General features: G+C 39.6%; 7 protein-coding genes across 13 annotated transcripts in view; 2 read left to right on the top strand and 5 right to left on the bottom strand.

Moving 5' to 3' along the window:
• LOC108426626 (phytanoyl-CoA hydroxylase-interacting protein) overlaps positions 1 to 5,392 on the top strand; it is a 15,439-nt gene extending 10,047 nt beyond the window's left edge. Inside the window, exons 3-5 of the mRNA XM_017696263.2 lie at positions 2,079 to 2,253; positions 2,570 to 2,687; positions 3,689 to 5,392. Coding sequence (XP_017551752.1) covers positions 2,079 to 2,253; positions 2,570 to 2,687; positions 3,689 to 4,223 — 828 coding nt within the window. The 3' untranslated portion in view covers positions 4,224 to 5,392. The remainder of the gene's footprint in view (positions 1 to 2,078; positions 2,254 to 2,569; positions 2,688 to 3,688) is intronic.
• Positions 5,393 to 10,667: 5,275 nt separating this feature from the next.
• Positions 10,668 to 14,876, bottom strand: zgc:77112 (uncharacterized protein LOC406459 homolog). Its single transcript, XM_017696262.2, has 3 exons — positions 14,516 to 14,876; positions 11,844 to 11,907; positions 10,668 to 11,359 (listed from the first exon to the last, which is right to left on the bottom strand). The coding sequence occupies exons 2-3, from the start codon at positions 11,855 to 11,857 to the stop codon at positions 10,720 to 10,722; spliced, it is 654 nt and encodes a 217-aa protein (XP_017551751.1). The 5' UTR covers positions 11,858 to 11,907; positions 14,516 to 14,876; the 3' UTR covers positions 10,668 to 10,719.
• Positions 14,877 to 26,080: 11,204 nt separating this feature from the next.
• gins4 (GINS complex subunit 4 (Sld5 homolog)) lies at positions 26,081 to 33,764 on the bottom strand. Its single transcript, XM_017696309.2, has 7 exons — positions 33,417 to 33,764; positions 31,042 to 31,128; positions 30,431 to 30,544; positions 29,402 to 29,499; positions 29,216 to 29,304; positions 28,491 to 28,581; positions 26,081 to 26,951 (listed from the first exon to the last, which is right to left on the bottom strand). Exons 1-7 carry the CDS (start codon positions 33,525 to 33,527, stop codon positions 26,855 to 26,857), a joined length of 687 nt encoding a protein of 228 aa, XP_017551798.1. The 5' UTR covers positions 33,528 to 33,764; the 3' UTR covers positions 26,081 to 26,854.
• Positions 33,765 to 34,151: 387 nt separating this feature from the next.
• Positions 34,152 to 39,850, top strand: LOC108426657 (cytochrome c oxidase subunit 5B, mitochondrial). Its single transcript, XM_017696310.2, has 4 exons — positions 34,152 to 34,317; positions 38,538 to 38,608; positions 38,701 to 38,800; positions 39,107 to 39,850. Exons 1-4 carry the CDS (start codon positions 34,215 to 34,217, stop codon positions 39,217 to 39,219), a joined length of 387 nt encoding a protein of 128 aa, XP_017551799.1. The 5' UTR covers positions 34,152 to 34,214; the 3' UTR covers positions 39,220 to 39,850.
• A 71-nt stretch (positions 39,851 to 39,921) lies between these two features.
• arid5a (AT rich interactive domain 5A (MRF1-like)) lies at positions 39,922 to 64,667 on the bottom strand. The gene is made up of 7 exons (XM_017696261.2): positions 64,561 to 64,667; positions 58,197 to 58,285; positions 50,626 to 50,791; positions 47,613 to 47,665; positions 44,018 to 44,115; positions 42,294 to 42,450; positions 39,922 to 41,794 (listed from the first exon to the last, which is right to left on the bottom strand). Exons 1-7 carry the CDS (start codon positions 64,562 to 64,564, stop codon positions 40,580 to 40,582), a joined length of 1,782 nt encoding a protein of 593 aa, XP_017551750.1. The 5' UTR covers positions 64,565 to 64,667; the 3' UTR covers positions 39,922 to 40,579.
• Positions 64,668 to 79,153: 14,486 nt separating this feature from the next.
• On the bottom strand, positions 79,154 to 112,604 carry dbnlb (drebrin-like b). 7 transcript variants are annotated; one of them, XM_017696306.2, is made up of 15 exons: positions 112,424 to 112,603; positions 105,282 to 105,337; positions 104,370 to 104,482; positions 104,086 to 104,160; positions 102,452 to 102,598; positions 99,318 to 99,395; positions 98,561 to 98,712; positions 98,387 to 98,441; positions 94,077 to 94,139; positions 92,303 to 92,414; positions 88,037 to 88,129; positions 85,159 to 85,230; positions 84,560 to 84,654; positions 83,062 to 83,137; positions 79,154 to 80,531 (listed from the first exon to the last, which is right to left on the bottom strand). In XM_017696306.2, exons 1-15 carry the CDS (start codon positions 112,504 to 112,506, stop codon positions 80,395 to 80,397), a joined length of 1,407 nt encoding a protein of 468 aa, XP_017551795.1. In that variant the 5' UTR covers positions 112,507 to 112,603; the 3' UTR covers positions 79,154 to 80,394. The 7 variants fall into 7 exon arrangements, with proteins under 7 accessions (XP_017551795.1, XP_037392003.1, XP_017551796.1 ...); XM_037536106.1 differs by lacking the exon at positions 85,159 to 85,230 and having other exon boundaries at positions 112,424 to 112,604; XM_017696307.2 differs by lacking the exon at positions 94,077 to 94,139.
• Positions 112,605 to 122,910: 10,306 nt separating this feature from the next.
• Positions 122,911 to 144,179, bottom strand: part of ube2d4 (ubiquitin-conjugating enzyme E2D 4 (putative)) — a 22,475-nt gene continuing 1,206 nt past the window's right edge. The window contains exons 2-7 of the mRNA XM_017696260.2: positions 130,835 to 130,898; positions 130,579 to 130,610; positions 129,568 to 129,645; positions 129,376 to 129,481; positions 127,237 to 127,330; positions 122,911 to 125,364 (exon numbers count right to left, since the gene is read on the bottom strand). Coding sequence (XP_017551749.1) covers positions 125,319 to 125,364; positions 127,237 to 127,330; positions 129,376 to 129,481; positions 129,568 to 129,645; positions 130,579 to 130,610; positions 130,835 to 130,898 — 420 coding nt within the window. The 3' untranslated portion in view covers positions 122,911 to 125,318. The remainder of the gene's footprint in view (positions 125,365 to 127,236; positions 127,331 to 129,375; positions 129,482 to 129,567; positions 129,646 to 130,578; positions 130,611 to 130,834; positions 130,899 to 144,179) is intronic.

Here is a 144,179-nt window from a genome sequence, read left to right as displayed (position 1 = left end):
CACCTCACTCTAATGCCAGTCTTCATTCTAAAGCCACTTTTAGCTCTAATGTCACTATTCACTTGGTTGGCACGCCTCACTCAAATGCAACATCTCACTCTGATGCCACTCTTCATTCTAATGGCACTCTTCATTCTAATGACACACTTTATTCTAATGCCGCGCTTCACTGTAACCCCACATTTCACTCTAATGTTGCACTCTAATGTCACTTTAGAAATCATTTTGTACCAATTCCCCATACAAGAAGATATTGTTGCTGTCACATCAGGACCATCGCAGCAATTTTTTCCCAAATTATTGTTTTGCTATATTTTGTTAGAATTTTATGACAAATGGTCCAAAGTTACTTGGGTTAAATTCTCATTATATTACATGAAACATTCAATTTAACAACCTCCTCTCCTACTGAGTTGTCATTTAGGTGATATGTGCTTGACGTGACAGCAACGGCATTTGTGTCGAATATTCTACTAAATTTAAACTAAAAAGGGGAACGAGAGAGAGAGGTAGACGTCTAAAGATGCCTTTGGAGATGAAAGCATCTGACAGCACTCTGCAGATGCTGCAGTAACACAGGCAGCCGGGATGTTCTCTCAGTCACTACTAATCCTGAAATCCAAAAACCTCGGCCTAAAAATCGCTGGAGGCCAGTGACTCATCGGGACATTCGTTTCCTCTCCAATAACCAAAACCCACCAAGCGGCTAAAGGGCAGAGCGCTGGACTGCTCAAACAAACCACTCAGCTGAAAAACATCCTTGTTCGATTGACTTGCACTGTTTAATAGGCAACGAACTGTGCAGCTGTAGTGCACAGAGAAATAAGTAGTGCAGAGAGTTCTGTCTCTCAGAGAGAAAGCATGACAAGAGGTGTTGTCAGCTCTAGACTCCCTCAGCACTGTTTTACACGCTTCAGAGTATTGATTTTCCACAATATTTACATGAATATGTTTTCCTTTGCAACCACAGTATGGTCCTCCTTGGTAGGTAGCTACAGATATAAGTCACTGCTAATGGCTTTTTAATCACCTGCGGTTCTGCTACCGTATTCATGTAGGGGAAGCTGAAGATGGGGTTGCTATGGTTATAGCCCTCTCGTGGATTCAGCAATTGGTTTCGCTTGTCAGAGAGCAGAGACAGCACAACAAGACTAATTAGCTTTGATAGCGCTCTGATATGAAGGTTGGGGAATACTTGTGCCACAGCAGAGTTGGAGACTGGCATTCAACCTTTTGCAACAGTCCATTTGATGAATATCAAATGCGTAGAATGCACCAATGGCAAAAGTAAAGAGTTTACACTGAATTTACAACCTAATTTCACATTAAAGACATGATGTAGCAGACAGCAGATGTAGTGTACTGTTTAGCGCAAGGCTACAGGCCTTGGGAATGTGGTGTCATGAGGCTGTATTTTATGGGTGATCCGCCATTATGGCAGGGTTACCATTTACTGGATTTTAACTGTTTGCAAATGTGCCAGAATCTAACTGCTGCACTATTTAAGGCAAAATGGAAAATCTAAATAAGAAGCTATCGAATAAGAAGCCAGTCTCAGCTTTGTGGTGAGGTACATAATAACAAACCAAACATTTTACCTTTCAAAATGCTCTGTTTTCAGCCTAAAAGGTGTGAGGTGGAGTTGTGTTGTGACTAGGTGGAGTTCACTTTTTGAGCATGACGAACTGGAAAAAATACAAGTAGCAATCTTCCTTTGTATGTGAATATTTGTAGAACAAACCCTCTACGATTCCATAATGCAGCTCAACGTGGCATCAGTTCCCAAGCCCTGTATTTGTATATACAGCTTCTAAATAATGGTTTATAGGTCTAGTATAACACTGGTCATTTACTACACATAATAAAAGATCTTTCTCTTCGGTACTTGTATGGAGCGGTCCTGACCAAGTTATTCATGGTCATGGTTAAGCCTATTTAGAAATAAAGTGTTTCATTTAAGGGGTAAAGGAAAAGCCCCAACAAATGACAGTTGATGTTCTGCCTTTATAACAAACTTTACTCTATAACCTACTCTTATGCTTACTGTAGCTGGCCCTTGTTTCTTTTGACACCATCAGGATGTGCCTACCAAGCTGGTGGCCAAAGCAGTACCCCTGCCCATGGCAGTAAGAGGCCACTGGTTCCTGAGCCCTCGGACCGAGTACTGTGTGGCAGTGCAGACGGCCATCCGACAGCCGGATGGAGACTACCAGGTGTCAGAGTGGAGTCAAGTGGTGGAGTTCTGCACTGGGGGTAAGAAGAGGAGGTCAAGTTTGGGCCCAAAATGTTGTTCATAGATAAGAAACCACGGGCTGGGAGATGAATGTTCTAGTGGGCAAGAGCTTTTAAGTTTTTGCCTCACCATATCAGGCTAGTGTTGAAAAAAGAAGCTCTACAGTCGAGTATATCTGCCATAGTTGTGTTAGTAGAGATGCTCCTCTACCTTAATTTGAAGTCCTAAAGTGTTTGTGTTGAAACCTATAATTAATTGACCAATTGCTGTTCAGTAACGTCTGTGAGAAACTGCAGAGGTGAGTTACTGTTGGGTGACTGTGGTTCTGTTCCATAGACTACGCAATGGACCATCTCCAGCAGCTTCTAGATAAAGCTCAGGGAGTTGCTGGGAGGATGCTTCGGTTCTCAGTGTTCTACCGCAACCAGCATCCTGAATATTTCCAATATGTGAGGTGAGTTGGAGTCCACCACCACAGTGGCTGTACACTCTTAAAAAAGATCATTATTCAAAGGTTCTTCAGTAAAGAAAATGGTTCTACACAGAACCATGAACACTCAAAGCACCCCTGGTTCCAGGGTTCTTTACATGGTGAAAACTTTCTTCAGACTGATGCAAAATGTGCCGTAGATGGCTCTATATAGAACCTTTTTAAAAAGAGCTCCATACAGCACCAAACGGGATTCTTCTATTGTTACTATATCAAGCTTTGCACGATATAAGAATCCTTTTTGGTGCTATATGGAGCCCTTTTCGTTGATGCCATTTGTGAGCTGATTTTAGCATGAATTTTCCACGAGATTACACTGGTGGCATTTTGGCATTCATTACTTGTTAGCTACATTAGCCTCGCAGCTCCAGTGCAAAACTGCAGAAGACTTTAGATGCCAAACATGTTTTAATGGATTCTGTACATTTGGGGTAAAATTGTTTTTAATGTAATTTTTTAGCAAAATCTCTGCTTTAAAGGGGCGATATGGCCAAAATTAAATCTGTACCCATTGCTACATCTGTCATAAACATGACTTCTCACCTCCTGCAGCATTGCCACTGTAGTTGCAAAGGATTTTCTAGTTTAAACATTAGGAAAATTCCCTTCTGATGATGTTCAAGGATCGTTTGAAAAACTAGAACTGCATCAAGTGGATTTTTGAGGGCAGGCTGTTTGGATTTCTTCCCGACTAGCTGATGAATGCAGAACAAAGCCAGCTAGGTAACATTACTGCTAGGAAGCTGAATATCATGTTTATGTTTATTGGCTTTTACATCAGTGGGGGATTCCCAATGGCTGTATGCCATATGTACATAATGCATGCTGGGTACTGTAGTGAGAGAACAGCGATCAACGGAAACACATCATGAATTCTGTTAAAATGATGAGGCTGTGGATTTAATGCTAGTTGTAGGTGTGAATGCCACTTTAGGATCTCTTCCTTTCTTTTCCTCTCTCCACAGGACACAATGTGGAGGTGCGATGCTCCCGTCTCTAAAAGACAACAGCGGCAGCCACGGCTCCCCTATTAATGGCAAGCTGTGCGGAGTCTTCCTCAGCTGCAATACTGAATTTGACACAGGTCTTCCTCCCAAAGATTCCCCCTACGGACCCCTGCGCTTCCACATCTCCGCCGGCCACCTCTTGAACCCCAACACCCACCTCTACTTTGCCGACTTCTATTGCATGTACACAGCTTATCATTACGTAGTGTTGGTGGTGGCCCCTGTTGGATCAGAGGGGGATCGCTTCTGCAGCGGCCGGATGCCATTGCTGGACCTCACGGCCAATCCTTTCCTGATTTACGTCCCGGGGCCGGAGCCAACGTTCTGTCACGCAAGCGATGTTATACTGGAGGTTTTATACACAGAGCCATTGGCTCTGGACCAGGGCACTCTGGTGCAGATCAGTGGCCATCATCAGCTCATGAGTCTCTCCACAGCCAATGCCAAGAAAGACCCCAGCTGCAAGGTGTGCAACATCAGCGTGGGACGCTGAGCTGAGGATGCTGAGTGAATAAGCTTGGACTCAATGCTTTGGGAAGAACTGAGATACATCTGGAATTTTGTCAGACTACAGAAGTGTCAGCCTCTGTACTCATGACAATTCACATTCACAGTCTTGGAAGAGAAAGTCAACACCTTCAACAGTGTTATGTGATGCAAAGATGAAAAAAAAAGCGACAAGCAAGCCTCTCAGGTGAAAGACAAAACTGGAGCACTGAGGCATTCTCTATAAAAACTAAGAAATGTGAGTTAAATTAGGTCTACGTTGTTTTGCTCTAGCATGGATAAGAATATAAAATAAGCCATAAGATGTACATACTGCCAAATATATGTAACATGTAATAAAACGTGTAATGTTTGTTGATGAAAGCTTATCCTCTCCCTGCCAAGTGCTTTTAGTCATTGCTGAAAGGTGTATTGTTCTCCTTCACTGTTTGGGAACCACTGCCACATAGTTAAATAATTAAAATATGGAATTAACACTCATTTATTTTTGTAGTGAACACAGTATGTTCAGTTTCAAGGCCCTTCAAAGTTGTTTCCTGCATCAACAATCCATATTGGCATAGCCTCTTGTGTCTTTGATGACATCCTGCAGTATACTCTATATCGTTTCTGTCTGAAGGTTTTTATTTCCAACATGGAATTTTTTCAGGAGAAGGAAAATTAATATGTTTTATTTTGGACCAATTCTGTTGGACATGACGTTTTCATACAGTGTACATGGCAGCTGGTGTTATGAAATGATGTAAAAAGAAATAAAAAATAAGAGATTTTGATTGACTAAGTAAGTATATACTCATTCAGTGATGCAGCGTCTGAGTATGCCTGGAATGCGCATGCATTTGTGCCCTGTGATTCGGGGTCCGTGACTCACATGTTCTTCTTGCTTAATCAATGGACACACTCACCTTCAGCAGAGACACCTATGTTTGCCCAAAGGTGAGTCACTTTTAGTTTTGCACAGTTTTTATACAAGGCATAGACAATTTGTGTTGTATTTCTCTCTGTTGCTAGTGTGGCTATGTTAATGACCTGTGTCCTCCAATGTTATGCAGTCATGTGTAATGATGGGATGAATAGAAAACATTGTATGGAGGAGATGATAAAGTTCATTTGTGAATGCACCACTGATTTTGCCATAAGATACAATTTTATATATATATATATAATGAATAAATATTAGATCAAAAAGAACAATTAATTAAGAAATAATAAAGGTCTACTAAAATGACTACTAGGGTGTTGAGGTGCCAAACTTTTTGGAGAGCACTACAGAGGGAAACGTGGTTTATTGCACATTTAAAAAGGGCTTGAAAAGTGTATATTATTATAGGAGAGGTTGATACCAACCTGGTGATCTGCTTGGAGCACTGATGGTTGTAGAGACTGACAGCAGTAGAAAGGAAGGACATGCGGTATCTCTCCTTTACTCACCACAGGCTGCCTGCAGCGAATGGGATTCTGCAGCAGATGGGATATGTTCTCCATTAAGGGTGACAGCTTGGCCATCATCCAGCTCTCCCTCACTGCCTCAGCTGGACAGAATCCCAAAGTGTCCCCTGTACTCAAAGACCAGAGGCTCCTCAGCAGGTAGAGTCTGCTCTGACCTTTCTTGACCAGGTGTTGTCAGTCCAGTTTGTTGATCAAGTGAACACATTTCACAATCTCAATGTCCAGTCCCTGGATATTCACTAGTATTGTTGGAGGGAGTTAAGTCCAACAGAGGTCCACTGCCAGTTCTTTGGTTTTACTCGTGTTGGTCTGGAGGCAGTATCTCTGACAGCAGACCACAAAGTCCTGAGTAAGTTTACTGTACTTGCTATGACCTCCTTCTAAATGTAGCCAACGATAGCAGAGGCATCAGAGAACTTCTGCAGGTGGTGGTTTGTTGTGTTGTGGGTGAGGTCAGCAGGGTAGAGGGTGAAATATATCATACTGACATTACGTCTAGAGGATTCTGTGCTAGTCATGCTGGTCTAAGCTCTTTTTCAAGCAGGGGAGGACAAGACCTTTCAGTCACCTGCCTCTGAGCACTGTTGCCATTTCATGAACTTTTCATTTTTTGTTATATAATAATGAAACAATCAGAATATAGTGTTTGATACAGTGCTAAATGTAAAAAATTTTGTTTTGTAAGTGGTTTTTGTTCACCAGTTCCACTGCTACAATGACGCTAATTTCTGCTAGCATCTCAATCTGATTTCCTCAAAGCAAACACAGACATTCAAAGTATGTAAGACATTCAAATAATATATTTATTAACTTTTTATTTTGTAGTTTCACAGTGAATTATTCAGTAAATACTTCCATTCAAAGCCCATCGCTAATGGAGCAGCAGTTTAGCTTGTTGTGGTCAATATAAGAAGAATTTTACTCATTTTTACTCCGTCAATCAGATTTTTGGATTGGAGCTCCAAATAAGCTTATCTTATTGTTTTCATTATGATTAAGGGGAGTCCGACTCAAATGTTTTGAATACAGGCCTGGTGATTACAACCCCAGTTCCAATGAAGCTGGGACGTAGTGTAAAACATAAAAACAGAATATGATGATTTGCAAATCCTTTTCAACCTATATTCAATTGAAGATATTACAAAGACAAGATATTTAATGTTCAAATGGATAAACTTTATTGTTTTTTGCAAATATTCACTCCTTTTGAATTTGATGCCTGCAACACGTTCCAAAGACGTTGGGACAGGGGCAACAAAAGACTGGGAAAGTTGAGGAATGCTCAAAAAACACCTGTTTGGAACATTCCACAGGTGAACAGGTTAATTGGAATCAGGTGAGTGTCATGATTGGGTATAAAGGGAGCATCCCTGAAAGGCTCAATCATTCATAAGCAAGGATGGAGTGAGGTTCACCACTTTGTGAACAACTGCATGAGCAGATAGTCCAACAGGTTAAGAACAATGTTTCTCAAAGTGCAATTGCAGGGAATTTAGGGATTTCATCATCTACAGTCCATAATATCATCAAAAGATTCAGAGAATCTGGAGAAATCTCTGCAAGTAAGCGGCAAGGCAGAAAACCAACATTGAATGCCCGTGACCTTCGATCCCTCAGGCGGCACTGCATTAAAAACCGGCATCATTCTGTAAAGGATATTCCCACATGGGCTCAGGAACACTTCAGAAAACCACTGTCAGTGAACACAGTTCGTCGCTCCATCTACAAGTGCAAGTTAAAACTCTGCCATGCAAAGCGAAAGCCACATATCAACAACACCCAGAAACGCCGCCGGCTTCTCTGGGCCGGAGCTCATCTGAGATGGACTGACGCAAAGTGGAAAAGTGTCCTGTGGTCTGACGAGTCCACATTTCAAATTGGTTTTGGAAATCATGGACGTTGTGTCCTCCGGGCCAAAGAGGAAAAGGACTGTCTGGATTATCAGCGCAAAGTTCAAAAGCCAGCGTCTCTGATGGTGTGGGGGTGTGTTAGTGCCCATGGCATGGGTAACTTGCACATCTGTGAAGGCACCATTAATGCTGAAAGGTACATACAGGTTTTGGAGCAACATATGCTGCCATCCAAGCAACGTCTTTTTCAGGGACATCCTGCTTATTTCAGCAAGACAATGCCAAGCCACATTCTGCACATGTTACAACAGCGTGGCTTCATAGTAAAAGAGTGCGGGTACTAGACTGGCCTGCCTGCAGTCCAGACCTGTCTCCCATTGAAAATGTGTGGCGCATTATGAAGCGCAAAATACATCAACAGAGACCCCGGACTGTTGAGCAACTGAAGTTGTACATCAAGCAAGAATGGGAAAGAATTCCACCTACAAAGCTTCAACAATTAGTGTCCTCAGTTCCCAAATGCTTACTGTGTTGTTAAAGGGAAAGGTGATGTAACACAGTGGTAAACATACACCTGTCCCAGCGTGTTGCATGCATCAAATTCAAAATGAGTGAATATTTGCAAAAAACAATAAAGTTTATCCATTTGAACATTAAATATCTTGTCTTTGTAGTGTATTCAATTGAATATAGGTTGAAAAGGATTAGCAAATCATCGTATTCTGTTTTTATTTATGTTTTACAAAATATCTCAACTTCATTGGAATTGGGGTTGTATTTTTAAAGCATCATACTCACCATATATGCTTACTTATTATTGTAATTTTGCCCATTATGAAGTAATCCTGCGTAAAAACACCTTTGGTGAAAATTCATATAGGACGTAGTTAAATACTCATTTGACATCACAGCTTCCTGTACAGTACCCACAACCTGCTACTGTGTAACTGAGGCATTTCTAGAGCAGTATGTCACTGAATATTCTCGACAGTTAGATCAGTGTTCCATCACATCCTGTGAGTGCTCAACGAGAATAGGTTACAGGATGTAAATCAGCACCGCTGTAGTGATTATGCAACAGATCACTGACTAGTTCTTGGCAGTTTTTGGGTGACATGAAAAAAGAATGTATGTTAGTTTTCCGGCCTCAGAGTTTCACATCAAAACATGCCATAAAATTACTCTGAATCTTTGTGAGTCACTGTTCACATTCTTTTATTAAGATGCAATTATTAAACTTTCATTCTGACTATGAAATCAAGGCTGATTTTCTTTCTCTCAGTTCAGTTCAAGATAGCTTTATTGGAATGACTGTACCAAGTACAACATTTCCAAAGCATAATTACAACAGTGAGAACATCAGCAACGACAGTATTATTAATAATAATCATATTTTGCAAGTTGCATGTCAACAAGATATATTTCATTTCGAATATATTTTAAATAAATAAATAATAAATAATTTGTTGGCATTGACAGCATGACTTCCTCAGCTTGGCATTCAGCTGAATTACCTGCAGTCGATTTCTTTGTTTGCCATGTACCCCAGGATGTAGAACAGAGATCAAAGGCATTCAAATCTGGACTTTGAATCAAAATACAAATCTAGTCTTGATTAGTTAACATAATCAGTATGGTACTTTGTCATCATGCCTGACAGCAGCAGTTGGGGTGAGCTGGAGTTCTGAAGCTCCAATAAACATCTCTGGGTTGAGTTGAAATGATGAATCTCCACTGAACATCTTTGGGATGAGTTAGAATGATGAAGCCCCTCCAACCATCTTTGGGATCAGTCGGATTGATGAATCTCCACTGAACATCTCTGGGATGAATTTGAGTGATGAATCTCCACTGAGCATCTTTGGGATGAGTTGAAATGATGAATCTCCTCTGAACATCTCTGGGATGAGTTTGAATGATGAATCTCCTCTGAACATCTCTGGGATGAGTTTGAATGATGGATCTCCTCTGAACATCTTTGGGATGAGTTGAAATGATGAATCTCCTCTGAACATCTCTGGGATGAGTTTGAATGATGAATCTCCACTGAACATCTTTGGGTTGAGTTGAAATAACAAATCTTGACTGAACATCTTGGGGGAGAGTTGGAGTGATGAAGCTCTAGTAAACATCTCTGGGTTGAGTTTGAATGATGGATCTCCTCTGAACATCTCTGGGATGAGTTTGAATGATGAATCTCCACTGAACATCTCTGGATTGAGTTGGAATGATGAATCTCCACTGAAAATCTTAGGGTTCAGTTGAAACGATGAATCTTGACTGAACATCTCTGGATTTAGATGGAATGATGGATTTGGACTGATGAAGCTCCACTGAACATCTTAGGAATTAGTTACAAAACTCCATGGTCTTCACGAGTCATTTGCCAGCTAGAAACTATGTTGGACCAGAAATTGTCTGGACAATTTTAGACAAGCTGTGTAACTCCCTACTCTATGCACATTATGACGTGAGAAAAATATCAGAAGCCAAGGTCAGGAGCTGAACTGGAACCAATCTCTATATTCCACATCAAATTACAGAGAACAACCCACAAGAATGATCTGAATGACACAAAAATAATATTTACATTTATAGTATTATCCTGTTGTCACATTGATCTCTCCATACAGATCACTTGTAAGTAGTGTAAAACTAGATTGATTTGTGTTAAACTTATGCTATGCACCATGTTATTTACATTGTATTATCCACAAAAATCGGGCTCTCAGAAAGTCCTTATACCTTCCTTATGTACAAAGCAATAATGCAATGATTGACATCTTTGTACCAATGCAACACATACTACCATGTAAGTATCACAGACATGTTGACAATGGTCCACCACCAATTAATGTGTAGTTAGCAGTGGTCCTTTGGCCCTAAAGGTAATAAACTGTGCAGCAAAAAACAGCTACTGTCTGTTAATGTGTGCTTACAGTGGGCATATATAGTAGGTGTATTTGAAGAAACGGGCCAGTGAGTGTTTATACATGGTAGGTACTAGGTACTTAATAAACTGTCACCTTGTATTTTGAAGCATGGGAACACACACACACACACACACACACACACACACACACATATATATATATATATATATATATATATATATATATATCCTGACAAAATGTGATTTTATGCAATTATCGCATTATTAAGTGCATGTAAATGCACCTAATGTCAGTTGCAAACATGGAGGCTGTAATTGTTCCCATCATTGTTGTCATAGAAGGCTTGACTATGTCCCTCTGGTAGATATTTCACACAGAATTCAATGTGCTCTTGTGCCTTTAAGGCCTCTGGCAGCCCAACGTGAAACGAGAAAGAGTCCGTGTCAGGCTCGCCACAGCACCGCTGCAGAAAGGCACATGGCACATCCTGCTGGGTGCGCCAGGAATCAAAGGTGATGCGTACGTGCACAACTTTCTCGTAGCTGAGGTTCCACACACGCACTGTGCCCACGAGGGCTCGCTTTGTGACGCAGCAGCTCTCCAGCAGCACCGGGCTGTGGCGCACACGCTGTTGGAAAGCCTGGAGGTCCGCACACGGCTGAGCAAAGCCCACGCGCAGCCTGGGGCCCTGAGCGCACTCTCCCACCCAGCGCAGGCTCTTCAGTCTCAGGGACACTGGCGCCTCCTCGTGAGGCTTTTCCTCCTTCTTGGAGAACATGCGCACAGAGGTGAGCGAGAGGCCCTTGGAGTCAGCAAACACGACCCGTTTTTTCGCACAAGTGCGGTGCCGGACTTTTGGAGAAGGGGGTCTGAGCAGGTGACCATGTGCTGGAAGGCCGAAGCCCATGTCCATTGATATGGCCAACACACTGCAGAGAAAGGGAGCGCATTCACAATTACACACATATCCACTTGGGTATACACATACATGTATGCACATTTTAGAGGAGTAAGTGAGACTGCATCCATGTCCCTCAATGCCACATAAGCTGTCTTAAACCTAAGGATGCAGTCGATGTAGTAGAGGCATTTCTTGGCTACATTCGAAGGGTCCTACAAAACTGGACAGTGACATGACAGCCAAAAAATGCAGCCCTCTTTGGCTGGAGCCTTAGCATTAAGACGTGGCTATAATGAGCAGTTAGTTCCCATTGCTTTTTAGTAAATGTGTCTTAAAATCAATGTATAACATGGAGAGTGGTCACCAGCAAAACATATTTTCTGCAATTAAGTAAACTTTTGTGTTTTAATGAACAAGTACAGCCATACTTGAAGTGTATTTCACATGCCCATGTATTTTCAGGCAAACTGAGACTTGAATGTGAATGAAATAACAGCTTGTCTGCCACTTACTTTGCGCAGAACATGTTGAGCTGTAAAACAGGAATTGCTGGAACAAGCGTTGACCTAAACTGTGCTGAAAATGAGAAAAAAAAATCATTTATCCAATTAAAAAGATGAACAGGACAAAAAGCTTAAGTAGTCTAACAGGTACTGGTCTGTATTAATTAGAATTGGTATACATCATATTTTCATATGATTTCATTTTCTGAGGCAATGATTTGATATTTAGTGGTATTTAACCCTTTTGTGGTGTCATGTCTGTGACTCAGTGGTCTGGTGGACTCACCACATTATTGTTTTTTCAAATCAATACAGCCATAACAACTTATGTAAAAATACATAATGCGAAAAATATCACAAGTGGCCAGTGTAAAGTGTTCTTCTTTAGCAGCTGTAGCCAATCAGCAACCCATTCATGTTGTCAGAAAATGAGTAAAGGCCAAGGAATCTGAGGCTGAAATAATAATAAATCACTTTTTTTTTTTTGGTAAACACTGAAGATGGGTCCCACAGACCTGAACACCACACAAGGGTTAAAGTGTAATGTGAAGCAATAAGATTCCTCCCAGCACTTCAACACATCCAGCAAACAGCTTTACACTTCTGTCTTAATTCTCAATAAACTCCATGGTCAGGTTGGTGGTTTGCTCTGTTTGAATGATCACTGTTAATTATTTCCCTTTGAAAAATGTTTTCTTAGCAAAGTGTTTAAAACAAATTGTCAGCGGTTTTCATGAAATGGATAAATACATTGACATTTAAAAGCAACCCACCAATCAGATTCAGTATATTGTCAAACCTCTGTTCCTCTGTATTCTTCTAGCTAACATATTAATTCCTTAAAATAATAATACGCTTAAATATGGCATTTCCGTGCAAAATTTTTTGTTTACTTGCAAATTATAGCATATTGGAAAAAATACAAAAATTGTAACATAATTTTTGCAGTTTATTTAGTATATAAATAAACAGTAATTGTGAATGAAATTGTGCAGATGTGTGTTTGAGGTAGATTGGGGAAAAATACATATAAACATTTATATATATATATATATATATATATATACATATGTGTGTGTGTGTGTATTAAAATATCTGTATATGTATATGTGTATGTATATATGTATATATATATATATATATATATATATATATATATATATATATATATATATACACAGTATCTCACAAAAGTGATTACACCCCTTATGTTTCTGCAAATATTTTATTATATCTTTTCACTATAGAAATGAAACTTGGATATAACTTAAAGCAGTCAGTGTGCAGTTTGTATAGCAGTTTAGCTTTACTGTCCTCTGCAAGTAATTCAACACACAGCCATTAATGTCTAAATAGCTGGTAACACAAGTGAGTTCACCTCACAGTGAACGTGTCCAAATTGTGCTGAAAGTGTCAATATTTTGTGTGACTACCATCATTATCTAGCACTGCCTTCACCCTCTTGGGCATACAATTCACCAGAGCTGCACAGGTCGCTACTGGAATCCTCTTCCAGTACCTCTTCCATCGATGACATCACGGCGCTGGTGGATGTTAGACACCTTGCGATCCTCCTCCATCCGCTTGAGGATGCCCTACAGGTGTTCAATTGGGTTTAGGTCTTGAGACATACTTGGCCAGTCCATCACCTTTACCTTCAGCTTCCGCAGCAAGGCAGCTGTCATCTGGGAGGTGTGTTTGGGGTCATTATCATGTTGGATACCAGTTTCCGAAGGGAGGGGATCATGCTCTGCTTCAGAATGTCACAGTACATGTTGGAATTCATGTTTCCCTCAATGAACCGCAGCTCCCCAGTGTCGGCAGCACTCATGCAGCACCATATCATGATACTACCACCACCATGCTTAACTGTAGGCAAGAGACAATTGTCTTGTACTCCTCACCAGGGCGCCACAACACCTGTTCTTGGATTGCCTGTCTTCAGCAAACTGTTTGTGGACTTTCTTGTGCGTCAGCTTCAGAAGAGGGTTCCTTCTGGGATGACGGCCATGCAGACCGAGTTGATACTTTGTGTGCCATATGATCTGAGCACTGACAGGCTGACCTCCCTCTTCTTCAACCTCTGCAGCAACGCTTGCAGCACTCATGCGTCTATTTTTTTGAACACATGGACTCAACTTCTTTGGTCGACCCTGGCAAGGCCTGTTCCGAGTGCAACCTGTCCTGGAAAACCGCTGTATGACCTTGGCCACCTTGGTATAGCTCAGTTTCAGGGTGTTAGGGTCTTCTTATAGCCTAGGCATCTTTGTGGAGAGCAACAATTGTATTTCTCACATCCTCAAAGAGTTCTTTGCCATGAGGTGCCATGATGAATATCCAGTGGCCAGTATGAGCGAATTGTACCCAAAACACCAAATTTAACAGCCCTGCTCTCCAGTCACACCTGGAACCATGCAACTCTAACTATGTTCACTGTGAGGTGTACTCACTTGTGTTGCCAGCTATTTAGAAATTAATGGCTGTGTGTTTAGTTCTTTTCAGAGGACAGTAAAGCTAAACTGCTATACAAGCTGTACACTGACTACTTTAAGTTATATCCAAGTTTCATTTCTAATATGAGGGGTGTACTCACTTTTGTGAGATACTATATATATATAGTATAGGATTTCCAAAGCTGCCCCAGATATTATCACCAAAACCAGCAAAGAAGAGGAACTTACTTTCAAATGGCAAACTTTCACTGGTCGGAACTCTTCAGCGTGATTTGAGCCTCTGGTCTCACGTACGCATTTTGCAAGTATAAGTCACTAGTTCGTGTGTGTTTTGGCTCTCAAACTGTCGGACCTCAGTGATGATCCCTCCCCTACTTCCTCCTGTCCTCTCACTCCTCAAACTCGCTGGCAACCTATTAGATCAGGAAGTTTCCGCCCACTCAGCTTCTTCTCCTTATTTACTGAGAATGAGTGTGTTGGTAAGTTCAGCACCTTTTAAGAGTCACGTAGTACATGATGCAACATCCACAAAGCTGTTCTAACATGCTCTTGAAACAGGGTCAGTGCAGGTCCCTGTGTAGAACCATAACATCGTATTCTTATAGGTTTACATCAGGAAATCTGTAACAAAGCCAATCAAATCCAGAAATGACTTAGAACGATCATTTCATCAGTGGAGTAACATGAACATTAACTCATCAAGCATTAAGAAGAGCAGCCAATTTGTAGACTGATCTCTGAAAGAGGTCTTAATTCCAGACCTTCCCATCAGTGACGACCCCAACACATAGGCCAAAGTGGGTTATGCTCTAACCTGTCTTCAGACACCTTCTGTGAGCTTTTTAAGTAGCCATAAAATGCCATTTGCACCTGTTTTGGAGATACATGTGGTTAGACTTCATCAATATGTTTAGAAATTTCATTGACAAAGTGGATTTTCTTCAATTTAGATGAGCAACCAAGCCAACAACTGTTGGAATTATTTTAACAGTATCAAAAACGCTGCAGTTGTCTGTTTTATTTCGGCACAGCCATTTTTGTGTGAATTGTTGCAGGGCTCTCACTGTTCCCCCTTTTACCCCTCACAGTCTTCTAAAGTCCAGTCATCATTCTGTAGTCAGCGTCATGCCAGTATTATTAACTCTGAGGTTAGGCTGCTTTCCTCCTTGATAAAAATTCCGAACATTGCCAGATCCTTGAATTATAGGAACATATTGAAAAAAAAACCATAATATATAAAAAGTGCATAACTTCTGCTTTTTTGTATATTCAAATACATGAATAAACAGTAATTGTGCATTCAATTGTGCAAATGGGTGTCCACTACAAGATTGGAAAAAAAAGATTAAATTCAATTAAAAGTTAAATTGTGCATACACACACACACACACACACACACACACACACACACACACATACACATGTGTGTGTGTCTCTACATTGTTATTTTGAAAAAATGTTTGTTGTAGTATGTACATAGCACTATTCATATTTAAACTGGTGAACAACTTCATTCTTCAGCGGATCCAATGACAAAGCAGCAATTTTTGAAAGAAGAATTGCTGAAATAAGCATTATAACTACTGCAGATTCTCGCACGACTTGCTCAACACCAAATCTGAACAGACTAATATTACTGTTTCTCACAATATCTACACCGTGGCATTCCAGTGTGACCAGCGTGCAAAATACCGCTTGTGTGTTTTTCACACATTACCTGAGATCTTACGCATTTCTTTTGTCTTCGGTTTGAAAAACAGCAATAATTTCCACCAATATCTTAGAAAATTGGGCAAGTTTTCATTTTTCAGAAGTATTCCAACCATAGTTACAGTTGCTAGGCTATGAAGGACCATATGTGTGAGCCAGGTTGCTACAGCACCACCCTGAGGCAGACCACCGCTGTATCTGTAGTTAGTTAAGAACATTAAAGTCAGAAGCCCACAGTTTGTGGGTGAAGCAGCTAAACAATGGCCTTTTCCTAAATTTGTATTTGAGTGTCTATTGTTCCCTAACAAATGTTTATTTTCAGGAACCACCCGCCAGAATTTGACATTTTGAGCCATTCAGGGGTTGCAAGAGGTTAATTCAGGAGGTCTCAGACCCTCTAGCCCACTCTCGCTGGACAAACCATTGCACTGCCCACTACTAATTGAGTATATTTGCGGTGAGGACATTCGTTTTATTAAAATATGGCTTCAAGGCAGCCTGACTCAATTAGTCACTGCAGAAGTGGTACTAAGATTAGTGCAGTGGCGGGACCTTCGCTGTTAGGCCGAATTTCCAGGCTTCGGTAAATCAGACTCGACACATGCTAAAGCTTTGCACTCCTGTGAACACTGACAATAGGAATCAATGCTAATGAACGCCTGGAACTATTTATGCCCTGTTTTTTTCACTGAACGAACAAATCTCATGCATAAAAGCGCCGCAGTGTTTCATATAACAGAGTAATTAGCATAAGTGTGTCTTAAAATAGAAAAAGAAAGAACATGTGGACTTCTCAAGGCTCTTTTAAAAGAACTGTGCATGTGTGAGCACGAATGTGTTTTGCCCTGATTACGCTTCAGTCATTTGATGTGAATGTGTGTTGGTTCAGATCCAAATCAGATCTGAGCAGATCTGACACTGCAGAAAGTCACACAGCAGTCAACACTGGCATTGACCATATAATATGTGATCTTGGCGGGTCTTTGAAATATATTTATTATCTTTTGAAGTACATGGAGCTTAGACTGCAGGTTACATCAAAAGGTGATTCATCAGATCAACCCAAAAAATAACTTCATGTGATATTTTAACTGGTTTCTTTCAGCTCGATTTAATACAAAACCTAACGTTTGTTTAGATGGAAATCAATTCAAACCTCAAAAGCACTTCAAATCAGGTCCACTCCTGCTCCACTTCTTACAGTGTGGATTTTTTTACATGCTGGCCATCAAAAATTTGGGGACATCTAGCTTTTCAAAATGTTTCAATACAAACTGAACATATGTATTGACATATACTGGACAAAAACTAAGACATGTATTATATTTAGAGCATTATATGGCTTTATAGTGGAGTATTGACCATCACATTTAGGCCACAAGAATTTCATAAATACATCAAATGTACCCTGTGCAAAAGTTATGGCACAAATTATGCTTATATTTGATGTGCTTCACGCAAACGTTTGCAATAGTTTGAACACTCCTGTCAATTTACATGTTCTGTTGATTTTTCAAGTGAAAATAAGTTAACACCAAATGCAGAGAACACACTTAAATATGACCTGTTCCCTCAAATTTTGCTGCGTAATTTCTATTTCTGTAACGCGGAGCAAGGAGGCGGACGCACAGCGAATTGTATTGAGGGCAAATCCAGGGTCGTGCTCATGACAGTCCAGGTTCATATAATCAACACGGCAAGATCACAGGAGAGACATGACAAAATAAACACAGACTAAAGTACAAGACAGAGGCCAGGATAACAAAACATCAAACAAACAAACATCAAACATATCACACAACGGGCAACGCACAGGGCTTAAATACAACACAGGGATGACGAGGGACAGGTGAAAACACAGGTGGAGACAATCAGGGGTGGAGTCACGAAACAAGAGGGCAGGACTGAATACCAAAACAAAAGCACATGGACAGGACTGGGAAGTAAACACAACAGGAGCACATGAAGGAGTGGGAGGAGCCAAGTGTCACAATTTCTTTGTCAAGTTTGACATGTTGGAAAATAAATAAACATAAAATACAAAATGCACCTTAAATTTGCACAGGCAGCATTTTGTGTTCAATTTTACCCCAGTATGTTAAATGAAACAAATAATGAGGTAATTTAGCGATTACATATGTCTGGGGGCATCGAGGAGAAATCTGGGACCAAATTTTGCTCTTCTAACTGGCTCAGGATATTTTTCATTACTCATTACTAATAATCTTAGATTTTTACAACAATGTTATGATTTAATTAAAGCCAAGGCGTTAATGGAGAAAGTACAAAGCTAAATATATACAAAATCATCATTTGTAGGGTACTTTGTATTTGGAGGTAGCTGTCCCAAACCTTATGATCTTTTGGATTTCTTTTAAAGTGAAATTGAAAGATTTAGGTTTGTCATGAGTTTCATTTCTAATAAAACATTAAATTAAATGAAATAATAATTGAAAAAATGTAATATTGTCCCACATTTTCATGTCACTACCAAAACAGAGTTTTAGACCATAGGCGGAGCCTTATTTTAGCCACGCCCCTGTACTTTAGAGGAGGAAGGGAGACTGCATCCCTCTCCCTCATGGCCACATGGTAATCAGTTAGATCCCACCGTTTTGAAGTAAACGTGTCCCAAACCCTGAAAATCAGTGTGCAACATTGAGAACTATCACTACGAAACACATATTTTCTGCAGTAAACTTTTTTGTGTTTTAATAAAAAATATTATGATTCGATGTGTTTACAACTGTTTGAAGCGGTGTTTGCTAGTCATATAATAGCTGGCGTTGCTGAGTTGTACTAAATGAGCTAATTCTTTTGCTAAATGAGCTAGAAAAAATTCACCACAGAAACATTCTCTGCTAAAAATTTGGTAAAGTTATGATTGCTTTAGCAGTCACAAGGTATAATTAAGGTGTTTTTAACTGGTTTATGGCTTCAGTCATTCCATACATATGACTACTCAGACTGAGGGAGGAACACAGCGATTGTGGGCCTTTATTAGCAGACATAGTGGCATGCAGTTGAGCACGTAGCAGTCAGGCCAAACACAACTTGGCAAGGCAGAGGAACTGTGTTCAGACTAGACCCAGCATTGAGTGCATGAATAGACACTCATATCGGTGCTGATGGTAAGGGATTTATTTCAAGAAAATTGCAAGAATCCACTTCCTTAATGAAACCATAACACGTCTTTTCTCTTCAGCACGTCTAACTGTTGCAAGCCAACTTAGAATTAGAAGATTTTTATTATAGATCTTTTGCCTTGTCTTCTCTAATGAATGCAGTTTGTCATTGGCATGTTGTGTTAGCCTCTGTTGGGACCCTCAGGATGAATGACCTTTACACTAGGGGTGTAGGGGGAATTGTCATCGGTTTAGTTCTGAGGCTTTATGATATGATTCAGCACTTCATGAAGATAGATAGAACTTTATTGATCCCAGAGAGAAATTGCAGATAAACTGACGCAGATGGGACTCCGCAATCCACAATCCGCAGGCTGATGCCTTATCCATTAGGCCACTGAGCCTACACAAATTTAGCTTTGCCATAGCAGTTTTCAAAAAAAAGAACTTGTCAATGTTCCCTTCCACAGAAATCTTTACTAAAAAGCAAAAGATGATGAATGAAGAGAAACCCAAGCTAATTCACTTTAAATTGGGCCTATGTCCAAAACAGGAACCAATGGAACTTTCTGTTTCTAGTTAATTTTCCATCCACTTGGGACATGTAGAACCATTATTACCCAATTCATTGCTTAATAGTAGTCTTCAGCATCTACTAGGGCTAATTAGATATACTGCTTGCTAGTTAAAGTTAACTTATTAGCTGATATGAGATGATAATCTACTTTTCTGCATCTACACACCTGCACAAATGTCTACATTAACACAGAATAATGTAGGAAATCAAGCAAAACATATATTTCCTCTGTCAGGGGTGAAAACACTTCTTCTGTAGATGCTAGCACCGATGCTAATAGCGTTAGCAATAGCTTCCTAACCATTTGTCACCATAACAAACTTTTAACAAAGTATAAATTCTAAAAATAGGTTTTGACACAGGAACATGTCATTCTAGCTAACACTTTAGGTGTGATCACTCCTGACTTTATCTTCAACTGGATTAATAAAGAATTTGCTAAACTGCTAAACATTTCTAAACAGGTATGCAGTTTTCCCACAAACTGGGATAGTTTGAAACTGCAGTCGCAGAAGAATATGATTAATCTCAAGCTTCTGGTGGATGGTATTTAAGCAAACTTTAGGCCAGAGATGTTTGCTGAATCTGGCAACGCAAGGGTACACTAAAAACACAGCAAGCAAAGAATTGGTGCTTGTAATCTTCGGGGAATACCTTATAATTTAGTCAAATAAAACCTAAAAATAATACAACCCCAATTTTCCAAAATGTTTGGATGCTGTGCAAAATGTAAATAAAAACAGAATGCAATGATCTGCAAATTATTTAAAATCTATAGTTAATTGAAAATAGTATAAAGACAACACATCAAGGGTTGAAACTGAGACATTGTATTGCTTTTTTTAAATATATGCCCATTTTGAATTGGATGCCAGCAACATGTTCCAAAAAAGTTGGGACAGGGGCATCAAAAGGCTGGTAAAGTTGTGTAATGCTTAAAAAAAACACCTAGTGGTTGATTGCCAACAGTTCAGTAACACAAGTGGGTATAAAAGGGCATCTCAGAAAGTCTTTCAGAAGTAAAGATGAGGAGGGGTTCACTACTCTGAACTCATCATTTATGGTACAGAATATCAGTAAAAGATACAGAGAGGAATCTGAATCTATATATCACTATAAAAGATTATAGCCATGTTATAGTGATGTGTTAACATCATGCCTGATATTGTAAACGTTGTTGGTTACTGCTGCGGAAAATGCTGATGCTCTAGATTGTAAACTTCCTTCAAACTGATGCGTCACTACGCAGTTTCACAACTTCAGCTGGGGTGTTATTCAGCACATCATCAGATTATGAGCGTTCTCTGTTGTAACACAGCTGCCTGACCACATACACCCATGCATTAGCCAATACCTGACCTAGTTTAACAGAGGCTAGTGCACATTTCTCTTTAATTACTAAAGTTCACCACACACTTCCTGTGTTATGGTTGATAGGCGTGTTAAGGGCAAAGGAAACTGCAATGGCATGTCCATCGGAACCTGAGAGAAGCTTAAGCTGAAATTGCTGATCTTTTTCTCAAAAACATTCAGCACCTTTCTTTTGGAACTTACAGCTGGTTATATTGCCACCATGTTCACAAAGCAGACTTCCAGTCACAGCTGTGTCTGAACAGTCGAGGCCTTAAGCTTAATAATTCATCATTACATGACTGATTACCAACCTTCTCTTTATCCTTTAGAAGTAAACAGACTGTCTTAGTTACTGTAACTTCAAGGATGTGTATATGTATATAAAGACATATGTATGTTTTATTTGTGTAACTGAGCTCTGTTCTGATTGGCTCTCCTGTATTGAGAACTGCTCAAATAAGCAGCATGGGCTGAAACACACCTTAACTTTGGTGTAAGAGGGTGGGGTTAAATTGGGTGAACTCAGTCTGATCATAACTGGAATTCTGCAGTTATCTGATTATGTAAACAGCATACTCCGATTTCTTAGATAAGAGTAATCTGATAAAGAAATCTAAGAAATCGGATAAAGAGAGCTGGATTTTTTTCAGTTTATATCACTTTTTCTGTGAGTTTATTGGCTGGTTGTAAGGCAGAAATTGTTGCTTGCATCATGTAGACCCAGAGTATCTGATTCCCAAATGCATGTGAATGCATTGATCAGATTCATGACAAAAAATCTGATTTTCTGCAGTTATTGGATTATTCAGAGCATGTCAATGCACTCGTTGAGTGAAAAGGCATTCATTTGTAAGTTAGTTGGCTTTTGTGACATCACAAAAACACTGTTTTCACAGCTTAGCTTCCATATATGGACTGTATGGAGTTGGGAGTGAATGGTGTGTTTTGAAACTGTCTTAAATCAACAATATTTCCATACTACATCAAACTTTAATTTAAAAAAGGACGACATTTATGTTTTCCATGATATAAGCACTTTAAAATAAAGAAAACACAAAAAACTCTATAGCTAGGGGCCCCTGGTAACTTAGGGGACCTAAGTGATTTTGTTTGCACCACTTATAGCAAGAAACACCACTGCTAACAGGAATCCAGCAACAAAAATGAGAACAACAAATAATAAGAAATAAATAAAGAAAAAAAAGAAGAACTCTAACAAAACCAATAGAGTTCCGTCACTAAGGACTTGAACCTGTAATCATACTAATAATATGAAAGAGGAAAATCATATTTCCAATAGTAAAATAACTCCAGATGCATCATACAGTTGATTCAGTAGTTGGTCCTACTTCATTTGAAGAACATCTACATAGTGACTTCATAACACATGTATAAGCATCGAATAACATTCATACAGCAATAGCTGAATAAGCATCTTATGCCAGTAATTGCAGGAAAACAATGTTTTTATGAAGTATTTGACATCATATTAACACAAGGTGCATAAAAGTAGAGTGAAAGGCATTCATAACACTGTTATGAAGCATCATAGTAATGAAAGCCCTAGAGACCATTTATCAACTCTTACATAATAACTGATTATTTTATGGATTATGACTATAGGGGTACTATCAGGCCCCTTATGTCAACACAATATCATTAATATGCTTTACAAATATGTTGTAACGCTTGTGCATGTGTTATAAAGTCTCTATGTAGGTAGTCTTCAAAGAAAGTGTTAGTGGAAATTCCCACATTTACATCTTAATCATCTGTATTTATGTCCGCAGCCCTGTTTCTTTGTGTAGGAAGTGCCAAAGTCCTTCATTTCAAATGCAAATTCAACAGTGCCTTGCCTCAGTAGAGTTCCAGTAGCTGTTCTATTGGGAGCCAGTTTAACCAAAATGTCCCATATTTTGCAATACTCACTCTGTAATACTGACTCAGGCTATAAAGCCGCTTCTATCCAGCTTCTCAGACATGTTAGTGGTTTTTACATTCCATCAAATGTTGAAATCAACCAGCCAGACAGGTAGTACACATTAATCATCCATATTCTTCCACACCTTGCAATTTCAGACATTGTAACAGATAAGAAATCTGTTAGAGAAATGCTCCATACTTCATGGTAATGTTTAATAGTAGCAAAGAGAATCAGTCTCTGCAGCAGAAATTATATAGTATATACACTAAAACCACCTTATTTCTACACTCATTGTCCATTTTATCAGCTCCACTTACTGTATAGCTGCACTTTGTAGTTCTACAGTTACAGACTGTCCATCTGTTTCTCTGATACTTTGTTACCCCCTTTTGCCCTGTTCTTCAGTGGTCAGGACCACCAAGGACTCTCAGAGAGCAAGTATTATTTGGGGTGTGGCCCATTCTCAGCAGTGACACTGACGTGGTGTGTTAGTGTGTGTGTATTTATACAGTTAACTCTGTCTTTTTCTGGTCCTCCAGATGGGCATTCCAGGCCTGCAGTAAGCTTATAATGAACGGCTAACATTAGCAGGCTAGTTAGCTCAGTATTAGTCAACTTACATTTACGGCATTTGGCTGACGCTCTTATCCAGAGCAACTTACAATTTCATCACTTTACACTGGTAGGCAAAGGTGGCGTTATGAGTCTTGCCCAAGGACTTTTATTGGTATAGTGTGTGGCGTTTGTCCAGGCAGGGGACTGAACCCCAGTCTACAGTGTAGCAGGCAGACGTGTTACCCACTACACTACACAACCACTTACACCGGACTCATACTTGCATACTGGTTGTGGAGGTTTTGGCTACTTCCACATTCCAACCACGGACCCTGGAGAGCGGATGGGCAGACCCTGCTCCAGCGTGGTGACTTTCCTTTGGCTGAATGCACTGTAGGCTGAACCTGGGGTCCATTTAACAGACACTTTGCTTCGTACACCCTTAAGAACAAAGTAGAACTGTATGTGGTTTCCCTATAAAAACAATTACCAAGATTCTCAAAATCTGAGCGGTCCCAACTTTCACTCCTAGAGCTTTCATCTCTGGCAATAGACTTACAACAGAAATAGTCTTCCATTTAAAATCATGAGATTCAAACTAAGGCCTAGTCCCGTTTCCCCCTCTCAAGATGGCTGCACAAGCGACCAAAGCAACCCACAAACATATCTTCTCCATTGAGGAATTACGATACCCATTGTATTAGCTTAGTTTAGTGCCATTTCAATGTTTTATGGTCCTTTTCTTCATTACAAACATAATAATCGGCAATAGTATGCTGATGACTCCGTAGCTAGCAAGCTAAATTTCCCGTTCCACCTTAAATAGTGCAGCAGTTCTGATGCCGGAAGCACCAGAATGTAGCTGCTGCTCTATTGAGGTGGAACCCCTTCCTTTGAAGGCATATGAGTCCCTAAATGTAACTAATACCCAGCAGTGAAGAGCTGAATTTTACCGTCCTCTGCTGTCACTGCAGACTGGTAGGAGCGCTAGTAGCCTGTTAATAAAGTAACGCTCTTTATTTGAGGGTTGTTCCCGTTCGTAGGGGAAGATTTCAACCACTGCTCCTTACAACTAAGTTCCACAAAGTGATGCTCAAAAAAGAGTAGGGGTAAAAATAAGAAATTGGGCCTAACACTCCATTACAAACTCTAATGGTAAAGAATTTTGAGTTTATTTCCCCAATTTTTCAAATGGTTCTCAAAGCTGTTCGCAAAGGAATGTAGGTGAAGGTTACACCAGCTGAGCCACTGGACTTCAGGAATCAGGAACGTTTGGTCCACCAGTTCTGTTTATTACAAGACGGTGTCTTGTATTTTGTAGAGGCAGTTTGTTGATGTATTTATGGAAGAAGTTGCTTAGTTGCTTTTTGGACTGTGCAGTTACAAATTGGGCCGCTTTCTTCACGAAGGAACTCGTTCACTCAACTTTTCACATGGGAAGTAAACATGAAATAAGTTGTGAAACAGTTGTAGATCATTATCGAGTCATTTGCTTGTATCTATCGCTTAACACAAATGTAAATGTGAATAAATTGTGTTAACTGTGCACACTCAAAGTGACTTTGCCATTACAATTAACTATTGGTAGTGGTATTTGAGTGACTCTTTGCTTCCTTGCTCCATTATAAAGAACACGGCTCCAACTCTGAGAATTACTGTTGCACCAAAAGCTTAGATGTACCAGACTTCATATGACTTTAAAGGCTAATTATGTATTACTCGATAAAACGGGCACCACTTGGAAGCTGAAGTTGGCGGATTTCAGCTCAGATCGTCACAAAAAGTGATCATAAGTCATCAAGAATTCTGTGAAAACAGACGTTAACTGAATTCGAGATGGGGCAAACGTATCAGCTACATCAGTCACCATCATTCTCAGAACAGTCCAGCTGAGTGTTACTGAAAGGGAAGTTCACGCAGAGTTCAGTACCGTGGAACGCTCATGTTCCAATGAAAGTTTGCCGCACATATGCTAATAGGCACTCTAAAAACAAACCACTTCTGGTCTGCAAGTCATATCCAATATACCACAAAGACCAAAAACACCTTTATAGTGTCACAAAGTGACAGACAAAAATAGCATACCCCGCAGACGTCAGAGACTATATTTCAGGTTTATCATTTTTCAGCGTTAGGGAAAAAATAGAGAACATATTTAACATAACAGTAAACAGAAACGTCAACATAAAATCACATTCTCAGTATCCACCTCTCACCTTTAACACAGCATCCATTATTTCCAGACTCTCTTTGAGTTTTAGAAAAGTATCTGCAGAGATATTTTTCCCACACCTCCAAATTTCAGTCTTCGAAGTCGGATAGATTTTCTGATTCTCACGATCCAAATAATCCCAAACACATTCAGTGATGTTGAGGTCGGGTGAGGCTCTTCTTGACAGCTACACATCCTTCCAGACCCATAGCGCTGAGTGGTCTTCTCAAAGCAGAAGGATGGACAGAAACACCTGCAGATGTTTTCAGATCTGAAGCAGCTTGATTTTCTCCTCTTTCTCTCAGAGACTTGCTGGTGTGGACAGTTTTGGTGGTCTACCAGGTCTTGCATCTTTATTAAAGTCCCATTTTCTTTGTTTCTTTAAGTCATATTTGAGCTCCAGTTTTAGGAAACTCCTGTTTTTGCACTGTTTTTTATTTTCCTCTTTCTTATGCAAGTGGAGTATCGAACATCTAATCGCCCCAGAAATATCTACTGAAAATGAAGAACCTGTACTTTATTCCTGTTTTGACTAGAAAGCATTAAGCACTAACTACAATAACAACGCCAGCATTCTATTTATTATTATTATAATTGATTTTTTTATAGAGATCATTATGTTTTGTAAGTTCTAAGACAAATTCATAGTAAACGTGAAAGTCTTTACACTATAAAAACAGGCAACTGTTACTATCAAAGAGCAATACTGTGTTAGCAGTGAGGGTGAAAATGGGTTATAATGGTAGGTACATGTACATGACCGTAATACTTACAGTACAGCATTGCAAAGTGGAACAAAGCCACTGCCACTTCTATTTCTCATTACTGTATGTTTTTAAGGATGGCCTTGTTCACAGGCAGAAATAGCCCAGCATAAATACAGATTTGGAGCAGGAATTTTGCCCCTCAACAACAGGCCTAGTTGTCCAAACTAAATAGGCATAATTACAAGCAGCTGCTGAACCTTAACTGGAACTCTTTCTGACCCAAATGTGCCAATCTGCATGACACAACACAGTACAAAGGAAAAAAGAACACAGAGAATGAATGGAGAACCACCACAGAGGAAGGAGAAACATCTGTCAGCTTTCTTCCCGGTCTTCGAGCCCATCTAGATAAGTTGCACAGCACCACTGGCCACTAGAGGTGCTATAGTGCGATAACGCATCAAGTGTTGGGAGCCCTCCTCCAAGTCTACTACATACTCCCTTAAAAAGGGAAATTAAATAAAACATGACAGACAGACAGACAGACAGACAGACAGACAGAGAGACAGACAGAGAGAGAGACAATTACTTCCAGGAATAGTTGGCGAAACAAGAAGAGAACTACAATATAACCATAAATTCTCCCCTGACCTAAATGTAGTCGATTCATTTATGCTCGTGTTTGAGTTTGCCCCTTAGTTTTGCACTGGAGCTAAAAGGCTGATGTATCTAACGACTGCCTAAATCCCATTTGTCAAACACAAGGCCAAGTCAGGCCCATGACACAGTGCTATTCAGGAAAATTATTTAAATTTTCTATTTCTTATTAGCCCGTTTCACCCTGAGATGCACTACAGTCCCCAGTATGCACTGCAACAAAGTGTGTGTTTTGACCACCTTCCATGACCAACGATCTAAGGGCCAGCGGTTTCACAAATAGAAAAGATGCCCGATGTCTCTTTCAAGGAAACAGTCAGTTTAAAAAAAAAAAACCTAAACAATTTATTTTTATTTGGAATAATTTTTTAATAAGTATTTAGTTTTGGCATATATAACATAGTTAATGCTCTATTTGGCATATAGCATAGTTAAAAGCTTGTTTCTAGTTAGGCAATATACCTCTACGCTTTCTCATAGATAACAATATAACATAAAATTATATTTACAAGGAGTATGTTATGAGTTTTTTAAGCCCAAGGTATTAATAGAGGCTAATAAGCCACATAGAATCATCATTTATAGAGCTGGGAAGCGGTTGTCCCAAACCCTAACCCCTAAAACTTGTGAAAACAAAACTTAAATTTCTATTTTTTTTTAAAAGATATTTTAAACATTTTTTTCATTTTTAAATAAAAAAAAACTTTAATACAAAAATGTGTAATATTTTCCTGTGACTACTACATTTACATGTATTCTCTGTAGACAATGAGTTTAATCATTTTCATGCACAAAATAAAAACATGTAATTTAATTGGGGGTATTCTAAGTTTTTCATACAACTGTCAGCAAGTCTGTTTGAGATTACTCAACAATTTGATGTTATCTGAAATAAATTAAATAACTTAAACGATTATTTAAGCTTGACTGCTGGGATAGGCTCCAGCACCAGAGAAGCGGCTTAGAAAATGGTTGGATGGATGGATGGATTATTTAAGCATGCAGTATGGATCATGTTAATTGTTGGATTAGAGGCATTATTTGCAAACCGCATTAGCTTTGCAGCATCAGTACAAAACTAAAGACTTCAGACACCAAACTTGTCTTGGCTGATGGAGTACATCTGGGGTCAGGGGAGAACTGTGTATACGGGACTTTTCACCAAACTATTCTTATAAAAAGTGTCTTTGAAAAAAAGAAAACCAAAAGCCAAATCAAAAAGATTCAAAGGTATAACACAAGCAAATCCCAGCATAATTCTGTATTCTCGTGAAAATCCCTGCACAGAATGTACCATGTTAGTAACACTGGAACAGCCAAATATTATGAGTAAAGTGCAACTGTAAACCATTAAAAGGTAAATGTAAGGTTAAAGGACTCTACCTCTGTTCGTCCGTCTCAGGCTCCACCAGAATGTTCTCCTGCCTCTCCTTCACTCGCAGAAAAACAAATGAGTCCAGACAGGGTTCAGGAACTGTGCATACACAACGAATTACATAGGTTATAATCAAAGATATCAAAATACTCTAGCAGTACTCCTCAGACAAAGATGAACGAAGACTCCTGAGACTGAGAAACAAAAAGAACAAAAACAAAGCAGCATTTTTTGGCAGTATTATCTGAGCTTCTGGGCATGGAGGAGGCATTAACCTCTGTCACACTGTAGGTCCAAAGGGTTTCAAACCATGGCACTATGCCATTCTGTGATGGTGTGGATTTATCATCAGCTGTGCCACTAAATCAGGCCTATGAATTACAGAATGACAGTAGGTCAGACACAGCATCAGTGTCAGGGTTTAAACGTTGCCATGGCTGCTAACGGTTTGATTATCTGTGGCTTCAAGGCGGCTGCCACCTTAAGCTATGTTTGCACTGCAGGTAACGCAATAAAGGTTTTGAAATAAGGCTAGAAGAGGAGCCTGAAAGGTGAGGCATATGTAAAGCTTAACAGTGAACACCAACGTCACTACACCACTCATCCAAGCACGGCTTCAAACTACGTCTGGGTGGAAGATGCACTGAAACAGTTAAACTCTACTACCAGCATGTGCAAGTTTTCAGAAGGTCCAGGTTACTGTTAATGCAAATCTCATGTCTTTTGTGCTCACCTGCTTTCAGCATATCAATACTCTGCAGATTTGGAGGCATATGTCTCAGAGCTACAGCCTTCAGGTAAACTTCTGTATTAGCCAGGTACCTACGAGCAGTGAATATGACCACATTATGATAACTGGTTCGTAGGGCTTCTTGTGGAAGCCATTGTTGTGGCTGGTGTGGACAAGCAAGACACTCACTCTTTAGCAAAGGCAAACTCCTCAGGAGAGAGAAAGGATGGATCACCATCTGCCCGAGACTTCTCTTTCTCCAATACGTGAGGGAAAAACTTCTCTATCTGCAGAAAGGAAAAAATACACAGAAAACATTAGAAAACACAGGCAGACCTACACTATGAACTTTCTCTACACCAAAATGTAGCCAGACCAAGACAGCACAAGTCATCACACACTTGCCTCAGTAGTGCCTTCAGGTAATGTATTTGCTTGCTTATGGTGGTTTCTGACACTGTATAGCTTACTGTTAGTGGTACTGCTAAGGAATTTTTAAAGAAAAGAAAAAAATAAATAAAATAAATAAATAAATAAAAATAAATCAGAATCTACGCAGTTTTCCTCTTACCCCAGATGTAGTTAAATCAGCCGAGGCTGAGGCTGAACTGAGGCTATAGCTGCAAGGCTAATGGTGCCAACAAACACTTGATGTCAGTCACCCAAATAATTTCCACAAATGCACCCCCAAACCTTCTCTCACCCACTCAAATCGTATCCAGGTCCTCTTTAAAGTGGCACAGACTTGTTGAAATTGTCAAGAGGACCGTGTGCCTCACTGTGGACTATAAAAATGAGCAAACCCTCTATGTGTGGCTGAACACGGCGAACAGCCACTTCAGACAACAGGTACTGTGCCTTTGTGCTCCGACTCCTTCATTTGCACACATATCCCTCAGACCTATAGACATTAGATGTTTGTGATTTCTGTTGCTTCTATTCATAAACATATATCTTCAGTTGATACACTTAAAATGAAGAGTTATTAATAAATGAAAGAAGAAAAAAAAAAAAAAACAGGAACTGTAACTAATCTGCAGCGCCCAAGTGCCTCTGATGTGTGGACAGTCGGATTCGGCAGTTTGGCTGATCAACTACACGTGTGTTGAGGGAAAACTGTGTAAATGCGTTGTTTTTAATCTTCCTTTAATCGTTCCTTAAGCACTTTCACAGGCTTGAGACTTAGTATGAGTCCGTCCTCTTCTGTCTCTCAGGTACCTTCTGCAGTCGAGAGCGGAGGTAGCTGCTTAGGACAAAGCGGATACGGTCTATCTCCATGCGGTGGACGCTGGCCTTTAGGTCTCCTTTCCTGACGCGCTGCAGATTCTCCTCCTAAAAGCATTTGAGAAAGCAGATATATGTGGGACCATCAATAGTGCTGCTTACCATCAATAGTGGTATATCTGAAAAATATGTTTGAGAACTATTTTGCCTCACAAGATGCGACATGTATGTCTTTGAAATGAATCTTTTTTTTTTTTTTAAATATACATTTTAGGCTGAAAGCTGGTCTCAAAACTATTGTAAATCAATGTCTCAGGAACTGGCAGCATATCTGTAAGTATTTCATGTAATAACTTTATGTGAGGAAGTGTTTAGGGGTATTAAACACCTAACAAATAAGTTAAGCTAAAAGGTTCATTAGTTAAACTAAAACACTGAATAATTGGAATTGCCTTTCAGCACTTCCAGCAGATGGATTTAAATGAAGCTAAATGTGCCCTGGAACGTCCTGGCCTCCAGGACTGCAGTTCGAAAACACTGTCCTGTACTTTACAGACTGCTTATGCAGCAAACCAAAATACCCTCATCCCAGTCATCCCTCATACCATGTGCATGAGTTGCTCCATCACACACTCCACCAATTCGGACTTGTTTTCCAGAAGCTCAGGGGAGAATTTCTCATTGAGCCACGCCTGAAACAGAAGAACAGCCCCTCAACAAAGGAGAAGTATTCACACAAAACAGGTACAGGAGAAAAATAAAGTTCTTCTGTAAAGACGTAACCAGGTAGACTGGTCACTGTGTGTCTAAAAGCATTTAGGCACCCCTTCCAATTAATGAATTCAGCTACTTTAAGGTGCTTCAATTTCTGACAAAAAGAAGAGTTTCACATTTTCAGCACAAAACAAAAATCAAATGACTCACGGTGTAGAAACTTACTGACATAGTTTTCTTAACAGTTCTGGTGAATGAAACCAGGGGTCACCATGTCCACAGCACAAATACAGCCCTTTTACTTACTATCAAAATGAGCAACACTTTCAAATGACGACTCAGCTCTTCAGTTTTCTTTCGATTCAGCTGAAGACGGCAGGTTTTACAGCTATCAAGAAAACTGTCTAGCAACTTTGGATTGCTCCACAGCTTTTCTGGATATCTAGGTTTCAAAGAATAGTTCAGATGGAATATCTTACAGCAAGGCTTAACAAGGCAAAACCGGCAGCAATAGGAAGCTGGGAGAATTTATGACTCTATTCAGAAACTTTAGCTTCCAATTCTATTATGTAATGTTGTTCGGTTGTGTAGTTGTTTACGTATTGTCTTAATTTGTGTGTATGCCTCTACTTTCCCCTTACCACTTTTCTCACCCCTGTTGTAAAACACAAGATAAAATGCAATAAAAAGATTAAAAAAAAAAAAAAAGAGCAGTACTTCCTACATCTTTCCTATGTAATCTTCATGATGGCAAAATCAAACAAGGCTGCATCCAAAACCACATACCACTATACTAAATAGCATGCCACCATTGGAAACTTCAGTATGTACATTATAGTAATCAGCATTTTTGGATGCAGCTTAAGTTTTCTATGGGGAATTATTTCCCCTTACAACACCCTACAGGGACCTCTCCCCGCCACAGATGGATTCAAAAAATTTGAAAAACAATGGGGTAAAAGGCTTCAGGCACTGTATTCATAACTATTTTGTGTAATAGCTTTTTGTGTGGTAGCTTTTAGTGGCATTAAATGCTTCGGACATCTGGTTCCCATCACCACCACTGTGAAGAACTCTGACTCTGCAAGTTTCTCTTGAACAGAGCGTTTCACCCCAAACCACTCTGAATGACTTTCTTTACATCTCAACCATTTAATTAAGCGAACATATCGCTGCTGTCGGAAGAAAACCCTGTATCTCCAATTTAGTCGTTTTTCTGTTTTTGGCATAATTTGAAAATGCCTGCTGCCCTTTACACTGCATGTGAATTTCAAGATGAATGGACCAAAAGAAACGGCCCAAAATTACATGTAAAAAAACTCTGGTTCCATTGACTTACATTAAAAGTCAAGTTAGTTTTTTCCTTCTCCTGTAAAGTTACCATTTTGGAGATACGAGGTTTTGATCCGACAGAAGCGATATGCAAGTTCCCCTTTAACTGCCTTTTTACCCTTGATTTCTGAAGAAAGGCAGGACAGGAAGGTGTCCACAAACTTCTGGACACAAAGAGTGAGTAAGAGTGTCACCATTGGAGCTGCAGTTTAGGCTCAGACTACACACTTTAAAAAAGATGGTTCTTCAAGGATTTCTTAGTAAAGATAATGGTTCTATTTAGAATTGCATGACTAAAGGCTTCTTTGCATCATCACAGGGTTCTTCAGACTGATGGACAACATGCCGTAGATGGCTCAAAATGGTTCCTTATAGCAACCAAAAAGGTTCTACTACTGTTACGGTGTCAAGCTTGTAACAATACCAGAACCTTTTTGGGTGCTGTATATAACCCCTGTCAAAAAGGTTCTCCATAAAACGGGCTGTAGCACCTTTTCCATCAACCTGAAGAACCCTTTCATGATGCAAAGTACCATTCAAATCATCTCAAGGGTTCTCTGAGTGTTCATGGTCCTTTATAGAACTATTTTCTTTACAAAAGAACCCTTGGAGGACCGTCTTGTAACACCAGAACACTTTTTTTTGGCGCTACACAGAACCACACACACACACACACACACACACACACACACCTTCAATCTGATGAACCTATTCGCCACGCAGGGAACCATTTAAGCATGAAACGGTTCTACATTTCACTCGTGGGTAAAAACAGAACCCTTATTTTTAGTACAGAACCATGTTTCCTTAGGACCTGTCCTGCATGTATCGTTGCTATGTGAGCGTGTCTGATAAAACACGTCCTCTGGTCACACATAAACAAACAGCTCTCGTTCTCCATGAGCTCTCCTGCTCCAGCCGCTCATCCACCCACCTCCTCCAGCCGGGCGATCAGCTCAGCCGGTGTCAAAACATCCTCCTCCTCCTCCTCCTCCTCCTCCTCTTCTTCACTCAGATCACCAGCGTCCGAGAGCCTATCAGCCATGGCGCTGATGCTAACCGATTAGCACGGTCCTATAAGCCCTAACGGACGCCTTAGCACACAAACACTACCGGCTTAGCGTCTTTAACCGCTTTAAACACCTAAAACCGAGAGTACGTCAGCGAACCGGGACCTCTCAGCAGGGTGGTCGAGCAGACAAGCGCGGAAAACAGGTGCTAAAGCGTCCCGTTCACTGACAGACCCTCAACACCGCGGTGTTTACACCCGGAAAACTTCCCGCCAAAAGACCGCGTTCCCGTGACGTCATCGTTTCGTGCAGCTTGGGATGCGAAAATCTGCGCAGTGCCCGGCACAGACCCCATTTTCAATTCAATCGGAAGAAATATGTTCATTTTTTTATTTATTAGTAAATGATTTCAATAAATAATTCCGTTCTGTTGTGATTTTTATTTTATTTTATTTGTCATTATTTCTTACAGGTGTATTGATTGAAATGTGTATTTTGTCGTTTGTGTGCCAATGTGTATTTATTTACAGAGCTGTCACTCGCTCGCACTAATAACCAGCCCTCATCAGCCACAGCGTGGGACTAGCTTTCTTACCTCGGTGGTGCTTTGCTGTAGTGTTAGTCCTCCCGTCGGCAGGGGCAGCAGAGTCCGCTGCTCCCTCTAAGGGAAGTCAGTCAGATAAGCTTCCCCAGCGAACTGACAGCGGATCCCACTCTGCAGAATGGCGGCCAGGCTTCTCCTCCGTACTGCGGTTCGAGCTGCTGTGACCAGCCGGGCTCTCCCGGCCCAGGCTCAGGCTCTGACTCGGGGAATGGCGGCTGGAGGTGATTTTTCACTACGTGCTCCAAATACAGACAGAGTGGCGTTACCTTAGCAACCGAGCTAACTCTAGCTGAAGGACGCCGGGTGTTTAGATTAGCCAGGTTCGGGTAAACACAGCCGCCCTGTGTTTACCGGGGCTTTTAGAGCCTGTACTGCCAGGCTTTGGGTTTGTGTACAGATAACAAGGCAAAATGGCTCATTTGCCAGCTTGACCTCCGAGGTGGTGTCATTTTGTAGTTCGCCATTACCCGGGCGAGCGAGAAGGATCTGACTGCAAAGTCCTGTTAGACCCTCTTAGACTCTGTTAGACCCCCATTCTTATACATAGATACGTGACACAGTGGTCGAGAGGCTTTGTAACTACCGTACAGAACCTGGACGGTACGGAGGGCAGTGCGTGGCGTGTTTAGAAACCGGTAAATACTATGGCTGCGTCCCAAATTGCTTCTTACTCCCTCCGTAGTGCACTGTGAGATATGAAGGTGAAATTCTATGCTAAGAGTGCAGTGTAAGTCCTGTAAATCACCTGTAAATCTCCAACCCTGGCCCTGCAGAGCCTAGTTCCAACACTCTTTAAGAAAAGATGGTTCTTTACTAAAGACAGTGGTTGTATGTAGAGCTATGAACATACAAGGAACAGCTTGCCAGCTTAAAGGGTTCTTTGCATTGTGAAATGGTTCTTTAGACTGGTGGGCAATGTGTTGTATGTGGTGCTATATAGAGCCTTTTTGAAATGGGTTCTATATAGCACCAAAAAGGGTTCTGCTGTTGTTCTGGCAGAACCCCTTTCAAAAATGTTATGTATGGAATTATATACAACACATTGTGTGTCACCTGCTCAAGCTAATCAACCTCTTCCCTGATTGGCTGGATCAGGAGTGATGGAGATAAGTCAGGGGCTGGGCAGCTTATTGGATACAGGTTGGAGCTGATCTCAGTAGGAAGCAGGACCAGGCATGGAAACCACTGCTGTAGGGAATTGAGCACATGCGGCTGAATCTCAAATGGTTCTTTGTTAGACATACTATGCTGTTATGTTAGGCGTGGAAGCCGAAGTTATTTTAAGACCTATTTAGTGCACCTCCTATGGAGTAGGGAGCCATTTGCGTTTCAGCCAAAGTGATTATGAATTAAAAGGAAGTTTGTGGTGTGGATTAGCCGGAGAGATTGGCTCTGTAAATGATTGCATAGTCAATAGTAAGTTACATGTGTGCGTGCTTAATGACCAACCGCAGCACAGAAATATACTTTTAGTACTAAAAGAACCAAAAATGTTGCTATAAATACAAATAGTTTCTCTTAAAATGGTTTCTTTCATCGAATAAGAGCAAAGTGTGGGGGCTGAAGCTGTGGTTCTGAGGCTCTGTGGATTAATACTATTGGGTTGAGTCCTGGGCCTGAACTGTTCTTCTTTATGGTGAATGTTAGAGAAAACGGCACCCTGTGGTTAGAGCTGGGCGATATGGCCTAAAATGTTATCACGATAAACAAAATTCATATTGGTCAGTATCGATACATATCACGATAAATGTCAAGTCATTATTTCTTTCAAGTTTGAAGGCTGATTATTACTCCTGGGTGGTTAATTGCTGTTTTAAACTGTCATGTTCTGACCATAAAGGATAAACACTCACCAAACAGTGGAACATTTCACAAATCTGTCATGGGACAATGGGAGAAAGTCAGCTGTTTTTATCAGCTGGAAAAGCACAGCCGCAATTTTTGCAATATTCATAATTTAAGAGGATTATTTTTAGCTGTCTGGTGATGAGCGCTCGGCTATCCCGTTACAAATACTAAACAAGTGGCCAGCAACAGTGCTAAACTGTTTAGTTTCTCAACATCAACTTATTACCAACAGCAAACATTAGCTGGCTCGGTAGGTCAGTGATAGATCACACCGCCTCACTGCCATCAGTCCTACCACATCCATGTTAGAGCATATCATAGTCTTCAGGCACCAGCCAGCAGACGACTATCGTAGTAGTAGTTTGAGGGGTGAACCGCAATAAACAGAGTCCTCCTTTTAGGTGTGTTTAAACTGAAAGTGGTGCTGGAAAGCCTGGTAAGATGGCATTCACCTGAGCATGTGATGTTTATCTGTGTTGTACACATTTTATTTACAAATCAACATGAAATGCCTTCGGAGTTTTTATGTTTTATGTCTGTTAATGATGTTTTTCAAATATGCAGCTATTTTACCAAGTTTTTGTTTGCCTGTATCTGCAAGTACTCCACCATTAATGTATTTCAGAAATGTGTTGGACCAGGACCTTCATCTGAAAGCTGTTCATTAAGCTGCTGTGAGGTGTCATTTAGAGGCATTAAACTCTTCACATGTCTGGTTCCTATCACCACCACTGTAAAAAGTCTGACTCAATACGTTTCTCTAGAGCAGAGCATTTCACATCCAAATGTTTGGAATGCTTTGTTTGCAACTTAACCAGTTCAACCAATTCATTTAGCAGAGGTTTAGAAAAATCGGTGGAGTTCTCCCTTTAAACAAGGAAAACCACAACAAATTACAGACATTCCAACAGGGCAATGAAAGATGCCACACTTTCATTAAGAAATTCAAGCACAATTTAAGACCCATTAAGATCTCATGGGTCTGTGCTGGGGAAATATGTGGCAAAGAAAAGGCCAACCACTGTGAATGGACTGTGAAAAAAGAGCAAGGAAAGTGTGGGAAGCAGTTCCTTTAAATAATTGATAAAAAACTAGGAAGGTATGATGAACAGTGTGATGTCTTTAGTACTAGAAGAGCTACAAGATGCTAGAAAATGCTACGATGTCTAAATGAAGTGCTCAAAGATTGATTGTTTTTTTGCTGTGCCTGTGATCATTACAATAAAGGCAAACTACAAACCCCATTCAAAGGTGGTGAGGTGGTAGGTAAAATCTACATAAAACAGAAAGCAGTGACTTGTAAACTGTAGTTGAAGAATGTAGTTTGAAAAAAGCAGTTATTGTACTTTATCAAGTTTATCAACTTTACCTTGATTGCTGTAAACAATCCAACAAACGATTGCAAATTTGATGTCTGCAACACAAATTAATTTCTTAATGAAAAAATTAAGGGATTTTACCATCTCCAGTCCATAACATATCTCCAGGTTCTGTAACTCTTAATAAATCTCTGCCTAAAGGGCAGAGCCGAAAACCAGAGTGCAGTGGTGTAGGTGGGATAATGATATGGGGTTGTATTTCAGGGGTTGGCGTAGGACCCTTGGTTCCAGGCAAGGGAAATCTTAATGCTTCAGCACCAAGACATTTTGAACAATTGTACGCTTCCAACTTTGTGGGAACAGATTGTTGAAGGCCCTTTTCTGTTCAAGCAACTGACTTCACAAAGCCCAAATTCGCAAAGCAAGGTCTGTAAAGGCCTGGCTTGGGTGAGTTTGTTGTGGTAGAACTTGACTGGCCCTCACAGAGCCCTGACCTCAACCCCATCAAACATCTTTGGGATGAACTAGAACAGAGATTGTGAGTCAGGCCCTCTCGTCCAACATCAGTGTCTGACCTCACAAAAGCTCTTTTTAATGAATACGCAAAAAATCCTACAGATAAGCTCCAAATTTTATAGAAAGCTTCCCAGAAGAGTGGAAGCTGTTAGAGCTGCATAGGAGGGACCAACTTATCTAGCAAGTGTTGTAAAAGCTGAGCAGAACCTGATTACAATGGTTATTGCTGGAAAAGTACTGCTTTTTCTGCTGGAATGCCACGCGTGGAGTTGTTGAAGGAATAGCCAGAATTAAAGCACATTTGATACAATGTTCAGGGATTCTTTTTGTAAATGTTCTTTTTCAGTTGTATTAGAGCAATAGAACTATCCTGAGTAACATCTGTTACATGGATCTACGGTTCTTGTGGCTGCAATGTAAAGTTATTTACAATAAAGCCCTCCCTTTTGTGATCTAGCTTGAATGTAACGTGTCTATTGCGATATTCTTTTTATGACTTCTTAATGACCTTTGGGGGAACATGTTCTTGGGCAAAACGCTTTCATATAACTGCAGAGATTGATGCAGGTGAATTTAGAATATGTTGTTTATTGTACTGGTGTGCATGTGTATTTTATAAAAAATAAAATACAGATTTTTATCACTTCTGCACCACAGTATGGAGCAGTATGCAGCAATCTGCCCTTGGCTGAACGTTTTGGCCAGTGTTTACAGTGACACGATGTACATTTATGCCTTTTTTCAATATCTGCATGAAGGTATCCCGACTGATGAGGAGCAGGCCACTGGACTGGAAAAGATTGTGCTGAGTGCTGCCAAAAAGGGGGCAGTGAGTATGGACACATTTCGCGTTTTTGTATTAAATTTGTATTATGCATAGATAACGACATCCTTGACATCTATGCTGTCTTCTGTCCTCAGGATCCCTACAACATCTTGAAACCTAAAGAATTTGCAGGCACTAAGCAAGATCCGCATATCGTGCCCTCCATCTCTAACAAGAGAATCGTTGGCTGTGTTTGTAAGTTATGATTTTAAGCTGTTTGAGTTACCACTAAGCTTTTTTTATTATTATTATTATTTATTTAAAACTAATTTCTGTACCAATATTTTATGTGGTGCTGGGGCCTTGCACATAGCTGGAAAATACAGAATGCCATTTGTTGTGCATTTTTTTGATACCATCATGTAAATCTTAACTGGAAAGATGCTACTTACAGTCCTTATAAAACAACTGTTTGTATTTACATGACCATCATTTATTCTGGCATCCAAGGAACCCGAAACCCCTCACCACATGACTCCCTGTTCTGATCTTTTTGTGTAGGTGAGGAGGATAACACAGCTGTGGTGTGGTTCTGGCTGCACCAAGGAGAGGCTCAGCGCTGCCCATCCTGTGGGGCTTACTACAAACTCGTCCCTCATGAACTGCCCCATTAAGTAGTGGCTGTTTTGCATCATTTAGGCAGCCTTAACATGCTCAGTTTCAGTAATTCCATAGGCGTACATACCTCTTAGCTGTTCCTTATTCCATAAATATCAGCAAGAATTGCAATATACAGGAACTTGAATATGCCAAGACATGGACCACTTTCCAGTTCCCTGTTCTGGAAACAGGAATGTTGCATTCCAGCTTGCTTATGGCATTTTTTTCCCTCTGCGTCGCACAATTTAGGTTTAGTTTTTGAACACCTGAAACCAGCTCATAAATGACCAAGGACAGATCTAAGAAGTATAGGACATTATATTTTACCTTGCAGTCTTGAACTACTTCCATTCCCATTTAATGCAATAAATGTTCCATTGTAGTGCATATTTTACCTCGTACTTGCATACGAGGAAAAGAGCATTCCTTTACATACTACTCCTCTTAACAAAAGATACTGTCCATGTTCAGGTTGCCTCTGCTTTACTTTGTAGATGACATTGACAGCTGTAACTTTCCCTGTGTTGTGGGATTCATTACGTAATATTTTGCTTCACAGCGCTTGAAACATGAATAATGTGCTTCAGTTTTAAATGTTCTGTATTTATCTCTGAAGATCCTTTACAATAAATGAATCTTGTGTTAGCGGGTATGTGTCTTGACTGATGTCCTTGATAGTAGGTCATTCATAGAAAACAGCTTGGTCAAATCCGAAATGGATTTCATATCAAATTTAATTGCTAGAAAATAAAGTATTTTATTCACAGTTTACAAATGTACATCAAAAAAAAAAACATTTGCCACTGATTTGTTTAAACGGTGACATTCAATCAGGAAAATAATGAATGAGTTTCTTAAAAAGTCTCTTCCATGATTCTGTGACTCCTGGTTAGTTTAATTTGCATTTGGTTTTGGTCCTTTAGTATGCAAATTGAATTTTAGTCCACACTTTGCCATTAATATGTAGAAATTGATAGCACATGCATCAGGTTGTAAACAAATAACTACCAGCCATGCTGGAGGCCAACAAAAATGAGACTTGGATTTGAGTAGTACCACTGAAATATCTTTTTTTTTAATTTTTAATTTTTGGACTAACTATATGTACTCCACATTGAGGTCTTGTAGACTGCAGTTAATAAATAATTCCACTTTTTATGTTGGGGTGATAAATTTAGTTTAAAACTGAAAAATTAGAACTAGTGATCAAGCAATCCAAAATACAATGTTGTATTTGTTGTTTTCCGCCCAAGGCAACGCACAAGCTGTCCTTTTTAGTCATGGCTACATCGTCATGAACATGAGCTCATCAAAGTCATCAGAGTGCAACCATTACCAACAGGTCCATGTCTGAAAGATGAGAGCAGGTCAAGGTTAATATGGCTGAAGGCTTGCCATGCTGAAGCTGGCAGGCGGAGGCCAGAGGGGCAGTGGATAAGGATAAGAGCGCAGGGCTGCCTCGTATGGTCCAGGGAAGGAGGATCCCACTGGTAGGGGATGTGAGGGATGGGCTTGGGATGGTGGGACAGCAAGATGAGCAGGGAGGAGGACGGGCTGGAGAGTTTTCACTGCATCTACTCTATTCCACTGCTCTGCTGCACCTACTCTTGCCCGTTCGAAGGCCGGGAGCAGGTAAGGCATGGGCAGTCCAGCCTGTGAGTGGACAAGGTACTGCTGCTTGGGCATGGGCTTAGGCACCACCATCTTAGCCTTGTCCTCTCTGTCTACAAAGGACATCTTCTTGATGTAGGCCTCAGCACTGCTAGGCCTTTTGGGATGGGTCTGGGAATGGTGTGGTTTGTAAAGTGGCTGTAGTGAAACAGGTCTCCGGGGCAGGACTTCGGTAAAGCTGGAAGCGGAGGGAACCCAGCAGCTCGAGCCAATGGAAGCAGGTACAGGTATCCGAAGGGCAGCCTGCCTCCCTCCGACCTTGGTCTCTACGGCCCAAGCTGGCAAGCTCCTCTGGCTTTTGTCCGGATGTGTGTGACTGATCTGCAGGAAGTCTCGGTAATGTGGACGGGGAATGGCGGCAAGTTCTTTGGGGCAGGGATAGCGGCTCAGAGGCTTGCAAACTCGCAAGCCGCCAGACTCAGGTTGGGGCAGAGTGCTGAACTGTGTAGGCTTCTGCTGCTTCTCCACTTCAGGAGCTGGTGTCCTCTTCTGTGGTGGGACAGCCACGCAGTCCTCAGAGGACACAGAGTAGGGTGAGGGGCTTCGGGAGAAGGAGGCAGAGGGAGAGGACAGTGGAAGGGGAGAGCCATCAGAGGCATGTCTGATGCGGGCTGGAGATTGTGAAGAGGAAGAGTGGGACAGCTGGATCACTGAGGGTCTTTCTGGCTCACTTCCTTCTTCCAGAGCAGCACAAGGCACTGCACTCAGGCTTGCCTGCGCCAGACGCTTCTTCTTCTCCAGAGGGGAAATGACGAGAGCGGGGCTCAGGGGCTGGAGGAGAGGCTTTTCCCTGGGACAGGTATCCGGGAGCAAGCCCTGTGCAAGCCGGTCACTCTCAGGATGCTCTGAAGACATGGACCACGGACTGGAGTGAGAATGTACTCCCCTCTCACAATGGTGATCTGCTCTGAGTTTCTCCTGAGAATAACACAGAGCACATTTCACAGCAAGGGTCAGAATGTTAGTCTATTTGTGCTTGGCCCCAAGCATGGAATTCTTAATGGATCACAATCCTCAACAATGTCCTTAGACTATCCAGATTTGCCTTCTTTAGCGATCAATATCTATGAAACACAATTTCCCATTTTAATAAAAATGTTTTGCTAACAATAGAATCTGAACCTATTTTTTCACAGTAGACCATCTTCTTGTTACTTATGTGTTGAAGAAGCCTGTCCTGTTCTAGGTGATGGAGGGATCTATTACTTTCAAATTTTACCACTGATACATTGATACTCTCATCCATATGTCTTAAATATTAAGATGCACCTTAGGTAACTCAATGTGGAACAAGTAAAGAATCCATCTTTACAGTGATTACAGTTCTTAGTAATAATACAGAGAATGTTCTCTCAGCCTAGAACAGAATTCAAAAAGCATATTCTTCAGGTCACATTAATGAGCATCTTTGCTTTACCTCCAGGTCATCTCGCTCTGCTGTTCTTCGCCTTTTCTTGCCCTCTGATTTGCTGCCCTTGCTTTCATCATTCCTCTTGTACTGTTTGCGAGGTTTTGAAGGTGGAAGGGGCTTATCCTCCTCACCCCTACGATGTCTTTCAAAAGGCAAAACCAACCTGGTGAGTGAAACAAGAGAGGCCCAACCATGACCACAGAGTCTAACAAAGCAGAATGGTACCTTCGACACCATTCTTGCTCACTCTTATTCTTTTCATGCATTATATAAGTTCATTATATGCATTATGAGACAGTCTGGGCAGATGGCTATGCTATAATGTCTGCATGAGAAAACTCCTCCTACCAAACTCATGCTTGAAACTAAAACTTGCATAGGGCAACTGCTGTTGATTGAGCACCGTCAGTAGATGGCAGCAGAGAACTCAATTTCATTTTATATATTAAGTGAAAGGTGGTACAGCAGTTGCTCTTTTTAGTGCTCTTTTGTGAGAGTAGAAACAGGAGCATCAGTATCACAAAGACTGACAAAAACTGTCAACAGCATGTCAAAAATCACAAAACTGAGAGTTTACACAAGTTCATTTACACTATTTCCTTTCTAGACTGAAGACAAATGCACATGAACACTAAGAGTTTGTGGTTAGTATGGCATAGAGATCAGGGAACCGCATTGCCCTACACATTTTACTGTTGCCCCTGCTCCCCACACATCCGATCTAACTAACCAGTGCACTGACAACCTCTTACTGAGTTAAAGTGTGTGTGTTAAAGCAGTTAAAGCAGAAGAAGAAACATTCAATTGTGCAGGACAATGGGCTTCCATGGCAAGAGTTGGGGAAAAGATTGAGCTATAACACTGCTGAGGCAGTGAGGCCCCAAGAGCTTTGCTCAAGGATGCAGCAAACATGTATGGATAAAGCCAAAAGCCTCAAAAGTTGCAGCCCTCTATTAGGAGAAAAAGAAGATGTAAGGTATACCTTTAAAGTACACTGACTGCATTTTCTTCTTCTTACAAACCAAGTGGTTCCAAATATCTCCTTCAGTAAACATTGGAAACTTTTAAGGCAGTTTAGGTGGTTCTAGGTAGTTGCTTCTGTGAATGTTAGTGTCTCTTTGAAAGGCAATGAATATCAGTGACTACTTTGGGAACAGTTTTTGTTGGGAGAACAGCTGTAAGAGGCTTATTTTTTAATTTGAGGGTTAAACTGGCCGTAGAGTAAAGCATGGTCAGATTAAACTGTGGGAGATTTTATTTATATTTTATTTAGTGTTTGGGGTATTTTTGTAATTTTATGTGTTAAATGTTATTGTTATGCACTTTTATTGTTCCTGACTTTATGCATGGGCCTGCTGAAGCCCTGATTGCAGTCCTTGCTATTTGTGCACTATTTCCTACAAATTTCATATGAAGCAGAATGATGTCTTGGATTGGATTTGCATGCAAAAGTGTTTCTGATTACAGTTCTTGCTACTTCATCCCTATAGTTTTCATATGAGTTTTCCATATTAGTTATAGCCACATTGGTTATTGTCACTGGTTGTCTAAAGGCTTTGAATCAGAACGATGACTCTGGTTTGTGATTAGTTTTATATTTAGCCTTGCAATGGCTCGTCCTACAATGCAATCACCTAAAACAAGCTGTTTCAGACTGCAAGCGGTGCTCAAAAGAGTGACCGCATGAAGCAAAGCAAGGCTACCAGCAGCATGACACCATTTGATCTTACCTCTCATAGTGTCTGCGGGTGCAAGTGGCTGCGCTGGTGCTGCCTGGACTGCCACCCAACTCATCATACACATTCTTCCATAGTCGCCGAGCTGTTACCTGATAACACACATGCACGTATACACATAAGAACACTCATATTTACCTGTAAGCAGAGATCTTTCCCAGGCTGGCTGAGATATCAAGTAAAAGTGTTGTATAATGCCTCATAATCCTTGAAGAGAATAGCGAGATATAATCAAAACTGTTTTGGTTTTAATAGACCTTCTCACTGCTGGAGCTATCAGTATTAGTAAGTAATCGATTTGTGATACCTGCTCTCTCAGAGAGCAGTGAATTGCGTGATTAGTGTTATGAGTCCAAGCCCCTGTTACTCATAGCGCACCACTACTGGATCCCCACAATTAGTCACCATAGGTTTCACAAGGTTTCCCACACAGGCAAACACGTTGTATTTTCCTCTCTTGATAACGGTCTGGCTGTAGCATCATTAGTGCTTGATATGTTATTTGATGTGCAAGATTACTGTAAGATTAACACTTGGAGAAAGAACAAGTTCTTTTATGCACATTAGTAATTCATATTATTTCAGTAAAACCCTGTTACTCAAACCATATTAAGACTGTGTGTGTGTGTGGGAGCGGAAAGTTTTCAGGTTTATCAAAGTCAAGTGGGCAGCGTTTGGCTGGTCAAGTGTGCCTGGCTATCACTAGTGGCAAAGAGATGTCAGTCCTTCTTGCCAGAAAGTTTCTGCATAGACTTTTATTCAAAATCACTTTTTCTTTTTCTGAATTTTTTTCACAAACGATCTATTTGAGTTTTCAAGTTTCTTCGTTTCAACATAGTAAATTAGTTTTCAGATATTTTAGGGGAAACTTCATGCATAGTCTTATTTTTAAACTTTTTTTCCTCCTTAATTTAGTCATGCTCCACCTGGTAGCTAGGTCTCCTCCGGGCAAGCTAACTGCTAATTCTGTTACATCAGCTAACAGAGATTTAGCTTGGCTAGCACTGTGTTTAGTGATGGAGAGAGAGACAGAGAGAGAGAGAGAGAGATAGAGAGACAGAGCCATCCTAATTATGCTCTTTCGGACTTCCAGCTACAGATGGCAATGGCATCACCGGAGATCAAACTCACAATCTCTCAACAACAGGGCCAATGTTAAGATTGCTGCACCACCCAGGAGCCCACCTCTTGGCTTTTATATCATTGCTCATACATGGTGCCCAAGCTTGGCTGTTGCAATGATTACCGAGTTGAGGATTAGCCAACAGCTAATCAGATATGTTAATATGTCATTTCTCTGCATTTCATGCAGTCAGTCAAGTGAAATATATGGCTCAAATTGGTAGAAGAAAATCCCCATGAAGGAAAAAACGTTAAAACCTGTGACATGTGCTTCTGCTCAACTAGTTCAGAAATGCTTCCTGATACAATATTTGACATGGAAGTATGTCACGGTATGGAAGCAAAAGATGTCATGATTTCACATTGTGACTTTTAAGAAATGTAAGTTATTAAAAGTGCAGTATGTAAGTTTAGTGGCATCTATTGACTGAATACCCCTCCCTCACCCCTCCCTTTCCAAGCATGTAGTAGATGACCTATGCTGGCCGTCAGGTTTTGCAGTCACCTGTCCTGATTTCAATTTGCTTCTTTTGTGTATGAAAGAATAAGTTTGATCCTCTATTTGTCAAAATTTGGCTTCTCAAATTACTCACAACACAAAATTCTTAGCCAGTACCGGCAACAACCACTGATTGTTCTTCTTTGAGTCTCCCAACTGGTGCTATAGCGCCAGCAAACTGAAGCTGGCACTTCAACGTAAAAACGCAAAAGGTGTTCTAAAGCCAGTGTTTGGTTTGTCCATTCTGGGCTACTGTAGAAACATGGTGGCCAAACAGGTTGACCTCTCTTGGAAGAGGTGCCACTCCCTAAGTAGATATGAAAGGCTCATTCTAAGCTAATGAAAACAACAATTCACAGTTACAGGTGATTTTACACTAATGAAAACATAGTTTTTTGTATACTATATTCCATTTCTGCTAATAGATCCCCCTGAATCTCACACACAGCACCTTTAAATGTAAGTATCAAATACATATTCAAGTATTAAGCAAGAACTCATTTGTGTATTTGTTTTATGTAGCCGTGGCACATATGCACCATTATAACCAGATGTGTTTTCACTGTATACTTAAATGAATTGACGTTTTCTGCTATAAAAGAAACTTAAAATGCCCTGAGACCCTGAGACCAAAGCCTTACTGGTCAAGCTCTTGCACACACAATTATGCACATACATTTAGGTGTAAGGACACACAGTGCGAATGGAAACTTTTGGTTGTCGGACAACAAAGCAGAGTAGGGGGAAGGAGGTCTGCAGCTTTGGGCGGGCTGGCTGAGGGTGAAGATGGACCCCTTCTGCTCTCATTGTGGTTATAACAGCCACTGCTTTCAAGTGAACTCGGGATGAGCTCAAGCCAGCTCAAGTTTCCATTGAGAGACGGTCTAGCTATTGTTGTGACCTCCTTCTCAGTTCCACCACAGCAGAAGGTGTGATACTATCACACAACATGCAAATGGACGAGGCTCTATCTGCGGGCTGCCACATAGCGCATTGTTTGCGTCAGAAAGGGATGAATGGTGAAGAGAAGCAGAGTAACTGCAGATGTGAGTGGTAACTAGTTCCGTTGAGCTGTTATATGCACATACGTGACATCTGTACTTCTCTGGGTACTTGCAAAAGATGGTACTTTTACTACTTGTTGAGTATGTTTGTTAGGACAGTGATCTACTTTGTCATCCACACTGAGTAACTGATTCTCTTTTTTTGGTTAAATTGAATTTCTTTCCGCTCTGTTGGTTCAGCTCCAGGAATGCTTCGCTGTTGCTTACACTTCTCAGTTTGAATCCCTGGCATTTTATTTTAGACCTAAAGGATCCTAAAAAGAGAAGAATAGAGCCGAACAAACTTCACTTCCTCACTCTTATAAAAAAAAAGATGATTCCTCTCTCTCTCTCTCTCTCTCTCTCTCTAGAACTATTGCTTTTACTAAAGTCCTTACTAAAGAACCTTTAAAGAATCATATTTTTAGGAATATATATCCAAAATGGTATCTCCAGAATGGTTACTTTACTTTTAATGTAAGTCAATGGAACCTGACATTTTGGGTTGTTTCTTTGGTCCATTCATCTCGAAATTTACACACAATATAAAGGACAGTAGGTATTTTATGTCAGAATTTGACATAAATTATGTCAAAAACTGAAAAACAAGACAGAGATACAAGGTTTTTATATACATATATATATATATATATATATATATATATATATATATATATATATACATACACACACTTCAGAAATGCTGCTTTATAGAACTTTTGCCTTTAAAGAACCATGTATCTATCTATCTATCTATCTATCTATCTATCTATCTATCTATATATATATATATATATATATATATATATATAGGCCACTCTATATGAGATAGTAATGCTGTGAAATGGCCTATCTGAGATTCTGTGTGTGTGTGTGTGTGTGTGTGTGTGTGTGTGTGTGTGTGTGTGTGTGTGTGCGCACGTACCGAGTCATAGCCTCCCAGTGTCTCCACAGCTTTGTAGATTTTCCACAGATTGACTGTAAGACAAAAAGCCTAAATGTCAAAATGAACAGACGGTGGTTTATGTCTCCCACTGCTGGGGGCTGTTCACTGACATAAAATTGCCACTTAAGTAGAAAATTTACCAGCTGATGCGTAAAGACACCCAAGTCAGAGCCCTAAAACCAATTTATCACATCTACATTAGCAAGAAATCCAAACATGAGTTGCTGAACCTGCAGCTATATAATGTATAGGAGATTACCATCCCCTCAAAGAAAAAAATCTATTTATTTTATGTTAAAAACAACATAGATCTAATTAGACACAGTTTAAAATAATAGCTCATTAATGATGGTTTCTTATGGTTTATACTGAAAAGTAAATTGTGAATTTCAACTCTGAATTTCAGAGAATTTCTCTTCCATTACACATGAAAATGTGTTTTCATTAAACATTTGCTATTTTCTCACAATGAACTAAAAATATATGTATGTACAAATTGGCAACATGTGTAACACACGTCTTAAGATTTATACCTAATGAACGAAAAAGACTTTTATTAAGCGTCATAACCAAATCAGTCATTAGCTGAGAAATTTCATTTGGAATTGTTTTAGATAAATACAGATCAAGTATGACATGGCAGAAATTTAACTGGGGTATCAGGTCCAAGAGTAAGTGACATATTCCATAAAGTTAGAGCTGGTAGTGATGGTAAAGGCATATAGAGCTGGTAAGAACTCATTTTATTTACAACCCCAATTCCAATGAAGTCGGGACGTTGTGTAAAACATAAATAAAAACAGAATACGATGATTTGCAAATCCTTTTCAACCTATATTCAATTGAATTCACTAAAAAGACAAGATATTTAATGTTCAAACAGATAAACTTTATTGTTTTTTGCAAATATTCACTCATTTTGAATTTGATGCCTACAACACTTTCCAAAGACGTTGGGACAGGGGCAACAAAAGACTGGGAAAGTTGAGGAATGCTCAAAAAACACCTGTTTGGAACATTCCACAGGTGAACAGGTTAATTGGGAACAGGTGAGTGTCATGATTGGGTATAAAGGGAGCATCCCTGAAAGGCTCAATCATTCATAAGCAAGGATGGAGTGAGGTTCACCACTTTGTGAACAACTGCATGAGCAAATAGTCCAACAGGTTAAGAACAACACTCCTCAACATGCAATTGCAAGGAATTTAGGGATTTCATCATCTACAGTCCATAATATCATCAAAGATTCAGAGAATCTGGAGAAATCTCTGCAAGTAAGCGGCAAGACAGAAAACCAACATTAAATGGGCGTTACCTTTGATCCCTCAGGCGGCACTGCATTAAAAACCGACATCATTCTGTAACGGATATTCCCACATGGGCTCAGGAACACTTCAGAAAACCATTGTCAGTGAACACAGTTCGTCGCTCCATCTACAAGTGCAAGTTAAATCTCTTCAATGCAAAGCGAAAGCCACATATGAACAACACCCAGAAACGCCGCCAGCTCATCTGAGATGGACTGATGCAAAGTGGAAAAGTGTCCTGTGGTCTGACGAGTCCACATTTCAAATTGGTTTTGGAAATCATGGACGTTGTGTCCTCTGGGCCAAAGAGGAAAAGGACTGTCCGGATTGTTATCAGCGCAAAGTTCAAAAGCCAGCGTCTCTGATGGTGTGAGGGTGTGTTAGTGCCCATGGCATGGGTAACATCTGTGAAGGCACCATTAATGATGAAAGGTACATACAGGTTTTGGAGCAACATCTGCTGCCATCCAAGCAACGTCTGTTTCAGGGACATCCTGCTTATTTCAGCAAGACAATGCCAAGCCACATTCTGCACGTGTTACAACAGCGTGGCTTCGTAGTAAAAGAGTGTGGGCACTAGACTGGCCTGCCTGCAGTCCAGACCTGTGTCCCATTTAAAATGTGTGGTGCATTATGAAGCGTAAAATACGATGACGGAGGACTGTTGAGCAACTGAAGTTGTATGTCAAGCAAGAATGGGAAAGAATTCCACCTACAAAGCTTCAACAGTTAGTGTCCCCAGTTCCCAAACGCTTATTGAGTGTTGTTGAAAGGAAAGGTGATGTAACACAGTGGTAAACACGCCCCTGTCCCAACTTCTTTGGAATGTGTTGCAGGCATCAAATTCAAAATGAGTGAATATTTGCAAAAAACTATAAAGTTTATCAATTTGAACATTAAATATCTTGTCTTTGTAGTGCATTCAATTGAATATAGGTTGAAAAGGATTTGGAAATCATTGTATTCTGTTTTTATTTATGTTTTACACAACGTCCCAACTTCATTGGAATTGGGGTTGTAGTTTTATGTTTAAGCCCTTAATATGATTCATTTAATTCATTATTAATTAAGTAATAATTTTTATTATGGCTTATTTATGATATATTCTTACTCTTTATGGTGAAAATGTGCTAGAATATCCATATTTTTCGCTTGAGAACTTTTGACTTCTTCATGATATATTAAAATGTTCAATAAATATGTTCAATAAACATTCAATAAACATGCTCTGTATTTTCTTGCAGTTAATTAAAATATATGTATCCCTGTCAAGACAAAACCTCGTATGACTATATTGCCATTTTCCAGTTTTTGACATAATTTGTAAATACCTGTCGCCCTTTATATTGTGTAGAAATTTCATGATGAATGAAACAAAAGAAATGACTTACATTAAATGCAAAGTATGTTTATTACTTCTCCTGTAAAGTTAGCATTTTGGAGATACGAGGTTTTGTTGTAACAACATATACACAGTAATGGTAATGACTAATAAATTGATTATCCCACAAATAACAATAATAATAAAACTATATTTGAATATTGGTGTGATTTTTATTACATTGTGCTAGATCTGCATTAAGTGAAATATCTGAAGAATCACCCTTACTAGTAAGCATGTTCTCACAGGGTCACCTTTAAGCTGTTCTGTAGATGCAGTGAACCTCACACATTGCTGTACTCACTCTGTTTAAAGCCCAGGTGAGGTATTCTCTCGATGGGCGTGCCTCTCTCCTTCATAAAACGGTACAAATTGATGACGAAGGCTCTCTCCTCACTCTCCGACTGACCGGTCCTGGACTCCTCCGCGCTGCTGTTGGTCTGTTCTGGGTTCTCCATCTCCCTGTTGGACTAAAAAAAACAAAGATTGTTAACCATTTTAAGACGGTGCACATTAGATTCAAAGTGAGCGTGGCTCCTCATCACCCAAGCCTTAAAATACAGAATAGTTTGGAGAACAATCCAATGTACACAATGTTCCCCTCACCTCAGATGTAAACCATCAGCCAAGACTTTTCGTGTCTGACATTTGCTTCTTTAGCTTAGCAGTGGAGCTACAAGGCTAATGTGGCAAACAAATAATAGAGGCTCATGCTGCACCAATTAGCATCATGGAAACTGCAGGCCTAAATCATGACACACTTGACTCAAATAGCAGTTACTTGTTAAAGGGGAATTCCACCGATTTTTCAAAACGTATGCATAATTCAGTCCTTAAGATATAAACACTGTCATTCTGAGTGCTTTGATGTGATGTGTTGCAGTGTACAGAAACTTCCCCACTCAGATTTCTTCATAGTTGTCGTCATAGGAACCAGGCATCTCAAATTGCACCATTTCATGTGCTACCCAAAATAACTAGTGAACCTACATGTGTCTCCCAAGCTTTTATATATAATGTTAAATAGTAAAAAAATAGTAAAAAAAAACTAAAACGAAGTTTTCTTGGGGGAAAAGTACCTCTCAACTTTGAATGGATTTCAAAAATATATTAAAAAATATTATCTCAAATCTATCGTAAATAATATGTCGGACATCAGGCTGCATATCCATAATCATTTGATGCAATCATTTTCTATAAGAGAGGTTTTATAGGCATTAAAGCCTATAAAAGTATGTTGAAGAGAAAAACAATAGTAGGTAAAAAGTAACAATATCTGTCATATATTTCATCTTTCACCAAACTGCCTTTACATATGTATGAAAATGGCATAGAAATGTGTATATTGTCTGTGTGAACTGTATGTATTGTACTGGAATTAATATCTATTTTACTTTGAGTAATTGCCAAATTTCACTTTCATGTAAACAGTCTGATTTAAACAACAACAACAACACCAACAACAATAATCTGATTCATTTTCTCATCACCTCATATCAAATTACAGGTGAATATGGGTTCGGGCCTCCTCTTTCCGGGCCCAGTCATAGTAAGAGTGAGAAAACGAAAACACGGCAGGTTTTTACCACCACTTTCAATAAGTAACCAGCCATCCTGTCTAAAGGGAAACGGAAAGGCTGCTGGGGGTTTCACACAGGAGTCTGTGCAGTGAGCTGCACTCTCAGCTTCAGCAGGAATGCACCGGTGCACAGCATCGCAAACAGGAGACACTTACTGTAAGAGGCATACTCTGTCTAACACTGGCTTCAATTTAGAGAAGAATCTAGAAGTGAGATGTGTGGTCGGACAGTACAGTAGCTGTTTTCAGAGTCTGCTGAGAAGCTTCAACAGACCAGAGCACTTGTGACTGTTTGTTTGTAAAATGTCTCACCCTTTCAAAGCCTGTTTTAAATATTCAGTATAGAAGTGAATTCTGTATTAATGCACCAAGTTACTATGTTGCTTGACAACCATAGCTGACTGATTAAACACTCTGAGCTAGTATGCAACCATTCAACACACTGTTCACTTCCAAGTCCATCCAGTCCATAAATGACAACTGAGCTACAAAAAGAGCCAGTTTTTAATTGACTGTTTCTGTGATGTCATGCGAACCAACTCATTTGCATATATCCACCTATTCAGCCCACAGAAGTTTAGCTCCGCCCATTCATGCTGAAGTTCTAAGGAGTGTTTCAGCTCTGAGTGCTTTTTGGAATGAGGCACAATACCTAGCAGCCAGTCAGAGTAGAGTGCATTTACATATCGCTGCTGTCGGAAGAAAACCTTGTATATCCAAAATAGCAATTTTACAGGAGAAGGAAAAAACATACTTAACTATCAATGTAAGTCAATGGAACCAGAAATTTTCCCATGTCATTTTGGGTAATTTCTTTTAGGCCATTCATCTTAAAATTTACAAACAATGTAAAGAGTAACAGATACGTTCAATTTATGTCAAAAACTGAAAAATACCAAAAACGGAGATACAAGGTTTTCTTCTGACAGCAACAATATATCAGCAGAGTGTGTGTGTATATATACACACACACACACACACACATACATACATACCTTGTATCTACATTTTTTATGTTTTTCATTCCTGTTATTCTTTACAGTTTACGTAAATTTCATGATGAATGGACCAAAAGAAATGGCCCAACATTACTTGGGGAAAAAAGTCTGGTTCCATTGATTTGCATGAAGAGTAAAGCAGGTTTTTTCTTTCTCCTGGTAAGTTATCAATTTGGAGATACAAGGTTTTCTTCTGACAACAGCAGTAGATAAAATCAGATATGTATCAGTCTGTCAGCTGTGCATTGATCAAAGTGGAAGTGTCTAAAATGCCAATGAGGTAAATAAACTGTCAGGATAAAGCGGCCCATTGAAGCTCAGGCCACAAGCAGGAAGCGAAAAAAACCAGCCCAGCAGAAAACACACCAACTGTCATAGGATCAATCACACATCTAACCGCTCCAAAACATTTAACGAAGTGAGAGAGGATCTGTGGGTGAGATGGCAAAACAGATTGTTAGCTCCAGCAATTCATAACACCCCACAGGAGCGACAAATCAAAAATGAGATCCGCCTGTGAGGCCTGCATCGTACAGTATTATTGATGTTCAATATTTTTTCCCACGTACGTTTTTTGAGGCTTAATGTACCAAAAACATTCCCAGTTAAATTTTACGTGGCCATTTCCATCCTCTTTAAATTCCTTAGAATTAAACAGGCTGGGCCTTTAAGACTGAGAGCTCTGCTTTGATCTGCTGTCCTGTATTGTGCCTCATTTAAAAAGCACTCAGAGCTGAAACACTCCATATAACTTCAGTGTGAATGGGCATAGCCAACCTGCTCTAGGCTGAATGGGAGGATATACACCTGATCACAAAAACAGTGAATTCAAAACAGGCTGTTATGGATTGTTGAATGAACAGCATATTTTAAACCTTTAACAAGGTTTACACATTACATCTCAATTTCGGTTTTCCATGACATGAGCACTTAAATGTCTCTCCTTGACATATCAACGAGACCAGGTGGAAAGACTTTGCCTGAGTCTCTCATGCTGCTGAGATATTTAGTGTGTCTCCAGCACCCCCCCCCCCCCCCCCACAACACCACCATTGAGTTGGTGTAGAGAAGAGATTTCACACATACTGTGCTTTGCAAAGATAAAAACACTTTCACATCTTCACCTGCAAATGAAGTCTCATCGCTCATATATCTCTCCTGTATTTCATGTCTAATTTTGTCTAATGCAATTTCCCATAAGGACTTTTAGGAGAATCAGTAAGTCTCCTAAGCAGGGAACTGCAGCCACTTCACAATGGCCCATCTGTATGTTACATGAATAATTTGCAAAAAACCAAGTCTACACAATTCTCCTCTTATCCCAAACAAAATCAATCGGCCACATGTTTAGCATTCGCTTGCTTCTTAGTTTTGCATAGAAGCCATGAAGCCAATGCAGCTAAACAATGGGAGCAAATGTGCACTGGTTAGCATCAGCCAAACATGCCTAAACGTTCACATTCTTACTTCAAACTGTGTTAAGCTGTTCCGTATTCTTACATAGACTTGCTTATGTGGTGTGATGATAGTTACTCTTAATGCAAGTTAATATAACCAGACTTATAATTTAACCAGATCCATTCATCATTCACTTTACGTGCAATGTAAAGCACAACAGGCATTTTCAAATTATGTCAAAATCTACAAAACCGTATGCCATCGCTGGTCCACCCACAGACCACCCAGATTACTGTTCTGCACACAATAATAGCTTTAACTAGGTTTTAATCTCCTTATACCAATTTTAAATGTGCACAGACTTTTATTTTGGAAAAGACAATTATAACAAACTAATGAGAGAAGAAAATCAATAACTAGGCCTAATATAAATGACGCTGTGCTACGTTGGTTACAGCTGTATAATCAGCTTTATATATGATATTGCTGTTAAAATAATATACTAAACTAATTCACAAAGGATAAAAGGACAATAAAATAAAGAAATATGTCAATTGGACAGCGAGGGTGAAATGAGCGTCTGGAAAACCCTGAACAAAAAGGCTGCCAGCTTTGCCCTCTGTAGGCCAACAATGGCCTGCTGTCCTCTTGCTATCTGAGCTGATGGCTAGGCTCCCTTTAGTTAGCTACATTAGCCTTGTAGCTTGGGAAGACTTACGACTTTAGACTGACTCACAGAAACCAGGGTGTGATTCCTCTGCCCAGTTTTGCTAGCTGTGCTAAAACACCAAAAAAGCCACATGGCTCAGTTCTGGGTTTCGGCCTAGAATCTCCACTCCTCTCCATGTTTCCACCGCAAGTGTAGGAAGTGATTTTACTTTACTGTAAGTTCTGCTGCTGTCAAATGAAATCACTTAATAAAACAGCTTGGTTTTTATATTAGCCATCACCTGGCTCAGTGAAACAAAAGTGGGAAAGCATACGTTATAAATGTAAATGATTACTGGTAGTGCCGTTTCTCATTTGCTTCGATGATTCAGTGACGGACTTTTATTCTTCCCCCGCAGCGCGTTCGATAAGGTGACATTCGGTTACACTCTGTGTTATGCACCGTATTACAGTTACCACATGCTGTAATTTGTGTCACTGTCTGCTTTTGTGCTTGTTTATTTGTTTGTTTGCTTGGTGGTGGCCGACATCTAAACCCTCAGGCAAGATTTCGGTTTCAAAAAGTACGCTGACAATATCTTGGCCAAAATGACTTGGCATTGCATCAGTCAGACGAATCAGATTAAAGCAGGCCAGTCAACAGAGCTCAGATATACAGTAAACCCTTGACTTTCCATCTGACGTCTGCAGTGGTTGTGCTGGGGCTTCATCTATGTGATGCACATGGTTCAGTCACAGGGTTTCAGGCTGAATTGAGTTCCTCAGCCTGCTAACTGCTTCCCAGAAGCAGGCCTCTGAATGACTAATATTGAGCATTTAGGTCTTTGCTGGCGCTACTGAGTAATATTGAAGATATGGGCCCCTTTTTCTGTGTACTGGAATGAGTAATTATGAAATCTCTTCTCTATTCTGCGAAGGGAATAATATTGCAGATGCAGGCCACAAAGGGGTAACCCTAAATGAGTCAAACTATCAACCCATCCACTATCTCTCAAGCCTACATCATCAAGGAGGAAGTTATTTCTATCAGCCTAGCCTTAACATATCTTTTTCTCTTTCTATGGCATGGCTCTCTGACCAGAGTTGACTCATCTTCACTGAAATTTCACCCACAGCGTTTAGAGGCTGCCATCTGCACAAACACTTCCTGTGAAATTGACAACTTTGAAAAGCAGTTTCGGGGAAGATTGTACTTTTGGGCTTTTCTTGGAATCCGATTCTCTTGGAGCCGTTTAAATAGGCAAGAAAATAGCTTAGCTATGAGGGTTAATTAAAGTATTAAAGGAACAGTTCTTGACAAAAATCTAATATTGTTATCTATATAAAACATAAAAACAATAATAAAACAAACAATAGCTATAGGCTGTATTTCGTCCATTTCTTTAGATAACAGCACGTCATATAAGTCAGAAATCACAAATGCAAATCTATTGTGAGATTACTTAACAACTAAGTGCGGTTTGAGGGAAATGTGTGATTATTTAGGCATGCAATTAGCGCTGTGCTAATATCTGAACAACTGGCTGCCTTTACTTCTTAACTACATTAGCCTTGTAGCTTCAGCACGCAACACAAGAAGCAAATGTCAGACACCAAACATGCCTTGGCTGATCAGTTACACTTGAGCTTAGGGGCGAGTTGTGCACATTTGACTTTTCACCGAGCTGTTCCCTTAAAATATAACCAGGGCCAAAGTGAACCTGCTGTAGTGGCTCGTTCCTCGGCTGTGGCTGAACTTCAGCAAGACTATTTCACTTATATTTAGACCACAAAGCTGTTAAATGTTACATCCAGGTTTCAAACAGGAAGGAGCTTGTTGTCCGACTACAGACCCCCACCCACACCCCCCTTGAAACCGCGACTAAAAACAGCGTATACCAGCTGACATGACAGACTTTGCCGTAAGCAGCACCTCTTAAATTTCCACCCCATTCACACTGTGCAAATGTGCGTGGGCCGCAGGCCGTGGACGTGTAAGTAGCACCCTCAGAGCGAAAGTCTATGGAGATGTGATCAGAAGGCCATGCTTTTGCCACCGAAACCGCATGGCGTACAAATTGCAAGCCTGCAGACACTTTGGGCCCTTTACCAGCACCGTCTTGTATCATAATAATCATGAGAACATGGCCCTCTAGCCTCAGGTGGGCGTCCCATAAAAGGAATAAAGACAGATCAAGCAGCACAGTGCATGAAGGTGGAAGAAATTTACCCACAAACAGACAAGTTTTCAAACAGCAGAAGCGGGAACACTGAAACCCAAAGAATCATCAAGAGGAGTAATCATACTAAGACTAAGTGATGAGTGTTAACCTACTGGAAGTGTTGCGTTTTTTTCTGCCCTTAAAAACTCCTCTTTCTTGCAAAATGACAATTGAACAGAGGAAAATTTCAGCCTGACTCATATCGGCTCTGTCATGTGAATACATGTGAAGATCCGCTGAAGTCGTAACAGAAGTAACGCAATTAGGCCTGTCACAAACATCACATTATCGCTTGAACAGATTTTTCTGAGCTGAGCATTCCTAGCTTTCACAATTCCTTACATCTCAACATAATGTGAATTGGGTGCATTTTTATCAGTTAGGTCATGGCAAATGCATGTAAATATAAGAAAGAAGAAACCAAATTTATTGAGACACATCTAGGTTCTCACAAAAGCAGCGGATGCTATAATATTTGTAGAGCAATGTTTGTTTATTTGAGCCCGAGCTGTGCCTTTCGTCAGTTGGGAGCTACTAACTCCCCATTACAGGACTAGTTTTATCAAGCCTACATCCACTTGGCTAAGCTGTTTCCCCTTGGGGGAATCCCAACACCACCTTAAGGGTTGTTTTATTGCTGTATTAGCTCAAGTGAGGGCTTTTAGATGGGTTTATAGTGAGATAAAGCAAGTGTTATGTATGTTACAGTAAAGTTTGCATGGCTAGCTGATTAGCTGACTGAATGGTGAGTGCACTGATGAAATGAGGCCCAAGTATTTGACAGTTAGGAAGCTTGGTAAATCAGCCAATTTGACCACTTTTTGAATAAAAAAAAATAAATGAAAAAAAGAAAATGAAATTGTATGATCATGACAGGCCTAAACGCAAAAACATCTCACAAATCGTTTTACAATATTTGCTAACCAGAACTGTCTAGAGACAGGGCTGCGATAAGCCACAGGGCTGTGGATTGAGAAATAACTGAGAATTAGTGGAAGATTGCAGATGTGTTTTCTTGGTATGTTCTCACCTGGTTTAGTGAAGTTTTCTCCTCTGTTGTCTCCTCACACACTTCTATCTGCTCCTCCGCCCCGCTCACCTCTCCACGAGGGTCCGACACTAAAAAACAGCACCACACAAACACACACTTTAAGGCAACCTTCATATTATGCAAAGTATTAAGAATGCAGACTCTGGTAAACAATACCTAAGTATTGGCTGTTTTTAAATGGCATGAATATGACTGTCATACTGTTTCGCTTTACGGATGCAGCAGATACCCACAAGTGCCTTCAGTAAAACCACAAGCAGCAAGCACAAATGCTGTGAAAAGCGTTGTGGTGATTCTGGTATTGTACAACCAAACAATAAGTGAAAAATTTCTCACGAATCCCAAGCTTGTTTTTTTTTTTTTCATATGTCAGACTTATTCATAATTTATAAGTTCTTTGTTTGTCCAAATGACTAATGATATAGGCCATTAATCTCTTTACCACTGTCATTTGTGTACAATGTCATTTTTCAGGCCTTCAAATGTATGTTTGTAAAAAAAATAGATGAAAAAGTGAAGCTCCAATTATGTACCCACTTAAAAAAAAGATGGTTCCTCAAGGGTTATGAGTAAAGATCCATATAGATTGATATATATGAAACCCGAAAAGGTTCTTCTACTGTCATGATGTCATGCTTGTAACAATAGAAGAACCCTTTTTGGTGCTAGGTAGATATATCTTCAAAAAGGTTCTATATGGAACCATATACAACACATTCTCGATCCATCTGAAGAACCATTTCACCATGCAGATAGTTCTTTGAGCGTCCATGGTTCTACATCCATTATCCTTGCTAAAGAACCCTTTGAAGAACCATCCTTTTTAAGAGTGTAGGGGGTTCGATAGTTGTGCAAGCGCTACAACTGAAAGGCCTTTTGAAAAGGCCTTTGTAGTCATTTCGGTTCGTTACAGTGCAATAATGCACATGTATGTATAACATACGTATATGGTTATAACATAACCATAATTCCTGACCCCACGTCATACTCAGGTGATTTACTCCTGGTATATCATAGAGAAACAGTGAGGCTTGATTCGGCACCAAGGCTGGATATCCCAATATCAAGGCACTCTTACTCTTATTGTACTGAAAAAGTGCCTTCATTTCCAAGGCAAATGCATTCAGGAATGTTGAAAAAGGCCTTTTTTCAGCTTTAACAATACCGAATGATATATTCTGAGGGAAATTGGGCACCGTTTGTTAGTTTTTATTAGTATCTACTGAATAATGTGCTACTTTACGTACTTTGTTTAAATAATGAATAAAAATTTTAGCTCTTTAGTAATAAGTTAATCATTTTAAATTCATTTTAGAAAGTGAAATTGATCCTTTTGCTTACTTCACATCAGGTATGGTCTGTTTGACGTTTATATTAAGGGCATTAGCCTTAAAAAAGACCTGAACTCCACGGTACAACGGGTTAAAGCAGGATCGCATCTGATTGGCTGGCAATTAAAAATAAAACGCAAAGATCCAGCCAATCAGCGCGAAGCCCTCGAGTTACTGCCCAGAGACCAGCGAGCCAATCACGCGCCCTTCACGCGGGATAACGAACGCGGCGCTGTGCTGGAGAAAAACGGCCGTTTTCAGCTCCGAAGACGGTTATTTCAGAGACCCGAGGGCTCAAAATGCAGCTCAGAAACTGAAATAAACACGAGAACCAGCACAAAACGGTAAACCGCGAACAAACACAGCACCGGCAGGTATGTTTTTACACTTCAGTTTGAAATTTGACGCTCTGTTTACGACTCGGCGGGCGTTTAGCGAGTGAGAAGAAAATTACTGAACATAAACGGCTGTGTTTCTCGATGAAGACTGTAGAAATGTATACGTATGTAACATGTAAACTATTCCTCAGAATAAGAGCTTTCAAACGCCCTTTGAATGACAGCGGTAGGTTAAAGATTTTCCGAGATATTATAAGAAAAGTGGGTGACGCCCATTTTGAGGTGTCGACCACTCTCACTGGGGTCCAGAGCAAACTTGAGTTAAAGCGCCCATAACCTGGAAAACTGAATTTTCCTCGCTTTTTTAAAAATATAAACGGTTGGTGTAACATGTAAACACGGTTTAAAGTTTCCCAGCGTACAGTTCAGGAACATGTACATAAACTAAGCTACAAAAACAATGTTTTTTGTTTGTTTGTTTGTTTTTGTGATGTCACAAAAAAACAACAAACTCGCGTATATCCGCATGTCCAGCCCGCAGAAGTTTAACACCGCCCGTTCACTGAACACAGAAAGAGAGGGGTTCCCAATTCCAGTCCTGGGGACCCCAAAATTACGCTAGTTTTTGTGCCTTCTAAAACTAATTTTTTGTGCCTTCCCTCATCTACACCTGTTTCAACTCTTTAACGGAGTAAGAAGCTGTTCTTGTGCTGGTTCAGGTGTAGAAGAATCACTGTATCATTGACTTATGACAGTTTTTGGCTCATAAAGCTGCACAAACGTCATGAGTAGAACTACACGAAAAGTGTAGGTTATGGGCCCTTTAATGAATGTAGTTATGAAGCGAAGACTTTACTCACAGTTGACTCTGCACAGAGAAATGTGAGGAAAATAAGAGAAAGAAGAAGAGAAAGAGAAAGAATAAGACAGAGAGACAATGAGAGAAGAGAGAGAGAGAGAGAGAACTGTTCTAATATGAAACCGCACGATTACAACATTGCTTCCTGTCTGTGCGTATAAACCACAGCTCAGTGCTACCCTCTTCTAATATGAAACACTTGCTGTATATACAACAGCATCTCCAAAATTTAAAGAGCCCATATCATGGAAAGCTGGAATTTTCCTTACGTTTTTGAAATAAATGAGTTCAGTGTAGTTTGTAAACACTGTTAAAGTTGTACCATTCACTTTTCAGTCCATTCAGTTTATATATGGAAACGAAGGTGCAAAAACAGCCTGTTTTGAATACTGCTTTGTGATGTCACAAAAACAACATATTAACATATGTCCATGTGTTTAGCCCACATCAGTTTAGCCACGCCCATTCATGGTGAAGTTGTAAGGAGGGTTTCAGCCTGGAGGCAATACAGGGGAACCTAATTTACACGTACTATATCAGTCTTAAAGGACAATTTCACCGATTTTGAAAAATTTCTGCATAGGTCAGTTAGGTGTAAACAAGACATTCGGAGAGGCCTGATGTGAAGTGTTCACTGTAGAGAAAACTTCCTGACTTTGACTTCCCTTAACAGTGGTGGTGATAGAAACCAGAGGTCACCATGTCTGCAACACAAATATAGCCAATTTATTTACTATTCAAAACCCCCAGTGACCTTACACGAGTCTTTTGAGCTTTATAAGTATTGTTGATAATGGTAAAATAGCAGTGATACAAAAAAAATAGCTCTGTTTAAGGACTGTTTTGTCTTATAACGCCCTGCATGTACCTTTCTGCAATGAACGTCTTTTAATAAAGACTCAGAACCATCATAAAACAATGTCTCAGACATCAGGCAGTGTATTTACAGCTGTTTCACCTGATGTCTTTTAGAGGCATTAAATGTCTGGTTCCTATCTCCACCACTATGACCGACTCTGTCTCTATAAGTTCCTCTACAGCGGAGCATTTCACATCAAACTACTCTGAATGACTTGCTGATTTAGTTATGCAGAAATTTAGAAATACTGGCGGAATTCCCCTTTAAAGGTACAGTAAAAAGCCTGTTTAATTCTGAGGGATGAAAAGGGTGGCCATGATCACAGACGTGTCAAACGTGGAGCTCAGGGAGAAGAAATAAAATACAAGGCAAAAGTAGGACGTGGGCCCTTTAACCAACTGAAACATCTTCAGGACTCATTAGGTCTAATCCCCTGTTGTAGGTGTCCTGTGGAGGCCATGGTAGCTGCCAAAGCACAGCTTGGTGGTATCACCCATCAGTGGTTGGTCATAGAGTCAGCAATAACCAGTGACTAAAGCGTTTGTCTGTTTTTTTTTTTTTTTTTTCTCTTTTTTTTTGCAGGTCAACTTTTTGTGCTGAAATATAGATTCAACCATCAACCAAACCATCCACCAACTTCCTCTTTACTCCAGTCCTCTTATATTGCTGTGTGTGAAAACCCAGGACGCTGCGCTTTCGAGATCACTCGCTTCCTGTGCTGCGGCATTCTCTTATTTTAAGTGCTGTATCGCTGTCTCAGGACCCGTTGCGGTGGTCAGCCAATGCCAGAAAACATTTAATTTCCATGTAAGTGTGAACACAACAGGAATCTACACTGTTGACCTAAAGGGGAATTCCAGTGATTTGTAAAATGTATTGAACTGAATATTGAACTGTCTATAATTCAGTTACTGAGTTATAAACAACGTCTTTCAGAGGGGTTTGATGTTAAATTGGTTCACTGTAGAGAAAAATACAGGTTTCTTTACAGAAGTGGTGATAGGAACGAGGGGTTTCAATATCTTCAGCTCAAACATATTCTGTTCAAAACTGCCATGCCTTGTGAGCATGCACCATATTCATAACCATTTCATTTAATAAGTGTCTTTGAGGGAACATTTAGAGGCATTATTCAGACATCTGGCTCCTATCTGGTTTCTCTAGAATAGAGAACTTCCCAATGACACAAAACCACAATGAATGACTTTGTTTACACCTTATTCATTTACTTATGCAGCCTTATTATGCACAATTTTGCACAAAGTTGGTGGAATTCCTCTTTTAATGAACTTTTAACATAACACCTATCTCAGCCTGAAAGGCCATTATTATTGGTGGCTATTCACTGTTAAGCAATTTCTGACTGGACTATTTCTTTAAGTACCCACACATTAATTACTCAGCCTCATAGCTGCACAGCCTACATATGAACATCAAAGTTATGGAGTTACTGAATAAAAAGCCTGAAAAAAAAAGAGTTAAAGGGGAATTCCACTGATTTTTCAACATTTCTGCATAAATATATTCATTAAGATGTAACAGGTCATTGTGGCTTTGTATGAAATGCCCTGTTATAGAACTGAGTCAGAATTGTTCACAGTGGTGTTGATAGGAACCAGATGTCCAAACAGTTTAACAGTTGTCAAGTTATAACACAAAATGGTTATGAATATGTTGTCTGATTTCTTGGAGATAAAGTTTTGAAATAAGTTCACGCATGATGAAGAGGTACATCCAAGGTACTTTTTGGTTTCACTATTTGGTACTTTCAAAGGTATCACTATTGTATCATCATTACCATTACATATATAAAGATTTGTGTAGGTTCACTGCTCATTTTCGGGTGATAAATACAATGGCCATGATTCAGCTGTAGACATCGCGATGCCTGGTTCCCATCACCACCACTGTAAAGAAAATTCAAGATGTAAAGTTTATCTGTAATTCACTTCACATCAAATCACTCTGGTTGACTTTGTTTACATCTCATTGCTTGAATTATTCATTTAAAAAATTGAGTGGAGTTTCCCTTGAACTCCGAAGGCAGCAGTGTAGATTTCTTCTGTATTACTCTTTTAGGAGAATCACTCCGCTTATTTTAAAGGCTTGAATATTGTGATATTAGAGGCGCTCAGTCAACCAGACTCAGACTTGTAAAAATCTTGTTCATATAGCACACCTGACTGAAATAACAGCCATTCACCATGAGCGCAAGGTTAATTCTCTACCCCGTAATTTGAAAGATAAGCCCTATCAGCACTGATAAGATTTATAGGATATTCAGTATGTTAGGAGTTTATCAGATGCGGGGTTTTTTTACGCTAGCAGCAGTACTGTACATGTTTCTGTTTCCCTTAACCACTTCCTCAGTTCTGCCTACAGTCACAAATATCTAACCGAGTTCATACGCTACGCAATATAACCCGGCACTTTATCTCGTCTTTATGTGCCGCTCTGCTCATTTTGCTGATTAGAATTTCAAATTGCACGTTTGCTGAAGCTAAAATACTTACTGTAAAGTCCTTAAGAGCCACAGACTGACATAAAAAAAGGTGATTGATCATCAGTTACTGCTTTCAAAGAAGCATTCTTTGGCTAAAGGAGTATATTTCTTGAACTAAAATTGTTATATCTGCCTCTGTACGTCTTAGCACATTTCCTATAGAAAGTAAGCCAGTATACAAAATCCTAAAGCACAGTAGTTTTATAATGTGCAGTTACTACAACGTAGTATGGTAATAGTACCATATCAGTACATAGCTATGTTAAGTTTGATATATATTTCTAAATACGCATATTTATGGTTTACATTTGGAAATAGATTTAAGATTGTAACACATGTACGCTAGTAATATCACAAAATTTGTAAAGCAGGTTGTTGTAAATAAATAAAAGTGAACTGTCAGGTCTTAATGATCCTCCACAAAGTTCAGTAATATCACATCGGCGGACGTACCCATTGTAAACGTGTGCCTCGCCCAGTGCTTCTGATTTCTGCGTGCTCTTGTTCCTTCCTTCACCGCGCCGTCTCTTGTCTGCACTCTAGTTAACAGCTCCACAATGTGCACTCACCGCAAAACAAAAGCCTTTCGAAATCTTGAGGCACGAACCAGATTGGTCTTCCCACCTCTCATTGGGCAAAACGATGACTTCCTTATTTCACTGGGGCAAAGGACCATGGGACCTTGAGTTTTCTTTCAGAGAGTAGTCGGTCGCTTATTTGTTTGTTTATTTATTTATTTATTCATATTTTGTTCATTTGATGTTTTGATTATACAGTAAACAAACCACAACTAGAACATTTGTTTGGACACACCTGCCTGACTGTTTCTTAGACAAGTGTAAATAATGAAATTGATGGATATACACATTCATTTTATGAAAAAATATATTGAAGGAGATTTTCACTGATGGTTCCCAAAAAAGTCTACATAATAACATGATTCAGATGTAAAGTCAACTAAGAGTAGTTTGATGTATTGGAAAAACGTACCTAGTCGGAAACGTTTACCGTGGTCGTGATGGGAACCAGACCTCTGAAGAGTTTAATGCCTCACAGTTATTACATGAGATGGTTATGAATACACTGCCTAAAACATCATTTTACGCAAGTTTTTGTGAAGATTTTGACCTAAAATGTATTTGAAAAAAAACTTTTATAGTGGAAAATGGACATGCATAGATAAGATATGTGACATTGTAGGCCATGGATAATTTAACTAAAAACATAAATGATATGTATTACAATAATCAACTGTTCAAAATTAAGCTGTTTTATGCCCCTACATACCCAGAAAACAACGTCCGATCCCGACTGATGTGGTCAGATATTTCTGGCTCTAAATAAAATTCCTGGTTCCTGTCACCAGCACTGTGAAGAAAATAGTTGGTACAGTGAATCAGTTCACATCAACCCACTTGGAATGACTTCATGTCTTCATGAATGATTAATGCAGACAAATTGGTGGAAATGCTGGTAAATTTTGTAGTAATGTCTCATTTTGCAGAGTCTCAGCATGCATGTATCTTCCTCAGTTCTGTTGGAAAAGGATCTCAAGTAGCTCCTCATGAAACTGCTCGAGAGAACGATCAAGAATGTATAAAACTGTGTCAATGTAAAGGGTCAATGCATCACCCGAGAGTGCTGTTTCATAGATCATCTGATGATGTCACTGTAAGTGTAAAAACAAGTCCTTCTCTGAATAGTTGTGACTTAACGTTTGACTGGTACTGTATTTATATACTCCTTTTGTTCTGCACTGCAATACAGCTACTTCTGTTTCCATTAGTGTTTCTCAAGATCCCCTTTAAACTGTAAGCCAGTCAAGACAGATACACTAGAACTGCTATGTGGTTTTCCATTTACTTTAAAAGAAAGTAATCAATGTCAAACTTTTCATGTTCATTTAAGCCTCAAAATTATCACCAAACTAGCACATTGTAAGAAGTGGAGAACGTCTGTTGAAAGTGCAGATTCTATACTATTAACTAAAGCTCCTTTCATTGCATAACTTACTATGCGACTTATAAAGTTTGGGCACCTCTGGTGAAATTACACATTTTGTTGATTTTGAAGTGAAAATAAGTTGACACGTCCTCTACAGAGAACACACTTCTGTACATTTTAATACACAGTTACTGTTTGTTTGCTGAATATATTGGGGTGGGGGATAAAACAAAATGAGGCCAGTGCAAAATCATGGCACATTTAATATTTTAGTTTTATGTTAAACTCAGCAAATAAGGAGAAACTGCCTGAAAATACATTTTAAGGCTGCTTAACTTCAAAATGACTTGTATTAAAAAAAATCTATTTACAACTGCAAACAATCTGAAGCTATATAATAACATTATAGTACTAACCGCTTTCAGGTAAACATCACCAATTTTAACTTGTGATATTCCGTTTGTTAACCCCTAATATCCCAAGAGTTAAATACACCAGCAGAGAGGTGGTCCTGCGAAGCACCTGCCCATTCTGTAAAATTGGCATTGTGAGATGAGAAGAAGGTTATAGGCTTCTTGTAAAGGAAGGAAATCAATACTTAGTCTCTTTAGTGGGGGGGTTTATTGGTAAAGGGGTCAGTTGAGTAAGTGTTGAGAACCTGTGGTAATTATTTAAAAAAACAGTACTTTAAAGTCCAGAGGCAGCGCATACACTACCCTTATGACTGCATGCCTTTTCATACAAACCTACTTAATAATGTCTATATTTATTAAAATTCATACCATATGTATTCATACCATATTTTTGTGGTTTGTCACTTTTTTTTTAAAATGGGGGAAATTTGGGTCACCCTGAAAATGTTTTGTGATAAATCTACTCAATAATAATGTCCACATTTATAAGTCTCAGTACTGAAACGTTGCCCTGTACTGTTTTTCCTTGTGCATGCTTGTGCATATTCTTGTGTAAATAGTGGAGAAGGGGGTGCCCTGATAAAGAACACTTAAAAAAAAAGCATACTTAAAAGTCTGCATTTATGAATTTTTCAGCTGTGCCCCATACTGTGTTTTTTGTGTGGTTTTTCTTGTTCTCTTGGAAATGGGGGAGAGCGGGGATTGCCCCGATACAGAGATGTGCGTGAGTCTTAAGAAGCACAGGTGAAAGTTCTGTTGAGAATTTCCCCTTAACACATATTACCCAAACAACAACTTCAACAGAGAGTTTGATAATAAGCATGTATTAAAATGACTGGCGAGTTGCTGTGTTCTGTAATGTCTAAAGTGCAGCATCTTCCTTCTATGGTAAAAGTTTGTAACCTATAGTTTGACTAATGTTTGTAAGCTCTGTTTGAACAGTAGAATTACCAGACTAATATTTACTCCTGCTATGAAACGAGAAGTGTAGTCAGTGCTAATGGTAAATGTAGAGCACCACCTCCAGTTAACCCATTAGACTATGAAGAACCTCACTCAAACTGCAAAACTTGCAGTTTCACAGTAGTTACTGAAAATCATTTGTGGTAGATGCTGGTTAGTAGGCCTCAATAGTAATAGACCTGTAGTTCAAGAAGATACAGGGGAAATTCCACTGATTTCTTAAAATTTCTACTTAATTAAATGGTTGAGATGAAAACAAAGTCATTCAGAGTGGTTTGGTGTGAAATGTTCTGTTCTACAGAAACGTATGTCCAACCAGATGTCCAAAGAGTACGGCCTCTAAACTACACAAAATGTTAACAACCGTCACCATCACTTACACCATGTGTGAGACACTGTTTTATGATAGTTTCACAATAAGTTTTACCTCTAAATCATGTATATATTTTTTAAACACATTCATGGCAGATAGATACATGTAGATAGATAAAAGGCACTGTGTTTTTCACAGTGGTGGTGATGGGAACCAGACATCCAAACCATTTAATGCTCATGGAAAGTTATTACATGAAAATGGTTATAAATACACTGTCTGATGTTGATGGAAGTTAGAGAGAAGGTTTTGACCTAAAACCTTTTTTTTTTTAAGTTCATGCATGGTGGAAACTCCTTTTCCAAAAAAGTTGGGATGCCATGCAGAATGTAAATAAAAATAGAATGCAATGATGTGCAAATAATGCAAAGTATATTTTAAAGGAAAATACTACAAAGACAACATGATGCTGAAACTTGTATTGTTTTTTGAAAAATATGTCCATTTTGAATTTGATGCCAACAATATGTTCCAAAATAGTTGGGATGGAGACATGTTTACCACTGTGTTTCATCACCTCTTCTTTTAACAACACTCTGTAAGCATTTGGGAACTGAAGAGACACTGCTGTAGTTTTGAAAGTGAAATGGTTTCCCATTCTTGTTTGATAAAGGATTTCAGCTTTGGGGTCTCCTTTGTTGTATTTTTCATTTCATAATGCACCAAATGTTATGTGGGTGACAGATCTGGACTATAGGTAAATCAGTTTAGCACCCACAGCAATGCTGTTGTAACACATACAGAATGATTTGACATTGTATTGCTGAATTAATCAAGGCCTTCCCTGCAAAAGACGTCATCTGGATGACAGCATACGTTGCCCAAACATGTAAACTATATTTCCAAAAGTATTTGGTCGTCTGCCTTCACATGCATATGAACTTGAGTGACAATCCCGTAGGGTTTAATATGATGTTGGCCCACCCTTTGCAGCTATAACAGCTTTAGCTCTTCTGGGAAGGCTTTTAACAAAGTTTAGGAGTGTGTTTATGAGAATTTTTGACCGTTCTTCCAGAAGCGCATTTGTGAGGTCAAACACTGATGTTGGACGAGAAGGCCTGGCTCACAGACTCTGCTCTAGTTCATCCCAAAGGTGTTCTGTCGGGTTTGAGGTCACGACTCCGTGCAGCCCAGTCAAGTTCTTCAACACCAAACTCGCTCATCCATGTCTTTATGAACCTTGCTTTGTGCACTGGTGCGCAGTCATGTTGGAACAGGAAGGGGCCGTCCCCAAACTGTTCCCACAAAGTAGGGAGCATGAAATTGTCCAGAATCTGTTGGTCTGCTGAAGCATTAAGAGTTCCTTTCACTGAAGGGCCTGAGCCCAAATCCTGAAAAACAACCCCACACCATAATCCCCCCTAATCCAAACTTTACACTTGGCACAGTGCAGTCAGACAAGTACCGTTTGCCAGAGAAGCGTGATTTGTCACTCCAGAGAACACGTCTCCACTGCTCTAGAGTCCAGTGGTGGCGCTTTACACCACTGCATTCGAAGCTTTACATTTCGCTTGGTGATTTAGGCTTGGATGCAGCTGTCGGCCATGGAAACCCATTCCATAAAGTTCTCTACACTGTTATTGAGCTAATCTGAAGGCCACATGAAGTTTGGAGGTCTGCAGTGACTGACTCTACAGAAAGTTGGTGACCTCTGCGCACTATGCGCCTCAGCATCCGCTGACCCCACTCTGTCATTTTTACGTGGCCGACCACTTCATGGCTGAGTTGCTGTCATTCCCAATCACTTCCACTTTGTTATAATACCACTGACAGTTGACTGTGGAATATTTAGTAGAGAGGAAATTTCATGACTGGACTTTCACCCATTCTTTCACTAATGTCTGTAGAAGCAGTCTGCAGGCCTAGGGGCTTGGTTTTACACACCTGTGACCATGGAAGTGACTGGAACACCAGAATTGAATTATTTGGATGGTTGACTGAATAGGTTTGGCAGTATAGTGTATATATTGTTCAGCATTTTGCCTGCATGGTGCCTTCAAAGATGTGCACGTCACCCATGCCATGTACACTAATGCATCCCTATACTATCATGAATACTGGCTTTTGAACTGTGCTATGATAACAGGCTTGGGTGGTCTTAAGCCTGGAGGACACAGTGTCCATGATTTCCAAAAAAAATTCCAAATGGTGATTTGTCAGACCACAGGACACTTTTCCACTTCCCTGTAAGTACTGTTTGTGAATGAAAAGCAAAAGTTCTTTGATATTTTATGTTGAGAAACATTATTCATGCATTGTTACACTATTTGCTTGTGCAGTCTTTCACAGAGTAGTGAACTCTTCCTCATCTTTACTTCTGAAAGACTCAGCCTCTCTGAGATGCTCTTTTTATACCCAATCATGTTACTGGCCTGTTGCCAATTAACCACCAGGTGTTTTTTTTAGCATTCCACAATCTTTGTTGCCCCTGTCCCAACTTTTTTGGAATGTGTTGTTGGCATCCAATTCAAAATGGGCAAATATTTTTCAATAAACAAAAAAATTCTCAGTTTCTCAACATTCAATGTGTTGTTTTTGTATTATTTTCAATTAAATATAGAGTTTAAATAATTTGCATACCATTGCATTTTGTTTTTATTTACATTTTGCACAGCAACCCAAGTTTTTTGGAAATGGGGTTGTACATGCAGGAAGTTGTGAGGCAAATAGTCAGAAAACAGCAAAGGTTTTTTCAGATCTACCCCTATTTTAACATGATCGGCATTACATATAAAACTCAGAAGACGCTTGTAGAATTACCGGTGGTTTTTGATAGTAAATAAAATGGCCAATGTTTGCCTTGTGGATGTTGCGACCTTTAGTTCCTCTCACTACCACTGGTTAATTCCGACACTGTATTTCTTTAGAACACATTTCCTGTTAAATAAAACATTTATTTCATAAATCATTCTGAATTCTCAATGATTGAATTATGTCGAAAAATTCTGTTATACACTGCTCAAAAAAATAAAGGGAACACTTAAACAACACAATATAACTCCAAGTAAATCAAACTTCTGTGAAATCAAACTGTCCACTTAGGAAGCAACACTGATTGACAATCAATTTCACAGCTGTTGTGCAAATGGAATAGACAACAGGTGGATATTATTGGTGATTAGCAAGACACACTCAATAAAGGAGTGGTTCTGCAGGTGGGGACCACAGACCACTTCTCAGTACCTTTCTGCTTTCTCGCTGATGTTTTGGTCACTTTTGAATGTTGGTGGTGTTTTCACACTCGTGGTAGCAGGAGACGGACTCTACAACCCACACAAGTGGATCAGGTAGTGCAGCTCATCCAGGATGGCACATCAATGCGAGCTGTGGCAAGAAGGTTTGAGTGGGTCAGTAATGGAGAGCCCTCAGAGCCCTTGTGAGACCATTGCTAGACCTCATGTGGCTGGAGTGCGTCAGCAGTTCCTGCAAGATGAAGGCATTGAAGCTATGGACTGGCCCGCCCGTTCCCCAGACCTGAATCCGATTGAGCACATCTGGGACATCATGTCTCGCTCCGTCCACCAACGCCACGTTGCACCACAGACTGTCCAGGAGTTGGAGGATGCTGTAGTCCAGGTCTGGGAGGAGATCCCTCAGGAGACCATCCGCCACCTCATCAGGAGCATGCCCAGGCGTTGTAGGGAGGTCATACAGGCACGTGGAGGCCACACACAATACTGAGCTCATTTTGACTTGTTTTAAGGACATTACATCAAAGTTGGATCAGCCTGTCGCGTGTTTTTCCACTTTAATTTTGTGTGTGACTCCAAATCCAGGCCTCCATTGGTTAATAAATTTGATTTCCATTGATGATTTTTGTGTGATTTTGTTGTCAGCACATTCAACTTTGTACAGAACAAAGTATTCAGTGAGAATATTCATTCATTCAGATCTAGGATGTGTTATTTGAGTGTTCCCTTTATTTTTTTGAGCAGTGTATAAAAATCGTCTTCTAAGCAAGCCAGTGTAATTTTAATTATTTGCATTGCTGCTTTTTTTTTTTTTTAATTAGGAGATTAAGGCCTAATAGAGAATTAATGCAGTATGAGATCCAACCTAAAACCGAACAGCATCTGCATTTCAAAACCGGGTTTCAAAAACAAAAAGCCCCATCCTGATTATGTAGAAAAATGACATTGTGTTTTGAACTGCGGAGCTGTTATGATGTGCTGGTAGACCGTTGTGTACTAGATGGTGCACTGCAGCCGGTATTTTGGCTGCTGAAGTTTCGGATCTGTGTTATGGAGGGGCCTATCTCTCTTCCTCTGTCTCTCTCTTGTCTTCCACCTGCCCGGATAGTCCCTGACATTTAACCAAGTTTAACCTTTAAATGTCAGAAAGAATAACAGAGGCCTCAGCCCAGAGGCCAGGCACACCAAGGGAGTTTCTCGGGTGAAAATATTAGACAAAACATCCGCCGTTCTGTCGCGCTGGGAGACAGAAGAAGTGCCGCTTTTCTGCTGTTTCTACCACACAGCCATCACAAAACCTGCAGCAGTGTGGACGGGCCTGAATAGTGGAGTGAATCGGTGAATGTCGCACATGTGAAATTGTGCGCGCTGATATCAGAGGAATGGAAATGAGGGAGGTTTCAGTGCGGGAGATTTCGGTATTGCGTCTTAGTCAGTCTGAGATCACACCATACTTTCAGAACATCCCTGGCCCCACATGCGTGAAGCAGCTCAGAGATAAACTGCTGATGTGTGAGCTGCTCGGTTTTTTCTCTGTGTAATCATTACCGCTGACCACAGAGGCTGTGATGTCATCTTGGAGCTCGCTGATAGCATGCAGACGTGTTCTGAGTCTGGGTCTAAGATTAGAAAATTAATGTTTTTGAAAATCACTTCTGTGGTTAACCAACAAGTTCTAAAGCCTGTTTTTGTTCTACACACACTTTTTCCCCTGAATATCAAGGCGTGATTTGAATTATGAGGTCACTGTATAGTCTAAATGGAATTTTGCAGGCTAACAGTGCTGTGCATTGAATTGACATCCTGAGATTGACAGCCTCATAAGAATACCTCATGTAAGCCAGCAAGCTTTATTAAGTTTGTATTAAGTGCTATTGGCAGTAGTAGACTGCAAATGGAAGTAGCTGCTGGTTCACCGAAAGTGTTGTTTAGTACGTGTTTTAATCGCCAGTTGCATAAAAGTTTCACCGTGTAAAGCCAAGCCTAAGATATAAAAATGATGAAAATACCTGTAACATATATTCATATTCACAGCTGTTCACGATTGACTTACTAGTATGTAGTGTGAAGCTGATACCTTGGCAAACGTTTCCTTAAACTCAACAGAACACAATTACAGACTATAACATAGTATAAATGTATGCCCATGTCATGAGTTTTTGCATGATTTCCAGGTTTTTCTGACTAAATGTTTGGAGTGTAACAACGCGTATTTCACGATACAATATATATTGTGCCTTTGCACCATAATCCATAATAATAAGTTTTAAACGTAAGATAAGTTTAATACGAAAAAAGTGTAAATGGTTTCAGGTGGAGGGACGTTTGATTCTTATTTTATGTTCATTCGTTGTATCTGAGAAATGTTGTTAAACATTTTAAATAAACAAAATAAATTTGTTTGATATCACAAACAAAGTCATACAGGGTGGTTTGAGGTGAAATTCTCCATTCTTACAGAGTCAGATCTCTTTACAGTGGTGGTGATAGGAACCAAGGGTCACAATGTCTACATCGCGAATTTAGCCACTTCTTTTTTCTTTTTACTCTCCAAAACCACCAATAAACCTACATGCGTCTTATATGTAGTGTTGATGATGGCAAATCTGAAAACATCAATTTACATAGGTTGACTACTTTGCCTTGCAGGTGGCCTCCATGAGTGGAATTTAAAAAAAAAATATTTTTAATTCCAGAATCCTTAAAACGCTAATAAAACAATATCCGAGGCATCGTGCAGCATATTTACAACCATTTCATGTTGTATGTTCCTGAAAGTGGGAACTTTTTGGAGGCATCAAATGCTACAAACGTCTGGTTCCCATCACCTCCACTGGGAACAATTTTGAGTCAGTATGTTTTTCTGCATTTTTCATTAAACAACAGTGAAACACTTTTTCATTTTAAACACACTTTTTCATTTTAAGGATTCAGTTCTGCAGAAATTTTGGAAATCCCCCTTTCATGTCAAGCCCAGCCTACAGCTCTAAATGTACTCATATTAAATAGGCAGCTAAATAGAGAGCACTTGGCATCTTGGTGGAAGACCAATTATTCTAATTTATTCAGTGCTGTTTCACAGTGTACAGTGTGCTCTCTGTGTAACAAAATAGTTGGTCATTGTTTTTAGTTCAGATGATATCAATCGTGCAGTTGTTTTTTTTTTGTTTACGTTTTGTTGAGTGTAAATTTGTATAGTATTTAAATTTTTTATCTTATTTTATTTTTCTCTTCCTGCTTTTTCTTTGCACCGAGAGTGGGGGTCTGTACTTCAACTTCGTTGTGCAAGTGTACGAGTACAATGTGCAACGACAAAGTTCATTCAGTTCAATTCCACAATATGTTCAGAAAAGCAACACCAAAATTTCACAACACCAAAATTTATCATGGTAACAGTAGAATATTGTCAAATCAATAACCTCTAGATAAAAGCATAATGAAGGAGAAAGTCAAAGAAAATCATTTTTAAAAAGCAGGAAAGAAAAAGTTGTGTCATCATCAGAAAACTACTTACTTTCTACTTTTAGAGAGAAGAAAATGCAACCAACTTCGAAAACTGAACTTTGACAGTGTTGAAAAATAGAATGGAAACTAATATTTATTTCATTGTTGAGGTTTCTGATGAATTTTCTTTTCAGTGTATGTTTTGTGTGTGACACTGTAAAATGGCTGAGTTGTATTTAATGGCTGTTTTGGTCGTAAATGAAATGAATGGCCTTTGCGTTTGTATACCAGCAGGTCACTAAGCTGTCCAGTCATGTTCTGATCTGTTTTGGTCAGAATGGGCTTAGAGAGGCCTGTCACGAAAACTAAGGTACAGAGAGGAATGTGACTCGGGACTATTTCCTTTTTTTCCTGATTAAAATTGGTAAATGTTCTTTTTTGTTCTTGAATACAATTGAATGATTAGGGTGGCCAGGGGCCCCCCAAGTAGGATGTCCCTGAGGGTCCCCGAATCTTCAGAAACAGCCCTGAACGGTTTCATACGAAACCGTTCAATATGGTCATCATTTCAGTAACACACTGGCTCAACTCAAATGTACTTCCCCAGCGCGCCTAATTCATATTCACTCACATACAGTGGAAAAAATGTGAACAATCTTCAGCTCAGTGGTAAAATATTACACGCCACGCCAGAGTGGATTGAGCGCTAATATGCGATGGCTGACTCGATTCTAGACTTCCATACTAGTAGAGTAGGCTGCTAAAGTGGGGTAAGAAGAGGGAGTTCTGAAGTTGTAAATATGCTCTGTGAGTCACAGAGTGGAACAGTGAAGAACATGCAGACGCAGTATGAGACAGAAGAGAGCTGAAAAGGAGAGAAATCCCCCTTTTATTCATCTCAGGCAGAGAGAAAGAGAGAGAAGCAGTGGTAAAGGTAAGGTCAGCCAGCCCAGCAGAAAACAGACGTTAAAGAGTTAACCAGAAATATCGTCATTCCGGTCAAAACTAGCAAGTCTTCATTTGACTCACAGTCCTGGGAACAGAGAAACAATCTTCACAGATTTCTTAAGGCCTCCTTCAGCTATGAGCCACAATTTAGCAACAAAATCTCAATGCAAAATGCAGAAACACTACAAGTCATGAATATTGTAGATGGAAAACAGTTCACTTACCAAGTTACCAAGCCAATTAAACAAGTTTTATTAGGCCTAGGAACACAGAGAATGACATGTTTTTTGTTTTGTTTTGAGTGAAATGTGGCATCAGGGAGGGTCTCATGCCAGCTGAATGCGTTCTCTCAGAGATGGGAGGTGTTGGTGGGGAGGGGAGATTATGACATTAGCTTTTAATATTATTTGGACCCTACTGGTGCATAGTGACGGAATCAAAAACCAGTTTTAGAGTTAGGGGAAAAAATTTCCTGCAGTTTTTCTCTTTTCAATGATATGAAAAGTTTTTGCTGCTGAAACCTGGATAACAAAAAAAAAAACAACTTGCATTTTTTTATCTTTAATGTCCAATTTTGACATTTGAATAGTTTCATGAAACAAAACCAGTCACAATCTTCTCCTCATTCCTTTTAAATTAAAAAGACTGTGTTTGTTACTGCGCCTCATTTAAAAAGCATTCAGGGCTGAAACACTCCTTATAACTTCAGCATAAGTGGGCGGGGCTAAACTGTCAATTCAATTTGAAAATGGTAAATTCAAAGCAGGCTGTTCTGTGCCTTAGTTTCCATATATGGACTACATGGAATGAGGAATGAATGATACATTTTGAAACTTTAACAGTGTTTACATACTACATGAAACTTAATAAAAAAAGAGTGAGAAAAATGTTTTTTTCCATGATGTGGGTCTTTAAAGTAAAAAAAGACGCAGTATATTTAGAATATGCTATCTCTGCTTACTGCTGCTATTCATGATTTCAGAATTGTGGGTTTTTTTTTGTTTTACAACACATACAAGAATGTGATATTGATTTGAAAGAAATATGTCAGTTGAAAGATTAATCATACACAGAGAGAGACGTCACGTGTGGTTTGGAGTGACTAGGTTCAGAGATTGAATTACCCACAAAGAAAAGTTTTCCTTTGACTGTTCATGTCAAACCAACATATTTCCATTCCATGCTAAGGCAGTCGCTTCTCTGTGTACAGCTCAACCAACAACATTTCTCAGAAAGCTCAGAGACAATTTCTGAGATTTGAAGCTGAAACGTTAGTGTGGTTAGGTAATTTCTTTAAGTACAACATAGAGATTGCTAGATTTACAGGCCTGGCTTTTTCCCTTACACACATATTCCCATGTAGGGTGCACGCAAATATGGAACCTTTTGGAAGAGACACATACTTTTGGCGAATCGAAAGCTAAGCTGGACTTGAGCTCGGGCTAAATTCCGCTGATCTCCATCCCCAGACGCCAACCCGAGAAAAGCCTGCAGTTCTGCTCAGCCTTTGCGGAAGTGAAGTGATATTTTCCGTCAAGACGTTTCTTAGTTCCCTTTTCAGTATAAAGTTTATATTGTGCTAAAATTTCAGCATGACCCCGGCGTACGGCACTGACTTTACAGCTTCCTCGTGATCTAAAAGAAGAACATGTTTTAGAGAAGTGAGAATAACTATGCTGTAGTCAGGGGATATTGGACTTCAAGATAGATGTGGCGATATTCACCACATGCCCAGAAGAATACAGGCACCCTTTCAGCTCCACCTACTTCAAGGCGCACCAGTTGCTGATACAGCCCTGTGTAATCTCCACAGAAAAGCACTGCCACAATGGGGCGCCTTGAAACGGCTCCACGTTGAACTGTGGAGCAACTGCCATCTGTGGAGTGATGGAACTCCATCTGCCAACGTCAGGATGAGTGGGAGTGTGCAGAGCTGATCGTCCAACATCAGTACCTGACCTCACTAATGTTCTTGTGGCTGAATGCAATCAGATCCTCACAGCAATGTTCCACCATTTACTGAAAACAGATTGGACAGAGTGACAGGATGGGCAGACGACTGTACAATATTTCAGATGAGAGAGAAAAAAGATGATTCTAATCTCAGAAGATAGGGGAAAATGTACAATCTGTTTTTTCTACTGAAAGTGAAACTTGGGGTGATAAAACAAAAAAAACAAAAAAATCCCCAAACGGTCATGTTGATTTCTCTTATTCCAGGAAATGGAGTTTGACACACAGCGTTTCTGTTGAGGTCATAGTTCACCAGAGAACCATGCCCAGAATTTCTCCCTTTTTATAAGAAAAGCATGATATCTAGTTTCTGATGTTTGATTAAAAAAAAGAAATAAAAATACAATAACCAGGAATATCACGCGATTTTCTCGGATCATGACAACTCATGATGCATTTAATTACACTCTTAAAGCAGATTATGCGAAGGTTCTTCCTTTAAAAGGTGCAGATGTTCTTCACACTCATACATTACAAACAAGTTTCCTACAAAACCATTCGTTGAAAGCTTTGAGAGAACCAAAGGTGGTTCTTCTGTGGAATCACACAAAGAACCCTATTTGACAGCCTGATCTGAGTGTACAGCCGAGTAGCTCTCCTTTAAATTGAGCCAGAAATTGTAGTCGCGTGTAGTCTTCCCATGGTAGGATTGAGAAGTCGAACCGCATCCTCGGGTCCTTTAAGTAACCCGGCTCAACTCAAGATGAAACTCAAGATTACAACCATGGGGCTGGTTTTTGAGATTTTTTAAAGATGCTAAATGAATATTGAGCATGATGTAGCAGAGGAAACATGAATATCGGAATGGTTTTGGTGTCATGTTTTGACCCATGTGCTAACCACAAGCACTGCTGTGTGTCACAGTGGTATGCTGCCCCCACACGTCTCTCTGTATAAACATCTGGGGACCAACTACACTCATTTGACATTTTTTTGGTACACAAATCTCTACATTGAGCAGTTCCCACCGATTTCTATTAATATTCAAAACCATCGAAATTCTTGTTTGAGACAACCTCAATTAATATTCAAAACCATCGAAATTCGTGTTTGAGACAACCTCAAATAGTCAGACTTCCTGTATTCATGATTGTTTCTGCTCACCTCTCTCCAGGTTCAGAAATGAAATAGCCGTTTTGTTCTTTTTACATTCTCTGGGTCCTGTCCTGCCCTGCCCCCCCCCCCCCCCTTTTGTATTTTTGAACCTTTTTTGAGCAGCTTTTTGTTTGTTTGTTTTTGCCCATGTAGTCTATTTAGCTTTTTTGCCATTTTATGAAGTTTTTGTAAAATGTTTGTGCCATTTTGAAGGGTTTTTTGTAAAGTTTTTATAGTTTTCTGACAATTGAAAGAACCATGTTTTTTTATAATTGCATGTTTTTGTATTTACCATGTAAAGTTTCATATTTATTTTAACTGTATAAAGATGTAAAGTTTTTTTCTATCTTTTATAACTGTCCATTTGTAGCTTGTTTTTCCATTTTAAGAGGTTTTTTATTTTTTCCTAAATTAACTGCCCACTTTGTAAAGTTCTTTGTAAAGGTTTTTTTGCCATTTCAAGTTTTTTCACATTCTGTAACGTAGCATGTTTTCAAACGCTGTTAGTTCACACGCTGAAATATCAGTGGGAGTCACACCTCTGCGTGAAATAATCTATTGATTTTTATCTTTGCAACTTAATTTTTTCCACTGAACATACTCTTATCTTTTGAGACATAAATGAGGCAGAAAACCAAAAAAAAAAAAAACACACACACTGCTTTCTCGTTTAAGTTCCTTTATTTGATATTTCTAATTAAAGTTACAATTTTCCACACACTGATTTAAGCTATTCACAATGATCTGCTTTAAGAACTGGGCTCCTGCTGGCAGGCAGATTTAATTCTGTCCACGTAAGCTAATGTAAAATTACAGCCTAATCACTCAGTTACCCTCCTATTGGCACAGCCCTGGCAGCTCGTTGTTGCCTGTGTGTGTGTTTGTTCTCAAAAGCTGTGCAAAAATATGGCAGAATTGAGTCTAAATCTGTCGTGTCTCAATCTGAAAATAAGCAATGTTGAGGGCAGCCTTCCTTTTGGACCCAAAGGCAGAGGAAGAACAACAGAGTTATGGTTCCCTGAAACTTAGACAAAAAAATAAAGAAAATCACAGTTTTTTTTTAATTGGCAGGAAGGCTACAGCACTGAGGTCCTCAAGAAGTCCTCTGAAATGCTTAGAAACACAGTAAGATAACAGATTACTCATATTGTTCCCTAGGTTTCTAAAATTCCTGCCACATATCATCGCACCAAACTGAAATAATCCAAATCCAGCCGCACATTTCACACCACAGCACAGCAAAGCATCTGTGTTCAGATCGAAACACTTGTGGCATTTCAGCTCAGGCGCCTTGGAGAGGCAGAAAAGGCAGAAAAACAAGGCAAAAAACAGGACCATAATGATTCTGTAGGTGGTGGCAGCACCAAACCTCTCTGCTCCAAATCATCAGTCACGCTGCTTTAAGGTACACTACGTCAATAAAACCTGAAAATCTCAACTGCGCAGACAGGAATGCTTCCAGAAAGATTGGGAAACGCAAAAAAAACGTGTTGAAGACACAAGTGCTAATTTTGCTCCATGGAATGTTCAAGGTGGAAATGATTAGCCATGAACAGTTTACTGCATATACACACAATAAAAAATGTTCTTGGGTCCTCTTTTTGGAGTTTTCTTTTGGGCCAGTGTGGATTCTTACATTTTTAGGTAATGTCTGCTAAATCTTTAATATCTTGAAATGAAAAAAAAAAAACAAAAAAAAAACAACAACATTAAGTCATGGAATATCTTTAACTGAGAGTTCAAATGCCTCCCCCCGGTTCCAGGAGGAACGTCTCTTTCAGTGGTCCATGATTTAAGTCTATCCAATCTACTATAATTGACTCATCCCTGACCCCCCTATGAAAACACTGCGTGGGTGGGTCAAGTCGATGTTGTCCGGATGTGTTTGAGGGATCCGCTGTTGTTACATGAGCTCGACGTAATTGGCTGGAAACATTCCAAAATGGCCATCAGGACCGTAACCTCGCCACCAGCCTTCATCGATCATTTCTATGCCGGTAATAATGTCATCTGGGTCAAAAGAGATCTCCGTGTCATCAGCTACGGAGGAAAAACACAGAATTAAACATGGAGCACATTTCTAACTTGGAAGATGAAGCCGTTTAATAAGCCACGTAGTTCACACCTTTTCTTATCGTAACTTATATCAAGCAGTTCTGTACAGCTGCAGTGACCAAGAGCTTAGTCATATATGCCCTTTCATATTTTGCTTTATTCTTCCATTACACAAAAACGTACTCCAGCTGGTCAGAGTGAAAGCACTGCTGTAAGATTAGCATTTAAACCGAGTCGCTTCAATTCCAGCTCCTGACCTCTATGAAGACCGTTACCGGTCCAAAATAAGTGTTTTCAGAGTTGTGTGATATTGTTTTAACATTTTAGCCAATGTAATCACCTTCTGCTGAACGTTAATCCATTTTGAAAACCTTTTTTTCTCAATTACTGTAATTATCATTCCTGTGACTTCAAAATATCGATTAAATACACTGAAAAAAACAGGAAGTCGCTTGATAAAAATGTCTATCATTTATCTTAAGAGCTTAAAGCTGGAAAATCTTTATATCTACATCTTGCAACTGTCAAATACTTAAAATTAGGGTCTGAGCTTCAGTTCATAATTACAGATTTTCTCCATTTTAACCATTTAAACATTTAATGCAGCTCATTAAGTTAAAAGGAAAATTAAGGCCAGAATTCACTTTTTATGCAACTGGATGCAGCCTGTGTGTATTTTATTGTATCTAGTTTCTTTTGTTTTTCTGTGTCTATGTACGTGTGCAGACAAATCTACATAAAGAATAGTGGCCAACGAAATATTAATTAAACAAAAATCCACACTAATTCAACCAATCTTTGCAGTATCTGGCAGCCACAATTTTGCCCAATCGGATCATTATTACTGCTTTAAACACGTAACGCTTTCAAAATGAAGCATGCAGCTTCTATGCGACGTGGGAACCTGCAGTCTCAGTGTGTGATAATTATGCTAAGCTGGCCACGGCTTTCGAGGTTGTCAGTTCCATTTTGACTGCCTGTTCGTGTGAAAACTGTTCCATGTCTTTTGTGAGCCACTGACTATGTGCTGTGACCAAGACTTTCGGAAAAGTATAGAACTGAATGAAAAACGTTTGTGAAGTTCACAGCGTAACGTCCATTAAAAGGGTTTTTTTTTGCGTGTCAGTCAAACGTCAAATGTCCCAGTAGGCGGTTCTTAACCACGTTACATCAAAAGTCTCGCTTGTGAGTGTAAAAACATGGATAACAACAGGTCACATTTACCCACAAACATTCCAGCTAAAGACAGAGCAAAGAGATACACATAATTTTACCTTTTGACTTAAGCTATTTATTCATTTTCATGATAAATTATGTCACTAAATGCTTTTATTCAGAATATTGTGGCTTTTGTCAGTACTTAAAGAATACTGATCACTTTGTACTGCAGTGCAATATATGAAATGTTGAATAAAAATCATTGTAATCAATTTTGGGTTGCACTACTGGAGTTTTTGCCGGTTACAACTGATCATTGTTTCAACTGAATTGAACTGTATGATGTATATGGCATATTGTGAAAATGTCTTCCAGTACTGTGATGTCTTTTTCATATAGCCCACCCCCCATTTAGACTCAATCTTCTCTAATTTCTATTTTTCAACCACTTCAAAACATTTCACAAAAGCTGCTGCAAAATCAAGCATTGTGGTCAGCAAAAATCACAAAACATGGCTGCGTAGTGAAGATAAAAAAAACAACCATGCAACATCAACAAATGAACGTATGATGGATCATTTATTTACCAGTAAACTGACTATGTTAAAAAATACTGTGGCAAGAAGTTTGAATTTACAGCACATGCTGCTTCTTTGGTGAGTTTATTTGCATGTTGCTATGCAACAGTAGTGGTGAACGTTGAGCGCCTGTAAATGTATTGAACAAATTACTCTGATTTTAAAGGGGAATTCCGCTGATTCTCAACAAATTTGCATATTTCAGCTCAGTTCAGAATGGTTTGATGTGAAATGGTTAACTGTAGGGAAACTTACCGACTAATTACTTACTGTATGCAGTGGTGGTGATAAGAACCAGAAGTCCACAACACAAATCTAGCCATTTTATTTACCATCCAAAACAAGCAGTGAACCTACATGTCTTAATACATGTACCATAAAGGTATAATAGTCATAAATCTGGGGGGAAAAATTATTTTCTTTGGGAACTACTTTGCTTTGTAAATCTCTGCCAGGAATATATTTTAAAAAAACATGTTTTGGACCAACATCCATCATCAAAGCAATCCCAAAACAAATTCTCAGACATCAGGCAATGTATTCATAACTATTTCATGTAATACCTTTCTGTGTTGCAGCTTTCAGAGACACACTTTAGACATGAAGAATGAATGAAGCATTTTGCATCAAACCACTTATTGTTTACACCTTTAAGTGTGCTTTGTAGTGCCTAACAACACCTTAACCGTGGCAAATCACTGCAACACGACTGGCTTTACACTTCAGTAAGGCACTCAAACATCACCTTGCTATACAGCTCTATTTGCTGTGATACTCACCAGCCTGGTAGTCGTAAAGCGCTCGAGCACAGGTGCCGCGATCGCCTGCATCCTCATACATGTTCGGCTGCTCCGCCTAAAAAAGAAACCCGTTCATCTGCTGAATGTCCTCACAATGCAGTATTACAAAAAACGCAACACCTCTACTACATCAACATGGTATTCATCACACGCTTCACAGAGTGTTTACTAATGCGTCGTTTTCATGTGAGTTGGAACTGTTTATCAGCCAAGCTTAGTACTGGAGTACTTGAGTATACTTTGAATATACCAAATATACTGTACTACTGTATACTAGCAGATACAGGAGGTGTACTGATTAGCTCCTGTGTACTTCTGTTGTCACTGATTTTTGCAAATCACACACAGTTCTGGTCGCTTTTGATTTTAGGCAAAGCCGAACTGTGAGCAGAGTAACAGATTAAATTAAATAGCTTTTACAAGGACGTGTACTTTCTAAGAATTTCTGATTTTGGTGGCTTCAACTGCTTGTTTTCTGACAAATGCTTTTACCAACCACATATGCATGTTTCTCTGTGGTGTCATACCACTGAGGCATTTGCACACATTAATACATATTAAGCTACCCATGTTCAGCAACTAAATGTTTAACAGAACTTGATCTGAGGCCTAAGGTGATGAAAATTTGGATCAACGGCTAACAGCCATTGTTTTGTTAGAACTCAGTGACCCCATGTGACCAAAAGTGGCCAGATTTACTAAAACAGGCGGTAAATACTGAGTCTACCAGCACTTAGCACTTCTTAATCAACATATGAGCAGCGCAATATGACCACGAGTCTGACCCCAATGCTGTTTCCACCAGGCTGCGTTCCAACCTACATACTACACCACTAAACAGTGTAAAAAAAAAAAAAAAAAAAAAAAAAAAAAAAAAAAAAAAATAGTGCACCACCATTTGAACTGCATTCAATGTTGTATGTGAAGCACAGAAATGTGCAGTTTAGGATGCAGCCAAAAAGGTTTTTATTCTCAGATTCTGGTTCCAGTAGTAACTCGTTACTTTGAAACTGTCTCGACATCATTTTGACCGACTAAATCAAAATGACATGACGTTATTTTGAGAAAATGAAATATTTTGACAATGAATTTTAAAAATGAGACAGTAAATATTTTGACTGTCATTTGATGATTTTTTGGTGCATTTACAATTTGTGAGAAATTGTAATATCACTGTTTGGCAAGTTTCCTGCTCGAGTGGGAACTGTATGATTGGACTGTGGTGGGTGTCCTCTCAGCTCTGTGCTGTTTACATATCAGTATGCAAAAGAACAGCGCTGCCCCTTTGTCTAAACAGAGCCAACGCGCCTTCAGTTAATCGTGACAGCCACTTTCTAATGCCAATAACAAGGTATGAGACGCTGCACCATGCCAGTAAATCTGCCCCTAGAATGAATATGAAAACTCATGTACTGATGTAGTTGAAGACTAGAGAGCTGGAGTGAATGTGTATGTGTGCTGGTTGCGTTTGCTGGACCTGCGGCGGCTCCTCGTAAATGTTGTCCGGCTCAGTTACTGCTTCACAGTGCGACTGCTGCTCAACATGAGAGTTATACTGAGCACTGACCACATCTGAAAGAGAGAGAAAGGGAGAGGGGACAAAAAGAAAAATAGGAGGAGGGAAAGAATAAACAGAGAAACACATAGAAAGAGAAAAAAAGGCAAATGGAGCGTGAGCGAGAAATATACAGAGAAAGGGAGAGAAGAGAAAGAAGAGAAACAGAACGAAAGCGAGGGAACAGAGAAAACAGGAAGAGAAAAATGAGAAAATAAGCAAATTGAGGGAAAGAGAAGTGGCAAATAGTGAAAATAACAGTGAGAGGAGAAAGAAAAACAACATAGGAAGAGAGAAGTACACAAAAAAGGGAATGAGATAACAGAGAAGAAAGGGAATGAAGGAAGAGAGAAAACAAAAAGAGAGACACTTAGTCAATTATTCTGCACTGTTGTCTTTTGTCCACAAGGTGGCGCCTCAGCAGTTGTTACTGATGTATGAGGAGACACAATGAGGACGTAATGGCAGAAGCGAATGGAGCTTGAATGGCTGTTGTCAGGCAGTGCGTCTGTGTGTCCCACCTTCATACTCTGCGTCCTCTTCTGTCTCCGGTTCCTCATACTCAGATGCTGGAGGCTCCTCAACTTTGGGCTCTACTCACAACACACACACACACACACACACGCATGCATGGAATCACACACTGTTTTCACTCAGGTTTGTGGACTCGGCGGTCAGGCCTCTGCGTCAGGGTGCACTCCGCCCAGCAGGAGATTGTGCAAAGCAAACAAATCCACTTTCTCTTTCACGCAAACATACGCAGCCCTGTAAACTCACAACACTCGCAAAGTAAAGGCCGCACAGATGGGCCTGGTGATCAACACCCATCACACGCTTTCCTTTTTAGATTTACTCTGATTTTTTTTTGCATATATGGTGTTGTGTATGAAGTGTTCGGGCCCATATAAAAATGTAACATATTGTAAATAATTTGTTTTTTAATCAATCAGTGTTGGGCAATCGCATTACAATTACTGACTTCATAAAAATTACGTCACTTGCATTATTCTTATGTCTCTGTCACTGTGTCTGTCTACAATCCAGGACGCCTGAAGAAATAAATGGATTTCAAATACATTTCAAATAAATTCTCTACTCATATAGGCTACTCTTTTTTTAACTACAATACACTTTGCTGGGAGTGAGCGTTACACCTAGAAGAAAGACCAAAGCTATATTGTGATTAATATCACCTTTATTAGAGAAATAACACTTTTCATTACGTCAGCTGTTTTTTAAAAACTCTTTCGATCCATAGCACTTATTAATGGGTTTATAGCTCTTTTTTAACTCCTTGGTCAAATATTTTTGCAAAGTATTACTTGTGTAGTTAAAATATTCTGTGTTTGTTATTTTTTTACTCAACTCCGAGGCTAAATGCTCTCACTCAGCTACACCGTGCAGCAGAAAAAGGGGTTGTGGCTTGGTGACCCAGTCTCATGATCGATTTTTCTATATTCCTCATTGAAACGAATGGGGATAATGAATCAGCATGCATTGGTCACGTATTGCAAGAGAACAATATTAATTACACACAGTGACCTTCCATCAAATGTCCTCTATATAGACTGTGTGACTCAAACTTAATTTGTCAAAGCATCTTATCACACTAATATGAAACTGATGAAGATCCCAGTGATAAAGAGAGAAGCCCAACCTCAACTAGACCAGTAACAGCTCCTTAAGCTTTATATTACTGGCTAGTAAGATTTTCCTAATTTTAATCAAGCATAACTGGCTGTACGTTGTTCCGGTGCAGGGACAGTGACCTGCCTTTTGAATGCCGTTTACTCTGGTTGGCGATTTCTTTCTACATAAAGCTCTGAAAGGACTGTTGGGTTTTCCCTTGTACTTTCCAGTTGAAACAGATTTGTGTGGGTTTTAGAGAGTAACCTAAAAGGAAAGAATGGTAAGATTTTTCTTTTCCGATACGTAATGAGTACAGTAATCCTATTACAGCTTGAGTAGTAAAAAAAAGTGAGAGGTTCAGAAACCAATGCCCTGTAGTGGAGCCTGCCAGAGAAAACTGACATACAGGCTAACTGCTGTGGAAGTATTTAGTTCACTGATCTCAAATCTATGCAAATCATATCAAGTCATGTCCAAATGTTGTACTGTTTTCTGGTTTGTAAGTTAAAATCTGTGGCTTTCTACACGAAGGCCAAGAGTAGAAGGTTTACGAAATTTGGCAGACATCTTCTTGTAGTACCCCATACCTGTTACAAATCAAGCCTGTTCTAAAACGCTGCCCGTCCTTTGTGTTCTGCTGGCTTTAAAATGGTGCGTAGTGCTTGGACCCTGATGATTACTATTTGTGATGTAATTCTGAGATGTTCTCATTAATTACACAGACAAAAACTAAACAGAAGCAGATTGTCCTGTTTGCTAATAACGATAGTTTTATATGACGTTTTTGCCCACCTGCTATCTCACTTTTGACTGGCTTATAGAAAGTAATACTATCTGTGGGTTGGCTAAATAAAGACTGTAATCTGCTGCCATGCTGAGTTTGTGGGAGTGGAGGAGTTCTCCCTCAGAATTATGGAAAATAAAAAACCCTTCAAATCTACACAAAGTACATGAAACGACACTCAAATTGGTGGATGAAAGGCAACGAGTTGGCTTGTATGTAATCAGTAATTTGTAATGGATTACTTTTTTGAAGTAACTTACCAACATGTTCACCAATCTATATGTTTATGTGGGTGGAAGCGCAGTTATGATTTGGCTCATAGAAAAGCAGAAGCCAGGGAGAGGGAGAGGGAGAGAGAGCGAGAGAGTGAGAGAGAGCGAGAGGGAGTGAGAGAGTGAGAGAGAGAGAGAGGGAGCGAGTGTATGTGTGTGGAGATGGAAAGTATGATGCGTTCTATGATGAAAAAAAAGACACTCCACACAGGCTACATTCCTCACACTGCACACAAAGAACACTGTGATATGTAATTGTGGGTCATGCCAATTAACTGCTCATGTGTAAATGCTGAGAGAGCTAATTCACCTACATTATTACTGTATATTTAATGCATTCGGGAATATTTCTATACTCAATGCTGGCAGGGTCAAAACAATATTAAATCAGAGCTGTCACTGCCTTTTACAGTCATATGCAAAGGTTTGAACACTCCAGGTCAACTAGCGCCCAAACTTTCGCATACAACTATAAAAATATAAACATTATGCAGTAAAGAAAATGTATATTAATACAGGCGTCTGTAAAAATATACAGTATAATGCAAACTGCTGAGTAATCACCGCAGATTTACTGAACAGATAAAATCTTATTTGATGTAGGTCAAGTTTTGTTTTTGTTTTTTTTAAACTAAGAGCTCTCTCAGCTTTACAAAGTGTGCTGTGTTTGGATGTGTGCTCGATGTGTGTGTATGTTAGTGTGCAAGTGTGTACCTGCGGCTGGTACAGGTGAAATCTGGCGCACAGGAGAGCGAGAAGGCTCGGGCTCACAAGGCTGCTTAGACAGAAAAGGGCTTTTCAACCGCCCTGAGACACAAAGACACCAAGAATGAAAAGATCTCCAAACCGACAATTGACAAGGGCGTCATACATAATTGGACAAAATGAGGGTTGAGTGAGGTTTAGTAACAACATAGAGAGACAGAGAGAAACAGTACTTCACCCAACAGTAGGCAGAGGTAAACAGGGCTGCTGTGATAACCGTAACGCTGCGGTGGTGGCATGTTTACAATGTTCGGCACGTTCGTTTTTCTGTTGGTTTTTTTGGAGAAATACCTTTTTAAAATGTTCCAAAAAAGAGGTGTGGCTCAGAGCTTGTGAAACTCAAACAAAGTCTGATCTAAACCTGTTACACAAACCTCAATTTCAAACAAACGAAAGCACGGATTTATGAATCTGCTTTGACCTGTATTGAGACAAAAACCGTACAAAGACAAGACTTTCACCTTAAAGTTTACCTTATAAACTTACCAACATTCGTTGCATTAAAAACCAGCATGCTTCTGTGATGAATATCACGACATGGTACTGTGGTTTGATGAGTCAACCTTTCAGATTGTTTAAGGAAATAATGGACATCATTTTCTCTGGGGCAAATAAGACTGTCCAGATAATTACCTGTGTAAAGTTCGAAGGCAGGTGCATCAGTGCCCATGGTATGCACATCTGTGAAGGCACCATTAACACCCACACCCATGCTTATTTTAAACAGCATGCGTAATTAGAGTGCGTGTGCTGGGCTGAGCTGCCTGTAATCCAGACCTGTCGCCCACTCAAACCGTGCTGTATAATAAAGTTCAAAATTAGGCATTGAAGGCCCTGTATGGTTGCACTGCTGAAGACTGGTTCAATGGAGTAATGGCCAAAAAAAAACGGAATAAAATGATGTCTTTAATCCTACAATGAAGTGTGGTTATAAGGAAAGGTCATGCAACACAGTGGTAAACATGCTCCTGTCCCAACTTTGGATTGGAATGAGCATATATTCACTAAAAACAATCAAGGTCATAAGGTAAAACTTCAAACACTGTTTTTGTACTGTTTTGAACTTAATACGTCATACAGAATTCACTAATACAAAATTTTGTATGGTAGCTAGGGGTCAAATGTACAAGGGATGTGGCGACTTCAGCCAATCCTGTGAGGGAAGGTTTGAGACAGTGGTGTTGAAGATCTGTACCTTTACTACAGCATTTTATTTCCCCTTACAGAATTTTCTACAGCTATTGTGAATTGTTTGTCTACACATACCCATTACCATAGCACTACCATTGGCACCACTAATAGTATAAAAATTAAGTATAGTTTGCATTATATCGTGCTGCACTTATATATTGTATTTTATTGTGTTGCACTGTGTATTGTAGTTTACTGTATTGCATTGTATTGCACAGTATTGTATTGTACACAGTTCTGTGTTCAACTCTGTTCCTTTTTTCTGGGGATCTACAGTGACTTTTTGTTTCTTAGCAGTATCTGAGCTCAGGACCATCTTTCTCTCTAACCTATTGTTAACTAGCAAAGATACTTTCTCTAGATAGACAAAGCACTTCTTGTACGTCGCTCTGGATAAGAGCGTCTGCTAAATGCTGTAAATGTAAATGTAAAATCCCAGTTAGAATGTCCAGTATGTCCAACACCTTTAAAGAGAATTCAATGTCCAACAATTCTGCATAATTAAACGTTTAAAATGTAAACAGAGTCATTCAGAGTGGTTTGATGTTGTAGAGAAACTTGGCAAAACAGGACTGTTCACAGTGGCGGTGATGGGAGCCTCTAAAAGCTGCCTCACTGGAAGCCATCACACAAAATGTTTACGAATGGCTACAAGATTTCTCACTATTTTACCATCATTAATATTACATATAAAATTAGAAGACCCATGTAGGTTGACGTGGTTGTATTTGTGTTGTAGAAATCACCACCACTGTAAATAAATCAGAGTTGGTAAGTCTCCCTACAATGAACTACATCATATTAAACCACTTTGAATGACTTTGTTTACATCTCAACAAGAGCATAATGCATTTTGTAAAATTAGTAGAATTCCCCTCTAAGTGATGCTATATTATGACAATGGTATTCTCTTGCCCCTCCCCCCCTTCAATCAAGTGCTCTTGTAAAGCCCAATTTATAAGCTGTTCATAGGCTACTTTATCTACGTATCCCACTTATGGTGGTACCTCAATATGTCAGGTCCAGGGCACCCAAACATAGCCGTGTTAAAAATGTTCCAGAGAAACAGCAGTTCAGCGAAACTAATGCTAAACATTATTTCCACATAAGAAACTGCAAATCCCACATAAGTGGAACCGACATCTTTAACTCAGACTCACTGTAAGTCTGTATCTGTATTAGATAAAGTGTATGAATCCCTATCCTTGGTGAGTAACTGTAACTATAGCAGGTAACAAAGCTCCTTCAGCTTGTTTGGACTTGTGCTGCAAACTGGAATGAACTTCGTACTTCAACCACACATACACCCCCCCACCCCAACCACCACCACCTAACACCACATGCAAATGAAACACTACTGAAATAAATGCCTCCTTTTAATATAGTGGGACAGATCGTATCTGACCAGGACGCTTCAGTGATTCCACGTCAGATATATGCATGCTTAACACAAACTGCTGTGTGGGTTTGTGTATCTACTAATGGAACCTCTTGAGATTCAAAAAATATCTTCACTAACATAGCAACATGCAAAATAACAGCGTATGAGCAGTGTTCTGCGATGCCTCTAACAGATGCCCTTTTTAGGTGTGAGTGCATTTACTTTAAAGTTGTTTAAACAGCCCCCCCTTGTGTTTAACCCTTAAAGGTGTACAGTTGCAGTTTTGTTATACTATTCAATTCAAATTACATACTTACATATTTAATTGCATCATGGTTTGGTCTCATTTCTGTTTGCTTAGATGTTAAATAATGACTAAAACATGGGAAAAATTGACTATCCACAAAATTAAACTTCAAAAAAATCACACTTTTGACTATTTCACCACTAGTCTGAATGAGTGCCTTTACATGCACTTAATAATCCCATCATAATCGGATTTCTGCAGATATGAGATTATTCAAAGGGTCATGTAAACACCATTCCCTGGTCTAGAAATCCAATTAAGAAATCGGATAGAGAGAGCTGGACTTAAGCTCAGTAATCAGATTTCTCAGTGCATGTAAAATTTCTCAGTGTGCACATGCATGAGAATGACGGCAGTGCCAGAAATAAGCACAAGGATTGAAGGATTTAAATATTCTTCATCTTCTAGATGATGTATGTTCAATGTATGTTCAATATTTTCAGGTAAAGTGGCGCAAAAAAAAAAAGCTGCAGCATGAAGTTCGAGTTTTACAGTACGTTTATGTTACATCTTCTTCTGTCAGTTTATTGGCTGTTTGCAAAGCAGAAATCCGATGACTGTCTGACTCATGTAAAGCTGGAGTTTCACATTATCTGATTACTTAGGAGCATGTAAACGTGTTGATCAGATTACTGACAAAATCAGATTTTCTGCAGTTCTGATTACTAAAAGCATGTATACACACTCAATGAGCCACGAATAAGAACTAATTAAAAGGCCCTACAAACGTTTACACTACTTATGCTTTTGTGTGTTTATGTACTAAAAATTTCACATAACTATTTTTCAATCTCTTTATATCCCTCAGTGTTAACGTCTTAAAATCGAAGACCTACTACATTCAAAGGCTTATTATTCAGCAACTACCTTGCAGACTTTCCTAGGTTATAGAAATGAGTAATAAACATTTGGAAAAGTAGGTCCTGGCCATTTAAGGCTGTGCTTTGTGAGCCCTGTTCCTTTTGGCTATGTATTGTGACTGATTTAAAAGGCAGTCCAGGCTGAAACACCTCTTATACTGAAGAATTAGTGGGCAGGGCTAAATGTGAAGGTGTTGGTTTTCATTATATCACACCAAAAAATGAATTCAAAAATCAAGCTGTTTTTGTTGTTTAGTTCCCAAAAATGGACTGTATGGAGTGAAGAGTGAATGGTACAGTTTGAAACTTCAATAGTGTTTATATTTTTATATATTACACTAATTGTATTGAGTAAAATGGTCAAGCCAAAAGCAATACCAGTGACTTCTCAGGGTTAAAGTAGTCTGTTTGGGTTCAGAACAAGTCCCCACAAGTCTAATGATACAAGATTAGTGGCATGTGTGTGCATGACTAACCTGGCTGTGGGCTGGACGGAGTGTCTGTGCTGCTGGGGGTGATGCCTTTCTCTCTCTGCTGGAACATTTCTCTGGGGTTAACAGAACGCTGAGAGATGAGAGATGCAGCCTCCTGTTGGGACCGAACACACACACACACACACACACACACACACACACACACACACACACACACACAGATTACAATGCAATAAAAGTTATAAAGAAAGAACCACATGCCACCGTTCAAAGGTTGGAATCATCACTGTCCTAAATGATAAACACTTTGTTGCAGATAAACGAACAATATGCATGAACCGGTTCACACAGCTGTGACAAATGAACAAATGTTAGATGTGTCCAGAATGATGCACAGAAGTGTAGATGTTGTTAAAATGACTGAGGTTTCTGAAAAGGCTGCCGTCTTGCTTAACTCGCTCACGTCTGCAGTCGTTTTCATTTGTTCAGTGCGCAGTGGGTTTCTGTTCTGGGTTTGTTTCTTTGCGCTCAGCAGTTTGGGGTTGATTTTCAAGTTTATAATTGAACTTGGCTTCTCTTTTTTTTTTATTAAGCTGTAGTGCGGCGCCGTGAGGATGAACAACTACTCAAATATCAAAAATCTCAATGATTCGAACACTGAATATATGTGAATTGATGACTATTAATCGAAGGCAGATTTGAAAAAAATCTTAAAACCTTCTGACTGATCAGGAGCGTGTGAATGTTTTATTTATCTATCTTTTATCCTCTGAATCTGTTCGAAATATCAAATTACTGAGGTCCTGAGATCTGCCGATCAACGTCTACGGCTTCTGTAAAGTCCGCTGACACTTTATGCTTCATGAGGGGTCCGACATCAAATTGTGTGAGATACTGTCGCTTCTACTGAGCTGGCACGACTCGTTCATGTTCTGATGTGGACAAAGATTTTTGTGAAAACGAACAAAAAAAAACCCTACTTTTTTTAATATTCAGGTACATCGAGCATCAAGAATGAAGTTCTAAAGACTATTTATTAATAAAATAAGAAATATTTAAAAACTATTTGCAGATATGGAGAAAACACTATTAACACATTTATTAGATGTGTAACATTACATTGTATTGTATTATGTTGTTCAATATGAGGTTCTCAATTCAAGATGCTCAGGAATAAAACATTTAGACTGGAGCACATAAAGCAGTTAGTTTAGTGCTGATTATATTGTATAAATGATCAGAAAAATTAAACAAGCAGACCCTCCCTTCTCTGAAAATATCGCTTCCTCTTTATCTCATTATGGAAAGGAGGGAGTTAAAAAACATCACGGAAAGTAGAAGGCAGACTTTCAGGCACTACTCATTTTTGCTCTATCAAATTAAGACAACATTATATGGTATGTGACTAATCTCTGCGAATCGCTACACCCATGAGAATTATAGCATATTTACCATTTAGTAACTTCTTCCTGGTCATAAATTACTGAAAACTGAATAAAACACCTACAAACATAACTGGTAATTATTGAATTAAATAGCATTTACATTATATATGCTAAGAGTGACTCCAAGCGTGATTCCAAACTTTTGAACGGTAGAATATAAACAGACATCGAGGTAAAGACTGAAAGAAAGAATGTTGCAGAGTTCTGCTGAGGCACACTGAAGAAACGCACCAAGCTTAAAGAAAGTGAAAGTAAGACAGACTGAAAAGAAAGAAGGCTCGGGAGCTGTAAAGAGTGAAAGAAAGGTCATCAGCGGACAGGAAAGTTCTGGTGTCCAGAGGCCAGGCTGCATACTGCCCACACACACTCACGTTGGCTTTCTCCATGGACTGCGCACGCTTAAAGCTTTTGGGTTGTGCTGCCGGCTCCTCCTCCTGTCAGACATGAACACATCCTTTAAACAAATCTGCTCCACACAAACAATAATGGTGCATCAAACTGAAAAGTAAGACAAATACTGGAACATCAAATGTGATCTCCCCCTACAGTCACGTCATTAAACATGAGAGTGCTTATATCACTAATCTGTTCACAGACTTCCTCCGAGACCTACGAAGCACCAACGTAACGTCATTGGACAGCTGAGCGGCAATCGCCAGATCTGTTATATCAGCTTACAGATGCTGACCAGCATCAGATAGGTTGATTGGGGGGGGCTCATCCTACCCACCCAGAGAGTGAGGCCAGTTGTGCCCCTCTTGGAGTCCTGGCCACAGATGACAGCAGCATCACCAGGGATCAAACTTGCGATCTTTTATGTCAAGGTCGTGGAAACAAAGCCTAGCTTGCTTTTTTATTTTAAATTTCATCTTAAAAACCCAGGTGCCTCCAAACGGGAGGGGGGTTCGAACATTACTGACTTCCTACTGTGGATGTACTTAGTAGATGTGTTTTAGAGATTATCTGATGCGGTGATAGAGGTGAAGAACTGTAAACGAGGCCCTGAGAGAGAGAGAGAGAGAGAGAGAGAGAGAGAGAGAGAGAGAGAGAGAGAGAGAGAGAGAGAGAGAGAGAGAGAGAGAGAGAGAGAGAGAGAGAGAGAGAGAGAGAGAGAGAGAGAGAGAGAGAGAGAGAGAGAGATAACAATGTCTCAAAACAAACAGAAGAAAAAAGAAGAAGTAGAATGTAGTGAACTGCCTCATTTCACTACTGACATGTCTAAGCTTTGTCCATTGTCCACTGATGGTGGTCTGATCTCAACAGAATCTGTAGTGCTTACACTACTTTCTTAAAGGACCCATATCCTACATTTCTTTGACACTGCAGTCCACTTATAATATCAGTGTGGTTTTATAAGCTAAAATGGTCATAATTAAATTTAACATAACATTTTCTAACCTCTCCACATTCCTTATGATTTAACAGACTGCTTTTGTTACTGGGCCTTTAAGACTGATATGAGATAAATGAGCTCTGTTATGATTGGCACTCATTAGTGTGAAGGGCCAGGGCTAAACTGCTGTAGGCCTACTAGGTGTGTATATATGTAAAAGAGTTAGTTCTTGTGTCAGCACAGAAACAGCGAATTCAAAATGGAGCGTTTTTGCAGTTTAGCTTTACTCCTAATCTGGTTTCTAGAATTTTCATTAAACCACAATGATTTTTTTTTTTTAGTTTATATGGTCATCACTCAGCTGACCAGTTGTCTCTGCTCCAAACAATCTTTTCAGGATACTGCAGTCCTCAACTTAAAACAGCTACTTGTTAAGGATATGCTTAAAAAGTCATACTTGACTAAAAAAAGGATGTTTTATTTTTAACAGGCCACAAGTCTTTAAAAGGAACAGCACATTCCCACACATCTTCTCAAATCCGTTTCTCAGTCTAAACTTGTCCGACCGAAACTGAAGCTTTCCTTAAAAGGAACAGTAGAGAGTGTATAATATGCATGCAGTACACTGCTTATGATCAGTACAAATGCTGCACTCTTAGCTACTCCAGCTTTTGTTGTTTTCATACTCTGTTCAGGAAAACTCAACCCCAAAAACTGCTCGTCACCCCATCTAAAAAATATAGTACATCTCCAGTGGCTGGATGAAGGGAAATGAAGTAAGAAGGCAAGCCTGAATTATGCTCCTCAGTATCTAGCTGCACGTATCTAGAGCTGTAGTTAACGACTACTTCTATAATCGATTAGTCCATCTACGATTTGTTTGATGAGTCGCCTGAGCTATGTTTACGTTCCTCTTCCGGAGAGATATAAATGCAAACAATGGCAGAAGAAACCTTAATTTGAAAATTCATCATGACAAATACTAATAACTAATTCTCTGTTGAAGTTCGTCTACTACAATACTCAGGAATAACAACACTGATCTGCTGAATCAAAAGTGTGATGGAAAACAAGAAATGATGGAGTTAAAAAGGTTTTGACTGTTTATTAAAGCCTCTAAACAAACACATTAGTTTACATAATACTTTTTCATTTGTCATTCACTGGCTTTTTTTTGAGTTCTTCAAACTCAGTTTTCATAATTCTAGCAAATGTATAACATTTATTCCAGTTTTGTCACTGTTTATATGATTTTGATGATCACATTACATTACTAATACATTGTTGGCAAAAGGTTTCTGCATTAAACGTTACTGTCTTTATGGCTGGCATGAGTATCTGATTCTCTGACTTGCATATTAAACAGATTTTAAGTGTTAAAATGTGCCATTTCATTCCAAAAGCATCCTAAAACAGATTCACACTACCTTTCTTCTTCTTTGGATGACTGGATGACATTAAATAGCAGTTTTGCGATTTAATTTTTGAACTGCTCCCCAAGTATAGCATTAATTTTACTATCCTGTACTTAACATCACTGAAATGTTCCTCTGTTCAACAATACATTTGGTTTAATACGTAGCCCAATGTTACCTTTACATGATGTTAGACACTTAGGCAAGTGAGCTAAAGTACATACAGACTAACAACAGGAGAAAACCACACCACCATGCCCTCACATGTGCTACCTTCTCTGCGATCTTCTATGCAAGTGCAGTGAGATGTCTGACAGCTAAAACAGGCTGCAAGTCTTTCATACATCCGGACAATTAGCTGGACTTCATTTCAGTGCTATCAGTGCACTACTTAGCAATTTATATGTACAACAAATCCTGCCATTCTTCCTGGAGCCTAAAAAAGGTAACAACTGTAGTTTTATCATCTCCTGAATGGAAATCAATTTGCATCAGGTGCATGGAAATAAGTTCAAAAGGCGAACAAGCTTGGCGAGCGATTAGTCATTATGCCAAAATCAATAGAGCTCTCAGAGGTCCTCAGGAAAAGAAACAGGAAAAGATTACAGAGCACTTTTAAGGGAGACGCAACTCAATTACTTCACAGTGTGATGAAATAAAATGAGCACGAAAAACGAAACAGACACAGACAACAGGCTGTTCAATAAAATTCAGCCCGAGCAAAAGCTGTTCAAAGAACCCCAGTAGGTGTCTTTCGACACAATTAACGTCAGAATGTATGAGTCGGCTGTCAAAAAGACATTTCACAACAGTCTACTTAAGAGTTCAGGAAGGAGGAAGAAAAAAAATCAACTGGGCGTGGAACAAGACAAGATTAGTCAGTGGTTTAACACTAGGCATCATGAATGCTGTCTTTAAGAAACTGCCAGAAATTATGGCAATGGAAAGCTTTGGTCTGGCCACATTACGCTAACCTTAGCTAAGGTCTTACTTCTACATTAAGTCACTTTTATCTGCTCACAGCGCTATAATGTTCAGATGTACACATATACTGTGCTAAGATAGATCAGTATGCACATTATTTGTTCAAAATTTATGAAAAAATACATTCACAAGGTATATGACACAGTCGCATGCATATCCATTACAGGTCACAAATTTAAATAAGGCAGTTTCTGCAAATTGTAGTGCACAGTTTGTGTATTCGAAACCTCTGCACAGGCTTCATGCTTTGAATTTTTCTAATATTTTAAATTTTGCAAATAAACTGTGAACGTGCATGAACATGTGGAGAACTGTGCTCCCTGTAGAGGATGTGTTTATTTTCATAGAGAAAATGAATAAAACGTAATTTTATGAGTGGCACTAAAACTTTTGAAAATTTTTTTTTTTTTGAAACTGAAAATCTTCTTCCTAAATTTCAAACTTTAAGCTTCAGGCTGAAATTCCTTTATGAAATACTTTTTTTGGTTCCCACTTTATTGAAATTTGCAAGGATTTACATTTAATATGACACATCTGAACGCAATGATTTTACGTGTATATAAAAACACGTCAGATTCAACATAGTCACTGTCTTGGACAAAATGTTTTACCTCAATTTTTATCGTTTCAAATCATTTAAAAGCACTTTCTGCTCTTGCGTGAAAATGTAATATTGGACAGATCAACGTGGTCCAAAATGACTTTGAGTGTCTTTTCCTTGTCTTGAAAAGTTACTGTTCTGGGAATATGAGGTTTTGCTGCGACAGTGACAACATACAACATGTACACTTTTTTTTTAAAAGTCTTGTATACTAAAATCTTGGAGAACTAGTATAAGTTTAAAAACGAAAGAAAGAACGAAGGCACTGAGGGTTGAGAACTGTACACAGGTGAGTCTTATTCTTTCAGAACAAGACTGCTGACTTGATTGTGCGCCTGTCTCACTCACCCACTGCTGTTTCTGCTGACTCTTACTGTCCGTATCCAGCTGCTGCTGGTACTTCCTGCAATGCAAACACAACATTATCAACCTGCATGCACACAAACACCCATAGTGACCCAAAGAGCCTGCCTGCTGCAGTCACGCTCTCAGCTGTGTGTATCAAAGCCTAAAGGAACTCACTTCTGCTCGTCGATCTGAGCGGCTCGCTCTTTGGCCTTCTTCTCCCTGAGAGCTGCCTCTTTAGCATCTCGCTCTTTAATTTCTCTCTCCAACTGCTGCCGATCCTCCTCCGCTTTCTTTTTCTCCTCCTGGCGACGTTTCTCCTCGTCCTTCTGGAGATAGAGAGAAAACACAGCAGAAAGATAAACATCTAGTAAAAGCCAAGGTAATAAAAATGAAACTAAATGAAATCTTAAACAGTATCAAAAGCATTACAGTTCAAATCAACCCTTTGACAGAAGATTACATAAACCAAGAACTTTGTCTCTTAAATGGTATGGTATGACGGATAATGCTAAATATGACCAGGGACATATAAGGTGAAAAAAAAGGTCAACTTTGACTTCATTTGACCTCAGGATGACTTTTAACACCTTGCATGGTAAGGATTTGAACATGGCCTTGATAAACAGAGTGAAATCTTGAAGTGATACCACTAAGAGCTCTTCTGATTTTTTTTTTTTTTTTTTATGAAACACGGAGCTGTTCTTTGAGTACTGATGATACTCATGATATACTCGGAAAAGTTGATTGTGATAACAATGGCAAATCGTAATATCGCCCACCCCTAACCCACAACACTTGCCTAACTATGGTACAAGAGCTCAATTTGATCAAAAACTGAATAGAGTTTTTGAACAAATGTAATGCTTGGGGTGGTCATTGCAGTCGCAGTCAAGACTGCTGCTCCTCAGCTCTACGTCAGCATGCGTCTTACCTCAGCCTGAGCCCAAAAGGTGTCTTTATTGGTCCTTTTGATCTCCGACATGGCGTTGGTCTTCTGATACACAGAGCCCTGCAAAAAAAAAAAAAAAAGTGTAAAGAAAGACATACATAAATATAAATCCAGTCACGTCTGAATATATACTTCTTACATTCTTTTCTTTTCTGCTTTAATGTTTGGTCATAGACAGTCACTCAAAATCTTGAAAATATAATCACATGAGGGCCTGACTAGATGGCAACCAAAAAGACTCTAAATAGTGCTTTACTGACTGATATGACTGCCAGTTACTGGCTTTTAAATGGTTATGTTAACTGTGATGTTATTTTATGTTCAGGTTTACCAGATAAGATCCACAACATAATAAAACAAGCAGTGCTTTACTTGCAGGATGACAGCCGATACCATTAAATTCACTGGAGCAAATCTGAGCAGCTGATATATCGGCCAGGCTCTAGTACACAATAGTGCTTATGTATACAAAATCCTTTGGGAGAAAAAAAAGCAGACTGTGGTTTTAGGTGACTACCACATATTTTGGTGGATAGGAATGCATTTGGAAGAGGTAAACATGCTTCACATACCACTATTTCCACATTCCCTATCCATTCCAGAACATTCCCTATCCAAATCCTGACACAGTGCAGTGTCAGTGCGTTTCAGATAAACAAGCTGCAGGCTGGCACCGGCCCTGGCATTAACAAGCCTTCATAAGACCTTTCTGGGCACTTCGGCTGCTGCTGCCCAGTTCAGTCTCTTCACCATTAGGACATTTCAAGATAAGCTGTTCTACATTTACTACCATTAAATTCACTAAATAAACAAGAGCCAGCCCAGTAGCAGTTTAGCAACACGTTAAAGCAGATATCAATATCACAGTATCATTGACTTGAACTAACAACTCTAGATTCCCCCCCATGATATACACACGCTGAATTGCCTCCCTTCACTTTGTTTAATTCATTTTTGCTTGCAGCTCATTAAAGCAAGTGCAGAAATTCTATAGAAAGTGGGATTGTAAGCTTTCAATCCACAGCACATTTATGTTTGTAGGAGATTTTGAGGAAAAATTGAATGAGAAGTTGCAGGTCATGCTTTACTGAAAGAAAACAAAGCGGCATTAGCTTAGCTTTAGATTTTGCCAGACCGAATTGTGAACGAAAGTGCATTGATTTCAATGAAATATGCTATGCTAAGCTGTTTCATGTTGCAGACTTAATGACCAAAGGAGTCCAATTCTGGTAAACGTGGACGTGTAAAGTCACACCCTTGACCAACGGTGCTACTGCTTTGGCCTGTTATAGTTTGGCCCGACTGTCTATAAATAAACACATTAAAAAACAGGCCGCAAGATGAGCAATGTGTCAGGAGATAAAACTAGAGCGCTATTTGGACAAGATTAGGTAACTTCCTCTTTTACTGGCGCTCCTCTATGATTTTATGGCCGTCCGGATCAGCAAAGTCTGTGTTTTTCTCCCTCCTCCTATGAGATACTTAGAGGCTGAAGCACCTATTGTTTTTCCACCAAGCTCAGATGCCAAAAAATGCATTCCAGTCCGGATGCAAATCTCTGACTTTGATGGATTTTCTAGGCACTTGAAGAATTTGAAGAAAAGGTTTTTCTGGCTGCTGGATTTGCTCTTCTATGGTGCAGAACCATATTAAACATTATCCAAATCGTGAAAAGGTGGATGTTTTGGACGTCTTTCAACCATTGTTTGGTTGGTAGAACTTTTAGTAAAACAAGTAACTTCTAGTAAAACTAGAGATTTTTTCATCTTCTCTACACCGGAAGAGTATTAGCAGGAGGGGAAACAAAAAAAGAAATGAGAAAAGCGAGATCTCGCAGGCTGATTAATGGTAACTATGTGTAGTAAGCTTTTTATGTTGACATACAGCTACATAATATCAAAGCACCTTCCAATCTAACAAAACATGATCATACGACCACATGTGGTGCAAACATCCAGGTTCGTAGAAACCGCAGCACAAAACTCGTGCTTGTGCCTGCAGTAGTAATTTTGCTGACAAATGGATACGCAAATTGCATCACCGAAGAGATGTGTAATTTTTAATATATTTTTTAAAATAAATATTGTCAAATCTTATCTGCAGATCTTATCTGTTGGTGTGGCTGCAAGCCAAATCACCCTGATTCCAATCCTTTAATCAACTGACCTCAGTCAAACAGGTGATTGTGATCTCCTAATTTGTTGGAATTAAAACTTGCAGCCACACCAGCCCTTTGCAAATAAGAACGGACACTCTTGAACTAATCCAATCCAAACAGGGCTAATCTTTTGTGTTTTTTATTGTTCATAATATGCAAGTTGTTCAGCTTGCTGACTGCTAGGTTAGTTGCTTGGCTAAGCACTGCTGCACACACCTTTCACACTACTGCGGTCATCCATGACATTTATTTACACTCTCTTACTACAGCTGTGCTCTCGCAAATGTACAATTAATGGGAGAATTGTGTTTATCTTTGTTGTTTTTACTGTCTATGTTTGGTGAGCTAAGTAAATCAAAATTGAGTTTTTTGGGGTGGGTTTTTGAGTATGTTCTTCTGATATTCCAGTCCAGCCTTGATTCTCTATTTTCCAATACAACATGAATGGCAAATACCTTGTGAGACTTAAAAAAATTGGGTTTTAAAAAAAAAACACCTTAGCACTTTTGCTATTTGTTTGATTCTGAAACAAATGCAAGACCGAACCATGCAGACTCCAACATGCTGGTGCAGAATGTAAATGAGCTGTAAAAGTCATTGTTACTATGCGATTCATTAGGTAACTACATATGAATGTTTATGTGAAGTATTTTGAATGTAAATCAATATTAAATTATACATACAACTGTACACTTAACTAAATAATTCTAGGCAACAATAAGTCCCGGGTTAAACAGCGTGTGTGTGTGTTCGTGTGTGTGTTCATGTTAGAATCACAACATGAACACACATTTTAATTATACGTTTTTTTTACTCTAACAATTGGACTACTGTCAGTTCTATGAACTCCGTTCTAGTCAGAATGTATCAGACATTAAAACCGTGTGTTAACAACTGCACAAAGCCGCAAATTTAGAAACGGCACGTATCAAAACTGCAGGAGGTTTACAACACTCACCACAGGCCCCTGGGGTCCTGCGTCTCTGAAGCGGTTTGTCTCTTTATGGAAGCTGTAGTTGGCTCCTGAAGCTTTGGCCACTTTCTGCATGATGCTCTCAGGTTCAACGTCTTCCTCTGCACGAGCGTTGATGGTCACGTGAGCTCCCTATACAAAACAACATCAAACACACAAACACAACGAACCAATGCACAATACAAAACATGCACCACAGTACACACCAGGGCCTGGCTGATACGAATCACGTTACTGATACCAGATTAAAGAAGCTAAACATTCAGATAACTGACATCTACCAATATTATTTGATAAGGTAATGAATTAAACACTCTAATAGTTGCAGTTAAACAGTGTCTTACTGACATGACTGTCACTTGTCAATTATCATACTTCTTCAACTCAAACAAATAGAAATTCACAAAGTCATAAACCATATAAATATAACAGTGTTGAGACAGAGCTTCCAGAATTCCTATGACTGTTAGTTTTTGTTATTTAGCTCTTCATCACTTTTCTTCACATAAAGGTAATTTTTCCCAATATTTGTTACATGTATCGCTACAAGAAAAAAAAAAAGAAAAGGTGAGTAATCATTTTGTAGTCTTTCACAAATCCTCACATTAGTGCAATTAGTTCTTTACAATAATAATAATAATAATAAAAAAAAACACCATTTATTAATTTCAGTGTTTTAATCAGCTACACTGATCATTTCCTCTAGTCTTGTACCAGTAATAGAATTCTCTTATTCAGGTAACCATGCTATAGATAACCACAATAAACAGTTAAACTGGGTCATCTTTTTATCCCCCCCCAAAGTGTTTGCACACTTTTTCTCAGTAATTTTGAGATGGTTCCTAACTCTAATGCAGATGCAGATACACATACAATGACAGTGAGTTACAATAACACTAAAATTGTGTCCAATAAAAGAACATAAAAGTGCAGTTCAGTAAAAGTTGTCATCTTTCATTTGGCCACGAAACTGTAAGTAATCTGGTAAATAACCACACAACTGTGAATATAACATGATCTTTACTGTCCAAGGCCACTTTCACTGTAGCTGCTTAGCTCAGCCTGATGCCTTCTGATCAGAGGCCAATTTGCCTGATGTCCAACTGTCTGAGAGCTGAGATAAGTGTTTTCCACAAGACCTGAAGCTGCTTTGTCTAATGTCTGAAACCTGACTCTGTGGTCTGAGAATGTCCTTTAACATTCATCATAACACAAGCAGCTTTGTATGTGACATCTGCCTGCCACAACGGTACACAGCGCCCTTCTCTCCGAACATGTTCAGCCAGCACTGCTCAATGTTCAGTCATGTTTCTAGAACAATGTACATTAAATATGGTATTAATATAGGATATCACATCACCCTACATGTTTAGTTATGTTCATGTGTGGGGACACTAGTGTCATTCATGTATACAGACACAGTAACCAAAGCATAGCAGTCATCTAAAACATGTTTTTGATCTGTGGGTGGAGTATCCACTCATTTCCCTGTTTACAGTAATCTGACCGATCTGCTGGAGAGATCAGATGGAGGTGTAGGACTACAGCAAACTCATTAGTCAAACGCTCCAACAACACAGAGGACCTCAGAGTCTGTCACTGCAGAAGAGAACAGTTACCTTCAGAAAGTTAGCCATGGAGCTAACGTGGTTGGCACAGATTCCTTTCCGAGCATCTTTCACCCCCTCACCGGTCTGAAAAACACGATACAGAGAAATGATAAGAACATAAATTAGAGATGGGTGGTTTGTTATTCAAATACACAGAAAACCATTAGTTCTTGTTTACTTAATTACACATGTGAACACAGCATGTGAGTTTAGAATGAATTAAACTGGGCATTATAACTGCCGCATAATTCTCATAACAAAACAAAAGGAATAGCAAAAGGAAAAGCACTCACCCAGTTGATGAGGACGTATTTGGGGAGGCCGGAGTTGGGGTCTTTGACTCTGCAGAAAGCGTACATCACCTTCCCACTGTTCAGCTCCTCCACCAGCTCCTCCAATCCCCCATCTAAACACAAAAACACTGAGAACACCGGCAAACACCACAGGCTTCTCCTAACAGCCAGCTATGTACATGAGGACAGTACTGTACGGATTAAACTATCCTCCAAAAACATGTCCATCTCCAAAGTCTGCCTAAAGTTAGCTTCCAAAACTCTGCTCGCACACTCATCACAGAACCACCCAGAAAACACTTTCAACTTGCAGAAAACAAGAAGAAGAATACGAGCCAAAAACACTGAAGACTGAACAGTAAAACGTGGCAAGAAAAGGAATGTAGATGCACAGGTGGGATATTTTGGACCAAACATTCCAGGGAGTGCGCAGGTACATTTTTCATTCATCAAGGTACAAGCAGTGTCAATATACCCTCAAAGGGACAATATTGGTTTTAAGGTCCAGTTGTTATCCTTGAATAAGTTTTTCCTAATGGAGAAGCATAAATTCGTACCTTTTCATAACCCAGTGTTTTAAAAAAAGAAAAGCCTGGAGACGAGACGGGGTGTGTGGAGTCATTACAATTTAGAAAATATAATTTCAGTGGATTATGGTACCGTTATATTCCCTAAATAAAGGTACTGAGATGTACCGTTGAGGGTACCACCCCAGTGACAAGAAGGTTACTGCCCCACTGACAGTTTAGCACCTTTATTCCTTTATTTATTATGCGAATTGTTGTGTGTGTGTACTGAAGAGCTGTGCTTTTTCTCCCATTTCTAATTTTTTCTTCTGATTTATAAGCTTGAAAAGCAAGAAATATTTGAATTACAAAAAAATATGTATTTTAGCAACTCAGAAACACTTGCCTCCTTTGTCAGCCAGGCGGATATCATTGGTGTTTCCCTCATAGGTGAACAAGGCCCTACAAGAAGAATAGAACCCAATTACAACACTGCATCCTGATTATATAACACATGTATACTTATAAAAACCAAAAATGCATTACAATAAAATAACCTATTAATTAAAGATGTAAATATCTGATCTCATGACAGATTTCACTACAAGTCCTGAGGCTGGCTTTCCTTTTTATTTATTATTTCAATACTGCACTACATGTAATTAAACATTATGGTATATCTACAATAAAACATGCAGTAGGTCAATGTTGTACAAGTACTGATTATATCAAATGGTCAGAGGTGGGTAGTTCAGGTCCAGAAAGTAAAAATCATCCTCAGGATTTTATTCCAGCTGCCTGCCTTCTAGGATTAAACCAAAGCAGCCTCAGGCAGAACAAAATTCTAGGGAGGACTTTTACTTTCTGGACCGGAATTACATCAGTGATGTACTGTGATGTAACATGATGTAATTTATCACAATAATAAGTAATGCAGTACTGCCTACACCTACTTTCATGCAACTTTAGCTGCTTGAAATTTAAACAGAATTAAATTTCACTCCTGCAACTCATCAGAAACTCAGCTGAACTAGTTGCAGCCGTCAACTTTGTGAAGTTTCAGGAGACAGCCAATCAAAACGGTAATAATGCATCACGTCATGTTGAACAATTTCAAACGACTGAAAATGAAATGGAACTTGAATTATCATGATGTAAATTTCACTACGGCTCCATTTTCACTGCAAAAAATTGTATCTTGTCAAGTCAAATTATCTTAGTGAATAAGTCTAATATTTCTCCTGTTGAGATTGTTGTAAACTTAAATTAAGATTATTTTGACTTATTTCAAGACTTGACTTAATTTTACTTAATACAGTTACTTAACACAAAAATACGTCACTATATTGGCAGATACATTTTAAGAAATATGCTTAAAACCAGCAACATTATCTGCTAGTATAGTGAGATAATTTACTTGATATAATTACGTACAAGTACATAATGTCTAGAAATATGCTAGATAATCTAATAAGTGTACAGCCATCTCAAAAATGGTAAATATTAGATCATTTCACTTGACGAGATCTCATTTTTTGTAGTGTTCAATTAGGATTGCTTTTGAAAATCCAGTGAATACACAATCATGAGGCACTATTTACACAGTAGTGGGATATAAACAATAGAAACAACTTGAGTATTTTTGTAGTTTTAACATTTGTGAACAGCCCAAGAATTTTAATCTGGTAAACAAAGTGTCCACACAGCCTTTTTACTGAATGTCACTACAATCAACTGTAAGGCTGTGATTCATTTTTACCCCTTTAATTTTGAATGCCTTGCAGGATCTCTTAACTGCAGCTCTGTGGCGAAACAAACCCAATAAAGTGTTAGCCATCACCTCCACACTGCACAACGAACGAAAGCAATTTAGTGCTGACACTACATGTTGAGGTCTGAACCAAACTGTTTGACCACACAGAGGTCAGCGTTTAGGTCAACGATAAAGGAGCTGATGGGAAGGACACTGGGTCAGTGGATACACAAGACAAGCAGCTGCCCTTAAAAACAGCTTCTGATTTGTACCCAGTCCAGTGAGGTCCCAGAACGGGTCAATCTGCCATGAACTTGAGCATTTCAGCCCTCAGCTTTGGATCACTCACACTAAACAAAGCCACTTGTGTACGGAGGAAGCTGTCAGCTTCCTCTCTGAAACCTGGGGCTGCCGAGCCCACGCTCACTGTCAGCTCGAGATAGAGGAAGTGCGGTGGAGAAGAAAGAGAAAAGAACATTACACAATCTTAAAGTGAAAATTCTTTAAGACAACTTGGGTCTCCTTAAAGAGACAGACATTGTTGTAGCTTGTGTATGTAGAAGTGGCATTAAGAGGTGGTGCTATGTTACCAAAAGTTATAAATATTCTTATGGGAGTATTAAATAAGGCAGGATTTCCTGGGTTAGCCAGATAACTTTAGCCCAAAGTCAAACCTGTCAAATAGGAGGAGAGCTAAGAGACATTTCTACTGGACAGTGCTCATTTTGGGCTTTACCTATCCAGCTTTGATATGTTCTGTAATGTGAAATTACTAGGAATGCACTGATTATGAAATTATGGGCTGATGCTGAGATCAAATATTTTTCATGCATATACCACAAATCACAAGTATTACAAGCTGCTCATTTTTCAGTGTCAGGGAATAAATATATTTAACAGAATATCACACAGAAGCCTCAACCACTAACAATAATACACTTTTCTAGTATGTAATGTCCACTCGTTTACTCATTCTCTGCCTTCTACTCTTTCAGGGGACTCGCTTTCAGTTTCCCCAAAAAATCTGCAGCAATCATTTTTTCCCCTCACCTCCAAAGTTCAGTCTTAGAAGGTGGATACATTTTCTGCTTCTCATAAACACTCAGTCATGATCAGTTAAATTCTGGTCAGTCTGTGGCTTTGAGAACACCCGCAGCTTCTTTGTTTGATTTGAATTTTTCTTCTTTTCAGATCTGAAGCAGCTTCATTTTCTCCTGTCTATGAAAGATGAAGCTTGAAGTGCTGTTTTGCTGATGGAGGCAGTGTAGGTGGTCTACCAGGTCTTGCATGGCTACTGAGAGTCCAATAGTCCCTGTAGCTTTTAATCGTTTTTTTTTTCTCTCACGTATTTTCCTTTGACTTTCCTCTTCCTTGTGCACATGGATGGCAATACATCACATCTCAGATATATCTAAGAATAACATACTTAGTGGCTGTTTTGATTAGAAATAAATAAATGTAGAAATAAATATAGAAATCTGGACTGTTTCTACCCAGATTAACATCACAAAAAATGCAACACTTGTTACATGTTTACTTTAAATCATTAAAACCTAAACATCTGCATAATGTCAATTTTTTTTCATAAGCTGATATCATCATGTACCCTTAGAAATTCTTCTGGGCTGGTTTGAATGTGGCTGACTTGCTGATTTGGCCATCAAAAATGTCCCATCCTCCTCTGCTCAGTACACTTGGAAGACAGTGAGCGGTAGATTCCTAAAGGACGGGAGTAGCTCAGTGAAAACAACTCTAAGCACTAACCGCCCTCAGACTTAAAAACCTCCAGGCAGGACGTGCCAAAGCACAGCCACAGCCACCCCAGGCCTGGCTCAGCGTTTTTGACAAAGAGCACAGCCGAAGTGCACATTGTATAAGTCCTTCTGGTGAAGCTGTACCAGAATCACAATAGCACCTGCGATCTTCAGTCATTCCTCACTGAGCGTTTCAAAAGAAAACAATATCAAGACAAACGCAAAACTGGTTGAGCAGAGGTAATACGATACAGCCGCTGATCATTAGAGCTAATGGCTGCCACGAGGAAGGTGCTACAGGGCCTTTTATTTCAGAAGTATGTCTCTCGCTGCCTTTTTTAAGCCACATAGTGATTTGACAGAAGGTACCTCAGGCTAAGACAGCACCTCTTCTTTTAACAACATTCTGTAAGTGTTTAGGAACTGAGGAGACCAATTGCTGTAGTTTTGTAAGGTGATATGTTTCTACATTCTTGCTTGATACAGAATTTCTTTGTTGCATTTTCATTTCATAACGCGACAAATGTTTTCAGTAGTGACAGGTCTGGACTGCAGGCAGGTCAGTTTAGCACCGGGACTCTTAATACGGAGCCATACTGCTGTAACACCTGCAGAACGCGGTTTTACATTGCCTTGCTGAAATAATCAAGGCCTTCCCTGAAAAAGACGTCGTCTGGATGGCAGCATATGTTGCCAAAACATGTATATACCAGTCAGCATTAATGGTGCCTTTACAGATCTGCCTTTACAGAAGTCACCCACGCCATGTGCACTGATGCTCCCCATACCATCTTGAATACTGATTAAACTGTATGCTGATAAGCTGAGTGGTCTTTAGCCCAGAGGCTCTTTTCCAAAAAGAACATCACATGTTGATTCGTTGGACCCCAGGACACTTTTCCACTTCCCCTCAGTCCATTTTAAATGAGCTCAGGCCCAGAGAAGGTGGCAGCATTCCTAGATCCTGTTTATCTGGTTTCCTCTTCGCATTTTAGAGTTTTAACTTGCATTTGTAGATGCAACGACAAACTGTTTTCCACAGTGTTTTTCAGAAGTGTTTCTAAGCCCATGCAGTGAATTCCTCTACAGAATCATGTCTGTTTTTAATGCAGTGCCACCTAAGGGCCCAAAGATCACAGCCAGAAAACATTAACTTTTGGCCTTGTCCCTTGCATACAGAGATTTCTCCAGATGCTCTGAATCTTTTTAATGTTATTATGTTCTGTAGATGATGAAAAGAAAGGTTCTTTGCTATTTTATGTTGATATTGTTTACGTTCTTGAATTGTTGCACTATTTGCTTCTGCAGTCTTTCACAGAGTGGTGAACCTCTCCCATCTTTACTTCTGAAAGACTCGGACTCTCTGGGTGCTCTCTTTATACCCAACCATGTTATGACCTATTTTTAATCAACCAACAGATTTTTTTTTTTTAGCATTAGACAATTTTACCAACCTTTTTTTGCCCCCGTGCCAACTTTTTTGGAACATGTTGCTGGCATCAAATTCAAAATGGGTATATATTTTTCAAAAAACAATAAAATTTCTCAGTTTCAACATCTGGTATGTTGTCTTTGTACTATTTTCAATGGAATATAGGGTTTAAATGTTTTGCACATAATTGCATAATTTTTACATTATGCAGCGTCCCAATTTGTTTTGGAAATGGGGTTGTAATCAGCAGTGCTATTGTGTACGATAGCATTTCAGCATGATGAGCTCCCTTACAGTCATGCTGATCTTACTGATATCTACACTTCACTGAACTGCACTTCAAATAGTGGTTATATAAAGTCATCTAAACATTTCTGCATTTCAACAAATAAACGATCATGACATCAGTTTTTAGTTAATGCAGAATCTGTGCATGTGTGTGTAAATCTTTTATATGAATTCCACCACACAATTCAGTGGTTAGGGTGGAAACAAAGTCATTCAGAATGGCCTGACGTGAACTGCAGTCAGTATTGTTCACAGTGGTGGTGATAAGAATCAAACATCTGAAGCTTTTAATACCCCTAAAAGTGGCACCACAAAAAGTTATCACATAAAATGCGCGTTACAAATACACTTCCTGATGACTGAGACACTGTTTGATCACAGTTGTGAAAAAAATGATTTGGCCTAAAATGCATTTTTAAAAGCACTTCATGCAAATTTTTCAAGTGGGATATTCAAATCATTTATATATTTGTACAGGTATCACGATTCCAGAGCAATAACATCTTCAATGCCTTCTTCTTGAACCAGGAATAAGTGGGAGGTGCAACTGACAGCAACCAATTACAAATTAATTAAGAAGCTCTGAAGTTATTATCATGCATGCAGATATAATTGCATGCAGATGTGATTTAAACAGCCAATCAGCAGTCAGTATTTTGAAGAAAGAATGCTTATTGGCTCACTGATGATAACACTGACTACTAACGTGATGATTGCTGGGATTTCAATACTTGGTAGTTCTGGAGTAATTTGGTTGGTACCACATACTTTTAAAAATGATGGTTCTTCAGTAAAGAAAATGGTTCTATATAGAACCATCAACACTCAAAGAACCTCTTTGCATGAATAAAGGGTTCTTTGCATCATTAAGTGGTTCTTCAGACTGATGGAGAATGTGCTGTAGATGGTTCTATATAGCAGCAAAAACGGTGCCTGACATCATAACAATAGGAGAACACCTTCCACAGCACACCCTCCATCAATCTGAAGATCCCTTGAATGATGCAAAGAACCCTAGAATACTAAAGAACCCTTGAAGAACCACCCTTTTTAAGTGTGTACAAGCACTGGATTTCGACACTCAACTGTAAACTTAATACATTAATACATCATTATGTTCTGCATGATGACATCTCGAAAGAACCACATATTTCTTACAAAGCTTAGAAGGTCGTCACTAAGAACCTTGAGTTTCAGCCATCAGACATCGTGCTGGATGTCAAAGTGCCCCAAAAGGACAGGGAATGTAATTAAATATGGGTGAATTTTAATTACTCTTCATTTCTAGTCCATTCAGGCGTCTGGGCTTACAGCCACGTCTCCTGAGCATGAGGCTACATTAACCATCTTCAGCTTCTTCTGTGTGGCCCAATTTCAACGCTAAAGCAAGTCAGTCATTTCCTGGATGTATAACCTGTACTGTAGGTCACACCATGAACTAAAGCACCACGCCTCCAGGTCACAACCGGGGCAACTAGGAAGTTTAACTTGGTATGCAATTTAAATTCATTTTCCAGCGACACTGACTCAAACTAGGAGCCCCATCGCGCCAAAGAGCGCAGTTCCTCTGATTCAGCGCCCAATGCTGGGGGGCTTTATAGCCCACTGGCGACTTTGGGCATGGTGACCTTAAGCTCATGCACAGCTGTTCTAATGGCAGTGCTTTTCAATCCACTTCACAGTTGCAGAAGTCACTAATTAGTTAAGGGGCGTCTGGATACTTCTGGACACTGATGACAAAGCAGCACAGAAAGCCTCCACCACACATTACAGCTGCCTGAAAGCGAGGGAGTGTTCAGCTGCTTGGAAAACACAGATAAATCTCAGTGGTTCTCATTGAGCAACAGACCCAGTGCATCACTTCTCAATCAAGCCAGTCTCATACAAACAGGATGCAGCGGTAGAACTGAGGTCAGGCACATGCAGAAGCAATCAACTTTCAGCTCAGCTCGGAGAGAAAGCAAGGCCAGTCCATTCATCCAGGGAGGTTTTAACTCGGCTGTAACTCAGCTTCCCTCCAGTCTCCGGACAGAGTAAGTTCACACCATTAAAGCCTCTGACACGACGGAAACGCACAGTTTCACACTGATAAAACGCGCTAGAGGGGTAAAATCGACACGACTGCACTAAACAGCCAACTGCCAACCGTCTACATCATTCCCCATAAACGTAACGTTAGGTAACCCGGCGTTGTTTCCCACTGGGCAGCCGAAGCCCCCCACAGTAGCAGCAGCAGCAGCTAGGAGGCTAGCCTGGCTAAGCTAAGCTGAGGATGCCAGTTTAGCTCTCAGCCTCGCTGATCTTCATTTCGCCGAACTTACCAGCTGGTGTCGGATTTCTCATCCACTACCTCCTTGTAGGCCGCCGTGAGGGCAGGGCCGTTCTTGCTCAGGTTCACAGCCATTTCTGTGTGAAGGACAGGACCGCAAAATACGACCGTCCGGATCCGGGGGGAACTTCGCTCGGGCGGCGGGGAGGAAAGCGCGTCCCCCAGCCTGCCACGTTACGTCAAACGGCCACTCCTCCAGAGACGCTGCGTCTCCAATCAGCGAGATCAGCGTAGGACTGAACGATACTATCGATTTTCTGTTCGATGCGGTATCCAGTAATACCGGGACTAGAACCCCGATACCAAAAATAAAACATCGAAAAATTAAAATTGGAATTGGTAAGTTTACAGAACATTAAAAATAATAAAATAATTAAAAAAAAAAAAATATATATATATATATGTATATATATATATATATATATATATATATATATATATATATATATATATATATATATATATATATATGTATATATATATATATATATGTATATATATATATGTTCATGTGTGTGTGTGTGTGTGTTGTGAAAAAGTATCTGCCCCTCACTCGATTTCTTCTATTTTTGCTAATGTTGTTACGTTTAAATGTTTTAGATCATCCAACAAATTGTAACAAATGATAAAGACAACATGAATAAACACAAAATGTAGCTTAAAAAAACCTTCCATTTATTGACGATAAAGATTTATTCAAAAATGATATTGCCTGTGTGAAAAAGTATTTACATCTAATAATTGGCGGTGCAACTCAGTGGCAGCAACAAGAAAATGTGGTCCACTTTTATTTGCAGAAATGTTTTATTTCAGCTACATTGTAGGGTTTTCGAACATGAACTGCCCATTTAAGTTCTTTCCACAGCATCTCAATGGGATTCAAGTCAGGATTTTGACTCAGCGACTCCAAAACCTTCATTTTGTTTCTTTTCAGCCAATCAGCAGTGGACTTGCTCGTGTGCTTCGGATCATTGCCCTGCTGCATAACTCAAGCATGCTGTGGCTTTTGGTCACAAACTGACAGGCAGACATTCTCCTTCAGAATTCATGGTTCCATCAGTTATGATAAGTCCATGTCCTGCAGAAGCAAAGAAGCTCCAGACTATCACACCACCACTAGCATGTTTGACCGTTGGTTCTTATGGTGGAATGCAGCATTAGCTTTATGCCAGATGTAACGAGACCCACGTCTTCCAAAACTTTTTTGACTCACCTGTTCACAAAATATTATATCACTGTGGTCTTTAGAACGTGACATCATGAACTGATTTTTCAGATGTTCTAGCCTGCTTCACATTGCCGTTGCCAGACAGGTTCTATTTAAATGATGCTTAGATTCAACAGGTCTGGCAGTGATCATGCCTGGGTGTGGCTGGTGAACTTGAACCTAACAATCAACTGAATTTGGTTAAATGGTTGTTTTTGTAGCTGAGGGGGCAATTACTTTTTCACATGGGGCCAGGTAGGGCTGAACAGCATTTTTGGTAGAGAGCATCCTCACGGGCTGCACCGCCAGCAACTACAAGGCCCTTAAGGATGTGGTGAGGAAGGCAGAGTCCTTTTATCAGCCTTGCAGGATGTCTATCAGTCCTGCTGCCTGAGGAAAATCAAAAGGTCCAGTTAGACAGCAGCTACCCAGCACACAGCCTGTTCACCATCCTGCCATCAGCAGGAGATCCCGCAGCATCCAGGCCAGAACTACCCGGCTAATGAACCGTTTCTACCCACAGGCAGCCAGGCTTCTGAACCAGCTGTGAAGCTGAGGGTCCTTCCTCAGTTATCATTTCACTCGACTACTTTGTTAATATTATTTATGATATCATATCACTTCTATGGAAAATATCACTCTTATAAGTCACTTTAAAATATATCTATTCTTGTCAGATTATCCCTTGTTTAAGGGATTTGTACATAGCAGAGAGTTTTTCTTACACAGGTCCCTTCTGTCTCTGTATTTTGTGTATATTTAATACACTAAACACTATATTTCCAAAAGTATTTACTCGTCTCGTTTCAACTCTTCTGGGAAGGCTTTCCACAAAGTTAGGAGTGTGTTTATGGCAATTTTTGACCGTTCTTCCAGAAGCGTGTTTGTGAGGTCAGACACTGATGTTGGACGAGAAGGCCTGGCTCACAGTCTCTGCTCTAATTCATCCCCAAGGGGTTCTATCGGGTTGAGGTCAGGACTCTGTGCAGGCCAGTCAAGTTCTTCCACACCAAACTCGCTCATCCATGTCTTTATGGACCTGCTTTGTGCACTGGTGCACAGTTATGTTGGAACAGGAATCAGTTTGGGGTCATCCCCAAACTGTTCTGACAAAGTTGGGAGAAGGAAATTGTCCAAAATCTCATCGTCTGCTGAAACCCATTCCATGAAGCTCTCTACGCTGTTCTTGAGCTGATCTGAAGGCCACATGAAGTTTGGAGGTCTGTAGTGATTGACTCTGCAGAAAGTCAGTGACCTCTGCCCACTATGCGCCTCAGCATCCGCTGACCCCGCTCTGTCATTTTTACGTGGCCGACCACTTCATGGCTGAGTTGCTGTCGTTCCCAATCACTTCCACTTTGTTATAATACCACTGACAGTTGACTGTGGAATATTTAGTAGCGAGGAAATTTCACGACTGGACTTGTTGCACAGGTGGCGTCTGATCACGGCACCATGCTGTAATTCACTGAGCTCCTGAGAGCGACCCATTCTTTCACTAATGTCTGTAGAAGCAGTCTGCAGGCCTAGGGGCTCGGCTTTATACACCTGTGGCCATGGAAGTGAGTGGAACACCTGAATTCAATGATCTGGATGGGTGAGTGAAAACTTTTGGAAATATAGTGTATTTCAGCTTTAGTTTTTTTTTTGTTTGTTTTTATGTCTGCATTGTTTTTTTAATATGTAAACAATGCTGCCATGCTGTACGGTGATTAACTGTGTCTCTCCACACATCATTTCAGTGCATGAATGTCCTGACATGTTGTGCAAATGACAAATAAACTTGAAACTATATATATATATATATATATCGCTGTTGTCAAAAGGAAACCTCATATTTCCAAAACGGTAACTTTACAGGAGAAGGAAAAAACCTACTATACTTTTAATGTAAGTCAGTGGAACCAGACTTTTTGGGTACATTTCTTTTAGTCCAAACTAAAAAATGACAAAAACGAAGATACAAGGTTTTCTTTCGACAAGAGCGATATACATATACAGATAAATAGATAGACTGGCTGTGAAGCTGTGAGAGGCTCAGGAGGTGTTGGATTGCAAAGGCTCTCTGTAAAAGAGACATTTAACGTTGCTAATGCTGTTGTCCAGTAGTTTGTGTATGTGTGTTATTCTGTGTCAGGATTATGGGTGTTTCGTTTTGAGGGTTGGTCACCATGGAGCTCATGCATAGCAGTTATTGCTATTGTTATTGGTTGCCACAGCTGGCAGTGATCTCATATATGTGTGTGTGTGTGTGTGTGTGTGTGTGTGTGTATATATATATATATATATATATATATATATATATATATATATATATATATATATACATACACACACACACACACACACACATTGGTGTCAGAAGAAAACCTTGTATCTCCAAAATGGTAACTTTATTGGAAAAGGAAGAAACTTACTTTATTTTTAATGTAAGTCAATGGAACCAGACTCCAAGTCATTTTCAGTCATTTCTTTTATTCCATTCAAATTTACATACAATACATACAATGTAAAGGGCAACAGGTACTTTCAAATTATGTGAAAAACCTGACAATGGAGATTCTGACCACAGATTCTGTTCTGACAACAGCTAAATCTCTGATTTTCCTGACGTTCTGAATGACTAAAGCATGGAAATGTACCCAAAGTCATTCAGAGTGGTTTGACCACTCTGAAATGAATTGTTGTAGTGAAACTTACTGATGTGTATTTCTGTTTTCTTTGGTTATGTCTATTATTATATACCACATAAATGCAGCCATTTAATTCACTGTCCAAAACAACCAGTGAACCGACACGTCTTTTGGGTTTTTATATGCAATGTTGGTGGTAAAACAGTGGTGAATTCAAGAATACATGTCCTGGGTACTGTTTTGCCTTTTAACACCCTGCATGTACCACTCCACCATGTACCGCCCCACCATGTACCGCTCCACCATGTACCGCTCCACCATGTATGGATTTACCAAAACATGACACCAACACTTTTATTCTGAAGGTTCAGTTAGATGGAGAGATAGTAAGATATATTTAGCCACAGATGAACCTAACTTTGTGATAAAACAGAAGTTGCTTCATCATTTCTGTATGAACATGTTAGTAAATCTTGTCTAACATCTGCTGCACAGTGGAAACGATGCCGTCCTTTCTCAGGTTTATGTTCCAGTTTATTCTAGTCCCTTTCACTTGATTAGATCAGCCTGCCTTGCTGTTTGAGCGTGTCTGCATTAAAAGAATGAAGGGCGCCATCTAGTGGATAAATGAAACATGTACATGGATTTGGAGCGGTTCTGCAACTACACACGTTTAAAAAAGATGGTTCTTCAAGGGTTCTTTAGCAAAGGCAATGGACCTGTTTATGCCTACGACTTCTGTGTAGAATCATTTCATGCTTCAGTGGTTCTTTGCATGGTGAATGTGCTGTGTAGGGTTTTGAAAATGGTTCTGTATAGCACCAAAAAGTGTTCTTCTATTGTTAAAAGCTTGAAAAAGAACCACTTTTGTACTATAGAGAACCGTTTTCAACAGAGATCTAGAACTATATACAACACATTCTCCGTTAGACTTAATAAGAACCATTTCACCATGCAAAGAACTATTTAAGCATGGCATGGTTCTCTGCAGAACTCATGGTTATAAATAGAACCATTCCCTTTACTTAAGACCCCTTGAAGAACCATCTTCAGAATGTAAACTATGTCGTGCAGCGTCTGAAATACAACCAAATCTGATATTACAGCTTCAAATAAGCAGCAATCTTTCAGCAGTTTGAGGCTAGTATACAGCGGCTAACATGCTTGCTAACAAGTTAGCTTATATTTAAGCAGCGAGAGGGGAAGTAACACCACGGCTGTGATTTTGTCGTAGGTCATCACTAAAAAAGAGTAAAGGTTACGTAAAAGAAAGCCAATAATATCAGACTTGGGGGCGGCTTGGGCTGCTACTCACTCTGCAAAGCAACTGAAGTTGTTTCAGGAGCTAAAATAAAGATTAGGCCTTATTCAAAGTAAATAACATACAGTCTGAATCAGTAAGTAGTTACAGAGTGAAGATCTACCTACAGTACGGATTTATGCAAACTGTATCGCTGGCTACTGAGTTTTTAGTCGTTGGCTGGAGGTTAGGGAACCAGCCTCGTGACCGGAAGGTCGCTGGTTCGATCCCCAGAGCCGACAGCACGTGACTGAGGTGTCCTTGAGCAAGACACCTAACCCCCAACTGCTCCCTGGGTGCTGTGGATTGGGCTGCCCACCACTCCGGACAAGTGTGCTCACTAGTGTGTATGTGGTGTTTCACTTCACGGATGGGTTAAATGCGGAGGTGAAATTTCCCCGTTGTGGGACTAATAAGGGTCTCATAATCTTTAACCAGTTTCTTGATAGCTAGCGAACTTCAACTTCACGTGAGGTAAAGAAACAGGGCTCCATTTAACCCTGTGTGACGAGATGAGCGATCAGATCAAATGCACTCAATTTGCCCTTTACCCCAAACCTCGCTGATCAGCCAAGACATGTTTGGCTTCATCAGTCTTGCACAGGAGCGGTGAGTCTAATGTAGATGAGCTAAACTAAGTCTTTAAAGGCACACCCCTCACATTAGCAATGCGCTAACTGCAGGCCTAAATCGCCACACGTTTACCTCAAACCACAATGAGCCAGCAAGTAAACTCAAACAGGCTTTCTGAGGTTTCTGGCACTGTATGTCTCACTGTTACCTGTAAACACAGACAAAAGTACGTCATATCTAAAAATGCTGTAGCAGGGGTGAAGCCTGAAGTGGTCAGAAACCACATAACATGACAGAGGAGTTAGCGCAGTGCTAATAAGCCGCTACATTTCCATTACTTGCTGGTTACGTTAAGATTAAACCACAGCTTTGCATTTCAGTATATACATTATTGTATATGTATGTGTGTATATATATATATATATATATATATATATATATATATGTATGTAGTATAGTATATGTAGCAAATGTATGTTCTGTCATGTATTACATTTCAACTCACTGAAGCACATTAAAGGACCCCCATCAGGCAAAACCACATTTTTTCTCACCTTTTGTTTTTTTAATTATGAGTTTGAAGTAAAATGTAAACATGACTGAAATCTTTATATGTGCCATTCACTTCCCAGCGCATGCAGTCCATATACGCACATCTGCAAAAACAAAGCAAGTCATTGATTTTGTGATGTCACAAAAACAAAACACATTTTTTCATGCGGCCCTGTTTTACCGAATTTGACGGTTAAATTTAGTAACAAAATTATTATTATTATTATATTAATTTATATTAAAGGGTAAGAATTTTTCCCCTTCTTCTGTTAAATAAATGGTTTGGTTTATTTATTCAGATTACAGGGGTTTACCCCCTCCCACCAACACAGAAGTTAAAAAGAGTGTTTCAGCTCTGACAACTTTGTGAACAATGCCCAATACAGAGCAACCAATCGGTACAGAGTTATTTACATACTAGTCTTAAAGGCACAGCAACAAAAAAAAAAACGTACCTGTGAATTCTAAATAATAAAGGTTGGGAAAAAGGTCATGTAGACAGGAATGACTACTGCTTTTGGTACTTCAAACCAAACAAGCGCCATAAGGGGTCCTTATAAATACGAGTAAAATATAAAATAAGGGCCTTTAATAGTCAAATAACTACTTAAACGCCTGGAATCTGCAGGCTATCGTTCAGTTATCTTTACATCACATCCCACAAGTATGAAATAAATCCAGGAGAAAGTATAAAACAAAAGGAGCTTTATTCACTAATGCCAACACCTCCAAGGTTAGTTCAACAGTTCTGAGAGCATGAGGAGAACGCAGAGTCTTCAGCACAAACTACAGAACAGTAGACGATAATTAGCAAGGAGAGGTCACCATGGCTGTGAGAGTGTGGGCGTACACATAGGAGGTACAGTAGCAGTCCAGTGCACTGCTCTCCTTGCAGAAATCAAACCTTCAACCCTTCTAGAGGGCAAAAAGAAACAAATAAAAGAACATATAAATGAGATTTGTTGTTTTTTTTTTTTTGTTAGTTTTTTTGTTTTAGTTTCTTTTTTTTTTACAGTACAGCTCTGGTTGGTTATACATTGACGGTTAAGGCTAAGATTCTTTATTGAGGACGCTGGGAGAGGCGAGAGAATGGAAAACGAGAGAGAAATCCCTGATATCTTGCAAAATGGCTGTGGAGAAGGTTGAGTAGAGAGTGCAAAGCAATGCCGTGTACTGCTGTGTGTGACCTGTTCCAGCACTACTTCTGTTTTTCTCTCCCAGAGCCACTTCCAACCCCACCGAACACCTCATCGGAGAGGAACGTACAACTGCCACTGACTGCATTCCAGCTTCAATTGGTTGGAAGACGACAAATAAATAGTACATTAATAAATACATTAAAAAAAAGCTACAAGGGGCACGACTTAGAAGCTTTAAAGGAATAGTTTGGGGGGCATTTACACAATTCAACTCTTACCCCAAAGTTAGTCAATCAGCCAAGACATGTTTGCTTATAAAGTTTTGCACTGGAGCCACAGGCTAATACAGCTATTAGTAAATGGCTGACATATTAAAGGGGAATTCCACACATTTTTTACAATTCCTGCATAAATAAAGCATCATAAATGTAAACAGCCATTCAGAGAGGTTTGATCTGAAACGCTCTGTGCAAAGAGAAACTTAACTGGGTCAGAACTGTTCACAGTGGTGGTGATAGGAACCCGACATCTGAAGAGTTTGTCTCTTAAAGCTCCTTCACTGAAAGTATTACAATGAATGGATATATGCAGCTCGATGCCTGAACGACTTTGTTTACATCTTAAGCACCGAATTATACAGAAACTGTGGAAAATCGACAGAATTTCCCTAAATACTCACACATTTGCCTCAAAGTGCGTCTATTTGCCTCAAAGTGCGTCATGGGTTCTTTAGCAAAGGACGTGGTTTTAAACAGAACCGTGAACACTCCAAGAACCTTCTGTATGATTAAGAAGTTCCTTGCATTGTGAAAGGGCTCATCACATTAAAAAGTTTCTATATAGCACCAAAAAAGGGTTCTTCTGTTGTAACAAACTTGACATCGCAACAATAAGAACCCTTTTTGGTCCTACACAGAGCCCTTTTCAAGAAGGTTCTATATAACACCATGTAAAACACATTCTCCATCACTCTAAAGCAGCCTTTTGCAATGCAAAGAATCCTTTAATCATACAAAGGGTTCTAGGAGTGTTCTAGGTTCTATTCAGAACCATTTTCATTAATAAACAACCCTTGAAGAACCATCTTTTTTAAGAGTGAAGACAATCTAAAAGTATGACATAATAACATCAGACACAGTCATGCAGTGTTTCACTGCCGTGTGTTATTGTTAAAAGAATCTAGAACATTCTTACGAAGCCCTGCTGGTGACATCCTGTATAAATAAAAATAACGCATGGCCACATCTTAGTAAGGAGTGGGAATGAAATAATTAAGTCATGGCAACAGGATCCTAACGTGAGGCCATTACTTAGTAAGGTGTGGGAATGCGATAATGCGATAATAAGGCATGATCTCATTCCCATGCCTTACTAAGCTGTGGCCATACATTAGAATCTCGTTCCCACGCCTTACTAAGTCATAGCCAGGACTTAATTATCTCATTCTCCCGCCTAGGATCTCATTCTCATGCCTTACTACATTGTAGCCACGAATTAGGATCTTGTTCCTACTTCTTACTAAGTCGTAGCCAGGACTCATTATCTTAATTCCACGCCTTACTAAGCTGTGGCCACGCATTAGAATCTCGTTCCCACACCTTACTAAGTCATAGCTATGATTTAATTATCTCATTCCCACACTTTAACAAGCTGTGGCCACGCATTAGAATCTCGTTCACACGCCTTACTAAGTTGTACCACGACTTAATTATGTTATTTCCACACCTTACTAAACATGCTATTTATATAGGACGTCACCAGCCGGGCTCTGTATGTTCCATTCACTCTGGTTCATTTCTGCTCTTTTTCCAGGCATCGCAATGTCAACTGCAGACATTCAGATGCATTCCGGCTTTTAGGACAGCACAAACCAGATGCTAACACCAGTGCAAACGCAAGAAGCAAACTGCAGTCTGCATTTTCAGCATCTGCATAAATGTGATTTTTCACTGAACTATTCCTTCAATACTGCCACAGTGATGACAAAACACATCCGTTAGCACTGGGAAAAACATCAACGTGAGCAAAGAAAAAGCAGCAAACGTCGGAGTTGCTCCGTCACCAAGACAGGAGCTTCATTCACATCGTACATTCAAAAGCGCTCCAGAACACCATACAGCAAGTGCACTGAACATCCACAAATCAGTTAACAGACACTTCCCCCAGACCCCCAGCTGAGAAGGCCTGTCTAGTCGGAAACTGATGAAATCTAATGAACTATTCCCACCTGCTGTAGCGGCACATAACGACTCTATGTGCTGCTAAACCTTCGATTATTGTTTGACGAAAATGTAGTCAATCAGCCAAGACATGTCTGCAGTCATAGGTTTGCTTCTTTAGTCTTGCAATGAAGCTACAAGGCTAACGTAGCAAAATAATGGAAGTTTATAGCATCAATAAGTTCAAACAGATTTGCATACATGCTTTTTCAGACACTGTATGCCATACATGGCTATGAAATGGTATGACATAATGACATAAGTTATGTCATACAGTGTAAGAAACCACACACACAAATCTAGTTGAGACTATTAAACCCAACTGAAGAAGCAGTCCTTCTAGCATTTCTTGGCTGATGGGACTAAATCTGGGAAACATTTGAGTTTTCGCTAAATTATTCCATCCATCAGAGAACCGAAATCAGCCTTTCACTGGGAGAAAAGAATTGGGGCGGATTGTGGCACGAGCAGCACATGAAGGTAAGAGTGAGGGTAACTGCTAAAACAGCCTTTAACCAAATCCCTGGCTTCGTACAGGTGGATCAGGTTCAGAAACCCAACGTTTCAGTTCAGCCAAAGAATCTATTCATTTTCCCCTTGGCTGTCCAGTCATCTGCCATCTGCTTCAGAGATTCTTGTAGGTTCGATGTGTTTCTAGAAACCAATAAAGTAAAATACCTCAGTCCAGAACATGTGTTGGTCATTACATCAAATATACCATCTACGGTCAGTCACAAATCTAGTATATAGTATTAGTGGCTCTAGAAACAAGAGCATCTAAGGGTTACTAAAGATTACACTCTTTCTCACAGATTTAGTAGTAGAAGAAAAGTAAATGTCAAAAGCATACTGCGGCATTCATGCGGCCCAGAGACAGTTACACGTTTTTTTTTTTTTCGTTTTTGTGGAAATGGTGGAGTTTCCATACAGATTTCGGCCCACTTTTCAATATCTTCAGATACAATATTGCTTTGACAATTTTTCCACAAGCTGAATTTTTAAAAAAAACACGCATGGAAAATTGGCCTCGGTTCCTAAAGCGAAATTACAATACTCACCTAAACGATACTTATACACGTCTCCGATAAACATGCACATGCAGACGATGTGGTTTTAAGCTTAGAAAATCTGGCATGGAAACTCCAATCCAAGCACACATGGGAGGTGTGATTAAAAAATAAAACCTTTTTCTTCCCCTTTGTGGCCAGAAAACGTGAGGGTGAAGACGAATAGACGACTATTTTATGATTTTCCCCTCTGATTAGTAATACGGTAGGGGGGTTCTTGGTTAAGGGTGCTACCTACGGTCACCTGTGAACATTCAAAGCATAAGAAGACATGGTGATAGAGAGAGAGGAACAAAAGTAAGGCCTTGCCTCAAATGAACCGATATTTGAAAACAAGCTAATCATAAACTGTCCATATAAGCTCATGAAAAGAGCAGCCAGGCAGTGCCACCTGAACGACTGAAGTATTTTTACTCCTGGGACTGCAGTCATCTTGAGTCAAAGGGAAGGGCCATCAAACACACAAATACCCACTCAAGACATGTAACAAAATATGCTTGTGTTGTGCGAATGTGAATAGGGCTGCACAATATATCATTAATCTTTATTGCAATGCTGGCTTTCACAATAGAGACACAGTCAAGCCTTGCAATGTAAATAAGCCCTTAAAGAGGCACTCATGCATGAATAGGAGGGAAAACTCCCTTCTGATGATGCATCTTGAAGGGGGGAACTATAACTGTCCCTTTAAACAAATCACTATATTTTGCTTTGAGTGTCGTGACCAAAGTTCCAGATGTTTCCAAGTTTTTTTGTGGCTATTTTGATGAATTAAGTTGTATATGTGATCCAACAAAGATCATTTTTGCAGGCCAATCTTTAACTACAGCACTGTGCAAAAGTGAGAAACCACCCTTCATTTATTAGTCCAAGTTATTCATTTTTCAGGAGATATTTCTGATAGAATATCATGCCTTTAAGAAGAGGAAAGTAAGGGTAATAAGCAAAAAAAAAAATGGATTTCAAAAAATTGGGGCCCCTAACAACAGTGCAAAACCTGGAAGACCACCAAAACTGACCTCATCAAATAAACAGCACTTAAAGCTTTCATCTTTGAGAGAGAGGAGAAAAATCAAGCTGCTTCAGATCTGAAAACATCCACAGGTGTTTCTGCCCATCCCTCCACTGTGAGAAGACGCCTCGGTGCTCGGTCTGAAAGGATGTGTTGCTGTTCAAGAAGCTCTTACTGAAAGAAGGTCGTAGACAAAACAAAGAAGCTGCTGGTGTTCTTTAGGTACTCTGAATGTGAGATTGCTGGGATTGTGAGAAGCAGAAAGTGCAACCGACTTCTAAGACTGAACTTTGCAGGTGTGGAAAAATATCCCTGCAGATTTCTCTGAACAACTGAAAGCGAGTCTCCTGGAAAGAACGGAAGTAGTAGTCGTTGGGGCTACTGTGTATTTTTCTGTTAACAAATTTGAAGGGTGGACTTTGCACAGTGCTGTATGTCACATTAATACTTCACTAACATATGTCATATATATCGTGCAGCCCTAGTAACATATTGTTACACATATATTGTGTTGTTTAATTAAATAATCACATGACTGAGATTCCTCTGCCTGACAAAGTGTTTTTGTGTATAGATATATTTTAACTTGATAAACAAGAGAGTTTAACTTAAAAATGATGAAAAGTGGAGTTTAACTGTTTCGTGCCCTGAGTGTATAGCGTTACATGTCCAACACACGCACACATACACAAAACCAAAGGGTATCCACAGAAACTCAAAGGAGAGGATGTATCTATCAGAGAGGCCAAGCCCTTCACCTTCATCCAGGAAGTGGTGGCATGGGCGCATTAACGAATCCGAATGAGAAAAACAGTGGAAACAGGAACACTGAGAAAGAGTCAATCACAATAACAGCAGTAGTAGTACTAATAGTCAAAAGAAGTCTAATTTCCTGGGTTTGTGGTAGCCTGGTGTCCCGTTTTCCAGAGAAGTTTCCTGTTTTTTTTCCAGGCTCTTTTCAGGCTCATGTATCCAGGCACCGGTCCGGCAGCAGCTCGCAGCACGCGGCGGCCGACGTTCAAAGGTGGTCTCCGGTCTCTTCCCCTCCGCTCTCTGCTTCCTCCCAGCCAAAGGTTTGGTGTTGATCTGTCCTCCACCTTGTTCTTTCGTCCCGTGTCAAAAACGTTAAAACAGGTTCCTCTGTCCGTTTTGCTCGCTGCAGTGTTCCAGCAGGTGTAGGCACTCTCACATGGCGTACTTTTGCGTCCATTCTCTCGCTAGTCTGTTGTACCTGGACAAAAAGAGGAGAAACAGATGCTGTCACATAAACAGCTCAGTCTGTATGATGCAAAATGACTTAATAGACTAGTAGTGAAATATTCAATAGCATATTTGACCCTTCAAATCGTCCATAGTAGTCCAGGCTGAAATCCAGCTGCTCGTGTGCTGTGTGTTGTCAATGGAACCAGACTTTTTTAAATATAATATTAGTTTATAGTAACACTGTCAAACAATTTATCACATTTGTCTAACTACCACAAATTTGGCTCTAAACAGAAAGATTTCTGTTCCATTATGTAATAGATATTATAATCCATTCATTACTTTTAATAATTCAATAACATCATTTTTTTATCATTTTTATTCACATTAACCTGAAAAATCCACAGGTTGAGCAGTTTTCAACTTTTACCACTACGTCCAGTGAGAGCAGCAGTGGCTGCATGTTCCATCCAATGAGCGTATATATCATATAAATCACATGTACAGTGAAAGGTTTCAACTCCTCCACGATTGTAGCCTCTCATTCTCGTTCATACGGCTGGTGGATTTTTATTACAGAGACGCCTCTTGAGGGGAAGTGCACTTCAGCTGGGATTAGGGTACCTGGCCTACAACTAGGTTTCAGTCTGCACTACTACAGTTTGAAGAGTCAAATTAGGAGAATGTGCTTAAAGTTTTTTAAAACACGAGTAGTGTAAATAATTTATTGTGTTAAGATGTTAACTTTGACCACCTAGTTCACATCATGGTACTGAATTCTGATTGGTCTAATGTGTGTCGATGTTTTACAGATCTGCTCTTCTAACATAGTATAATCATGTATTTCAGTTTAGACCACGGCACTGTAGAATTCTCGATTCTGACGGGTGAAAATGTGTGGTTTAAATCTAGTGCCACAGCGGTGAGTAGTATTGTGGGCTGCAGGGCATCGTGGGTTTGTATCACAGTGCTTGTTCTCATCGACAGTTGTAATATATTACTTATTAAAATGAAAACATTGAACAATATTTAAACACAACATCCACTAAAATACCACAATATTAAACATACATTTTATGTCCAAAACGTTGTGGACGCTGCTTCTTAATAATGAATTTAGCTGCATTATGGTGTACTTGCTGCTGACACAGGAGTTTAAATGCACACACAGCTTGTATAGTCTCCATAAAAGAGCTTTGAAAATAAAATAGGAGGCTCTGGAGCTGCTGAATGAGCCTAAGGTCACCATGTCCAATGCCAAGTGTAGGCAAGAGGGGTATGAAGCCCCTCAGCCTTGGGCTGTGGAGTATTGGAAGTGCATTCTCTGGAGTGAAAGAGAACCAACCAATACCTTGTTGAGTTGGAGTGGCGTTTGTGATCTAGAACTATTCATCCAACCTCAATACCTCATCTCAGTAGTGCTCCTGCTGCTGAATGCAATCAAATCCTCACAGCAACGTTCCACCACCTCCATAGTCTAAAGCCTTCTCTGAAGAGCAGACACAGTTACAGTAACAGTGGGGGACAAACTCCTTTTTAATACTCTTGATTTTGGGATAAACACTGGATGAGCAGGTGTCCACAAACTTTTGGCCATACAGTGCAACCTAAAACAGATTACAGTGTGTTGTCCTTGCATAATCGTTGACAAGTTGGTATAAGCAGGGTAAACTGATTGACGATGCATGGTTATAAAAAATTAATCCACTCCAGGGAGGTAACTCATCAGACAAGCCTGTTGCGGATTAGTTTCGTTTAACCGTGCACTCCGTCACAGCTTATCCCTTACTTAAGTGTTCTCATAAACAGCTTAACATATACTAGTCCTACATCTGTTCTAACAGGTAATCAGATAAGCACTCTGCTATAATGTTGGCTGTATTACTGGAGTCTCACTCACTTTTCTCTGTCAGCTTTGTACGTGTGTGCAATCTCAGGCACTAGTGGGTCATCTGGGTTCGGATCACATAACAGCGAACAGATTGAGAGGAGAACTGCAAGAAAAGAACAGCATGACCTCAACACACGTTTACACTGTCACACTTATTTACTTCACGGTCATAGGTGTTAGGCCAGAAACATACTTTATGCAAGGACGTGAACGCAAATGACAGCGCTCAGCCAACGCACTGCAAACGCTCTGTCCTTCTGCACGTTCTTAAGTTGCTGTGGAAGTTAAAATACTCAGTACTGAAGGGGGCAATAAGAGTACAAATTAGAGAGGGATCTACTGTTATTCCAGCAGCCTCAACAGCTAAACATGGACAGCAGAGGAGAGTGAGCTACTTTACCTCTTCTCTTGGATTGGAAATGTGATAGTTAATCATATTTTTTTGCCATCTTTGCGTGAGACTTAAGTGGTCATGTGCTATGGCTGGCGGTACAGGACCGCTTAGTCAGGCTTAGCTGTTGTTAAAGCGCCCCTTGCTGTGATGCTCAGAATGCAGCTCGCCCTTACGTTGCATTATGAAATGCGTCTTAACACATTTTTGAATGCAACCATGTGTGAAACCCTGTCTGCACAGCTTGAAGTCTGTCGTCTGCGTTCGCTTCCTTGGGTGGAGTATGTTTCGGCCTTACAGCAACAGTTCGGCAAAAAAATCACATTCACATTTTCTTCTTACACTAAAAGTCACTACAGTCATGTTAAGAAGTACATGTCATGTAATGTTTTTGATCTTCAGTTAAACAGTATGTAAAGTTAAACGTAGTAGAACGAAAACAATAGAATATTTGACTCTGCAGTCATTTATTTAAAAAAATAAAGTGAAATGTCAAGTAACTAGTGTTGCCCTGTTACTGTAAGTGTATACCAGTTTCTGACATCTACTGCGATACATTTTTGCCCACTCTACCATACAGAATTCTTTCAGCTGTGCAATGATAGCACTTAAAAAACAAACATCAACTCGATAAGCAGAATACGGCAAAACAAACAAGGCAAAAATGAAAGCCTCTGTCAGCATGCTAATGCTATTTGTCGCCTGAGTGTTTGAAGTTATGAAAAAATTCACAACCAAGCAAAAGTGCATAAGCCCATGGCACAAACTGTAGCCTATATATTGTAATAATTAGATTCAGCCAAGTGCATCCCAAATTTAGTTTCTGTTACAGCCAAGAAATCTCATTTTGCAGCATCATTAATAAAAAATTAACATCCACAAAAAGCCGTGATGTTATTTGTGATGCTACATGCTTTATCTTGTGCTATTGCAGGGGTTGGCAACACGCAGCTCTTCTACTGTCCTGTTGCGACTCCTCAGCATAATTCAATTTTTAGGAAATAATAAAATGACCCTCCTTTGCAGAAAAATAAAGCGCTGCTGATCGTTCTAACAGTTTTAACAATAAATCGTATTAAAAGCTGGAGTTAATGTACTGTATAACTGCTAAATCACCCTTTAACCATGAAGGTTAAAGATTGCTGGTCACCATAGCAAAGCAGATAACAATCTCGCCTACACAGAAGCTAATGAAAATGCAAAGAGTAAGATTTAAGACAAACGTGAATAATTTGGACATAAATGGACTTTTTTGCATTTATAATCACTCCAGCTGGTTTCCTGATACATTTAATCTGCAACGAGAAACTGTCAAACACTAAAAAGTCATGAAGCTAAAGTCAGTTTCTCATTCGCCAGCTTCTCAGCAGGCACCATTTAAGGTGGAATGGGAAAATTTGAACAAGAAGCTGGTGAATGAGAAGTGACTTCAGCCTCGTAAAACAGTCAAACATTGAGAGACATTTTACAAGAAAAATTTCTACTTTTGAGGAAAGGTTTCCTGACTGAGATGTGAGAAAAGTGGCTATAGCTGAGCTAAAACTTTTCGTTTGTTAAATTTTTGGCCTTTACTAGTACATCAGCACATACTGACACATGTTTACTGTGAAGACGGCAAAATGGACATAAAATATTGTGGCTCACAAGGTGGTTAATGGCTCTTCTTTTTCATTTGGGTGCTGACCCCTGTGCTATTGTTTAAGTGTCATATATTTATATAGATCACAATTTCAACGCATCCTCAACTAAAGCCTTACCTTTCGATACAGTGAGGGCAGGAGACCACTGGGACCGCAGGATATCGAGACAGATGCTGCCGTTACTGTTGATGTTGGGGTGGTAGATCTTTGTTGTGAATGCAACCTGCAAACAAAAACACACAGATTAAGAACATAACACTGCCAGCTGTGCTGGAGACTCAGAACACTTGGCTGAGATTTGTGATTCACCTTAGGAGGTTTGAAGGGGTAGTCCGTAGGGAAGTGGATTGTGAGGAAGAAGACGCCGCCTTGATACGGACTGTCGTTCTAAAAACATTCCAAAGAATGAACCGTCAGTTTACTCTTAGATGTCGGTTTGCCAGAGATAACAAAAGCATGTTGTAATTTTACATCAGTTATGCATTGACAAAGTTACGACTGTTGTAGCCAGATTATCTTACTGAGCCTAGTCGACATGTTACAGTGTCTTTACAGTTGTAAACAATTTAACATGTTGAATCAATTTTGTCAGCACCTTGTAAGACCCCCTTTGGCTGAAATCACAGCCTCCAAATGGTTTTTGTGGTCTTTTTATTCATGATGTATGATTTTTTTCCCCAAAGTTTTCTACTTTTAATTCAGAAATACTCATAGGTCGTGCACATACATCATGTCTGAGATCTGAATACAGATTTTCAATAATCAAGTCGGGGCACTGAGGGCAATTTCAAAACCTTAATCTTTCTGTTTTTTGGTATATTTCATGGTTAATTTTGAGGTGTGTTTAGAATCTTTTTTTTTGTTTTGTTATATCAAACCGCATTTCTCTTTCAGTTTCTTCACTGACTGTGGGACGTTAGCTTCCAGGATTTATTAGAAATTTTTGATTTTTACATTTTTTGATTTTACATTTTGATTTACATTTTCTATGCCACTGGCTGCCACCCAACCGCATGGCATTATAGATCCATCCCCATGCTTAACAGCTGACAAGGTGTTCTTGTCATCAAATGCTTTTTTCTCCAAAAACACCTTTGGTCACAGCAGCCCAAGAGTTCGATTTCTGTTCCAACAAAACATGTAATTTGACCAAGGGTGTCTAAACCTTTGCAGACAACTGTATATGAGTCATAGCAGTAAAAGTAATGCAGTATGTTTATAACAAACCTCAAGTGTGTAAACAGTATGAAATGAGGAAAGAAAAGAAAACTGAGGAAAGAAATAGCAAAACATCTCCAAGGGAAAAACAAATGTACTTACCGGCCCCATTATTGTTGCCTGCCAGTGAAACACTGAAAAACATAACAGTATCATTATATTTCATGAAATAACAGAGTTACTACATTACAGTATCTCAGTGATGTCAGGGGTGTGGTGGTATTGGCTGCTGTTGCATCATCTAAGTACAAAATAAAGGGTGATGGCTGGAAAGACTGGATGCTAAGTTGCATTTTCATGCAATAATTAGTACAAGTATTCATTCAGTCACTGATCTGGTCATTTTTTCAGTGCTTACAGTCTTCTCCCACTGGTCCTGCTGAACACTGGGCAGGCGGGTCCCTCTGTAGGTCTGTCAACTCCTAAAGAGGAACAAAAATACCAATTTCAGTAAGGAAGCAAACATCTCACGGTGGCTTTACATCTTATTTTATATCCACATTTTAACCAACAGACTTCAGTGTGAAACAAAAAAAAAAAAAAGAATTTGTCTCAAAAAAAAAAAATCATTACAAAACTTAAAACTGCAGAAGTATCCAGTAAGGCCGACTGATGTTTTGGTTGGCCGATAATATTGTTTGATACTGACAATCTGAATTTTTATTAACATTGCTGAGAATGTGCGATTATTTATTCAACTTCTTTTCAATCACAAAAACATGGCAAAATCTAAAACTATATAAAGCATTTAAATGAAATGTTAATGAAAATAAGAAATCGTGATTTAACCCCTTATTCTCCAGGGCATATTTTGTTCTGAAATTTATTTTGAAAAACTCCCCTCAAATTAACAGAACATCTGTTGCTATATGCTCACAATTTACCACTGAAAGCCAAAAATCTTAGACACTCTTTGTATTATTTTATAAAAATCATTTTTACAGCGCAGATCACTGAAGAGTCGCCGTCTGTTTATAGTTTAGAGCCCAGATTTGTGGAAAAATGGGTCGACTTTCAGTAGAAAAAAAAATTGTGACTTCAGCTTCTTTTATTATAAGGGTTTAAAATTACATCACCATCTATTTGACTGGAAAGAAGAGTTACAGCTCTCATACGATACCCAGCTTCTGAATTAGCTTATGAAATATGAAAGTTATGAAGAATATGATTGAAGTGCTGGTGGTCCCAAGGAGTTGAAGAGGTTAAAACACAGTTTCTTTCACTCTCAATTACAATGATAGCTTCTAGCTCATCAGCTTCCTATTCGTATTTTAATTTCCACCTTAAATGAATTAACATTGAATACAAAGCTTTGATTGCTTCCCTGTGCCAGTCTTTACATTTACATTTACGGCATTTGGCTGACGCTCTTATCCAGAGCGACATACAATTTGATCATTTTACATAGGTAGGCCAAGGTGGTGTTACGAGTCTTGCCCAAGGACTCTTATTGGTATAGTGTAGGGTGTTTACCCAGGTGGGGATTGAACCCCAGTCTACAGCGTAGAAGGCTGAGGTGTGAACCACTACACTATCCCAACAACCAGTCTTGACAGACGTGTTTAAACAGTCTGAGCGGATCAACGCTGAAAATGTTGGTTATGTTGAAATGTTTCACAGTTTCTATGAGGGACATTAGATCAGTGATTCATAATCACTGTTGATATTGAGTATCAAGAGGAAACACAATACCCAGTAATTTCTCCACTACAAGTTTGAGAGCACTTGCTCAATATGCAGACTACAACAGCCAGTGTGAATAAAAATCTAAAAAACAGTGGAATTGCCTTGAATGACAGTTCTCCATTGTCGGTTTCTGCACTGACCATGGAACATTAGAGTCCAGGAATTGCTGATATTTAGTTGACTTTTTTTTTTCTTTCCCTACATTTTCTGTACCACTCGCTGCCACCCAACCCCAGGGCATTATAGATCAACTCCAATGCTTAACAGTGGGCAAGGTGTTCTCGTCATCAAATGCTGATCATTTTTTCCTCAAACATCCCTTTTCAACAACACATGTAATTTGACCGAGGGTGCCTAAACCTTTGCGTACAACTGTTTATGAGCCATGGCAGTAAAAATAATGCAGCATGTCTATAATAAACCTTGAATATGTAAACATTATGACTTGACTAAAGAAAGAAAACTGAGAAAAGAAATTTCAGGGGAAAAAAAGGGGGACATTGGATTTCATGGCAAATGCTGTACCCTAACAAATGTAATAATTTTAGATGATTTATTTCACACAAAATGTTTTTATTAACTGTCAGATGTTTCAGCGCAGCGTGTCCTGAATTTCGGTTTCAGCCAAGAATTTTCATTTCAGTGCATCACTAGTGTAAATACAACTGCCAGACTGGTTTGGGTATTATGCCAGATATTAAAGCATGTATATCAGGACTGGGATGAAAACATCTGATTAGAACTTCAGTCCAATCTAAAGTGTCCAAAAATATGATCTATAAACATGTAACAGAAGGTTTTTGGGTGGACTGTACCAAACGGACATTCTGGTCAATATTTAACTGGTCTTTTGCACACAAAATACCATCTAAAGAATACCAGGCCTACAGTGGGTGGGGCTCTGCTTGCCTCCGTTTGACGACAGGAGACGCAGCACAGAAAACTCAAGAAGCAGAGAACCGCTTTCAAAAAGAATTTTCTAAAGAGATTGTCTCTGGACCTTTTCAGAGGATTAAAACAACCCCAGATACATAACACAAACAATACCACAGTGGCCAGAGAGCACAACAGTAAATACTTTGGAGTGGCCTACTTAGAGTCTGACCTAATTCCTAATAAAAACATGATGCGTGAGGTTAAAGGCAAACAGTAGATCGTCAACAGGACCTGTTTTATAGAGAAACAATGATCAGAACCACCATTAAACGGCAGTTTGGAAACATACAGTCACTTTCCAGCTGATTCAACACTGTTATAATAACTCCGAATGCAAATGCTTACAAATTCTGCATTTCTGCTCTTTTATAAAACAAACTGTGACAGTAGGCTCGCTCCTGTGTTTATTTGCAAAAAGCATAGTTTCTACAATTGGCATTTGGCCCAGTCTCACAGCACTGAGTTACGATGAAAGACGTGAAATGCTCGCCAACATCCACCCTGTATTCTCTGGCTCTACGTGGTGCATTTCTAAACGGACTGATATTGGAGCGGGAGCCGGGAGCACTGCCAAAAAACACAACCATTACAGCCATTTGATAGTATTTTACAAACAATCCACAGAACCATATACACAGTAGTGTGAGCAAGGAATCACACATACCACAAGCATATTACGCTGCATAAACAATGTCAGATTTGTTTTCATGAAGCTTATAGAATGTCTTTTTCCATCCTTTCTCATTTCTCAATTCTACTGCAGTTTAATGTACTGTATATCTGTTACACAGTGTCTAATCTAATCCTAAACAGCTGATCAGCTAAAACACATCTGGCATCCAAAGTTGTTTTTTTAGTTTTGCACATAGGCAACTACAGCCAACAGGTAACTGAAGGATACTGTGCAAACATCTGAGATCACTTTTCATGTATCTAATTTCCAGTCAAAGCATCCATCAAGTACAGGTTATTCATTATCAGTGGTGGACAGTAACCAAGTAAATGTAATTAGCTTCTGTACTTAAGTAGTTTTTTCGTGTATCTGTACTGAAGTTTTTCCATTTTAGGCAACTTTTTCCTTTCACTCCACTACATTTCAGAGTCTAATATCTGACTTTTTCCTCCTACATTTTGAGAAATCTGTCGTTCCTTTTGGTTTCTGTGTGTATAAAAACGTAACATGTCAAAATGAAAGAAGCGCAAAGCCAGAGCACCAATCAGGGCCCAGCGGTCACTTTGTTTAGAGCTGGTTTTGACCTGTTGGTCATACCGACCCAGTGCAGCACGCGGTTCAACGTCAGCGCAGCAGCGTAAAACTTTGGGAGAGTCTGTTCAACATAAATGATGAACTAACCTAACTTTGTGTAAATAGAGCTCAATATAGAAATATGTCCACATATGCAGTCGAGACTGACGCGGCTTTTTCTGAATTTCTACAAACACCATTTCATTTTATAGTAAATGAGTTTGGGCTGGTTTATGTTTATGAACAGACGCCTACAGATCAACATAGTAAAGGAGCTCATCTGTGATCCTGAGTTTAAAGTTGCATATAAATCTTAAACTGAATCAAAAACTTATTTCAGAGCCACTCGGTTCTCCCTGATGGAAACTGTTTACCTTCAGTGTTTTGTGCTTCTGATCATTTTAATAGACGTCAGCGTCACTAATTAATGACGTTCTATTAAAAGACTGGTTTACCAAGAGAGACGCTGGAGGACTTTCACCTGAAATGAGTTCATGAAGCAAGATGTGTATAAAATCAAGCACCTAGGCCTGGGTCGGTGGACTCTGAGGCGCACAGTGCACAAAGTGTGCGCATGCGCGAACGTGCATGCTGCCTGTTACAGTAGCTCCCGTTCATGTTCTTTCGTTCTGCAATTTCCCCCTGGGATCAATAAAGGAATCTGAATCTGAGGTCACCAACTTTCTGCAGAGTCAATCACTACAGACCTCCAAACTTCATGTGGCCTTCAGAATAGCTCAAGAACAGCGTAGAGAGCTTCATGGAATGGGTTTCCATGGACAAGCAGCTGCATCCAAGCCTTACATCACCAAGCATAATGCAAAGTGTTGAATGCAGTGGTGTAAAACGCTGCCACTGGACTCAATCACGCTTCTCTGTCTGGCAAACCGATGGACAAGTCTGGGTTTGGCGGTTGCCAGGGCATTGGTACTTGTCTGACTGCATTGTGCCAAGTGTAAAGTTTGGTGGAGGGGGGATTATCGGGTGGGGTTGTTTCTCAGGAGTTGAGCTCGGGCCCTAATGCTTCAGCACCAAGAGATTTTGGACAATTTCATTCTCCCAACTTTGTGGGAACAGTTTGGGCACGACCCCTTCCTGTTCCAACATGACTGCACACCAGTGCACAAAGCAGGTCCATAAAGACATGGATAAGCCAGTTTGGTGTGGAAGAACTTGACTGGCCTGCACAGAGTCCTGACCTCAACCCGATGGAACACCTTTGGGATGAATTAGAGCGGAGACTGTGTGCCAGGCCTTCTCGTCCAACATCAGTGCCTGACCTCACAAATGCTCTTCTGGAAGAACGGTCAAAAATTCCCATAAACACACTCCTAAACCTTGTGGAAAGCCTTCCCAGAAGAGCTGAAGCTGTTACAGCTGCAAAGGGTGGGCCGACATCATATTAAACCCTATGGATTAAGAATGTAATGTCACTCAAATTCATATGCATTTGAAGGCAGACGAGTGAATACTTTTGGCAATATACTGCATGAATAAAGTGGGTCAAAAAGAACTGTTTACCTGTTTTATCCTGGCTACTTGCTCGTGGTATTGTGCTAATGACTGCCAGCTGGCCAACGAGGGTGAGCTACTGTTCAGGACAGTGTATCTTGTTTGTTTACAGTGAGAAAACAGTGAATGAAACAGGTTAGATTGATGGCCTGAGCCTGATCTTCAGTGGCTAGACAGTAAAGAAAAGGAGTGGGAGTGGTGCCGGAGGTGGCGGCCTTGACCCCATCTTTGGTGGGGATGGCCTTCCACAGCTGCTGAAAAGAATCCTAGAGGAAACACTGAAAGCTGTAATAAATTAAAGCGGAGACACGTTAAAAATGTATACTTAGTTGTTGAAGTTTCTGTTAAATATGTTTTCTGCTTTGTTTCCTGACACCAAACAACGAACTTAATTCCACTTTGACTGTACATTTAATAAATTAATTACAGTCTTTGACTAAATCATCACACGTTTATCTCACAGTAATAAGAAATAGGCTTGCTAATGTGGTTTATGATAATGCTCTTATTATAAAAATTCAGTCCACTGTTTTTAGCTATGCCAAGCTTCCATTACTTGTTAACTACATTAGCCTTGTAGCTCTGGTATAAACCTACAGAATGAAATTTGGGTCACCTGGTTTTCAGGGACTACTGATTTTGAAAACTGTGTACTTGTTTTAAACCACGGCGGCCTGGTTTACTCTCATACGCTGCCTGGCGTGGCATGCAAGCGGCCTGACTCACGCCTCCAGAAAAGGCCCCTCTAAAGTTAGCTGCTGGAGTTCAGCTGTCAGCTACGAGCACTTTCAATAACTCCAGCACGCTGGTGTAGGTTTCTCACTCAGATACGATAATTAGCTCCAGCAGGGCTGCTTACACACCCTCTGCCAGACTACAGTGCACAAAAAGACCCCAACTACAGCCAAACTACCAAATAATTAAGCCTTTATAAATGATATGTAAACACATGTAAACAAACTAAATTTCATTCACGTCGTCCTTGTCATTTATAAACCTTGCAAGTTCTTTTTACTGATTTTTACAGCAAATTAAAATTGCAGCTGCGCTTTACACTGTGCAAATAACAAATGGGCAAAAAGAAGTGGTCCAAAATGACTCTGAACAAAACTGCATTACACTGACGTAAATTAAAGTTTCTTTCTTTTATTTTATTTTATATATATATATATATATATATATATATATATATATATATATATATATATATATATATATATAAATACACACACACACACACACACACACATTCATATACATAGCTACTGTTGGAACAAAACCTTGTATCTCCAAAATGGTAACTTCACAGGAGAAGGAAAAAAAACATACTTTACTTTTAATGCAAGTTAATGGAACCAGGATTTTTTCCAAGTAATTTTGGGCTGTTTCTTTTGGTCTATTCATCATGAAATATACACAAAATGTAAAAGACAACACACATTTTCAAAGTACACCAAAAACTGAAAAACTGTAAAAACTGAGATACGAGGTTTTGTTCTGGCAGCAGGGATACACACACACACACACACACACACACACACACAGACACACACACACACACACACATATACAGACCTATAGACACACACACACACATCTATGGCTAGAGATATAGCTTATATAGAGAAATGACAAACCACAATCATCACACTACACATATCCTTACACTGAACACATTCTTAAACGCCAAGTACAGCGATTAACAGGGTCGAAACTCTGAGGTTTTTTTTGGAGGCAAAAAAGAGGCAGATCATGTTTCTGGTGGTTTCTGCGAGAGCGACGGTGGACATGTTGCTATTTACAGCTTCAGTGTCCTGGCCTCCCTTCAGCTTTTAACATTTTAAATGACCCGTACATGCTACAGGCCACAGCTCGCCCAGCTCCCAGAGGACAACTCACACAGACCATAAAGTTCACACGTAAGAACTGCAAGGAGATTTACGCTGGAAAATCTACTGTGATTAAGACATTAAATTTATAATGTCAGCCTTAAACTTTGGTCCGTGTTCAATAATACTGGGTACAGTGATTGTTTCTTCTAGTTATTATGAACCACTGTGGGAGTTACCAAAGGTCGTATGCAAAAGTTTGAACACCCCCTGACAAATGACAACTTAAGTTAACACATCCTCACAATTTTCTTGCAAAAATTCTACTTCTCTGAGTTGACATACTGGAGCAAAATAAATATTCAGAGGTATTTATCAGAGTTTAATATACTGGAACTAAAGAAAACATAACGTGTGCCGTATGTTTTGCACAGACCACATTTTAATTTTCCCCAAATATGATAAATTCACCCCTCAGCCTCTTACTACTACTATACCTACTACTGTACTACAGGGTGATTCAAATCAATACAGAGCCATGCAGTGAATTGTAAATTGGTTTAAATGAGCATAAAGTTTGTAATTTTACAAGGTCTCAATATGAACCTCCTCCAGCTGTACAGACAACATCAAGGCCATTCATCCCATACTGGATTGAGCATGTCGGGTGTCGCTGCACTCACGGCTCTTTCAATGCGATTTCGGAGATCATCTGGTGCTGTGGAAACAACGACGAACACTCTGAGCTGTTGGAGGTCCACTCTCGATAAAATCACGTTGCAGCTATGACAGATTCACTCTTAGTGAAGAGGAGATCGCAGAACGTTTCTGCTCAGGGTCACGTCTCCTCACAGACTGAAGGGAGACATTTACGGTGACAGTCAGAAACTCTACGACCCCCTCTGGCAATTGGTATGTGATTGGTTCCTAGACGCCCTTTCGGTTGTAAAAATATGGCACTTTGAAATTTGGCACCTCTGCATTTAAGCCATCCGTGCAGCGAAACACCCACATACATGCACACTAGTGAACACACACACTAGGGGGCAGTGAGCACACTTGCCTGGAGCAGCGGGCAGCACTATCCATGGCGCCCGGGGAACAACTGGGGGTTAGGTGTCTTGCTCAAGGGCACCTCAGTCATGGACTGTCAGCTGAGGGGATCGAACCAGCGACCTTCCGGCCACAGGGCTGGTTCCCTAACCTCCAGCCCACGAATGCCCTGTTTCTAGTCTATGGTGTTTAGACAAACGTCTCATACTGCATCTAACGTTACGAATAGGGGTGGGAATCTCTAGGCACCTCACAATTCGATTGCGATTCAGAGGTCCACGATGCGATTATAAAACGATTATCAATGCATCTTTTTTTTCTATACCAGATTTCTTTCTTCTCACTGTGTGAGGACCCGGTATTTTTAAAGCAAAGTATTTCTAAAGGTCCATAATGAATTCACTTCCAATATCTTTTATTAATAAAAGAATTCTGTAACCTCAAACATTAAGTATAAGACGGTGTGCCTCTGTCCTTGATGTGCGCCTCTCCTCACTTAAAAGGTGATCACATGGTGACAGGAGATTTTTCTTTACTATGTAAGAACTATGTGATTTCTGTTAATGGGGTTAACAAGACAGCTATTATTTCATAAATCCATTCCATTAATAACCTTTCAGCGGTCAGCTCAACGCAAAGCTGCCATTCAAACTGGACTCTCCACTTTGAGTACAGCCTTAATAGCAAACTGAACGAGCTGCTTTGTAAAGTATCGCATTGATGCTGCCCTGCTGCCATTTTTCAATGTGAGTGACTTACTCTTTTTGGGTGGATCTGTTTTTAAGCGTTTAAATTAACTGTGAAACCACTTTACTTGTTGATGACCCTATATTTAACCCTGATGAGCGCTTTATATTAACCTCGATCATAATAATAGCTACAATTCATACACATTGGTTGAAATTCTCCAGAAAGACCACCTTCATATACGTCCTTTGCCCACAGATCCATGTAATGTAACATGTAACACATGTAGCCGGCAGAAATTTAGAAAATATTGCTTTTCAGTTAATATTAATATTAATATTCAGTTAATATTCATTTTTTCTTTTCTCTGTTATTTTATAAAGGGATATTTGCCAAAAAAATCTTGAATGGTTGAATTAACCTAAATTACCCTAAACTGAGTCTCTCACATCCAGCAACTAAATGATCATGAAATCCTGACCTGATCGGTCCAAAGCAGGGATGTCGCTCTTATCCGCAAAGGGCCGGTGTCACTGGCAGACGATGAAAATTAGCTCACGGGATGATGTTTAAACCGTTTTGGGACTTTTCAGCGACGACTAGCTTAACATACACTTAACACTCACAGTCTGTAAAACATAGTAGCAGAATCATGAGCATGCCAGCCGTCCAGGGCCTCTCTCAATAGAACGATGCTTGAAATAAAACAATCTTTAATTTGCTTTAAAAGAAGCAGTTTTCCATAAAATTTCTACAGCGAGCATGATGCTAACTTCCAGCAGCCTCTCAATAAGAATTCCTAAGTAATATTAATGCCAAGCAAACAATTCAAGCCTGAAAGCTTTCCTGACTTTATGTGTTGGCGTTTTCGCGCCTTTTCGAGCGTGGCAGTACAGACGAGTCGCGCCTGCCTTGTTCAGTGATGTGACGTCTCATAGCATCAGAACCAAATTAGGTTCCAGGGCACAGCGATGATCCCGATAAAGCAATGTCATTAATTGTCTAAAATTACGGTTTAATAGCTATTTCTCCATTAACGTGCATGCTGGTTCTGAAGATGCTCCAGTATTAATAGACAATAATTCAATGCAAGTTAACACAAGAAAACCTGATCACAAACTGAATTCACAGTCATATGTTTTATATTTCAGGAATGACGTTTATTTCTAGGAATGAGGTGATGCTTTAAAACATTACATATTTAGTTACATTTGGCATTTACACTCTCACAGACAGAGTGCACGCATAAAAGTATTTATGGACACTGTATATACTCTGTGTATTGTTATCTGGCATTTTGCCATTTTTATTATATGGTATATGGTAGAACTAAAATTCAAAAGAAAAATGTAACATAAACAAAGCAGTTAAATATGTTGCACGGTCAGGATTTCATTTATGGATGACGGTATTTTTTGGGACAGTCCTGGAAAAAAGGTTTGTCTGGAGCCACGATGTCTGCAAGTTTTCATTCTGTGGCATCCCGGAGTCTACTCATAAAATCAGTCTGAGTGTTCAAACAGCATGTGAGCTCCTGTTTTGTTGGAATGAAAACCTGCAGCCACACTAGCCTTCGCGAACACGACAGGCCTTAAGAGGTTTTGTGCAGTTCCACTGGTTACAGAAGACATTACATTTGTTAATTATATACAGGTCACACCTTTCTTGTCAAATCAAATTGGCAGTTTCTGTCATTTTGTTAAAAACTCGCATTTCCCTGTGCACAAAAGTGTGGTTACTTGATAAAAACTCCATTTGCTTCCATCAATATCTGGACAGGAATGGGTTAAACAGGCAGCATCAAGTACAGGTGAACATGATCCTTAATCCCAGATTCACAGCGAGGTTCAGAATTACTGTGTTATTCAAAGAAACTCAATGAAAAGCCAAATCCGTCAACCTAAGACATGCTGATGTCAATTAAAACTGAAAGGCCTTCTTGCTGAGGGCTTTATGAAAGATAAAAATACGGGCTAAAAAGATTTAAAGAGGAATTCAGATTTTTTTCCTGCATAATTAAACGGATAAGACATGAACAAAATCATTTGGGGTGGTTTGATGTGAAATGCTGCCGACTAGAGAAATACATCAAGGCAGAGTTCCTCACAATGGTGGTGGTAGGAACCAGACATCTGACAAGTTTAAGCCTCTGAAAGCTCCATCACAGATGTGCAGCTAAGCAGCCCCCAAAGAAGCCTTGATTTATACTATTTTACCCTCACATATAAAACTCAGAAGACACGGTAGATAGTTTTGGATAGTAAATAAAATGGCTGTATTTGTGTCGTAGACTTGGTGACTCCTTGTTCAGTTGAGTCAGTACGTTTCTTTACAGTGAACCATTTCACATCAAACCACTCTAAAAGAATTTGTAATATCTAAACAGCATCACTCAGATAAGAATTACACCAACTTTTAAAAAATTAGGGTCCAATTTACTTTTAGGGAAACTAAGGCTGAATCTTAATGTGCTGCACTACAGGTCAATGACTTCAACACCCGGAAACAGTTTATCTGGAGTGGTCCTTTGTAAATGATTAATAAATTGTTAACGGATTATCAATAACACATCAACAGCATATCAGCAAAGTAGCAGTAGTGAAACATCTGAGTACAGTGAGGTAAATATCTTAAAAATGTTCTGTTGATACGTTACTGACACTGTAGATGGTTTGTTAATATGTTACTTCCATCACACAAAATTTACCCAAAGCCTAAGCCTAACCCTGGACCTAACCCTAACCTCAACCCAAAACCTAATCCTAACCCTCACCCTAACCCTAATCCTAACCCTAACCTCAACCCAAAACCTAATCCTAACCCTCACCCTAGCCCTAATCCTAACCCTAACCTCAACCCAAAACCTAATCCTAACCCTCACCCTAGCCCTAATCCTAACCCTAACCGCAACACAAAATCTAATCCTGTCCCACACCCTGGCCCTAATCCTAACCCTAACCTCAACACAAAATCTAATCCTGTCCCACACCCTGGCCCTAATCCTAACCCTAACCTCAACACAAAATCTAATCCTGTCCCACACCCTGGCCCTAATCCTAACCCTAACCTCAACACAAAATCTAATCCTGTCCCACACCCTGGCCCTAATCCTAACCCTAACCTCAACACAAAATCTAATCCTGTCCCACACCCTGGCCCTAATCCTAACCCTAACCTCAACACAAAATCTAATCCTGTCCCACACCCTGGCCCTAATCCTAACCCTAACCTCAACCCAAAATCTAATCCTGTCCCACACCCTGGCCCTAATCCTAACCCTAACCTCAACACAAAATCTAATCCTGTCCCACACCCTGGCCCTAATCCTAACCCTAACCTCAACCCAAAATCTAATCCTGTCCCACACCCTGGCCCTAATCCTAACTCTAACCTTAACCTTAACGCAAAACCTAAGCCTAACCCTGGACCTAATAATAACTCTAACCTCAACGCAAAACCTAATTCTAACCCTCACCCTAGCCCTAATCCTAACTCTAACCTCAATGCAAAACCTAATTCTAACCCTCACCCTAGCCCTAATCCTAATTCTAACCTCAATGCAAAACCTAATTCTAACCCTCACCCTAGCCCTAATCCTAATCCTAACCTCAACACAAAATCTAATCCTGTCCCACACCCTAGCCCTAATCCTAATTCTAACCTCAACCCAAAACCTAAACCTAAACATAGCCCTAACCCCAACCTCAGCCCAAAATCTAATCCTAACCCTCAAACATTATCGACATGTTACTGATAGTCTGTTGAGTGTCTGTTTGATCTAAACAGGACCACTGAAAATAAAGTGTCACCCAAGCAGTGCATTCTCTGTCCAATACAGGGCCTTTTATATTCAGCCATAATCTGACATTTGGAGCACCACCTGGGTGCAAAAGCCACAGTGTCAGGACCTGAGCAGACTATACAGGGAGACTATACAGGGAGTAGGGAGCCATTCGAGAGTCAGACTACACTGAAACCTCATTCACACATAGTGGATCTACATTCACTCAGCCCTTATTCCCAAAAATCAACAGTGATCATCAGACATCTATAGTGCCACATAACACTTCTATAAAAATCCGTTATACATGTGTCTTCTATAATATTCCCATAGTACTGTACTATAGTGTGTAGTAAACAACAGTAAATGTCCTACTTAACTATAAGTTTCCTATAAAACTCCAGGAGAAATTCCTGCTGTATTACTACAGATCTTTTCCATAAGGGAAGCGTCTGAGTGGACTGACTGTGTAAGTGGACCTAACACCGTTTCTGACCGGCCCCCAGCTGAGGAAAAAGAACCATTTCACACAAAACCACTCTGAATGATTCTGTTTACTTCGGAAAATTGCCAAAATTGGTGGAACTGCCCTGTGGTTTCATATAAAACGATCCATTCTAGAGAAACTTGCCCTACTGTGTCAGAACTCTTAACCATGGTGGTGATAGGAACCAGACGTCTGAAGACCTTAATGCCTCCATAACAAAGTGATTGCATGATATATTACGTAATCATTACGAATAAATATGCCTAAATACCTAGGACACTGTTTTAGGATACGTTTGAGAGGAGGCTTTGGGCCGAAAATGTCATTTGTCCCACTACGCCAAAAGTACACGCAGGCTGTTGTAAGGAAAACAGTACCCAAGGAATTTTGTTTAGATTGAGATAAACTGGCTATATTTGTATTGCAGACATGGTGACCTCTGGTTCCTATCACCACCACTGTAAAGTAATTCTGTTGACAGGTTTC

This window comes from Pygocentrus nattereri, chromosome 29 (genome assembly GCF_015220715.1).
Source record: "Pygocentrus nattereri isolate fPygNat1 chromosome 29, fPygNat1.pri, whole genome shotgun sequence".
Taxonomy (NCBI): Eukaryota; Metazoa; Chordata; class Actinopteri; order Characiformes; family Serrasalmidae; genus Pygocentrus; species Pygocentrus nattereri.
This window is presented reverse-complemented; position numbering and strand designations above follow the sequence as displayed.

What these genes read in the sequence shown, in the direction of transcription:
- gins4 (XM_017696309.2), bottom strand. Translation starts at nt 33,527, where the DNA reads ATGGCTGATAGGCTCTCGGACGCTGGTGATCTGAGTGAAGAAGAGGAG. An exon ending in TGGAGCAACTCATGCACATG is followed by an intron (nt 30,545 to 31,041) that starts GTATGAGGGATG and finishes AAATGCTTTTAG; the next exon opens with GAGGAGAATCTGCAGCGCGT. An exon ending in TCCGCTCTCGACTGCAGAAG is followed by an intron (nt 29,500 to 30,430) that starts GTACCTGAGAGA and finishes TCCTTTCTGCAG; the next exon opens with ATAGAGAAGTTTTTCCCTCA.
- LOC108426657 (XM_017696310.2), top strand. Translation starts at nt 34,215, where the DNA reads ATGGCGGCCAGGCTTCTCCTCCGTACTGCGGTTCGAGCTGCTGTGACC. An exon ending in TCGGGGAATGGCGGCTGGAG is followed by an intron (nt 34,318 to 38,537) that starts GTGATTTTTCAC and finishes ATCTGCATGAAG; the next exon opens with GTATCCCGACTGATGAGGAG. An exon ending in GAGAATCGTTGGCTGTGTTT is followed by an intron (nt 38,801 to 39,106) that starts GTAAGTTATGAT and finishes CTTTTTGTGTAG; the next exon opens with GTGAGGAGGATAACACAGCT.
- arid5a (XM_017696261.2), bottom strand. An exon ending in CACTGGGAGGCTATGACTCG is followed by an intron (nt 44,116 to 47,612) that starts GTACGTGCGCAC and finishes GTGTGTTATCAG; the next exon opens with GTAACAGCTCGGCGACTATG. An exon ending in CAGAGCGAGATGACCTGGAG is followed by an intron (nt 41,795 to 42,293) that starts GTAAAGCAAAGA and finishes TGTTATTCTCAG; the next exon opens with GAGAAACTCAGAGCAGATCA.
- dbnlb (XM_017696306.2), bottom strand. Translation starts at nt 112,506, where the DNA reads ATGGCTGTGAACCTGAGCAAGAACGGCCCTGCCCTCACGGCGGCCTAC. An exon ending in AATACGTCCTCATCAACTGG is followed by an intron (nt 104,161 to 104,369) that starts GTGAGTGCTTTT and finishes CGTGTTTTTCAG; the next exon opens with ACCGGTGAGGGGGTGAAAGA. An exon ending in GTCAGCAGAAACAGCAGTGG is followed by an intron (nt 94,140 to 98,386) that starts GTGAGTGAGACA and finishes CATGTCTGACAG; the next exon opens with GAGGAGGAGCCGGCAGCACA.